General features: G+C 35.6%; 7 protein-coding genes, 1 long non-coding RNA gene and 3 other non-coding genes across 13 annotated transcripts; 3 read left to right on the top strand and 8 right to left on the bottom strand.

Moving 5' to 3' along the window:
* Positions 1-26,361: 26,361 nt before the first annotated feature.
* LOC125660505 (5S ribosomal RNA) lies at positions 26,362-26,480 on the bottom strand. The gene has a single exon (XR_007364377.1). It is a non-coding gene; the product is annotated as a 5S ribosomal RNA (ribosomal RNA).
* Positions 26,481-28,146: 1,666 nt separating this feature from the next.
* Positions 28,147-28,265, bottom strand: LOC125664960 (5S ribosomal RNA). Its single transcript, XR_007366121.2, has one exon. It is a non-coding gene; the product is annotated as a 5S ribosomal RNA (ribosomal RNA).
* Positions 28,266-29,922: 1,657 nt separating this feature from the next.
* LOC125660501 (5S ribosomal RNA) lies at positions 29,923-30,041 on the bottom strand. The gene has a single exon (XR_007364375.1). It is a non-coding gene; the product is annotated as a 5S ribosomal RNA (ribosomal RNA).
* A 5,779-nt stretch (positions 30,042-35,820) lies between these two features.
* LOC130047013 (uncharacterized) lies at positions 35,821-38,264 on the bottom strand. Its single transcript, XM_056141129.1, has 2 exons — positions 37,608-38,264; positions 35,821-35,979 (listed from the first exon to the last, which is right to left on the bottom strand). Exons 1-2 carry the CDS (start codon positions 38,262-38,264, stop codon positions 35,821-35,823), a joined length of 816 nt encoding a protein of 271 aa, XP_055997104.1.
* Positions 38,265-39,776: 1,512 nt separating this feature from the next.
* Positions 39,777-40,811, bottom strand: LOC125660061 (uncharacterized). Its single transcript, XM_048891906.2, has one exon. The coding sequence runs from the start codon at positions 40,809-40,811 to the stop codon at positions 39,777-39,779; it is 1,035 nt and encodes a 344-aa protein (XP_048747863.2).
* Positions 40,812-42,081: 1,270 nt separating this feature from the next.
* On the bottom strand, positions 42,082-69,555 carry LOC125658393 (cholecystokinin receptor type A-like). Its single transcript, XM_056141172.1, has one exon. The coding sequence runs from the start codon at positions 59,555-59,557 to the stop codon at positions 58,337-58,339; it is 1,221 nt and encodes a 406-aa protein (XP_055997147.1). The 5' UTR covers positions 59,558-69,555; the 3' UTR covers positions 42,082-58,336.
* Positions 42,095-92,169, top strand: LOC125658396 (cerebellin-4-like). The gene is made up of 3 exons (XM_056141173.1): positions 42,095-42,467; positions 84,521-84,911; positions 91,547-92,169. The coding sequence occupies exons 2-3, from the start codon at positions 84,689-84,691 to the stop codon at positions 91,990-91,992; spliced, it is 669 nt and encodes a 222-aa protein (XP_055997148.1). The 5' UTR covers positions 42,095-42,467; positions 84,521-84,688; the 3' UTR covers positions 91,993-92,169.
* Positions 92,170-96,227: 4,058 nt separating this feature from the next.
* Positions 96,228-105,358, bottom strand: LOC125664687 (uncharacterized). 3 transcript variants are annotated; one of them, XR_007366012.2, is made up of 9 exons: positions 104,037-105,358; positions 103,543-103,705; positions 102,879-102,993; positions 102,130-102,185; positions 99,112-101,104; positions 98,450-98,545; positions 97,527-97,663; positions 97,126-97,262; positions 96,228-96,885 (listed from the first exon to the last, which is right to left on the bottom strand). It is a non-coding gene; the product is annotated as an uncharacterized LOC125664687 (long non-coding RNA). The 3 variants fall into 3 exon arrangements; XR_007366011.2 differs by having other exon boundaries at positions 99,112-102,185; XR_007366013.2 differs by lacking the exon at positions 98,450-98,545 and having other exon boundaries at positions 99,112-102,185.
* A 3,166-nt stretch (positions 105,359-108,524) lies between these two features.
* Positions 108,525-111,930, top strand: LOC125658387 (uncharacterized). The gene is made up of 7 exons (XM_056141170.1): positions 108,525-109,279; positions 109,456-109,601; positions 109,778-109,997; positions 110,126-110,319; positions 110,583-110,651; positions 110,873-111,108; positions 111,259-111,930. Exons 1-7 carry the CDS (start codon positions 109,069-109,071, stop codon positions 111,470-111,472), a joined length of 1,290 nt encoding a protein of 429 aa, XP_055997145.1. The 5' UTR covers positions 108,525-109,068; the 3' UTR covers positions 111,473-111,930.
* A 30-nt stretch (positions 111,931-111,960) lies between these two features.
* Positions 111,961-114,309, bottom strand: LOC130047047 (uncharacterized). Its single transcript, XM_056141171.1, has 3 exons — positions 114,106-114,309; positions 113,893-113,911; positions 111,961-113,411 (listed from the first exon to the last, which is right to left on the bottom strand). Exons 1-3 carry the CDS (start codon positions 114,127-114,129, stop codon positions 112,228-112,230), a joined length of 1,227 nt encoding a protein of 408 aa, XP_055997146.1. The 5' UTR covers positions 114,130-114,309; the 3' UTR covers positions 111,961-112,227.
* Positions 114,310-134,807: 20,498 nt separating this feature from the next.
* On the top strand, positions 134,808-136,732 carry LOC125662035 (uncharacterized). The gene has a single exon (XM_056141169.1). The coding sequence runs from the start codon at positions 135,095-135,097 to the stop codon at positions 136,175-136,177; it is 1,083 nt and encodes a 360-aa protein (XP_055997144.1). The 5' UTR covers positions 134,808-135,094; the 3' UTR covers positions 136,178-136,732.
* Positions 136,733-144,179: the final 7,447 nt, after the last annotated feature.

Raw genomic sequence — 144,179 nt, 5'->3', positions numbered from 1 at the left:
ATTTCCTTTTATATGTGTCTTTGTGTAATCAAATGTTTATTATGGATTGCAAATGTAATACCTGCATTTTCACACAGATTTATATTTCGATCATTATTCCCTTATTTGTATATCCAGGTTTGTATATATGATCATCGATAAGTTTTGAATTATGCCAGGGTTTGACATTTACTTTTTTGAGCACTAGACCAGTCGGGCTACTTCAAATGAATTTTACTAGACCTGACCTTACATCCACTAGCCGGGCCGGCTGAGCAATTGTGCAGAAAAAAGTGATAGTTTCTCCATATTTAATTACTTACTTCTAATGACAAACGTTAAGTTTGAACTAATCCTTATTTGATTGTCTCAAAAACATCATCAGTCTCGTCAATCAATTTGATATGCTTTAATTTTCAAACACATTTTCTGTTTCGTTAAATTCTACTCGGCACGGGAATTCTTTAGTCCATTTAGAATAAAATGATCTCAACCGGGTTTTTTTAAATTTCTATTTCATAAGCCCTGCTTTGTTTCTTCCCAACCTTTTCCTTTTCTTTCTTGGGACATCTTTCCTTGAGGACGAGACGTCGTATTTGAATATAGAGACATTCCCGCACATATGTCAACACCGAAAAATGGCTCTTTACGACGTAATTTATTAATTTGATAAACACTTTCTTATATTTAATTCAAATAAACGTTTTTTTAAAAAATGAATTCAATTTATATCTATTTATCCGAAACATAACTTTACACCCATCATCGAGCAGATGTCGTAAAACGTACATCACTTCCGATCGCGACTTATGTATTAGAAATAGAAATAAAGATTATGTCATCACGTGGTTTAAAATTGCTCACAAACTCTTTACAATCTTATTGTTTTAAAGTTTCTTGTTTATTTTTTCAATACGACCAGTCGGACTAGTAAATTGACATTTTACCCGACCGGACCCATCATTTAGTAGACTCGGTCGGTCGGACGTGCCTTAGTGTCAAACCCTGTATGCATGCAATATATCCAACCAGATGATCAGTGTATACATGTATGATTAGATTCCCAATTTCTATAAACTGCAAAATCTCGACCAGACAAGCATTCAATACAGGAAAAATTTTGACTCTTACATCTCCCCTGATTGAAGACACCCAGTTTGGCATGGGTGAAGTTTGTCGCAGTCTGTATAATGGAATGACATGTTGTAAAGGCAGTCTGTATAATGGAATGACGTGTTGTAAAGTTCTAACGAGATACAAATGGAGTTTATCATTTTGTTTCCTGGATTTATCAGAATAAAGAAAATCTAATATTTTCGGTAAGTGCACATCTCTGATACCTGTTGAGTGGACGTCCGTATTTGATACGTTGTTTGTTTTTTGTGCATTACATATTATGCATATGGCATGCACCTGTATTTTGCAAGAATTGATATAAATAATAAATTTTATGCTTTTTACTTATTCCATTCTATCAGTTTGTAATTGGCAAATGATTTCTCCGCATTTATTTCACAAGAAACTGCAAATACTTGCAAGTATGCAAGAAAATCTTCTTTTTTTTTTGCATTTTTGTCTAAATTATCTGAACTTTCAGAATGTTGCATTGGTATACAATAAATGTTTTATAATTTTGAGCAAAGCATAATGTTTTAAAATGTGATTTTATTTGTTTCTCATTCACTATATATTACTATCGGAGATGTGCACTGGTCGAGTCCACCTAGAAAATCACTCAGGTGTGACAATCTTATTTGGGGTATATATGGGTAGAGTAAATTGGGCTACCTGAGAGAAATATGGCGGATAAGATGAGAAAGGTGTACGTATATATTAATTCATGTCAGCTTAAATTGAGCTTTTAAAAATTATTAATGAATAATATTTTACAAACTATATCAGTTCATTTTATTAACAATTTTGAATTCTACGATAAGTATTGAAAAGTTATCGTTATCCGTGATAGAAGCCATATTTTTAACGTTTCCTCCCGGCAACATGGCTATTAATTCATAATTTTAGATACATATGTAGTACATGCCTTGAATTACAAATGTACCAACTTTGATGGTATTTCCATTATTTGAAAAGTTATGGACATGCATACATTGGTATAGCTGTGAATCTTTTCATTGTGTAAAAGAAATACAAAGACACAGTAGAGACACTTTAAATGCCAAATTATTCTAACAAGTTCAAATGATTTATTTTTTGTGATATTCATACTCAAAAGGAGTAATAGTGTTTTAATGCTGTAATTTATACCCCAAAAATTGGAATATCTTTGTGGTGTTTAATTTTGGCGCAATCTTTGCTAGAGTAGTTTGTATAGATCGAGTACTTTGGTTACCAGCCACAGAATTCAATTGATAAAATGCTTACAACATATTGAAATTTTACTTTATTTCAATTCTCAAGACTTAGATCATCTCTTTGAATTTCAAATCAAAATTACAGGGATTATCTGTAAAAGCATCAAAGATGGAAACACCTTAACTCCATTCTAGTATAGTGTAGATACTAACTGGACAAGGTATTCAGGTGTAAGTTCAAGTTAATTAAGATTATCTAAATGTTTACACAGAATTTAGAGCAAATAGATTATGTAACTGAATTACTTTTGACTGCATGCTCAGTGAATTGTCAGTAATTAATGTTGAATTTTTAGGTCACCTGAATAAACTCTGGCAACCTATTGCAATTGGTTGTCGTGCATTGTCCGCCATGCATTAACAATTGAACATTTTTATCTTCTTGATAACTACCAATCCAATTCTTTTCGAACTTGACATGTACCAATAAATGTGGATACCATGGATAGGGATCTTTGATCTTGAATTTTGAATCTTAAATGTACATTTTTGTTTTAGATTACCATACAGTAACTAATTAAAGCTCATAAGATGGTGCTGTGTAAACCCTCCTTTGTTGGAAATCATGGACGAGTCAACTCTGAGGCAGTTGTCCGTGATACCTTTGATTTTATGAAATGCTATGAAACTCGTTATATCAACAAATATTAGTAGTCAAGACAAGAAATCAAGGTTGTTTTCATTTGGGGGTACAAAAATCTTAATATTACTTCTTTGTTTTTTAACAAAATGATTTGAAATATTAAGTTTTAGGTATATATTATGAGGTTGTACAATATGGCATATATATAAACATTCTGAAAAATGCACATGTGCTGCAATTTGATTTGCTGAATTTTAAATGGGTTTTTAGGTCACCTGAATTCATTCAGGTAACCTATTGCTATCTGTTTTTGTCCGTCGTCGTGCGTTAACATTTGAACATTTTCAGCTTCTTCTCTGAAACCCCTGAACCAATTTCAACCAATTTTGGCATATAGCATCTGTGGGTGGAGGGGAACAAAAATTGTGAAATTCGTGGTCCCTGCCCCCCTGGGGCCTGAGGGGTGGGGCAAAAACCATCAAAATGAGTGTAATTTTAAAAAATCTTCTTCTTTACTCCTGGACATCAAGAAGCCAAACTGTGGGCATAATTATAATGAGCGTTGAGCCCTCTACCAAAATTGTGAAATTCATGGCCCCTGGGGCAGGGGTTCTTGTGTTAGGGTGGGGCTCTATTGGTCATATAGTGAAAATGTAGAAATTCTTTGAAAATCTTCTTCTCTGTCTCTGGGTATTAAGTAGACAAACTAATAGCATGGTAATGATGAGCAAGGATGCCTCTTTATACCCCCTGCAACAAGTTGTGGGTGGGTATACGGGAATCGGGTTGTCCGTCCGTCCGTCTGTAGACGCAATGGTTTCCGGGCTCTAAAGCATTATCCTTTCCACCTACCGTCACCATATCATATATATGGACTACCCATGGGATGAAGATGTTCCCTATCGATTTTGGGGTCAAAGGTCAAGCACACTGGACATCGAAGTAGCAATATGGTTTCCGGGCTCTATAGTGTTATCCTTTCCACCTACCGTCACCATATCATACATATGGACTACCCATAGGATGAAGATGTTCCCTATCGATTTTGGGGTCAAAAGGTCAAAGGTCAAGCACACTGGACATCGAAGTAGCAATATGGTTTCCGGGCTCTATAGTGTTATCCTTTCCACCTACAGTCACCATATCTTACATATGGACTACCCATAGGATGAAGATGTTCCCTATTGATTTTGGGGTCAAAAGGTCAAAGGTCAAGTGCACTGGACATCGAAGTAGCAATATGGTTTCCGGGCTCTAAAGCGTTATCCTTTCCACCTACAGTCACCATATCAAACATATGGACTACCCATGGGATGAAGATGATCCCTATCGATTTTGGGGTCAAAAGGTCAAAGGTCATGCGCACTGGACATTGAAGTAGCAATATGGTTTCCGGGCTCTAAAGCGTTATCCTTTCCACCTTCAGTCACCATATCATACATATGGACTACCCATGGGATGAAGATGTTCCCTATCGATTTTGGGGTCAAAAGGTCAAAGGTCATGTGCACTGGACATCGAAGTAGCAACACTCAGAAAAGAGGTAGTTTATACCTATTACCAACACCCTTTGGGAGATTGGGGTAAGCGGGGGGTATTCTTAGTGAGCATTGCTCACAGTACCTCTTGTTAAAAATTGTGAAATTCATGGCCCCTGGATAATGGGTTCTGGTGCTAGGGTGGGGCTCTATAAGTCATATAGTGAAAATGCATTATTTCTTTGAAAATCTTCTTCTCTGTCCTTGGGTATTAAGTAGACAAACCAATAGCATGGTTATGATGAGCAAGGATGCCTCTTTCAAAATTGTGAAATTCATGGCCCCTGGGTCAGGGGTTCTGGTATTAGGGTGGGGCCCTATTGATCATATAGTGAAAATGCATTTTATTTCTTTGTAAATCTTCTCCTCTGCTGCTGGGTATTAAGTAGACAAACTAATAGTATGATAATGATGATCAAGGATGCTTCTTTCAAAACTGAAATTTATGGCCCCTGGGTCAGGGGTTCTGGTGCAAAGGCGGGGCTGACCACATAGCTATTCAATGTTTCTTCCATCCAAAAGTAAAATTCTTATATTTAAACACAAACCTAATTCAAACATTGGAAGGTTGTTACATGATACTCAGGTGACCTATAAGTCCCCTGGGCCTCTTGTTTTTTTTATGTTTTTTGTTTTCAACCAAATAAGACAAGATTTAGATTATGTCTTTAGTTATTGTAGTATTTACTTTCACATTATAGTTACCTTTGTAATGATATGGTGACATGATTGTTTATTTTACCCTAAAAAAAAATTTCCAAAGCCAGTAATTAAGTTAAAGGAGAGTCCCATAGACAGATGCTGAAAAGAGGACAGTTAAGTCAGGGTTGTGTCAATTAATTCGGTATAACGTTGGTTTCAACATTTTAATATTTACAACTGACCAGGTGTAAAGGTGCACATTTTCCATTTTTTGAATGGAAAAAGGAGTGGGTTCAATTCCCTCGGTCAGTATATGCAATAAGTTTTGAAATCATAGCATATACCGAAAATTCATTTTTGTATTACATGTTGTAACTTGCTGGGTCCTTGAATGAAAGGGGAGGGGGTAAAATAGAACACTTGCAATCTTAATTGTGTGCGAAGGGTCAGAGGTCTTTCCACTTTTTGTTAGTTTTTGGTGACCTAGCTTTTACCTTAATCATTCCTTACATACCTTACGTTGAACGTAAACAAAGCTTATAAATAAAAGAAAAGAGAAAAAATTAGTGTTGGGTATGACTAGTCAATAACTGTTGTATAGTTTCATTTGGCAATATGAATTAGGGTAGAATTACAAGTATTAAAGGATGGATAATGCAAGCATCAGATATCATGGAATTCAAATAGTTTCAATGTTATTTATTTCTGTATTGATTTATTAAGGTAGCTATTCTGCATTGATGAAGTGCCTTGTGTAGAATTCAAACTGGGGAATATGAAATGTGGTGCATGCAATTGTACTTTCAATTTAAAAAATGGTAAACTTTATATAGAATGCTGCAGATTTATTTGTTGGCTTTGTTGAGTGTGTCTATGTGTTGGGTGTCATTCATTGAGATGACTAGGATTTTAAAAGAGGATGTGCAAAATTTGACAGGCAGTGTGTTCAGGATGACAATTGTGTACAATTTGCATAGATTGAACATTAGTAATTGGTTTGTCTGCATGTCTTTCATGTACTCTGTTTAGGCAGCTGTTTGAAATCCTGGGTAAACTTGACTGATAGATGCATAAAGAACTCTATAGGAGAACATGGAGGATATCAAGAACTTGTTTTTCAATTCTATACAAAAATATCAATTAAAGGACTAAACGTTTAGGTTAGTGATGTTGGTAACCTAGACAATATGAAGGGTGATGTATGCATTTATGTTAAGGTAGTACTCTACATCGTCATAATGGCCGACTTCCTTCAAAAACATGGATGACAAAATCGATATCAGCAATATTTGACTTTTCCTTTTCTATTTAAATACCTAGCCAAGTAGCTCAGTAGGTTAGAATACCGACTGCTGAACTGTAGGTCGCAGGTTCGAGTCCAGCAGGGGTTTTAAATTTTTTTCAGATTACCTTCTACTAAAACTGTATTTTTTGACAAAATAAAGTAAATTTGAAAATTTTCAAATTCAAAATATTTTTGTACATATCCTACACTTTTCATCTACATCAAATTTCTCTGGTGTAGCATACCTCCTTAAATTCTATATATACATAACTTTTGATGTACACCAATAATTTCTCCAAGACACAAAACTTCTTATGTGTACATTATGAATAAAATCTACCCTCATATTTTTGGCCCACATAGTTTCATCAAACCCCTGCAAGAAGATGGAGAAATATCGGACATTTGTCATTATAATGTGCATTGTGTAAAAGATGTTGATATATAGATCAAGATACATAACAAACGTTACTAAGAATGAAACCATATGTATATATATGAATTGCAGATACATTAATATGTCTAACTTTAAAGATATCTCAAAAATGTTTGAATGAACTTTTATGAAAATTCAACAAAATATCATCATTTTGTATATACCATAATGAAAGATGACAATAACAAACAATACAAATTTTATGAATATTCAACTACAAATACTGTAAATGATTATATTAAAGCAAAGATTGAAATTTGTCAAAATGAGAAAAATATATAAAATATATTGGTTTCAAATATTTTGGAGTACATGTACTAAGAAATAACATTGGACTGACATTATTGTTTAGCTCATCAAAGGCTTTTAATTAATATTAATAACATTTAATATTTGTCTTAGTTGTCAATCCCCCCCCCCCCCCCAGATTTTATCTTTTGCTTAAGAATTAGATCTGTAAATGGTGAGGGAAAAGATATTGTCGAAATATTTTAGACAAATATATACCATGATGATATATCAGGATTTAACTTTTGCTGGTTTCTTCATAATTGATATTTTTTATTTTAAGGAAAGAAAATGTAGATTTCAATTTTTTTAAAACATAATATTAAAGCAAAATTAAAGATTTTAAAGATTTTGACTTTCGTTTTTAATTGCTAGAAAAAGAAATTTGACTTTTCTTTTGAATGTTTGATGAATCCTGTCGTATTTTAAGCAAATACTTTAATTCCAGAACATTATATGCTTCCAGAATGTATCAAAAAATGAATACTTTATTAAATGTATTGATGTATCAAATTGAACCCCTCTGCATCACAAAATATCAATGCATTTTACACCATCACTGAGAACCACTAGGACAATTTCAGTCAAACTTGGAACAGTAATGGTACTCTACCGAAAGAGAGGTTTTTTTTAACAGGATGGGTGTCCTACAAAATTTATAAGAACTACAATGGGTACAGTAGGAAACTTGAGAAATTTTTTTAAAAGGGAAGATTAAAGCAGAAATTGTGTTGAGTAATAGCTTTCAGTAGCATTATAAAAAGGTTTGAAATGGACAGAAAGGTACCAGTCATGCTGAAATGTTTTGGTATCCAAGTACATGTAATATGGATGCACATTGAAATCATCCAAAATAAATCAAACATCCATCAGTTTTGGTGGATTAGTTGTAAATACATGTAACGATTAAGCATTTTCAACAGAATTTAGAAAATAGACTCAGAATAATTAAATTCTCTTCTTTATATCCCCTTAAAGTTTGAATAGTTTTATATAAAAACAAATTTGTGTTTGTGGTCTTTTTTTTTTTTTTACTTCACAATTTTTTTTTCTGAAACATTGAGAAAAGGAAACATTATTCATATGTACATGTATTTAATAATATGTATTGTTCAGGCGTTAGGTGTACTGATTTTGGAATACAGTTGTGCTTAATTAAAGAATTAAGTACAGTTACTGACATGATATATGCATACAGTTAAAACAAGTTTAGTTTGAAAAAAAAAATTATATAACCTATAATATAACCTGTATGTGTGTAAAAGTTTTGAATTTATTATGATTAAGTAGTTTAAAACCTTGTTGCATCAAACTGAAAAACAACCAAAATAAAATATTATTGTCATATAAAAGATATGTGAAGAAGGAAAAAGCTCACAGGTTTCGAACCGTCTACAACTCACAGGTTGACGAAAAAATAAAGGCCTTAACCATATATATTTACACGGTCATAGTACCTTAAATAATAGTTTACTCAAACATATTTTTCTCCTTAGAAAAGTTTCATATAGAATTGGTATAGAATGAAGATTTTATTCATTCATAAATAAATTTTCATGGCTATAGCGGACCCATTTTCCATTAAATATGCTTAACAATAGGATCACGCGCTCACCCTTTTCTGCAACCTTGTACGTCCTCATTCTTTTCCTTGCCAAAATTGAACCAGACTTATTTTTCAAGAGAAAAATCTCAATTAGTAGACTAATTGAGATTTTCCTCTTGAAAAATAAGTCTGGTCCAATTTTGTATTGAATAAGGTTTATATATATATATATATATATATATATATACATATACATACATACATACATATATATATATATATATATATATATATATATATATATATATATATATATATATATATATATATATATATGCTTCAGATAATGTTTAATGTACCATATGAGGCACGTAGCCTCCGTTTTCAAAGCGCGAGGCGCAACCGGAGATGTTGACTTCACTATAACCTACAATTCTTGACAAGCAAATACACAAACTTATCATTCTTCTTGTTATGTCTGATCCTCAGATTCCTTGAGGGATGGTAGAACTAATCAAAGATTTAAAAAGTTTCCAAACTTTGATTTCTGAAATCGTGAGGGGAAATATAGCGATCGTCGTTGAATTCGAAATTCCAAGCAATACTACTATAAGATACATGTAGTTTGTATGTGTGTGGAGGGGGTACCTAACTACATATACATGTACTTTCCCTTGCGTTTGACAATTGCTAACTTTGCCTGTAAAACTAACGGAAAATGAACATAGTCAAAACATGGAGGGGGGGGGAGGGAGTCAAACATTCCTCTTGTCACTCCTATTATGCGGATTGTGAAAGGAAAATATTTGTTTTTCAAGAGGTCCCTACTATTACCGCAAATATATATTCTTGTTGCACATGTCACAATGCACTGAACACCAGGTTTTTGTTCGTCGTTTTCCACCCACGGCATTTGACCCTCAAGGTGTAAAAAATAATCGAAAACTAATTGCTCATCTAATGGGCACCACCAATCATCTCCCAAAAGATGATTTGGCAATGCATAAAATGAAAACCAGGACACTACCTATCATATTTCAAAAAGATGAATTAGTAACTGTTTGCAATGAAACAGGATCTCGAGGAAGAAAAAAGTGTGGCAGAGGGACGGACTGACCATATCATTAACAATATACCGGAATTTTATTTTAGAAATACGGGTGTAAAAAAGAAAATCAAAGAAAAAGAAAAGACTGAAGTTTAAGTGGAGGAACTGTTAAACCAACAGTAGGATCTATTCTGGCTTATTTGTGCCATTTTACATTTCGTCGTCTTATCGTTATTTCGAGGTGAAAAGACGGCAAAAGAAAGGTTAGTGACTTTTCGCCCCGAAATAACGAAAAGACGACAAAACGAAAGGTCGAAAAGATGACAAAATACATGTGAGAAGACGACCAAACAAACAAACCATCGCAAATTAGCGATCAATTCAGTCGTGTTTACCCTTGATGTTTTGTCGTTATTTCAAGACAAAGGGACAAACGTACGGCGGCATAGAAAGGCCATATAAAAAGAATATTATTCGTTAGGACAAATTAGTAATTCGTTCGGACGAATTACCAATTCGTTCGGACGAATTAGCAATTCATTCGGACGATTTACCCATTTGTTCGGACGAAATAGAAATTCGTTCGGACGAATTGGCAATATGTTCGGACAAATAAGTTATTTGTTCGGACGAATTAGAATTCGTTCGGACGAAATACTAATTAGAACTCTTTTGTGTTGAAAATATGAAAAAATTATAAGATACAGATGGCGTTACTGGAAAAGGTACAGTTCTACCATTTTCTTGGATTGAATCAAGGTGAAATTTTATATTTATTTGGCAGAGTTTAATAACATTGTGATAAGCAAGAGAACGCTTAAAAGAGTCCTTTCTTCCGCTCAACTATTTAGAAGAAAGCAATATTCTGATTTTCTTTCAGTGGCTTTATTCATTGAAGGAAAAATGGAGACATCAGACAAACTTCGTGGATACAAATTAATGCATCTTCAACAGTCCGGGTATACCGTGACACAAGAAACTGTTCGACTTCTGCTTCAGAAAATTGATCCGTTATAGGTGTGTAACTTCGTAGTAGAGGGAGACTAAGACGGCGTGTTTATACAAATCCTGGTCCGGACTTCGTGTGGCATATAGACTCTTACGACAAACTAAAACCCTATGGTATCTGTATACAGTAATGGATGCATTGATAGGTACTCTAGATACGTGATTTGGCTGGAGGCGTTTACAACAAATAGTGACCCTGCTGCAATAGCAAGTTATTTCATGTCAGCCGTGTCATGTTGAAAATATGCAGATTTTTTTACGATATGAACACCAGGATGAGTTCTCTAATCGATGTTTTTTGTATGGTCCAAGTAACCATAATCAGAGGATAGAGGACTGGTGGTCATATTTGAGAAGTCAAAACGCGCAGTTCTGGATATTTCATTTTCAGGAATTAAAAAACGAAGATAAATTCACTGGCGGTTTTCTCGACAAATATTTACTCCTTGAACTTTGTTCAAACGTTTTGGCTAGTCTTTCAGAATAAAGTAAAACACCAATTCCACACTTGATTCCATTCATGTAACAAGAGTACCGCAAACGGTACAACATACGCCCGTCGGACAGTGAAATTCAACTTGTAAAAGCCTTAAAGTAGGTCTAAGTGCACCCATCTATCTGTCAAGTGAACTGATTAATATGTATTTCTCTCAGAGGGAGGTTGTGACAAAATGTCAGTGCAATATCTGTGTCTATGATGAGGAAAATTCCAGAAAACTATTTAACCTACTTTTTAGCCCTAAAGCAAGTCATGTTGCATCAATTAAGTTGAAATGTGAACTGATTATGTATTTCTCTGAGAGGGAGGTTGTGACAAAAGTTCAGGGCAATACCTGTATCCATAAAGAAAACAAATCTGGAAAACTGTTTGATCTACTTCTACCCCCAAAATAGGTCATGGTGCACCAATCTAGCTGAAATGCTAACTGAACTTGTATTCCTCCAAGAGGAAGCTTGTGACTAAATTTCAGGGCGATATCTGCATCCATATTGAAAAAAGTCCAGAAAACTGTTTGACCTACTTTTAGTTCTAACATAGGTCATGGACGGACGGATCAATCCAGATGAAATGCAAACTGAACTTGTATTCCTCTGAGAGGAAGCTTATGACTAAATTTCAAGGCAAAATCTGTATCCGCAACGGAAAAAAAGTCCAAAAAACTGTTTAACATACTTATAGACCTAAAGTAGGCCAAGGTGCACCAATCCAGCTGAAATGCAAACTCACTCTTACGCTTCTTGAGAGAGAAATTGTGACCAAATTTCAAAGCCGTACATGCATCCGTTATAGAAAAAATCAGGAAAACATGACCTCGGACGGACAGCCAGCCGGCCAGACAGACGCATGGACAGCGCCATAACATAATCTGACGACGGGGGTATAAAAATAAAAACATGGCGAACTCCTTCTAATTTCAGAAGGCAACGACCTGATTTGAATAAGATACTTTTGTTTACAAGTTATTTTATATTGTTTGTTAAAGACTATTGAAAATTACTTGTAAATATTTTTGTTTTTATTTCCTCTTGGAAAGAAGTCTATTCCCTTATTTAACAAACCTAAACCCCATTCACCTAAAAATAATGCTGTACTGTGTGGGTAAAACTGGATCTTGACTTAAATGTGAAAAATGAACAGACAGGCAACAGACCAACGCTGCATGTAATTTGAACTTGTATGGGGCTGGCTCATAATTGGTTTCATCATTGCATAGAAGAGGTCGGGGGGGGGGGGGGGGCAGACGAGACTCGTGACCCCTCCACTCTACAAAGTGGGGGGGGGGATGCAAGAGCACCACCACGACTAACCTCTCTCTCCCACAATTTAGGATTTTGACGGTTTGGATGTTAGGTTTTGCAGTATATTTTCTTTTTTGTATTTATTTGATCCCCAACCTTTCTGGGTTGTGCCTCCCCCCCCCTCCCCAACCTTTTCTTGTGTGACTACGCCATTGCATTGACATGAATAATTATGAACATCACTATTGTTTTAGGAGGAACTAAATGAAGTCATTCATCTTTGGAACACGCATAGAATGCGTAAAAATCCACACCAAATCGCTGTAAGCGGTAGATCTATTACAATTTACAGACTGTTCCATCTGTACGACGCAGAGCACCATGTATGCCCCGTATCGATGGAGAAAATTCGTAACTGCAAAGAGGAATGTACCTTCAAAGGGGCCTACTCATGCGACGGAGATGTATTTGAACTATGCTGTGTTTTAATGGAAGAGAACAACCTGCAACCTCCGGGTGACAGTGTGACTGCGACAATATTGCATTGCACATCAAGCTTTTAAAACACGAAAGTAGAGATTGCGAGATTGTAAGATGTAAATCAAAAATTTATATTAAAAAAAAAATAGAGAGTAAAAATAATAGGCGAGCGTCGAGAATGCGAGGGACCTCGCACTTTCGACCCTCGCCTTTTATTTTTTACTCTCTATTTTTGACTTTAAAAAAAGTAGTTAGCATTTCCTGTATCTTTTTACGCATTTGGAAACCTTTGCTAAGTTTATTATAACTGTCCTTTAATTATTGTAGAAATCAATAATTTTTTTAACATCCTCATAAAAGCAGTTTTTTGTAGATTATTAATTCTTTGACAAGCCTCCCCCTTAAAATTCCCCAAGTTTATTTTTATTATATGACTAGACTTCTTTCTATACGCATCAGAACTCAAGAGCTTCCGGGGCCTTCACTTCCTGGGCCCCCACTAGGGTTTTGCCCTGAATATAATGGGAACCTTAAGGCGGCTTCCACACCTCAACCTCTTTCATATATATTCTTGGCTATATCCTCTTTCAATTTAAAAATCCGTGACAATTCTATGCTTCTACCATCACCACGATTACTCTCCGCCATTGTTCGGCGCATTGATCAAACACCCGGATAACAAAGTTATAAATAGCAATTCGTCCGAACGAAAAAGTTTTTTGTTCGAGCAAAAAATTGTTTTTGCTCGAACGATTTTTTTTTTGTCCGAACAAAAAACTTCTTTGTTCGGACAAAAAAGTTTTTCGATAGGACAAAATGATATATGCAGAATTTAAGGGACATTTTCATCGTGTCTTTATAGAGAGCTCTGTAGATACATGTACATGTAGGTATACATACATACATGTATACAGAGATCTATAAGCTTGTAGGGAGGGTTGGCAGCGGATACTCGTCAGTGACGTAGCAACAGGGAGGGAGTGGGACAGGAAGAGCCTGGTCCCCTCCTCACTTTTTTAAAAAAAAAAGTCTCCCCCCCCCCTTTTTTTTTTACATGTTAAAATTCTTTTTGGTCCGGCTGACCCCCCCCCCCCCCTTTCCTTTTTGGCTGGCCCCCAGCTTCCCCTTTTCAAAAACGATGCTACGCGCCTGCTCGTGTCCCCTTAACACTTTCAAAAGTAGGAGGTGGGGACAAGAGTATGTTGTGCCCCCTCCTTACACTTCTGGGATCCCAAACGAGATCCTCATCTTTATAATAAATGTTGTTTGATAACACCCCCCCCCCCCCTTGATTCTAGAGTTAAAAATTTCTGTTCAAAAATTGTTATTTGCTATAAAGAAAGGTAGGCCTACTAGTATATCATAAAATTGGTATAAAATTTGGATATCCAGATTTGCGTTGACAAAACTTTGATAGGCTCTGATTGGCGCGTAACTGCATTATTGTCGTCCTATACAAAAATTGATTTCCTTATTGAATGTGTTACACTCCGTTGTACAGAAAATTTTCATTTAATATACTTTTGCCCGGGGGGGGGGGGGGGGGGGGGGGGGGGGGCTTGAGGCCTACCTCAAACTTTTAAGACTGAGCAAGGTGTAGGGATTCCCACCATTTTTAGCTTGTTATTTCAGGGGTTGGGGTTGGGGGTGATTATGTAGTTTACTGTATTTACGGTCTCCATCTTCATGATGTTTATATGGAAAATTTTGGAATTGAATCCCATTTTAGCATGTGCCCCAATTTAAGTTTTGTGCTTCCCAACCACCACCTTACGATGTTTCACTGCGGCATTGGCGTTGCCTTATACATGTAGCTAATAACAAATTCGTCTGAACAAATTGCTAACTCGTCCGAAGAAATTACTAATTTGCCCGAACAAATTTACTTATTCGTTCGAACGAATTTCTACTTCGTCCGAACAAATTGCTAATTCGTCAGAACGAATTACTAATTTGTCCAAACAAATAGCTAATTCGTCCGAACGAATTGCTAATTTGTCCGAACGAATTGCTATTTCGTCCGAACGAATTACTAATTTGTCCGAACGAACTGCTAATTCGTCCGAACGAATAATAATTTTTTTACATGGCCTTTCTACGCCGCCGTACAAACGAAATGATAACAAAAACGAAGATAATACACTGCATGGGGTCAATGTAACGGACATCCAATCTGATTAAAATCAGTTCCTCGATCCGCTCCTTTATTTCTTTTGATTTGTCGCTACTCGAGGAGCGACAAATCAAAAGAAATAAAGGAGCGGATCGAGGAGCTGATTTTAATCAGATTGACGGACATCCCACGATGGATGACTCTGACGCAGCTGAACATTATTATTGTTGATTTCGTAATAATATAAAAGGATTGTTTTTCCGTTTTTCGTGTTTTAATTGCTGTTCTTCTGGACATAGAAATAAAATACAGAGACACTGTGTCATAGTTTTTTTCCCTAAAAGAAATACAAAAAAGGGGGTATTGTGGGTAACTGTAAAAACTAAATCATAGTTGATGTTGGTAACTTGAAAAATTGATTTACGTAACTGATGCTACCATTAGACAAGAAAGATCATATAGCTTTGAAATTCGTGTCTTCAGAGATAGTTGAAACTGGTCAATATAACTGAGGAGTTTGCCAATCGACGACTCTCGCGATCAAAATTAATCCCCTTCCCATTATCAAAAATACCATAGGGGGAAACATATCAGGAACAGGCACTTGGTAGCGTTTTACGGGGCGGGCAGGGGGAAGTGGGGAAGTCCGCGGAGAAGATGACTTCGCAATTCTCTAAAATGCTTTTTAAAAAGGGAAGGGTAGCTGAGAGATTGTTCTTCAATACATGTTCGATTCATGACTCGCACAATAAATAATACGCTACTCCTCCACCCCCATCAATACGAAGGAAAATATGTTTTGGAGGTTTAATGAGTTGCATATCCCCCCCCCCTCATAATTATGATTTTTGTCGACCAAAATCATGTTCGAATTTGTATTATTTTTTAACAAATTCCATGTTTTGATTTGCTTATCAATAATTTTACGTAAAGGATATAAGCCAAAAACTGTCCATTCTGTGAGAGAAAGAACTGATCGATGCCCGTAGAGCCAAGATTAGTTCTTTCTCTCACAGAATGGACAGTTTGAGGCTTATATCCTACTTAAAACATAACATCTTTTGTTCTAAGAATGGACAGGCTCAGGTAACCCATTACCAATGATAATTATGAATAAAGCTATTTTTTAATAATCTGACAATATAACGAGTCTTGTGTAGAAGTCTGTTTCTTTTGTTCACTTATTGGACAGTGTCATGTACGTAGTCTTGTACTGCAGATTTTATATTCATTCACTATATAGTACTGGACCATATCAACATGTCGTCCTCTGATGGGGAGAGCATTTTCACTGCACAATCAAAATTTAAGGATTTTAATGAAAGTACTACGAATATCATCTTAATGAGTGTTACATTCTGGATATGGAGGGTGAAAAAGTTATGGAGCCAAATTTTTTATCTGAAAAGCATTGTGTTTTCAAATATTTGGATGAGGAAATAATTAACGGCAGCCTAAAGAACCTAATACACCCATCTCGTGAAAAGAAATTATTCATGAAAGCGAAAATAATAATTCAGAATTAATATGCTAAAAGAAAACATAAAAAAAAACATTGTGAAGAATTTTCGGAATGTGCCGCTGGATCCAGCAAAATCCAAATACAGCATGGAAACACGTCTTTCAAATTTAAGTTTTGATGCGATATAATAATGACCAATTGAATTTTTAAAAATGTTAATCTTAAAGTTGGAGCAGACAATTCTACTGAGGGGGAATATAGTTTTAAGTGTTTCAGTGATTTTTCCGATATTTGTGTTGATTCTTACTTGTGGGGAATTGAAAATTAAATTTGTATCTTTTTGACAAATGTATTGTCTTTCTCTTATTTTCAGCCTATCTAATAAGTTATTGGGGTTACCTGGCACTGTCCAATAAGTTGACAATCACTGTCCATTATTTTTAAGAACGGACAGCATCTGTCCATTCTTAAAAGTAATGGACAACAATTGTCAAGTTACTGGACACCTACAGGTAACCTTTTCATTACAAGTGGACTTTCTTCTATATAAAAGCCTAAAAAGACAAAGGATTGCGTAACAACAATGTTTTAATAAGTCATCTTCTCCGGCTGCTCTCCTTCCTTACATTGAAAAACGATGCCACGTGCTGTTATAAGGGGCTTCACCAAATGATATGAAAGAGATGCCGTTAATTTTATATGTTGAAAAATTCAAAATTCAGGTAAGTATTATTGATAATTGTAGACGAAAATTGTGAAGTATGTTCACATTACAAAGTCACAAGAAAAAGTGATGGAGAAAAAGGAACAATATTTAAATTTTCTTTCGTATATAATCATAGAATTTGTACATACCTGTATCAATTCACTTATTCATATATCAAATAATGTATGCGTTCCATAAAATTAAGACTTGTTATTTTTTCTGGGTGTTTATGTACTGCTTACAAAATGTTGATATCTCAATGTTAATGGGAATTTGAAAAATGTAAACAAATTAAAAGTTGAACATAACGAACAGTTATCAATCTCATAACTCCTATAAGCAATACAAAATAGAGAGTTGGGCAAACACGGACCCCTGGATATACCAGAGGTGGGATCAGGTGTTTAGGAGGAGTAAACATCGCCTGTCCACCGGCCAAACCCTCTGTGAGCCATATATCTTGATCAGACAAACGGAGATATCCGTAGTCAAAATCAGTGTGCTAAGAACGGCCTAACAATCGGTATGAAACAAGTCAGACAGCATTGACCCAATGATAGGTTGTATTGACAAACTAGATCGTTATAACGACCATAGAATTTGCGAAATGCTGACTTTAAGCGAGGTATGTATAATAGACCATACATGTGTATTATAATTTTAATATCGTAGTGGTGATTGGGGAAATACTTTTTATAAATCTGGGGGCTTACATCTTCGATGGCCTCGACAGTTTGAGCTTTTTAATTTTAGAGCCGTGTCTAGACGAAAGTAATGCCTCTCAGAGAGAGAGAGAGAGAGAGAGAGAGGGGGGGGGGGAGAGAGAGAGAGAGAGAGATTATAATTACATGTACAAAGTCCCGTATTCAGAATTACAAAATCGTTGTAAAACTACATGTACGAACATCGAATACACATGGACATTTAAACTAAACAGTCTGTTAAGAATACTTAAAAATTTGATTAAGTTAGATTCATGCATCTATGTACATCGCTGTTCATCCGATGTGGTCGAATCATGTGCACTTTGGTGTCGAACAATATATGGACATTGAAAGTTTTATACATTCAAATTCCCTGATTTACTTAATATCGAATCATTCTTTTTATTTTACTTTAACCATTTATACTTATTTCATTTTAACTATTCTTTTTTCCTCCATTTTTTTTTAAATGGAAAAATCAACTTTGACAAATGAGATACATTATATAACGTAATTTTTCTATTTCTAAAAAGTTAAAAGACAGTCACTTCTTAAATAACCCCGAACTCTAGTCTAAATATTGAAAGAGTTAACGATTTTAATGCAAATAAAGTGAGAAAAAATATTAGCACATGTATATAACTTCCTTTGTCTAGAATTAAAGATTTTTAAAACAAGATATGTATTTTGGTGTACATTTACTGATACTTACATATGCGTCTGAAAAATATCAAGTTATATTCCAAACTAATGCTTGGAGGATATATAACAATAGTTTTCATTCATTTTTTTTTTTTTCAAATACATAAAAACTCATATAAATGAATACATACAATAATTGTACTTTAAAGTTTACAAAATACGGAGAGTAAAATCTGTAAATGTTTCTCCTCGCCATTTTTCAGCCACAGTGAATTTTTCGTTGCATTTACCAACACCTGTCCCACATACACGGTGCAGGTGATGTACACCAAAACGCCTTTGCGCTTGACTAAGGAGGGATGTACAATTTGTGGTCAATGTAGACAGATAGAATGCACATTTAGTGGTATTCTCTATTCTCTTTAGAAAATTGGACAGACATGGATGTAGACTATGCCTGTCCACCTCCCTAAAGAGAATATAGTATTCTCATCCATGCTTGTACATCTCCGTTAACCAAGGGTGGCGCTCCACGGTGTTGAGCGCCACGCTTGGCTTGCGAAGATAATCTATTTACGGAGTACAACAGGGCCGAGTTTCACAAAACCATCTTGATATATGTCATAAGATAGATCCCAAGAATGTCTTAAGATCTTACTTATGACAATCATAAGATACGACAGTACCGTTTCACAAAACTATCTTAACTTCAAGAAATCTTAAGATAGATCTTAGGACGTTGTTACAATCGAAGGATCTGGAACACGAATTTCAAATCACCTAAAAATAAGTAAATTATCAGAAACAAAACAGGAATATTGCCTAAATTGTTCCACTCCACCATGGTCAGTAGTTAAGGTGAAACCCTAAGAGTGGCATATCTATAAAAAATAATATCGGAGGGAGGGGTCCAGTCATTGTTGCAGTATATTTTCTGGGTTATTACTACACTAGTTAGGATGATAGTTCATCTTATCGATAAGAATGAGTTGGGTTCTTTAATTACTGGGCTCTGATTACGAGGATGATTGATCCCACAGAAAAAAATAAGATCTATGTTATCTTTTTAATATTCTGTCCTTGTTTTAGCTTAGGGCCCAATAATAGTTTTGATAGTACTCACGTCTTTAGAAATATGTAACTGCATGCTTAACATCAAATGGTTACGGTGAGCTTCATTGATTCTAAGCCTTTAATGGATCTCAACATATCGTTACCAAATTGGAGAGGGATGATCTTCACATGTAGAAAATTTGAATCTACATTTATTTACCATATATACGAATTCCGAAATATTTTGATATCTAATCAGTGTGTTACATATTGATAATAGTAAAAGTCACAAATATAACATATTTTAAAAGTCAACAGTTACGGACATCCTTTATCTAGGTTTTCTCATCATTTACGGACATCGTTTTTTACAGTTACTCTTTTTGGTTGTTGGTTGTTGTTTTTTTTTAATTTATTTATTTATTTCGTTGGTTTTTTGTTTGTTTGTTGTTGTTGTTTTGTATTTTGTTTTTGTTTTGTTGTTGTTGTTTTTTGGGTTTTTTTTTTTTTTTTTTTTTGTTGATACGATGGATTTCTTCATTTAGGGATTAGGTTATGAACAGGCTGCTGTGTATTTCCTTTCTATATCTAATACATATAACACATTAATGGCATTATAAAAAACGAGAGAATTACAAAACCAATGATCATAATTTTCAGCTTAGGATAACTGTAGTAACGGACATCACACTGACCCCAATGACATGTTTTCTCAAATATAGCAGAATTCTCTGTGTTTGCCATATTTCTCTGCTTATCCGCCACATTAGATGAATATTCTATTCGTTTTGCATGGTATATAAGGGGACAAATTTGGTACCCTTCACTTCGATTCACATCAGTATTTCCGATTTATCTGAGCGTATAACCTCGATAGGTAACACGTACATCTCCGATAGTAATGTGTATAGGGTATATGTAAGTAATTTGTTATATAATGACTCGTGATTTATAGAAATTCATCGAATTTCGCGTAAATAAATTAACGCCCGACCCAAATGGACCTATATAACTTTGAATCTATATATGTATTATAACAATGTCTCTATATGAGAAAGGAAATGATGATTGATGATATATTTCTCCTTTATTTTTCCTGTCATATTTTGTAGGAATGGAATATTAATTTTGTTGTCTGTCGTGGATAGTCAATAATTACATTTACAAAGAATTATATCATTGTGCTCAGATACTAGTATTCTACTGAAGAAATCTTCTAATATTATTTTTAAAAAATAGTGTAGTAAAAATGTGGCGGATTTAAAGCCCCCCCCTCCCCCCCCCCTCCCCCCCTCCCCCCCCCCCCCCCAATCCAATTATAAGTTAAATCATAGTCTCTTGATTAGAAAAAAAAAAGGATACAAGTAGCAATCATTTTTTTTTTCACTCTGAGAATAATAAATGACAAGATCTTATATTCATTGTTACTCTAATTGGATTTTTTAAATTTTATTCCCAAAACCCTTAAAATTTGTCATTTTTATTCATTTCTCCTAATTAAAAATGATAAAAAATTGTAAAAATGACTACTTAGGAAACGTATTTTAGGTCCTAAAAATTGCTAAAATCCTGACACCCTGCATCATTAAATTGCGTCCCCTTCATAACTTCAATTCATAGATCCGCCCCTGAAAAAAACGTTTCTTCTATTTCGTTTTGGTCACACGGAACACATATTCTGTTTTTCATTGGTTCACATTTACATCTACAAGTTTCGATTCTCGGTGGTGAAACGCTGCATCTAAACATGGCCATAGTTGAACTCGCATTTTAAGGGAGGTTTAGCTACACGTATAAGAAACAAATGAAATCACTTTTAGAACACCATACAGATCTCGAATAACGTTTCTGTAGCATGTCATAATGATTACTTCTCGGGATTGGGTAAAATTTAGAAAAATATTAATTAATTCATAAACTTTTTCGTTTTGCCATCTGGCACAATGAATATAAACTGAAAATAGACTTATAGCTGTATTTTGAAATTTCAAATCGATGTAATCGATAAGATAATAGTATTCATAAATCAGTAAAATCCATGATGAGGTGTTATTCTTTTATGATGCAATGTAATTATAATGCATTAGTGGGAAATCCCAGAATCATATACTGATTTAGATATCAATAATAACAAAACTGAATGCTTCTCCTTTTTCTAACGTGTCTAAGGAAATTCAAGAAAAGAACCCCGCTCTTGCATTTAATCTAAATGTACTTCAAAATTAATTTATTTCTGCTCTGACTGTAATCGTTTTTCTAATTTTCTGGGACGATTTGAAAGGGAAATACATAAATTGGAACTCCATTAAGATGGAATGAAATGCAAATAAGTACATGTATAGTATATACATGTATTTTTATCAGTAGTGAATCACTTTTTGCCACCCCCTCCTAAGAAATATCCCAAATCCATTTGTTCTTGCTTGTCGAGAAATGTAATGCAAGTGTGAAATGAACTCCTCCGGCTGTTTTCTCCTCACGTGGCTGTATTCACCATCCGATTGATTGATTGATTGATTATATATTGTTTAACGTCCCTCTCGAGAATTTTTCACTCATATGGAGACGTCACCGAGCTGCAAAAATTTAGGCCTATGCTCGGCGCTTACGGCCATTGAGCAGGGAGGGATCTTTATCGTGCCACACCTACAATGTACTGTGACACGGGACCTCGGTTTTGCGGTCTCATCCGAAGGACCGCCTCATTCAGTCGCCTCTTACGACAAGCTAAGGGTACTGTGTTCTAACCCGGATCCCCATGGGAATATCTCCATACGAAGAATTGTTATATTTAGAGTTTCATCCAAAATAATCACTCAGCGATACAAATTACACTGTTTTTGCAATTGGGAGCCGCCATATATAAATTAAGTAGCGGCCGCCAGATAAAATAACTGGCTGCCACCAGTTAATTTATATGGCGGCCGCCCGATAATAAGTGACGGCCGCCAGTTATTCTATACCCTCGCACCTATCGGCTTCCGTACTATAATGACAACTTGTTACAAAAGAAGTTTATTATCTTATCAGAATATAGAGAATCTAACATTTTCAGGAAGCGTACATCTCGAGTCCAGGTAAAAAGCTGTGTGCATTTTTTTTAATGTCATGTGCAATACTTATGAATATGTGCCTGCATTTTGCAAGAATTGAATATGCCATCTCTCTCTCTCTCTCTCTCTCTCTCTCTCTCTCTCTCTCTCAGCAAATTATTTCTCGGCTTTTCTCTCATGTCATTGACATAACTGCAAAGTCTTGCTTGCACATATAAATATGCAAGAAAACCTGTTTCGCATTTTAGTCTAAATTATGTAAACTTTCAGAATATTTCACTGATATACATGTATACAATATGTTATTTGTAATTTTGAGCAATGCATAATATTTCAAAACGTGATTTCATTGTTTTTCATTCCCTGTACATTCTTATCAGAGATATGCACAGGTCGAGTCCAACTAGAAAATCTTGTATAGCAATTAATTAGCTATCTGAAAGAAATATGGCCAATGAGAAAAAAATTCGTGTCAGCTTAAAGGAATACGCTGTTTCTGTTAATTTGTCGTCTTTTCGCAAGTGTTTTGTCAATTTATCTGCTTTAAGCAAGGCGGGTTGTCATCTTTTCAATATTTTGGGGCAAAGAATCGCTAATTATTGTTCTGTCGTCTTTTCGTTTGCTGTCTTTTCACCACAAAATAACGACAAAACGCTAAGTGAACACACAAGAAAATTGTTTGTTGATTTGCGAATTTTGTTTGTCGTCTTTTCGCATGTATTTTGTAGTCTTTTCGACCTTCCGTTTTGTCGTCCTTTGTCTTTTCGTTATTTCGGTTGCAAAAAGTCGCTAATTTTCGTTTTATCGTCTTTTAGTTTTGTCATCTCGAAATCACACTAGAAAGACAAAAAAGAAAACAAATGACACAAAACAGCCACCACAAGGATCCTCAAGGAACATTTGCTTATTTGCTTTGAGTTGGAAGTACGAGGAGGTATTGTATTTCATCATATTTCTGTGGAAGAAAATTAGTATCATAAAACCATTTTTCTAGGGAAGGGGTACTTTTGCTGGTTAGAACAATGTTGGGGTCTATTTTTTAATGTATTTTGCATTTCATATATAAATGTTCTATTTGTATGCAATTCGCAAATAATCATAAAGAACGAAACCTCAAAATTAAGTATCGCTACAAGTGCCCAGGTAAGAAACGAACAGCCAACCCCTGTCTATAAATTTTAATCAAACACGTTATGTGCCACGTTAACATTCCGTTAAAAAAATGCTCTTTCTGCTTTCATTTGTAGGACAACTATAGCAAAGGAGATCTTTCGAAATATATATTTTTGAAACCTGCTCAGGCTCGAAAAAAGCTGTCAATGCGCATTTCAGATTCACTGAAACCACCCTAAAGAATGTTTTATAATTTCTTTAGGGACTGTCCCTATTTCTTTCCCAAACTGCATCAGTCACGTAGATATCAAATACGGTTCTAGATAGCGCTCTTGCATTAAAAGAGGAAGTGTTTGAAGGGGTTAAAATCCCACTAAAATTCGTCAGAAGTCACCGATATATCTTTCATTTGCTCCTAAAGAATTGACAAAACTAGTCGAGATATATATATATATATAAAGCACTAAATAATCACAACTAGGTACTGAAAATTTTCGCCCCAGCCCGGGGTCGAACCAGCGACCTACGGCACCCACCGCCTAGCAAGATTGTCAAACCAGTGCGTAAGTCCACTCGGCCACACACACACACACACACACACATATATATATATATATATATATATATATATATATATATATATATATATATATATATATATATATATATATATATATATATATATATATATATATATATATATATATATATATATATATATATATATATATATATATATATATATATATATATATATATATATATATATATATATATATATATAAAATATGAAAGAAAACACAGAAATCCTCCGTAAAGTTTAAGCGCTTTCATTACATCTTCAGAAGCTTTTTAAAATATTTTTTTAATATTATTCGATTACTGAGACTCTATTTCAATTTTGGATATATATATAGAGAGAGAGAGAGAGAGAGAGAGAGAGAGAGAGAGAGAGAGAGAGAGAGAGAGAAAATAACGGTTGACACACCGTCCTCTCACGTTTAACACACCGTCCTCTCACGGTTAACACACCGTCCTCTCAAGTTAACACACCGTCCTCTCAAGTTATAACACACCGTCCTCTCAAGTTAACACACCGTCCTCGGAAGTTAACACAACGTCCTCTAAAGCATAGTGAAAATACAATGCTTTAATTTTCAAAATACGACAAAATTTAATCCCTCATCGTGTAACTACCATTATGTCTTTTAAATAAACCAAATCTTGAAGCAATATCTCCATTAGAAAGCATGGTCCTCGGAGAAAGGTGTGGTATCATAGTCCTCGGATGGTAGGTGGTGCATGTATGTGTGTGTGTGTGTGTGTGTGTGTGTGTGTGTGTGTGTGGACATATTTATTACACGTGAATGTGTATTACATGTCTGATATTGATTGACGTGTGATAGAGGTATCTTTTCAAAAATCTTGCCTGGCTCTAAGAAGAGCCGTTTTCCGCAGTCAATGCGTATTCTGTGGTAAAAGCTCAGTAGTCCTCATCCGATTCGGAGTCTGACATGTCGTCTGCAATGATCTGTACATTTTCTCCAAACATTTCATGCCGTAGATCTGCAACAATCTGGGCTTTGCTGTAAGCGTAATCGTAGTACATGTCTCTGAGGCCCTCTACAACGGCAAGTCTCAGTCTTAGGCTATATCTGGAGGAACGATGATTTGCCGTGCTGGCCTTGGTGTATCTGGACAGCAGGCCGGACAACTTCAAATTGAGCAGGACAATCTGGTCGCAGGCTCTCTTGAAACGGCGTTCGCTGTCCATCAGAGAGAATCGCTTGTCCATGGACTTCCTCCTGGGACAGATGACTGGTGTAGCTTTCATCTTTGGTAGTAGTAGTAGTAGTAGTAATTTGACAATGTATTCGATTGCAATGTAGTTTAGGGTTGTGATGTCCTTGCCTGTCGTGCGACCTCCTATATAGTGCACAGTGACACTGCTAATTGAGAAACTCGTTTCATTTCATAATGTCACGCGAGGCGCCTGAATACACATATTATCTGCCTCAACCGGAGAGGTCAGGTGCCATGAATGCTGAGCTTGGACTGACAATTAATATACCGTTAATTGCCTGCATTAAATAAACAAATATACAGTGTGAAACTGTACGCGTCATTTGGCGTGGAATTGATTATGATTTGATTTTAATAATTATTATTCTTTGAATGGTCATTTATTGATTGTGCTGATTTGATACGGAATTAATGACTTTTTCCAGTCCTGTTTGAGTAAGTAAAAAAAGAATCGGAGTTTTCCCCCTTTTCGGCTAAACGACGTTCTGTATTCGTAAATGTGGCGAGAGACAAATAATGTACAATTGTATATATATATATATATATATATATATATATATATATATATATATATATATATATATATATATATCTAGAGAGAGAGAGAGAGAGAGAGAGAGGGGGGGTATTACTGTAGTAAAAATATAATTTTTATTCACTGGATAAATTATACTATTTCACATGTAATAAAAAATGAATGAAATTGCTACAGTAATGCAATCGTTGGCATAGAAATGTGATTTTAAAAATGAAATAGAAAACATAAAAGTCTACGACACTTGGTATTCCCAGGCGGTCACCCATCCAAGTACTAACCAAGCTCGACGTTGCTTAACTTCGGTGATCGGACGAGAACCGGTGCTTTCAACGTGATATGGCCGTAGACACTTAACCTGCGTTAACTTTACGACATGACCAGTGTACACGTTTTGTACGAGATGATTGGGATTATTTCGTTCCTGTACAAAATACTGGACGGAAGTAATGACTGGTTTTAAAATGTTTATTTTGACATCGTGCGGGTTGTTAATGTTGTTTTGTGTCGAGGGCACAGTTTGCGGTCAGATGAAAAGAAGGAAGGGGTGGTGGTGGACTACATGTATATGGGACGTGTGTATGTTGGTGGTGGTTGTTTTTCACACCTTGTTGTATTTTTCTATCATTTCTAATTTGGAAGGGGGGTAATTCTTTGGACTGGGTTTTGTTTTGGTGAAATTCAATATTGTGCATGTAATATGATGATTCACCCAATGCAGTGTGTGTGTGTGTGTGTGTGTGTGTGTGTGTGTGTGTGTGTGTGTGTGGACATATTTATTACACGTGAATGTGTATTACATGTCTGATGTTGATTGACGTGTGATAGAGGTATCTTTTCAAAAATCTTGCCTGGCTCTAAGAAGAGCCGTTTTCCGCAGTCAATGCGTATTCTGTGGTAAAAGCTCAGTAGTCCTCATCCGATTCGGAGTCTGACATGTCGTCTGCAATGATCTGTACATTTTCTCCAAACATTTCATGCCGTAGATCTGCAACAATCTGGGCTTTGCTGTAAGCGTAATCGTAGTACATGTCTCTGAGGCCCTCTACAACGGCAAGTCTCAGTCTTAGGCTATATCTGGAGGAACGATGATTTGCCGTGCTGGCCTTGGTGTATCTGGACAGCAGGCCGGACAACTTCAAATTGAGCAGGACAATCTGGTCGCAGGCTCTCTTGAAACGGCGTTCGCTGTCCATCAGAGAGAATCGCTTGTCCATGGACTTCCTCCTGGGACAGATGACTGGTGTAGCTTTCATCTTTGGTAGTAGTAGTAGTAGTAGTAATTTGACAATGTATTCGATTGCAATGTAGTTTAGGGTTGTGATGTCCTTGCCTGTCGTGCGACCTCCTATATAGTGCACAGTGACACTGCTAATTGAGAAACTCGTTTCATTTCATAATGTCACGCGAGGCGCCTGAATACACATATTATTATCTGCCTCAACCGGAGAGGTCAGGTGCCATGAATGCTGAGCTTGGACTGACAATTAATATACCGTTAATTGCCTGCATTAAATAAACAAATATACAGTGTGAAACTGTACGCGTCATTTGGCGTGGAATTGATTATGATTTGATTTTAATAATTATTATTCTTTGAATGGTCATTTATTGATTGTGCTGATTTGATACGGAATTAATGACTTTTTCCAGTCCTGTTTGAGTAAGTAAAAAAAGAATCGGAGTTTTCCCCCTTTTCGGCTAAACGACGTTCTGTATTCGTAAATGTGGCGAGAGACAAATAATGTACAATTGTATATATATATATATATATATATATATATATATATATATATATATATATATATAAAGAGAGAGAGAGAGAGAGAGAGAGAGAGAGAGAGAGAGAGAGAGAGAGAGAGAGGGGGTATTACTGTAGTAAAAATATAATTTTTATTCACTGGATAAATTATACTATTTCACTGTTGAAAATGTAATAAAAAATGAATGAAATTGCTACAGTAATGCAATCGTTGGCATAGAAATGTGATTTTAAAAATGAAATAGAAAACATAAAAGTCTACGACACTTGGTATTCCCAGGCGGTCACCCATCCAAGTACTAACCAAGCTCGACGTTGCTTAACTTCGGTGATCGGACGAGAACCGATGCTTTCAACGTGATATGGCCGTAGACACTTAACCTGCGTTAACTTTACGACATGACCAGTGTACACGTTTTGTACGAGATGATTGGGATTATTTCGTTCCTGTACAAAATACTGGACGGAAGTAATGACTGGTTTTAAAATGTTTATTTTGACATCGTGCGGGTTGTTAATGTTGTTTTGTGTCGAGGGCACAGTTTGCGGTCAGATGAAAAGAAGGAAGGGGTGGTGGTGGACTACATGTATATGGGACGTGTGTATGTTGGTGGTGGTTGTTTTTCACACCTTGTTGTATTTTTCTATCATTTCTAATTTGGAAGGGGGGTAATTCTTTGGACTGGGTTTTGTTTTGGTGAAATTCAATATTGTGCATGTAATATGATGATTCACCCAATGCAGTGTGTGTGTGTGTGTGTGTGTGTGTGTGTGTGTGTGTGTGTGTGTGTGTGTGTGTGTGTGTGTGTGGACATATTTATTACACGTGAATGTGTATTACATGTCTGATGTTGATTGACGTGTGATAGAGGTATCTTTTCAAAAATCTTGCCTGGCTCTAAGAAGAGCCGTTTTCCGCAGTCAATGCGTATTCTGTGGTAAAAGCTCAGTAGTCCTCATCCGATTCGGAGTCTGACATGTCGTCTGCAATGATCTGTACATTTTCTCCAAACATTTCATGCCGTAGATCTGCAACAATCTGGGCTTTGCTGTAAGCGTAATCGTAGTACATGTCTCTGAGGCCCTCTACAACGGCAAGTCTCAGTCTTAGGCTATATCTGGAGGAACGATGATTTGCCGTGCTGGCCTTGGTGTATCTGGACAGCAGGCCAGACAACTTCAAATTGAGCAGGACAATCTGGTCGCAGGCTCTCTTGAAACGGCGTTCGCTGTCCATCAGAGAGAATCGCTTGTCCATGGACTTCCTCCTGGGACAGATGACTGGTGTAGCTTTCATCTTTGGTAGTAGTAGTAGTAGTAATTTGACAATGTATTCGATTGCAATGTAGTTTAGGGTTGTGATGTCCTTGCCTGTCGTGCGACCTCCTATATAGTGCACAGTGACACTGCTAATTGAGAAACTCGTTTCATTTCATAATGTCACGCGAGGCGCCTGAATACACATATTATTATCTGCCTCAACCGGAGAGGTCAGGTGCCATGAATGCTGAGCTTGGACTGACAATTAATATACCGTTAATTGCCTGCATTAAATAAACAAATATACAGTGTGAAACTGTACGCGTCATTTGGCGTGGAATTGATTATGATTTGATTTTAATAATTATTATTCTTTGAATGGTCATTTATTGATTGTGCTGATTTGATACGGAATTAATAACTTTTTCCAGTCCTGTTTGAGTAAGTAAAAAAAGAATCGGAGTTTTCCCCCTTTTCGGCTAAACGACGTTCTGTATTCGTAAATGTGGCGAGAGACAAATAATGCACAATTGTATATATATATATATATATATATATATATATATATATATATATATATATATCTAGAGAGAGAGAGAGAGAGAGAGAGAGGGGGGGGGGGTATTACTGTAGTAAAAATATAATTTTTATTCACTGGATAAATTATACTATTTCACTGTTGAAAATGTAATAAAAAATGAATGAAATTGCTACAGTAATGCAATCGTTGGCATAGAAATGTGATTTTAAAAATGAAATAGAAAACATAAAAGTCTACGACACTTGGTATTCCCAGGCGGTCACCCATCCAAGTACTAACCAAGCTCGACGTTGCTTAACTTCGGTGATCGGACGAGAACCGGTGCTTTCAACGTGATATGGCCGTAGACACTTAACATGCGTTAACTTTACGACATGACCAGTGTACACGTTTTGTACGAGATGATTGGGATTATTTCGTTCCTGTACAAAATACTGGACGGAAGTAATGACTGGTTTTAAAATGTTTATTTTGACATCGTGCGGGTTATTAATGTTGTTTTGTGTCGAGGGCACAGTTTGCGGTCAGATGAAAAGAAGGGAGGGGTGGTGGTGGACTACATGTATATGGGACGTGTGTATGTTGGTGGTGGTTGTTTTTCACACCTTGTATTTATCTATCATATCTAATTTGGAAGGGGGGTAATTCTTTGGACTGGGTTTTGTTTTGGTGAAATTCAATATTGTGCATGTAATATGATGATTCACCCAATGCAGTGTGTGTGTGTGTGTGTGTGTGTGTGTGTGTGTGTGTGTGTGTGTGTGGACATATTTATTACACGTGAATGTGTATTACATGTCTGATGTTGATTGACGTGTGATAGAGGTATCTTTTCAAAAATCTTGCCTGGCTCTAAGAAGAGCCGTTTTCCGCAGTCAATGCGTATTCTGTGGTAAAAGCTCAGTAGTCCTCATCCGATTCGGAGTCTGACATGTCGTCTGCAATGATCTGTACATTTTCTCCAAACATTTCATGCCGTAGATCTGCAACAATCTGGGCTTTGCTGTAAGCGTAATCGTAGTACATGTCTCTGAGGCCCTCTACAACGGCAAGTCTCAGTCTTAGGCTATATCTGGAGGAACGATGATTTGCCGTGCTGGCCTTGGTGTATCTGGACAGCAGGCCGGACAACTTCAAATTGAGCAGGACAATCTGGTCGCAGGCTCTCTTGAAACGGCGTTCGCTGTCCATCAGAGAGAATCTCTTGTCCATGGACTTCCTCCTGGGACAGATGACTGGTGTAGCTTTCATCTTTGGTAGTAGTGGTAGTAATAATCTGACAATGTATTCGATTGCAATGTAGTTTAGGTTTGTGATGTCCTTGCCTGTCGTGCGACCTCCTATATAGTGCACAGTGACACTGCTAATTGAGAAACTCGTTTCATTTCATAATGTCATGCGTAGCGCCTGAATACACAGCTTATTATCTGCCTCAACCGGAGAGGTCAGGTGGCATGAATGCTGAGCTTGGACTGACAATTAATATACCGTTAATTGCGTGCATTAAATAAACAAATATACAGTGTGGAACTGTACGCGTCATTTCGCGTGGAATTGATTATGATTTGATTTTAATAATTATTATTCTTTGAATGGTCATTTATAAACGATCTTTATTCATGTTCCTGACAAACGAAAAGAAGACTCGCGAAAAATGTCCAAACAGTGTAATACGGTGTTTTAAGTTATTCATGATATCTATCTTAATATGTACGATGCTTCATAATACTGGATTGGAAGTTGTTCCTTATACTGCAATCGAACTGGAAGCCGAAAAAAAGTTGAAACTCTATTCGATGTCACTATTTAGAGAACATCGACAGTTTATGACCGATTGATTATATATTGTTCAAAGTCTCTCTTGAGAATATTTCAAAATTGGACATGTCCCTAGTAATATGCATAGATCTGAATCGAAAGTTTGTAGAAATGAAAATCCCCGTGTAGATATTAGTAGATGTACATGTATGTTGTTATTTGTAAATCCCCGTGTAGATATTAGTAGTTGTATGTTGTTATTTGTAAATCCCCGTGTAGATATTAGTAGATGTATGTTGTTATTTGTAAATCTCCGTGTAGATATTAGTAGTTGTATGTTGTTATTTGTAAATCTCCGTGTAGATATTAGTAGTTGTGTGTTGTTATTTGTAAATCACCGTGTAGATATTAGTAGTTGTATGTTGAACTGACACTGGAATGTGCCGCAGCAAACCACAAAGGGGATGAGAGAGAGAGAGAGAGAGAGAGAGAGAGAGAGAGAGAGAGAACACATCAATCTTCTCGCGTATGATTGTTGTGGTTGCGGTCTTCACGTATACGGTCAGGTGGTACCTACAAGCTTACTCAGACCGAGGAGTACTGATTACCCGTGACAGTAAAATAGTCCGGAAATGCATACTATAAATGACGATTTTCTACTCCATGTGCTTCCCATGTCCACGACCAAACATCCCAACCTCTTTACGGACGGGAAATAGCACTTCACTGACAACAAAGACCAGAGTGCGTGCCTGAGTTCTTAGTTTATAATGTATGTATGTATGTACATTGGTTTTCCTTATGATATTTCGTCTTATAAGTTATTTCGTGAACTTGCGATTATCTACTCGACTTTCATGTTAAGTTGACAAAACCCCATTTTTTTGTGCCTTTTTGAAATACCTTTATGAATTGATGTGATGCCCGTCAGGTATCTCGGGAGAAATGTTTCTGGTGTGTATGTGTAATGATGAAGAGGTTTAGTAGGACAATAAATTTCAATGCTTAGCTATCGTCTGGAAAAAAAATAGCGTAATTTCTGTTACAACATTTGTATATTGCTCTTGATATGAGCTTTTGAGTACAACTGCGCATGGTACTACATGTACAACTAAGTATTTACTCATTTAATACTGATCGAATTGGTGCAAACATAGTACACATCTATTTAATAGACCATATCCAGTTGAAATCTTTAGTGTCAATTCAAATTTTGAAAGGGTTTAGCCGATACTATATTTTGTGGCGGAGGGATTGATTAATCAAAAAGTTCTAAATCTGCATGATATTACAGTTTCTGATTTTTCTGATTTATAATTTATGATACAAATTGAGACTTGAATCTAGTTCAAGTGTTGTAATTTATTAATGCGGTTGATATATTTTTCCATACAGATCACCAATTCTTGAAAAAAGATTAAATTGATTTACCTAAAAAAATAATAAAAATAAATAAAAGTACAAAAATTCTGTATTTTCGCCAATAATTTAAAATTTGACCTCTAACCCTCACTTTTTAAAGTTCTATTTTAAACTCTAAGAGACTAAGACCTTGAAAATTATGTGAAATTGTTGAAATTGACATTACTCCTAACGTGTCGTTTTAAACTCTCAAATTTTATATCATGAATTCTTTGTATATTAAATGCAAAAAGATCATTATATATTTCCATTACTTGTATTAAACTTTTTTATTTATATTGTTAGAAGACATTATTATGTATCTGTTTTATGTAATGACTGATTTGTGTTGCTTATGTTGTGTTGACATCAAAAGACAAAACATAATAAAATGTCATCAATACCAATCTTTGTGTCGAAATATTGTACAATAATTAGACATTCCTTTGGGTGACCGGGCAAAAAAGATTTAAGAATTATATCTTACGGATCTTGCGGTTATCGGATTTGTAATGGCACGTTATAGTCGTAACGACAAAGAAAAATCATTTAACAACCCAAATGAGTTACTTATTCCACAACGCCGAGCATAGTCCTAAATTCTTGAGCTCTTTCCCGGCATTGGTGACGTCTCCTTTATAGTGAAAAATTCTCGTCCCTCCCGTTAAACAATCTAAAATCAATCACTCTACAGATACAGATCGGTCACGGTGGCTCAGTGGTAGAGCGTTTGCTTCGTAACGGGAACATCGAATTCCGCTGCGTCAAACTGAAGACTAGTGATTGCTCCTTCAGCAAACGCTCGGTAGATACCGAGCTGGACCGGTATTGTTTATTGACCAAGAACCATATAGATGATCATACTAATCGATACGAGAAATCACAAATACATGTATAACTTAAGTAACTACAGACTGAGTGGTATAACAAAAAAATCTGTTGTTTCCCGATACCATCTGCAGCAACCTAACCTAAGCTATCTACCGGACTATCACATAATCATATTTCCAACAATAATTATTTTTTAATTTCCCAGCTTTTCTAAAAACAAGTATTTTTGTTTTATCCACATTAACCTTTATATTCCCCTTCGAGGTATAATCTTGTAAACAATTCAATATATATTGTGAACCATGTTCTGTCTCTGAAAAAAAGTACCGTGTCATCAACATACATAATTATAAACAAACCAATATCTTTGATTTCAACTGGAATACGCATGTTTTCAATAAATTCCATTTCGAAATCATTCACATACAAAGAGAAAAGAAATGATGAGAGTGATTCCCCTTGCATCAAACCCTCATTGCAGTTGAAGAGTTCTGATAACTGATTTTTGTGTCTTACACATGATTTAATGTTAAAGTATATAGACTTGATAATTGTTAACATTTGACAGTCAATACCATGTTTCGCTAATTTGAAAAATAACATTTTTCTGTCTATTTTATCAAAAGTTTTTTGATAATCTACGAAGCAACAATATAATTTCTTACCCTTTTACTTAGCAAGGTTTCGATTAATTAATGCATGTACATGTAAAACAAAAATTGCATCGATCTGTTGTACTTAAACCAGATTTAAATCCAAACTGAGCATCAGAAATAATATCTTCATTGCTTGACCACACACTTGATCGTTCTTTAAGTATGGCTATAAAGAGTATTTCATTAAGTGATTGCAATTGATTACACAGTTGTGTTTTTACATCAACATATACAGTGTCATCCCATTTTGTTTTCACAAAACGTGTGCTGGAGGAAAAACTGGCATCTGTCCCAGTATTAAGTTTGACACAAATATGGAAACTCAACGGAACGTAATCAGACCATTCATTAAAATCTTCGACATGAAAATAGTCTACAACATGAAAATAGTTTTCAGACGCAATTGTAAAATCATTTGTATTTGTTCCACGATGATTAAAAAATGTAAATTTACCTTCTGCATCACCGAAAGTACGCCCACTGCATATTCTTATACTCGTAGAACAACATAAATCTAAAAGCTTTCTACCAAAGCTATTTACCACCAAATCTTGTGATTTTCTCTCTGACATTGGAGAATCAATATTATATTCTATAACTGATGACAGCATTTCATTTAACTCTGTATTCAAAAAGTCATATTCAATAAAATCTGGAGAAGTTCCTATTCGCGAATTAAAATCACCGCTATTAATAACATAGCCCCTTTCCTTATACATTGATATATCTTCATTCAGAACATTAAACAAATCATTTTCATTTTTCTTGTAGAAGACATTATTTTCATGTGGAATGTAAACAAAGCCTAAATATAAATCAGTGTGTTCTACACTAATATCTTTATGTAACTTTACCCAGGAAGTATCGCATTGCTCTGTTTTGGAACATTTCCACACAGTTGATATTTTGTATAACCCCACACTCCACTACAATAATCACTGAAGAGACACAATTTGTCGAAATGCGCATCTGGTGCATCAAAATTGGTACTGTATAAGTTTTACAATATGATTGACTCCAGAATATGCACCATGAGTGAACAGGTTCTACCCCATTGTTTATTTAGACCCTTTATCGATATGGACGGGTACCGGTATAAGTATGGATATATATCATTAGAGGGACCTTAATCTCACCTATGAGTGATTTCCAAATACCTGGACCCACCCGTCCTCCGGGAATTTGGTTCCAATGTCCAAAAATTGTGATTTTTGGAACCTCAAAAACATAGCATTAATTTATAAAAAGATGCACTGAGTCCAGGCTTGCATATCCTCATGCACAAAATAAAATTTAAGAAATGGCATAATGTACCTTGAAAAACTTTTATTTGGCGATATTGGCCACAACTGCAATTTACAATAACAATAAGGGAGCCAGGCATCAATCATTGCCTTTCTGGCATCCCTGAACAATACAAGCATGAACAGGTGGGCCCTGGGCACAGATGCTCATCTGTTTGATCACCTAGTTTGGCAAAATTCAATCATTTAAACACAAAGTCAAATAGGAAAACAAGCTGTTGAGCGCTACTGGTGAGCCAAAATAGCCGCCTTGACCATAAGCTGTTCCAGGCGCAGAAATGTTTTCAGCCGTGACGATTGGGATATTGGCATGTAAGGGAGAAATCCAACTGCTTATCTGAAATTAACACAAGAAAACAAAACGTGAAACGGCAGTAATGTTCGATAAAAACGATCTAACATTAAAATAGGGTGTGGTAGGGAGGGTTGAATTTATTTGCAGACGACTGACGACTTTGTGTATGACGTCACATTTTTTCTGTGTTCGGCTAATATCCCGAAAATCGTGACGTGGATGACTCTAAAAACCCGGGGTAGTGCCCTTGGGATGCCGGGAAATAGCACAGTAATAAAAAATAAAAGCTCCGTATCACTTTGATAAATGGATTTAACCTCTAGTGGTTAAATCACATTTTATAATAACAATAAGGGAGCCAGGCATCAATTATTGCCATTTTGGCATCCCTGAACAATACAAGCATGAACAGGTGGGCCCTGGACACAGATGCTCACTTGTTTGATCACCTAGTATGGCAAAATTCAGTCATTTAAACAAAGTCAAATAGGAAAACAAGCTGTTGAACGCTACTGGTGAGCCAAAATAGCCGCCACGAGACTATGCTCAGGCATAGGCTGCGCCACCAGTAGGGCAACCCGTACTATACCACACGGTTACGAATAACTATGAGTGTGCTTGATACGATGAGGTAATATTGAATAATCACTCTAGCCCATATGTGGCTTTCAATTTTAATCCCCCTACCACCTTCAACACCAATTAATATCCATGTCAATCGAGTACTGGGTGAAAATTCATCAAGTCAATCAATAACGCCATAAATGACTAGATGATACTAATTCCTTAAACAACATGCCCGTGTTTACGCGATGTAACTCTGGATACCTGAAGTACCCCCCCCCCCCCCCCCCCTGACCTAAGCAAATAAGTAGCCACATGGCTGTTTACTCGAATTCTTATTCTTTCCATGGCAGCTTGGTTTATTCTGAGACCAAATCAATATTGTTGATGGTAGTAATGCTGTTAATTTTTTCAACACAGCCTTTAGCCTGAAACGCAAGTCAGCTGATTTCGCCCCTTTGTCCATTGGGATGTTGTTACCCCCACAATGTATAACTAGCATGTGAGGGGCATCTTCTACCTTCAGTAGTGTCCTAACTTTAGGGTAAATCTCATCCAGTCTCATGCCTCCTTTGTCTTGCCAAAATATGGTAGCATTACGGTGGGCTAACTCTAGGTTGGCACCAAATGAAGATGTTCTAGCATAGCAAAAAGCATGCTTAATTATGGACGACCCAATGATCCAAATTCTTTTTGGACCTACAATGTGAATATTTTGTAGTTTTTAATCATTATACTTTAACCCCCCCCCCCCACTCCTCCTGAGCTCGAGGCACTACAACATAGTGAACCTTATTTCCTAATGTACTTGAACAAACAACGATATTTCAACCGGCCCTTACTAGCAATATCTTATTCGCTAGTTCCCATGACCCAAGCAGAGGAAGCTGCCCCGATGCGGAAGGAATGGGTTTTGTTTACTCGGGTGTCTAACCCTAAATTACTTATAGCCATGTTAAAAACAGACACTACTTGGTACATAGTCACTGGTCTGCCCGAGAGGTGACAAAAAATGGTCCTGGGATTTTGGGTCTTAAATGCATGAATGATCGCATAGTGCGCACTGGGCATGTAGACTGAAACGTAGAGGAGAGCGTTATAGTTACCCTCTTTCCCACCTGGTCAGTCTTTGAGTGTCTAAGGAAAATGGGGACTGTATTATTGTGTTCTAGGTAGATTACGTCCCTAGCTTGGATAGCACGGCCAGGGTCATGCACTGAATTTTGAACCAGTTCTCCCATTCTGAAATACTCGAAGAAAGCTGTTGTGAATATGGCCGAGAATAGCGCAGATTCATATGGGGATTTGCAAATTGTAGGCAGCAAGCGAAGTATACTCGACAAGATATCCAATGTAAGTGGTTTCCTGTCGTGAGCACGCGGGTTTTTACGGGTCAATCCGACCAGAACTTTTCTGAGTAAAAACGATTGAGTTGAATCATGGACATTGTGTAGCTTGCAAAAATATGATAATCCAGATATGTAAGATTTAATTGTGTTCGGAGAAAATTGCTTGTATGATAGGTACCACACGAAATTTACTAACTCGTGGGAATGAGGAGGCCACTTTTCTTCGTGGTAGTAAGCCTTGCGAAAGGTGTTAAAAACATTCAGTGCCGTGTCATACAACTTCCTAGTATTGTCGGAAATGGAGTAACTCAAGAGCTCTTGAGATCTACGTTGTAGATCAATTGCAGACAAGACTGGGAAATTGCTATTGGTTGTTCCTCCGAGTCCGGGAAGCTGGCCCGGAAACGTGACCATTGCTGTCGAGAAAGAGAATCAGCTTTAACATTATGCTGGCCAGCGATATGGGACGCCTTAAACTGAATATTGTACACCAACCCTTGCAGAACTAACTTCCTCAGCAAATGCATGACCCTTTTTGATTTGGATGTTTTGGAATTGAGAATGGATACGAAGGCTAGATTATCCGTATGAAGGATTACTCGCCTGCCAGCTAGTTTCTTGCCCCAAATATCGAAAGCCATAGTTATTGGTACTAACTCCAGAAAAGTAATATCTTTAATAATTTTTTACCCTTCCCACTGAGCTGGCCAGCGCATAAATGCCCATTGCTGGCCTAATATAGCACCACAACCTAATTGCACACTTCCTGCACTCTCAGTAAACAACTCCAATTCAAAATCATTTGTCCAATCTACTGTTCTCTATGATATGACTTCATTAAAGCACTCTAAAACATAAGCCAAATTTCAATATCTGCCCTCATTTCTAAACTGACCCTGCGCTTGTGATGTGGTCTTGACAGTCCACAAGTAGCATCATATAGCCTTCTAACGAAAGTCCTACCAGATGGAATGGCCCTAATACGAAATTCAACAAACCTGTAAGGGTTTGGAGCTCTTTCAGCGTGACTTTGCGTTTCGATAGTATGCATAGTAACCGAGTCTTAAGCTGTTGTAATTTGTCCAGGGGCATTCTGATTGTCATATTGGCAGTGTCAATTTCTAAACCGAGAAAGATTAAGTTGTTGGTAGGACCAAGATTTTTTTCGTGAGCCAATGGGACCCCAAGATCGGAACAGACGGAACAGAAAATAGACATTAGCCTCGCGCAATCTTCAGCACCCTCTCTACCTGCCATTAGAAAGTCGTCTAGATATTGCACCACATCAAGGCTATTGACTTGTTGCTTAAGTACCCACTCTAAAAATATTGAAAATTTCTCGAATTTTGCGCAGCTCACTGAACATCTGAAAGGTAGACACTTATCCACAAATATCATTCCCTTAATTTTGAAGCCCAATAATTGAAAATCGGATTTGTGGACTGGCAACAACCTAAATGCATTTTTTATATCTAGACGTGCTACTACGGTTCCTGGACCCAACCTTCCGAGCATGTCTAATGCTTCGTCAAAAGATGAGTATTTCACGGAACAATACGTTTTATCTATATGATCATTGACACTATTTCCACGGGGATGGGATAAATGGTGAATTAATCTATAAGAAGCCCCTTCTTTGGCACCATGCCCACTGGGGATAACCTAAGGTTCCACAGAGGGGAGGTGGTGGTCAAATGGGCCTGCGACTCTACCCAATGAAATCTCCTTAACAACTAATTGAATCGCTTGATGATTTAACCAGCCATGGATTTAAGATTTTTACAATCAGTGACAACACGTGGTCCTTGATAACAAAGCTTAAACCCATAAGTAAAACCTTGCAACAATTCTAAAGCCACCGAACTGAGTGGGTAATTGGTCAATAATTTGCTCAACATTCACACCTTGACTGGGCTTGTTGCGATATTAGTGAGGTCTAAATGACTGGGCATGAGGGGCTCTACTAGTTGAGCTTGGTTGTGTGGATCTCTTGGGTTGCTGAGGTCGCCAAGTTGCTTGCATATCACCAGACCTAAAATTTAAACTGGTGCCTGAGGATGTTTTATGCCTGATGTAGGGGTGATTTTGTGAACATGATATGCATTCATGTTTATATTGGCACCGAGATTTGCTACATTGCCCCTTGTAATTAAAATCATAACACTTTAGGAGCAATGCCTGGCTGTAGGAAGACTGGATGGTTGTTGTACTGTACATGTACAGGAGCCATAGCTCTTGGTCAACAACAGCAAATGAAAGGGAAGGGTTAGCCTCCTTCTTCAACCTAAATTGAACATCATAGTTGCGCCATCCTAAGGTCTTAACTCTACTTGCCCCCAGCCTAATGGTATGGATATATTTAAATAGTTGGGCCCTATTCTCAGGATGTGCTGAAGCATATATTGACGCATAGATGAGGAAAGCATCAGTCCAAAACTGTATATCGGTTATGACCTTGGCTTTGGACTTAGAGACCAAAGTAAGGCTACCTTCTTTCATAGAAAAATATTTAGTGTCATCGTTGGGATCAAGCCCCTCAGAATTTTCAACCAACAGCCCCAAATTGATATATTCCCCATTTACAATTTTGTGTTTCACTCTATTTGGCACCATGTGCCCCAAATCATTGTCATAACTCTGCGTTTGAGCAAAATAGTTACTAGAAAATATCTCAGGTTCTGTACCTGTACTCGGCTCATCCACAGGCATGCTTGGCAGGAGGGGCTCTATTGGCATGCATTGAGACTGCCTGGATATGATGTCTGCCACGGCTTGCGACACCTGAAGCAATTGCTCGTTGGTAAATGGCGTTGTTGGGATCTGGGGTCCCGTGTTTGATGGTTCTCTTGCTAGTTGACTTGGGGCGGGAACTAAGGTAGCGTTGTCTGACCCATCAGTACCCTTAGGGCGCCTCCTCGACTTAACTGCGGGCGTGGGTTGTTGGTTCTTCTTCTTTGGCATCGTCAATTTTGCTCTTTGAGTAATGCAAATACAAAAACAAGAAACTTGAATTTGTTTGCAGACGACTGACGACTTTGTGTATGACGTCACATTTTTTTGCTGTGTGCGACTAATATCCCGAAAATCGTGACGTGGATGACTCTAAGAACCCGGGGTAGTGCCCTTGGGATGCCGGGAAATAGCACAGTAATAAAAAAAAAAATAAAAGCTCCGTATCACTTTGATAAATGGATTTAACCTCTAGTGGTTAAATCACATTATTGTAATTTTCGAACCAAAATTGGTTTATAAATTTAGTTTCATTACAACCCACGCGAAAGGGCGGTCTGTTCTGATATGGGTCTTCAAACTGTACATGCATTTCTGCGGAGCTCTGCATTCGTTACTGCGGGATTGATGTGAATGTATTTTTAAGAATATTTCCAAACATAATATAATACGTACTTCATTGAGGATTGAAATTATTGTTAATATTAGCCTACGAGTTGTATAATTAAAAAAAAATCAAGCTTATTAACTTGGAAACGTAATAAACATAGTTGTCAATTTGTACTGCGCTTGTTTCGGGTTCAATCTATTTCATTTATGATAATTACTTTATATACATTTATTCATTCCTGAAAATACGAAAAGGATGTGCAGTGTTTTAAGGATTTATGTATGGCTTACAGGAGTTATGAGATTGATCACTGTTCGTAATCTTCATCCTTTATTCAAGACTATTTTGACGGATTTACACAACTGGTAATGTAAGCAGCACTGCCGTCTTTAGTTTCTGCACGCGACAGGTTTATAAATACATAAGGCGGATTCCTGTCGGAGAAGAAAACCCCAGTGTCTTTAATACCAATGTCTGGTTGTTTATTTGGATTATTCTCAGAGATGAACCCGCATCACACAACAGACAGGAATAAAATGGCGAAATCTGGAGAAAATTTCGGGAAATGTATCACGAGGGATTTACCATTCCTAAGTCAAAAGCTGGTGTAACCAATGATAATCCGGTTATGACTAAATTGTATTTTGCAATGTGAATATTTTTTATTTTTTATAAAACTGTACTTACCGCAATATTTCATTACAGATTAACGTTTTAAATTTCCACGATCTATTTTCTCAATTTTGCTACTCAATTCATCTTGATTGTTTTGAAACAATCGAGATTATTTGAGTTTATATCAAATAGTTCGTATTAATTTTGATACACCCTGTAGGTCGGGTCTACGTGACTTCAGCGGCTAGATGGTACAAGTTAATTTGTATGCACTACGTCACACTCGGTACTCCCTGTGATCGAACCCATTCTTTACACTTTTCCCAACCGAAGCAGCAACGTTGTTCTTGTATTTGAGGCGGAAACCAAGCACGTGGCCGAAGTTTTTTCACCCCTTTTTGGATTTATTCCCTACACATAGCTTCTTGACATTTTTTCCTGCATTAGGAATGCCACCTAAAAAACGAGCGGCGACTTAGAGATCCCCGGCCAGGGGGTCGGAATGAAACGTCGTAACCGTCGGACAACAGCTCAACTCCGGGAATGAAGTCCAAATCGCACGGTCACACCTTGGACGGATCGACAAGCCCCGGCAGAGGGACAGCCACAACCCCCTGAAGAGGTCCCTCGATTCTCACTTGATAATACACCGGATAACCCGGGTGAGTCTTGCAATTTTTTGTTGGGCCAAGCGGCCTATTTACCCTTACCTTGTCAAATTACATCTGCATGTGATTATATCGGCAGTCATGTCCCGCTTAAACTCTAGCAAAAAATATGGGAGGGGGATTTATTGATCTGTCTGCCCTACTCAAATCGATTACGGAATTGGAGCAATTTGAGTCCCACGGGGATTTACAACTTGTCAATAGCAAGCTATGCGTAGTCAAGCGCCAACTTAACTCCTTTTTGAGCATAGAAAAGTGGACATCAGCCTTCATGATTTACATGAGCATCGTACTAACGGCCCAAGAAATGCTTAAGTACAAGCGAAATATTAGGCTTGCACTAATCGCTCAAAAAATTGGCAGAAGTATGACGAGCAATTCCGACTCCGTAAGGCCTCCAACCCTGCTATGTCTTGGGGGGAAATTCACAGCGAATTCTGGTTGATGTAAATAAACAACCAATCAAATTTCTCTTGTAATCCCTAGAAGGTGTCAAGCGGTCTGTAGGCGTCAACAAATATATCGGACTTCCCATATCGTACCAATTCTTTGTTAAAATCAGTCATGCTTTAACATCAGTATGTCGCTCGCCTTTTTGAATCGTGTCTTTTTTCCACCAGACTTTTCATTGGCATTTTACAGTTTGCTCTGGGTCAGTGAAGTTTTGTCATTGATGATTGCACACGTTTCTCAAAACCAGCTAGGTCAAGTGTCAGTATTTTTACATAGATCCAAGACCAATCAAACCGGCAAACCCCCTAGTTTGTCAAATTATCAGACTTCCGGACACCAATTTCTGTCCAACACTACCAATTAAGACATATGTACAGCTCCCCCCCCCATATACTAATATATTCCTCGTTTCATGCGGATGACACTCCTATGACACGTTTTCAGTACCTAGAAGATATTGGCATTTTGCCCCTCTTGATGCTGGTCCCAAAATCAAAAAAGAAAAGAAAAAGTGCATGATAAATATCCATGGCTTACCAGGTAAGAGGTTTGTACATTGGACACGACCATGTCATCAAGGCTACTGAGATTGAGTGGACATTCCGAACAGATGGCACTCATCTGTCGGTCCTGGGAAATCAATTATTTCTCAACAATATTCAAGCGGCCTTGGAATAATTTTTTCAAACGTCAAGGTGTTTCTTACCCGCCGCACAAGTAATTTAATATTTCGTGCTTACTGCTGCTGTCAATTGTGTGTTTACTGTAATTTCTGTGCAACTCTCGGTTCAAGTACTGTGGTTTGGTCAATAGACTTATTCTTATCCATGTAACTCTTTATTGTATTTTCGGTTCAGGTGAGCTTTTCTGATCACATTTTGTCCGGCGTCCGTCTGTCTGTCTGTCCGTCTGTAAACTTTTCACATTTTCATCTTCTTCTCATGAACCACTGGGCCAATTTCAACCAAACATGACCAAAAGCATCCTTGGGTGAAGGGCTTTCAAGTTTGTTCAAATGAAGGGCCATGTCCCTTTCAAAGGGGAGATAATCACAAAAATGCAAAAATAGGGTGGGATCATTTAAAAATCTTCTTCTCAAGAACCACTGGGCCAGAAGAGCTGAAATTTACCTGAAAGCTTCCTGACATATTGCAAATTTAAGTTTGTTCAAATCATGGCCCCCGGTGGTAGGATGGGGCCACAAGGGGGGATCAAAGTTTTACATACAAATATATAGGGAAAAACTTTAAAAATCTTCTCAAGAACCACTAAGCCAGAAAAGCTGAGATTTACATGAAAGCTTCCTGACATAATGCAGATTCAAGTTTGTTCAAATCATGGGCTCCGGAGGTTGGATGTGGCCACAATAGGGGATCAAAGTTTTACATACAAATATATGGGAAAAATCTTTAAAAATCTTCTTCTCAAGAACCACTGAGCCAGAAAAGCTGATTTTTACATGAAAACTTTCTGACATAGTGCAGATTCAAGTTTGTTCAAATCATGGCCCCCGGGGATAAGATGGGGCCCCAAGGGGGGATCAAAGTTTTACACACAAATATATAGGGAAAAACCTTTAAAATCTTCTCAAGAACCACTGAGCCAGAAAAGCTGATTTTTACATGAAAACTTTCTGATATAGTGCAGATTCAAGTTTGTTCAAATCATGGCCCCGGGGGTAGGATGGGGCCACAAGGGGGGTCAAAGTTTTACACACAAATATAAAGGGAAAAACTTTAAAAATCTTCTTTTCAAGAACCACTAAGCCAGAAAAGCTGAGATTTACATGGTCAAAGTTTTACATACAAATATAGGAAAAATCTTTAGAAATCTTCTTCTCAAGAACCATTGGGCCAAAGAAGTTGACATTTACATGAAAGCTTTCTGACATAGTGTAGATTCAAGTTTGCAAAGGGTAGTTTGGGCCATAATAGGGACTAAGGTTTTACATGCAAATATATATGGAAAGTCTTCAGATATGGGCCAAGGTGACTCAGGTGAGCGATGTGGCCCATGGGCCTCTTGTTTTTTAATCCTACAAGGATTTTGTGGAGGACATTGTTCCAATGTCTATGGCCGAACTGGGGAGTTGGTAATGGTACATGTATGTGATGACTGTTTCTGCTATAAAACCTGGTTGTTTCCCCACCTGCTTCTAAAGCAGGGTGCAATGTACAGTACTAAAAGTCGTAGAAGTTAAAACAAGTAAACTAATAGTGGGGCCACCACTGGGGATGGTTGGGGCGACATCCACCTCACTTCAGTCTGATGCATGTTAGGGGCTTATGTCCAACATGATAATGTACATGTACATACCAGGTAGCACTGCAGGAGACAGGGTGTGAAGGGCTGGTCTCGCTTACCTCTATAGAACTACATGATAACTATATTACGTCTGTTCTAACGACTGAGAATTCTGACAGAAAATGAAAGTAAATATGAGAAATAAATTTATTTTTGAAAAAAACAGGAGTGTATGAAATGCAACCCTGATGGATTCCCCCCCCCTCCCCCTCCTTTTTCTAAGTATTTACATTACCATGCAACTGTTTTCTACGAAAGCCCATTAAGCTCATTTCCGTAGCTCAAAAAATTATTACGCGTTATTACGTGTAACTTTCGGGAAGTAACGCGAAAGTTTCGCGTTTATTCGCGAAAGTTTCGCGTTATAACGCGAAGCATTCTATATAAATATAGTTTTGTAAATAAGGTACAGGTGACTAGGACAATGAACGAAGATTTTGAATTTTATGCATTTTTAAGTGACGTTTTCTCTGAGGAAATAAAACAGAAAATGTCCGCCTATCTCCCTACTGATATGATTTTGTCTAGGCATTTTCCAAGAGACTAAAGCATGGATGTTTTGTTGTAGAAAATTTGCATCCTTTAATACACCCAATCTAATTAAAATTAGATGTTAGATACTCGTGAGCGGATCTAACATCTAATTTTAATTAGATTGTTATTACACCACGATTATTGATAAATATTAAGGTCAAAGGGATTTAGTGTATTCTGTAACTTGTATTCAGATGAAACATGAATAATTAAATCATGTCTTTCTGGTCTTCGGCTATACCATTTTTTCCAAATATACCCCAATATCGATGAGCCCCGCGGGAGGGGGGTGGGGTGGGTTATTAGTCCCGTTAAGACAATTCTAGTTTTCACAGCTTGTACTATAAATTTTCCCAAGTTATTGAGTTCTTTATTATTATTCACATTAAGAAGCTTAATTGATTTCAAGCTTTGATATATTTCTTTCTCAAATCAACATAGAATGGACATTGCAGGATAAAATGAAACTCATCTTCTACATCATTATGGTCACATGATTTACAAAACTTCGTTCTGTTATGTTGAACTTTTTCAATTGTAAAAGAATGTGAATTCAATGATAATTTTCCCCCATTTTAAAAGTTGATTGGTCTTCTAAGATATGATTTTGTAAACAAAAGTTATGTATTAAATGTTGATACAGAACACTCTTTGGTGAATTTAAAAGAGACGGCATTAGATATATCCAATATTCTAAATTCGCTAAGTTGACTCACACACGACTCTTCAAAAAATATTATAAACCAATGCTTGACAATTCGTCTTTTACATTAATAATCCAGCTGTCATTGATTGCAATTATATTTTCGTAACATTCTTTCAAAATACAGTTATTCACGGGTTTGATTTTCAACCAGAATTTAAAAATTCTCAATTTTTGTCCACAGAGTTATTGTGTTGCATAATAGTTTTAGATAGTAGACATGTTTCTGACAGTTGCGTTTTGTTGTTATTTTTAATTTGTTCTATTTACTTTGATCCGGTAAATTAGAATTTCTTTTTTTTTTTTACAAAATCGACATATTACAAAAATCCCCAGATCAATTTAACAGATATGGATTTAGTGCTATGAAAGTGTACAATGTCCTATGACTGACGAATGGCAAGTGTAATATTGTACGTGTACTGAATAACGTTGGTAATCTTTAAATAAAAAGATAGAATATCCATTAACCAGTCTACAGCTACATGTAATCACGATTATGATATCGTATACACAAATATTTTATAATCATAATTATGGCATATTTAAAGACTGATTTTCCTTTACCTGTTAATATGCGTTAATATCATGTTTGTAGTTTCAGTTCAGATTTTTCCTAAAATTACCCCCCCCCCTTTACAAAAATTAAAATAAAAGGGGAAGTTGAACTTGTCAGGAAATAATATAAGACGGTAAATTTTATGAATTTTAATTGTTTAAATCATTTTTTTTAAATTCGTGATTATTTATCATTTGGTATATTTAGCATCTCAGTAAATTGCATGTCTGTTTTCATCTGACGTCGTGCACCGTTCATCAATCGTAAACTTTTGAACATTATCAGCTTCTTTTCTGGAACGGTTGAATAAATGTCAACGAAGTTTTTTTTAGATAGCATCTCTGAGTACTGGGGAACACGAATTGTGAATTTCATGGTTTATGCTCATGTACGCATGGTTATAATACCAAATCTGTGAAGTATATGATCCCTGGATTCAGATCCAAGGGTGGCAGTAAGTTGATAAAATATTGAAAATGCATTATACTTTTGGAAAAAACCCCACAGCAAGACGTGTTTGTGAAACACCGATCCTCCGGTATGGCAGCAAAATAATTATGGTACCAAACGAAAGGTCTTGTCAAAAGGAATACATATATGAAATATGAAAGCCCTATCACCATCCATTCAAAAGTTATGACTAAAGTTAAAGTTTTTGCAAACAGACAGACAGACAGATGGACAGACCAAAAACTATATGCCCTCGAATCTCCGATTACAGGGTCATAAAAACCTTCTGTACTCCTGGATATCTAGCAGACAAATAGTTTGCATGAATACAATGAGTACTTAGTCCTTTACCAAAATTATAAAATTCATGGCTTCTGGGTCCAAGTTTCAGGCTACAGGGTGGTCATATATTGAAATTGTAGAACACCTTTGAAAATATTTTTCTTTTCCTCTGGACATCTCCCAGTCAAACTGTTTGTATGATTATTATAGGCAGCTAGCCCTTTACCCAGATTTTGAATCCATGTCCCCCTCGGATCAGCATCCAGGCCCCAGGTAAGAGCTTGGTCGGTCATACATTGACAATGTTTCATACAGTATACCTTTGAAAATTTTAGTTATATTCATGAACATTTAGGCCAAGTAAGCAGACTTTATACCGAGTTGCAGTACAAATATGATTGCTTCACAAATATGATAATAAAGATAGAATCCTCACCAATTTGTGAAATGCATGGCACTAAATTCAGAGTTCCATTTCCAGGTCGAACTAAGTTGGTCTTATCAAGAAAAGGTCATGACTCTCAGGTGACCGTGACACCCCATGGGCCTTTTATCTAAATATATAATACACGTAAAAAGAGTCCACTGTTATAAAACCTCCTCATTTCATTTTCCCTACAGACCAGTGTTTTACTCGACCGTTAATATCACATAATTTAATGTTTCTTCGATGTGTAGTGAAATTGCGCAGGTTTACTTTGGTAATCATATTCATTATGACATTGCATCCTGACCCTGTATAGAAATTGTTGAAATCAGAAATAAGTTCTATTAAAGACTTTTCCCCTAAGATGAATGTATAGCTTTTTTGCTTCCTCGGAATCTCTCGGAGATTCATATCTATCTTCCTCCATAAGCAATAGGCGTAGATCTCGAACAGTCTCGTCACAAGAAAACTCAGCTTTTGGCGTAGTTTCTTCCGAGCAGGTAGTGATTTCTGTTTCATCTGCGTAACAAAGGCACTGTTGTTTGTTATATAGTTCTGGAAGCGAGTAGAGCATAATTGGTCTGTTCCCACCATGCATGTCTTTTCCACCAGAGATAGTATGAGTGTTCCAGATTTCCACCAAGTTATCCAAATCTTTCTATAAAAATGAAAATTAAGGTAGAATATGTGTTTAATGTTCATACTATTTACATCGGGTTACAGCTATTCTAATTGAAAAATCCTTAGAAGAAAGAAAGAAATAGAGAGAAAGACATACGGACAAGTTTTGTTCCTTCAAAGTACATATTATTGCTCGATAGCTAAAGCCGCTCGCGTACTTGGAATTTCAATATTCAAACAATCTGCATATTGATCATAAAAATATTTGTGGTTCCTTAAATACTTACCTGAATGATATCCATAAAACAGAACTGTACTAAATTTTTGTCCAAGAAAGTTCCGCAGAAGGTAGTTTCTCCAATGCAATTGGCCATATCTGCGAATAAAGCCATCCAGAACTGCCCAACTTCCTTTCTTAGAATTCCCCAAAACCATTCTATTCTTTGATTGTGCGTGCTTTTCCCATATATAAAACTTTTTTCACCAGACTGAGCGTCGATATGATTGTGTCTTAGAAACTTCTGCATTTGCTCGATGTAAACATTTTCCGTCCCCATGTCAGCCCTTATCCTTAGGGGACATCCCCTCCGGCGTTGCACGGCTTTTATATAGTAATCAGCTATAACTTTTGGATCGCTGTTGGTTGAGTTGGCCTCCAACCAAATCACATTTCTTGAAAATCCATCAATACATCCATTTATAGCTATTCCGTATGGCTTCATTTTATCATATGAGTCAATATGCCATACGTTATCAGGACCATTGCTGACATATTGCCGTCTATGTAGTCTTCTTCTCTTCCGTTTCAATATCCCATCTGGGTCTAAAATTTTCATGAGATGATACACTGTGTCTCGAGAAACTGTTAATCAAGAGAGTTTACACTTGTTGTGCATCCATTTGTAGCCATGAAGCTGTCCCGAATTCTGCAGTTCATTCAAAATAAACAAAGCAACATCGCAGACATCAGAATATTTTTTTCTTCTCGTTAGTCGTAATCTTTTCAGCGTTCTTTTCAATGTCGAGTTACTAATAATGACTTGATGCACAATTGCAAGAAAGTTTAAAATTTCAGCATATGATAGTTCAAGTTCAAAGTACAGCTGGACAAGTCTTTCATTATTCTTCATTGCAATGAACAAATTATATCATGCTACCTCCATAATAGTGAGGCATTTAATCGGTAAATTGGGGTTTACACCAACGTTGGCGTTTATAAGCAAAATTTACGCGTTATAACGCGAAAGTTACACGTTAATTCGCGAAAGTTTTGCGTTATAACGCGAAAGTTACGCGTTTATTCGCGAAAGTTTCGCGTTATAACGCGAAAGTTACGCGTTTATTCGCGAAAGTTACGCGTTTATTCGCGAAAGTTTCTATTAGGCAGTATATTTGTTATTTCGATTTCATATTTATTTCAAACATACATGTAAGTATCAGGAATCACTGGTTAGTGTGTTGGTGTTTTGAGATTGACTACAACGAAAAACGCAAAGTGATGTCACAACCTCCTTAAGGCTGTCAATGGACGTAAAAGCTCCGGTACGATGAAGTAAATGGCAGAATACGACAAATAAAACGGATGCCATGGAATTAAGACGAAAAACATTAAGTAGAACTACATTAGCCTGACGAGATAGTCGCAGAAATTCCGTCGATAAAGTTGTTTTATACCCCGTGGATCGGTCTGGAAGCAGGTAGCCAGCCCCCTGTTTGTTTATATAATTTGTTGCACACCTTTACATATACCCTATTAGTATCTCACAAGTGGTCATCTCTAAAGCTTACAGGTATATACCCTATTAGTATCTCACAAGTGGTCATCTCTAAAGCTTACAGGTATATACCCTATTAGTATCTCACAAGTGGTCATCTCTAAAGCTTACTGGTATATACCCTATTAGTATCTCACAAGTGATCATTTCTAAAGCTTACAGGTTGAAACTAACTATTCATAACGACTTGTGAGGGTGATAGATGGGGAAATAACATATTTTGGATAATTTATTGGTTCTGTATAAAAATAATTTCTTTCTAGAAAGCGGGGAGGGGGTACATGTATACATGTACATAAGATCTATACAAACTATCCACAATCCAGGTGACTGTGTAAAATACTATAGGTATAGTTGATATCATAGGGTGATCAGGATTTTGTAAAATCAAAAGAAGGCTTATTACATGATGAACAAGGGCAGCATAGATTACAGAGAAAACGTGAAGTCATCCTCATTTTATATATAGAATTATTCATGTACATATTTTAAAATCGTATTTAACTTACTGTATAAAAGCAAGCACTTGTGGGTACCACCCATTTCCCCGGATTTTCCATTTTCTGACACCCCGCCGATTGTGACAGTATGTTGATTCACAAATGGAAAAAAAATGTGAAAATGAAGAAAAATACTAAAAAAAGAAATAACCTTTCAAATTCTTTTACTATTTCCATGGTAGGCATCTATAGAAACATATTTAAGCTAACCAATTGATAAGAGATCATCATTCCTCTGAAAACAACATTGAAAATATAAGTTCACAATTGTGATTATTCCAGTGAAACTCCCTTTTCTGTTCGTCAGCTGTTGTATTTGCTCTCTTTCCTTTTTTGTCAAATTTGATCGCCATTTGATAACTTATGATAATAGAGAGGGATTGGTATAAGTGCACATACACTTGTTTTATAATATCAATAATTCAAACGATATGTATTTAAGAGAGAGAGGAATTCTTTCCATTTTCTGTCCATACAATGTAGTAGGTGCTGGCATAATGCCGCAATTACAAGATTATTGTGAAACACTTTGTACACTTTTATACAAACAATCAATTTATGGGGCAGAATATTTTAAGAGCATATTTTACCGCTTGTAAAGAAATTCCCAATTTTGATTTTGATCAAATTAATGTATTTGCCCGATTTAAGAAAGAAAAATATCTTAGCAACATATACATGTACACTGTGCATGTATTCATTGGGCCATCATTAAAAATATTTTTGTTTGATGTACTCCGACTCACATTTTTCAAGGTGGGTCGGTAGGTAGGTGTTTTTGTTTGTTTTTTAATGTTATGAAATGATTTAATATTTAGTTTTAAAGTAAGGAGAATTTTCTATTTTTCAAGGGAATCAAAACAAAAAAAATGAAATTTAAAATTGATGAAAAAAATGATCGGGTAGGAGCAAATTTGACGGGTCGGTCGGAGTACATCAAACAAATTAAATTTTATTTTTGGCCTTGTATAAAATGAAAAAAGTGATGAGGACTGTGAACGTTGTTTTGTATTAAACGTTCGTTCAAAGTATGTTCTGGTACAATTAAATTTACTGGTGTGATACTATAATACTAAGCAAACATATTTAGACCCTAACTTTTAATCATAGCGTTATTACAATTAACTTTCAAGACCAATATATAATGTAGATATTTCTTCGTTGGTCTAGTAAATTGAGAAAAATTAAGGTTATATAAAAATTAATGATCATCACAATATTGTTTTGTAATTATTTGAAAAGCATCAAAATTATATAGATCTAAATCTTCTTTTTTTATTATTATTATCGAGTGACATATTGACTATATCCGCGTACACTTGTGTATCGTTTTAATCTAGGATCAGGACACCTCAAATACCTATTTTTATTTCATATAAAGAAGGCGTTATTGTTACATAATATCGTACAACATATATAGATATTCATAAAGTACAGTGGATGCGAGAAGGGCATCATGAATTGAATACATTTATAATACCAGTTATAGGCCTAATTAAGAAAGTGTTTGAGAAAAGGAAATGTACTTTCACATGTTTAAGAAGTATGATACAAGTAGATTGAAAATTATAAACAGTTTTAAAACAAGATACATTATGTAAAAATCGAGGTGGGATTAATTCGATTTAACATTTCTTTAGAATGTGAGATATATTAAGATTATACATTTAGATTTGATTGAGATAATGAGATATGTTTCTGAGATTTCATCGGGCAAATAAGAATACCATTGGAATCGCTTGAGAACATTGGAATGCTGCATTCATGGGGCATATATGTCAGAATTGTTTTCTGTTTTTTTTAAGAACATTATTGAGGTTGTCGAGAAATACAATTATATTTGATTGAGATATGAAACCTGTTTCTAACATTTCATCAGATGAATGAGAATTCTTTTGGAATAACTTGAGAACACTCATGAGATTATTGAGAAATACACTTAGAATATTGTTTTGTTACTTTGTCCTTATAGCTGGTACTATCATTACACTTATAGCTGGTACTATCATTACACTGATTGGGTTTTGATTTTCTGCGAGTGGGTTAGTGTTGTGATGAGGAAAACCTAAGTATTATTCTTCTTAAGTGTAATTTAATGTAAAGATGTATTTTTCACATATTAAAACGAGTTTGTAATTTATTCCAACAAACGTGTCATGCATACTATGTACAGTGTATATCGATCACTGCAAAATGCGGCCATTTCATTAATTTAAAAATCCCATTACATTACCTGACCCCACCTCTGGTATGTCCAGGGGTCCGTGTTTGCCCAACTCTCTATTTTGTATTGCCTTATAAGAGTTATGAGATTGATCACTGTTCGTTATCTTCACCTTTCATTATAAGTCATTCTTACAATAAAGGATCGAATTAAATCGAACAATAAGATGAATTGCTATAAAATATTTTCATTCTACCATTTCATGAAAAATATTTCACAAGGAAAGAAATCCCCGTCTTGAATATTAAAATAGTATGAATTTATAATTACTTAGAAAGGTGTTCCAATATCTTATTCTTTCCTTTACTCAGCAATTAGAGCAAATAAATGAAAATTTTGTTTTCATATGCTAGTAGTACTATTGTAACTTGTATATCCATACAGCATCATTACAAACCAAGCCTACAGCTTCTCAGTACTTTGATTATATGAAAGAAACGTTTCTGAACATCCTTTATATGTTACATGTACAATGGGCCTATAACGTTCGAGAGAGTGGCATTTCTTGGACCTAGTACAGTTCCACAAAACCATATATTTACTATGGTAAATTGACAAGCATGATACATATATCAATCAATGTGTAATATTTATAGATTTGAATAAGCTTGCTTTACATTTTTAGACAAACACCATAGTGAAATTATCATTGTTTTAATGAGATAATCCAGTTCTTATCTGCTTTCAAATTTACGTCCATTATAATTTTCATATGGCTAAAGTATATTCACCGAAACTTTGATTTCATGATTTTTAGTCTGCATTGAAATTGACTAAAATTAAACTACGGGAACTTTCAACTGTATACAGCCAATCAAATTTCGTGTTACAAGTGAAATTAAATTATTGACGTGTGGAACCTGTGGAAAAAACCATATAGGACAAATCTGTACCATATTATCCGATCCTTCCTCCATAAAATAAAAATGTCCAGTTTTTTATAGAATGGACATACCGGGTATATCTTTATACGATGGAACTTCGTGAGTTACCTCGATATTAAACAACATGAAAATGTCAAGGAAGCACAAAGTATGTACGCCACAACAATGATTTCATTAAAAATTTCAGAACAGATAATTTCTACATTCGTAATTTAGTACACAAGTGTATAGTGCACGTATAAACTGTACGTATAAAATGTACGCATAATATGTATGTATAAAATGTACGTATAAAATGTACTTATAAACATACTACAATGACATAACAGAATGCACCTTTTCCTCTTGTTTTTTCCCACTTTATTTTAAATCGCAGCTCACAGGAAATAAGTGCACATCTCTTTTCTGTAAATACAGTACACGACACGAGTTTTATACACCCCACCGTGGAAAGACCACGGTGGAAAATCCACGGAGATACACCGTGTCCTCCGTGTTCCACGGTGTGTGTTATTTGCGAATACACACAGCTGCTAAAAGCTTTGTTCTAGCCACGGGCCTTGTGGGAGATGTGAAAATGTGCCGCAGGCCAAATAATCAAGATAAGGGTGGAATTTTAAGAAAAGAAAAAAATGTCATTATTTTCCCTCCTGATACTTATATTGTTTTTCAGCATTTTGAGCCAATTCTAACGATACCAAACACTATATATTATGTTTTTAAGAAAACCTGGTTTTGAATTTTTTTCTTTAATAGTTTTCTTTCTTCATTAAAATATTCTTAAATTCTATGTTTAAATAATGCGTACTTGCAGGCAATTCCTGTTTTGAATGCGAATTAGTATATTCAATAAATGAAAAACATACATGTACAACATGTGATAGGGATATTTAATAATTACCGATGTGCTCTCTCTCTCTCTCTCTCTGACAAATGCGCTGTTTAACATAATTATTTCCATCATATTGTGTTAATATGCATCTTGACAAATATAACTTGATCCAATATAGAAATTAGAGCATTGTCGATGATTAACAAATTGGAATTAATTTATTACGTAATTAATAGAAGTAAAAATACAAACCATCGAATGATTTATTTTTAAAATCCCGAGTTAATTGCATTTGACCGAGACTTATGTTCGATGTACTTTGATAAGAGGTTTTCATTAAAAAAAATGTTCATCGGGAGTGTCTGGATAATTCAATGATTTTTGTATAATAAGTATATACCATGCAAATTCCTAGGGTCTTTGTCACAGTGTAACTAAATTACGGTTAGCTAGTTTGGGTTTTGACTTCTTATGAAAAATGTGAAATATATTGGGTCGGCGCGATATCAGATCTAGTCTAAGATCACGGGTATCTTGCGCCGACCCAATATATTTCACACTTTCCGCAAGCTCTTCTGTTGATTTCAAATACACGGATTAGCTGACCCCCATTGTTCTACTGAGGCGAAAACCCCTTCGAATTTGCATGGAATGTACAAGTTATACACAGGTCATTGTTATAGTCATACATCATAGTACCGCAAACCCGACAAACATTTTTTTTTTTATTTTGAATAAGTTATTGAATGACGAAGTATGACCAAACTGCAGATTAAACTTTATAGAGCCCCGTGTTAACATTACTTATATTTTTCAATGTATCAGTAGGGGTATGTTGCCGGTTAAGTTGTGTAAATTTCTTGACAAGCAATAAAATAACAACAAAAATGGTGCTTAAATTGTCCGATTACGAAAACCTTAAATTGGGAGTGTGTGTGTGTGTGTGTGTGTGGGGGGGGGGGGGGGGGGTGTTAGTTGACTGAAACTGTCTCAATTCCCCCTTCCGACTTCAATTTCTTAAATCGTGCAGTGGGTAGGTCGCTACAAACTACAAGGCTAAATCCTTAACTTTCAAGTTTTCAAATTACACCCTCTCCGATTCTACGTGCTTGTAATCAATATTTAAGGATGTAAATCTGCAACTACATGTAGTTCATGAAAAAGACTAATATCAACATAAACAGAAATGACTTACCAATTATTTGCTGTTATTCATATACGCTATCGATTATTAAAATCTTTAATTTAATCTTTAGATGTATTAGATAATGAAAGCAACACACACACACACACACACACACACAGAGAGAGAGAGAGAGAGAGAGAGAGAGAGAGAGAGAGCGCGGGCATTGGCAATCATTGATTATAATATTTATGATTGTATGCAGATACGGGAAGTTTAATACGTTCAATATAAATCTTGAAAGTACAATTTCTTTCTGATTAATTATCCATTCCCTTTCATTCTGATATTGTTTTTTATTTCCCATTTTGTTTTCTTTACATGTTAAATTTTTCGGCTGGTCCGGGTTAGGACTAATGAATGAGACCCCCCCCCCCCCCCCCCCCTTCCAAAACGATGTTACGTGCTTAGCTGTCTATCTCCCTCTCAGTCAAAAATAAAATAAATACATGTTTTTTTTTACTGCAACATCATTGGATTTACTGGATAATTCTTCGATTTCACCTTCATAATACATGTTAATGCAAGCGGACTATCTAGGCTCCCCCCCCCCCCCCCCCCCCCCAATCTTCGCTAGCCGAGATTATTCGTCCACGAAGGCACAGTTGACTCAAAACCCATTGCTAGCGGAGATTAGATGAATTTTACCCCCGTATTATGTTATAACTGACCAAAACCTAGTACGTTTGTTTTACAACTTTCATTCAGAAGACCCGCAAGTTATTGAGTTACTAAATAAACGAGAAAAGGTCTGCATTTTTATTTTAATGGTTGTCAACTCACAGGCACTCGACGTTTTAAATATCTATAATAACTCACAGGCACTCGACGTTTTAAATATCTATATTAAAAAAAAAATGTCTTCCTGTAAACATAATATTGACAAGGTCAATATTATGTTTACAGGAAGACAAATTTTTTTATTATAGATATTTAAAACGTCGAGTGCCTGTGTGTCAACTCTATACTTTGTGATATTTCAAGACTTCATGGATTGTACTCAACTCAATTTATTGGATCTCATCACCATTATGCAATGGTATACAAAAATATAAAGACAAAAAGCTGTTATATATACATTTAGTAAATAATACATGCGTGAAATAAAGTATTTTTCAAGTTAGAAAAAAACCCTTAAAAAACCGTGTTATTATTAATGTGAAGTATGGGCATTCTAGGTAGGGGAGCACATCTTATTTTATTATTTTCTTAATGAAAGTACGGAGTTTTCTAAAGGTTTGTTTAAAAGTAAAGATATTCTTAATTTTTATTTGTTTAGGTGATAAAAATTTTATTCTTTGCTCACATTGCTTCACAGTTGAGTACATAATGAAATTCATCTCCAATGTAAACATGTACATGTATATAGCTGACCTTAATCACATATTCCTAATTACAATGAAAACTTTACGTAAAAATAAACCATTGCTTATGGTACATATTTCTTTGAACTGCTATTTATCAAATTGAAATTACTGGCATGTGATTGTCGTTGTTCACGACCCTTCTTTTATTTAGTGAAATTGTGCTGCACGTGCCGTGAAACAATATACCGACGAGTGGTAGGAATAACACAGGTGTTTATTTACAGGATGTCGAGAATTTGGGCGTTTCATAAAAAGGTGTGAACGTCTGCAGGGAAGTCTACAATCGGATATGTACCGAAAACACCAACGTATCATTAAACAACAATTACAAGAATTGAATGATTGATAGCTAATTTCTAAATAAGTAATGGGGTGGGGGCTTGCTTGCTGGCTAAGCGAAAAGGTCTTTGGGGTGAATCATTTCGGAAATTATTTCTTTGTTTTATCACACGGAGGTACACGGTGGCATCGACGGAGGTACAGGTGACATCCACGGAGATCCTCCGTGGACTTCAATGTCTAGCTCGCGCGGAAAAATAGGACTTCAAAGGTGCCGACAATTTTAAAGGTCCACCGTGTTTGGGGCAAATTTGTTCCACCGCGTTGCGTGGAACACGCATAAAACTCGTGTCGTGTACTGTAGCTACATTTTCATTCCCATAGTATGAATATAACATTTCTGAATAGATCCTTATCATGAGTTCATGAAAATAAGGAGTATGTATATGAGTGATTGAATAACAATCATTACATCTATAACAATTTCTACAGCGATTTCCGCCGGGCAGGAAGTCTGAATACTTTACTGTACAACAAACCGCACTCCTGACGAAATCTGTCATCCACAAAACAATACACTAACGGATTTGTCACATTACTGAGGAAGTACCCACGCAGGAGAACGGAAGTGAACATTCCGAGACTGCGAGCCAAATTTTGATATGCCGAAGGACGCACAGCCCGTATGACAAGAATGATGAGATTCGGTAGGTATCCGACATACGACACGGCTGTGGCGATCAAAAACATCAACGTGATCCTCCGAGTTCGATCTAATCTTTTTTTGCCTTTGATCATAGGTAAAGTTGTAGGTCTGCCAGGTGGGTGCAACATGACTTTGTTTTTGTCAGAATATACGCTAGATTCCTCGTCATGGATATGCTGACAACTGCTCCCTTCCGACTTTTCAGCCATCATTTTCATCCGCACAGACGTGACACTCATTTTGTTATCGCTGCTAACAGAGTTTCCACTTATAGTTTTTTGGACATTTTTTAGCTGCGCGGATTGTCGGAATGTCATTTGTTTGTACAGACTTTTGCCGACAAAAGAGTAAGCCACGATACAAATTATGAATATGATTGTAGTCATCAGTAACAGTAAGATAGAATATATCCGGAAAAAGGATTGTTGTCCCTTGCTGAGTCCCGTAGTACAATCTGTGCCAGACAATCCCTGAATGTCCGTTAGTTTTTCTGCTGCGTCATACAGATAAAAAGAAGGAGTTGCCACCAGAAAAGACACACCCACAGTAACCATGCACGAGACTGCTGCTTCTTTCTCGGAAATCTGTCTTCCGAAAGGACAGCAGGCTTTGCGATATCTCTCAATGGCAATTACACCCAGCATAAGACCCGATGCTATGCTGACCACGTGATTTACGAATCGGAAACACTTGCAGGCAGCACCGGAGTCAAACGTGTAGCCATGACGAATATCCACGATTTCAAACGGCGCACTGACGGTACAAGCCACGAAGTCAATGGCGGCTAACCAGACAACAAAAGTCCGGTGATTAGAAGGTTTATATCTCACGTGGTACACTATAAAAGCGTGTCCATTCCCTATAGTTCCGACAAAACACAGAAGGATAAGATAAACCACCACAGCGATATCGTCTTGGAGAAATTCCTGAAATTCATATTGTTCAATGGTCAACACAGATCTCGTCGTGTTGCTCAAAGAGTGATTCATTGTAGGCTCCATCCTCGCATATTTCGTAGTCAACTCTGACGAGGTGGTGACTCTGTAGAGCTAAATAGTGAATGAAATGATTTCATTTTCCGGCAATCCTCAATTGCAGGAAATCCACTTGGTACTTTGATATCCACATACTTACGTAAAGGTCCTTCACAATACAGCTATTGCTCTATAGGCCTGAACCCCCTCGTATATACTTGACAAGGAAAGTATATGTACATTTAATTTCCGAGCCTATTTGTAAACATTATATATACAGTAGCAAGGTACAATGTGTTGACTGTGCGTTTACATTCACAGAATACTTCACCGTATGTGTAAAATGCATGTTTTGATTTATTTTTGAACGATTGCATAATTAGGCCTTGAAGTAATCCACGGAAACGGGGGAAAAAAAAAGATAGAGCTTCAACAAAAGGCAAAAACAATTTAGTGAAAAAAAACACGAAAAAAGAACCCCACAAGAAACACAGCCACGTAAAGTATGTATTGGGAAGTTGACAAAATACGGACTGTCACTGATGCGCAGAAATGAAAAAAAATAGTACAAATCACAAATTTATTTTGCACGGATGATGAAAATTTCCGTGCATTTTCTTAATATAATCTATTAATTTGTAACTTCAAACATACTTTATTTTTTTTTTATACATAAAGTCGGTATCTAATATGTACATTGAACGGTGTGACCGTTGAGACAAGCGGAAATACTTGACTAGTATTCGTAACCCAGATGAGGCTGAGGAGGTGAACTTTCGTCTCATTCTGATTTAAGAAATGAAACTAAGTTTTATTTCTTATCATTTAATTATGTTTTTAAGATAGAAAAACAAATAGTTTCTCCCATCAAAAAGCTTGAATTAACGTTTTTGAAATGGTGCGTAGTAATACATATAAGAATGAAAACAACAACAAGACGGCGCGGCATGGCTGTGCGTTCAGGTCAGGAACAGTTACTGTGCAGATTTAAATCGATTATACGCCAAATTAAAGGTGCAATGGTTAAAAGCTGAATTAAATATAAAGGAAGATAACAAGTGGTGACTGGATTTATGCTGCATTTCGTTGGAGGAGACGTTGAACACTGGTTGTGTCGTTGGAAAGATGGAATGCAACTCAACTCCATTTCAATATGGAGTAAAAAGTTCAACACCATTTCATCTACATGTAAAGCTCACTCGTTGACTGAGCCTCATATAATGCAGTTCAATTTCATTAATATTTACCAGATCAGAAGTCGCCACTTGCTCCGTCATGTTATCGATCTCGTGAAGCAGACGATTGATACCCGGAACTCTTGTAATATGTCTACTTCTACCAATAAGTGGTCTACGTCATCAAGTTGACTATTCTGCCACGTCATCGTCTATGTATGTTGTTTCTTTAAATTAATTTGTATTTTATTCATATCTTTAGTGGTGCTTATTTTTGATAGCAATGAAAAACAAAAATCAAATGAATGCATGTCGTTATATATAATGTTTGTGTAGAAAATCCCGTTCTATAAATAGCGCTAAAATAAGAACGGGGAAGACGCATGTCAGAGAAAAGTAGTCCCGCGTGGTTAGTGCAGATGAACTCCGAACGAAATTTTGACAGAGAAATCAAACGAATTTTTCAACCAATCAGCATCCTTGTTAAGTCATCACTTTGAAAGTTATTAAATGATATTCATTTTCGCACTTTCGGGGGAGGGGGATATCCTAGTGGTTAAGACTTGGTAACTGAAAAGTACCGAGTTCTATCCTAAATTCCAGCACCACACCAAGCCTTACATATTGCTACGTCGCACCACAATGCATTGTTTATCCGCACACATTGTTCATAATTCCTGTTAAAGACGTTAGTTTAATTAATAATTGACTCCTTATTTTATCCTCCTTATACAACACGTAGAATACCACATCATGTTCTATTGTATTTAATCAGTAACTGGATAATGAGAACTCTAGATAACAAGGAATCTCGACGCAATCAAATGTCTCGAGCTGACAGGTATATGGAATACAATCCAGGGTAAATCCCTGGACACCTTCTGATTGGAAAAGGCTTCAAGATCATAAACTGATGATAGACTTAAGTCAAAATTTCAATTACTTTTATAATCTTAAGATTTACCAAGCACATGCAGATGCTTGAAAAAAACAACCCATCCCGGTTTATAAAAGAAAACTATATCTGGGGAGTTGGGCTAGTGGATTGCCAGTAGAGGGTAGGGAGAGTTGGAAATGTACATGAAAGATATATATGACAGTAATGCTTCTGAGATATGCTCTGTCCCATATTTAACTTCTCATCAGTCCTCTGATATATTGTTAAAGACGCAAATATCCCTATCTAGTGATCAGTCATTCAAAAAATTACTTTTTCAAACGCCACTCTGATTCCACGCACAAGTACTCTGAAGTTGAAATAAAAATATAAGCTGGAGTTCCTAATTGATAATATCTTCGTGGTCTTTGGTAATCAGGTCTTCCAACAGTCTGTTTGAATTCCCATGGGCACGAATTGTGTTCATTTGTTAGCTGGCCTGTTTTTGTATTCCTATGAAGTAGACTTTAGTCAAAAATTTCTACGTGAAAAGAAAATATCTCTTGCTGTGGCCTTCAATTCGATGTTTAGATATATCGACGACGTATTATTTATTAACAATGATAATTTTCATCCATATGTCGATTCAATATATCCCAATGAACTCGAATTAAAGGACACCACAGCGTCGTCCACTCCTGCTTCATACTTAGATATTTTATTGAAAGTAGATATTAAGGGGATATGATGCTGAGATGAAAGTAATTAGATTTTTCAAAAAATCATTTTATCATGGAAAGGAGGTCTCTCTCGTTTGAAAAATGACAATTTTTATATATGTCAATGAGTTCGTTTCCATGGAAACAACCCCTGAACCTAACAATGTTGAAAAAAAACGCATGACGTCAAATTTTTGCAGTGGTAGATCCAAAGATGTGTACAAAAAACAAACAGGTCATAATATAGATATATTTAATGACCATCATACAAACAGTTTATGTGCAGACACTATGATGTGAAATTTTTTTTCATGTAACACAAACACAAATTACCCAAAATTCAGTCCGAATTTCCTCAGCGCCTCTAAAAAATGTGTTTTTGAGGATATACTTTTCAATGAAAATGGTAAAAAACACTAACTAAATGTAATTAAATTTTATTAATTTTACTATGAGTTAAAGATGGTATCCCTAGCTACAGGAATAACGGAAAATATTGTTATGTCAATGAGTTGGATAAAAAGATATGATCAACTAAAGGTCATTGAAAATTTCACAAATTTTAACTACTACAGACAGGTTATGCTTATTTCCCCCATTAAAAAGACAAAAGTTACATATTAAGATATTAACATTTTAATATGTGGTTACTAACAATTGATATGCAAATTTTTTTATATTTTTTTTTCCAGATAACACAAACACAATTGTAAAAAATAGCACTCGAATTTCCTCTGTTTTCCAGGAAAATTGCATTTTGAGCATAAACTACCATGATAAATGCTTGCAATATCATAATTAATCAGTATAGCTTGGAAAAATACTTGATTTGATCTTAATTCACACACTTGTTATATTACAATAATATCAATATAATCAAATAAAATATAAAAAGTTTAGTTTGATTATATTCTTCAGTTTTTTACACAGCCCTGATTGTTTTAAAAGTAAAATATCAAACAAATTATCAATTAGAACCTGCAAAATACACATATTTGCAGTATTTTATTCCTTACATATTGTGGCAATATATACTACTCTCAATATGTATTATTTCTAGAATTAAAAGGAATTTGTTTTATATCAGAAATGAATTGAATAAAACATATTTCGTTTACATAAACCAACAAAAGGATTAGGCACAAGTTCAAAAACTTAGATAGCCCTCTCCTAGTAAAATAATTTGCAAAATTCCATTACACACTACTAGGCTTTCATTATGAAAAATCTACATTAGATATATACAAAGAAACACACTTTTTATATATACACTATATATGACTGGCGTCATGAGAAAAGGGCCCTTATCTTTCGACGTCACAATTCACAGAAAACGACGTCAAAGTTCGTGAACTTGAAACGTCAAAATCGCGGCAACGTAAAAAAAAAATGTTTGTTGGTTGCATTTGCTTACATTCTGGATGCATTAATTATATAAATAATCACATGGCAGTTCCAACATAGACTCTGTATATGTCCGAGAAGAATTCTAGTTAGATATTACGTGCCATTAATTGTACTGAACAGGTACAAATACTTGTGTTTGTTAATACATATGCAGTCTAGTAAATACGTACGGGTTTCCAAATAAAAATGTTATACACCACGCTTTGTTAATATGCTGAGTCGTACCGATATTTGTTAATTACGCCAGTTACAAAACACGGACAAGTCACGGACGCACGGAAATAGAAAAAATTGTACAAATCACGGATTCATTTTGCACGTTCGAAGCCACAAATCAATAGCATATTCTATATTTCAAAAAATACACGGAAAATTTTATCATCTGTGCAAAATGAATCCGTGATTTGTACTATTTTTATCTATTTCCGTGCATCTGTGACTGTCCGTGTTTTGTCAACCTTCTGTTAATTATCGTAGTACATATTGTTCCTAGTTTTGATGCACCTTTAATTTTAGATTAAATATATACATGTATTTATATCCATACAGTATTTGATTTATCTCACATTTACAGATCTATGTACAGTCCTGTATACTTGTACCGTACATACACGTAAAAACTAATCGAAGGAATCGATCTATTTTCCAAACATACTGATATGTTATATGGAGCTGTAAAATTAGATTTCTGATAATCCACCATTGTAATTCAAATTGAGACAAACATTTCAGGTCAAATAATGATAATACAATTACTAATTATTTAATGGAAGTTTTATGTCTAGGGCCCAAAAGGTGTACTATTGTATGTACTTTAGATGATTAAACACAACTTAATATCGCCATTTAAAGTAGTAAATAGTATCTATATATATTACATTTAACCATAACGAATATCAAATAATTTGATTTCAGCTTATAATAAGAAAAATTAAGAAAAAGTGCTTACGAGTCACGTAGTACAAAGTAAGGGGGGGGGGGGGGGGGTTACGGAGAAGTTGGCTAATATTATCGACAACCCAAAACAAGCCTCCGATAGATGTGTTATTTTGTCCAAAGGTCACAATCCCGGGGGTAAAGGGGAAGTCACTAAATAGATCTTCTTTAATGTAAAAATAACTATGCATGTAAAAATAGCGGAAAATGAACGTTCTGAAAACAAGGGGGACAACCTATCAATGCATAAGGCTCTTGCATATTGTACTTGTAAGAGTACTAGCATTATGTATAAGATTATTTCGTTGTGCATGATACTTGTATGAAGCATGTGAAGAATGAACTTCCAAGTCACATGGCAACAATGGACTCACCCTTTCGTTTCCGTACGTGATTTTCCAATACAGTGAATACGGATTGCCACTCCCTGCAGTACCCTATGTCAAATATACAGCACAAATCTCATGCACTTCTTTTGCCAGCATCGTCGAAAATGATATGATTTTTCACAAGATACAATTCTGTCTGTGAGGGAGCAATGGTAGATCTGTCATAATTCATGTTAGAGGCGGAACTGTAGCTAAATTCATGTTTATTGGTAAAGTTCTACAAATTTTAAAAAGAATATTTATTTAAATGATCTCTTTTTACAGTTGCTATGGTGTCCTGAAGATATTGACAAAATAGGAAAAGAATTATATCAAAATTCAGGTGGGATTCTGAATTTAAGCCAAAACATGCTAGTTTTCGATCCATTTCGCCTCCCCAATGTCAAATACTTGCAGATGCCCCGGTACATGCATGTCTATGTAAACTTTTACTATTTCACGCACACAAACTGAATAAATGCGACGCGTGAACAGCGAATATTCATACACAACCGCTACATGTATTTCATTTTATTACTACATGTCCGGTGGTTACGCTGCCATATTGTGAAACATTGCATCTATATCTTTAGTGCAAATTATGATGCAAACAAAACAACAAATAGTAAGGTGGGGCTGTCAACAATTTATGTTTTCCTTACATTAAAATCGCCCGTCTCAGATCTAATGTGTGTCTAAAATGTAAATTTTACTCGATGCCGCGTGTTGGTCACTGTCTCAAAGGAGGAGAAACGAAATTTCTCAAGGTACAGTCATATACAAAAGTAAAAACTTCACGCGCTTCAAAAAACATTCAAATTACCACATCATATGTGACTGCTGTATTTCAGTTTGATTTTTTTCATTCACATGATTTTATTTTTAACTTTGGGAAAACAGTTTCTAAGTATTACAAACGATCTATTGCAAAATAACGGAATACATTTTTGTTTTCAATTTAAGATATAATTCCATGGTTATGAAGTTCTAAATATTGAAATATTTCTGCATCTCGACACGCAGTTTACTATGAATGTGTAAACCTCACTAGAGAGAATAATAGCACGTATACGTGCGCGCCCTCCGATGCCTCTTGCTCAAAACAACTGTCTCGGGTTCATTAAACCTTGAATTTCTCCCCAAAATTCTAGATAAGAGGGACCCTCTAGTTCACAACACCAAGAAAAATTCACCTTTTCGGGGCATTTATGGAAGGGGCAGTAAAAATAGTAAAATCACTACCTTATTCATGAAGACTATAAGATCGGCGTTGGTGGTTCAAATGCCGTCCCATCGCCCTAACACTGTTTTATTCATGGTACATCATACAGATGTCATATCCATTCGCGATAGTTGTGCAGGTTAAATAATACATGTATATACTTTCTCTGTAATTAATTGATAAATACATTTTGTGTTGGATAGCGCTCTTTTGTATCAAGTCTGATTCTTTTATTTTCTTAGATCAGAATAAAAATCGCTACGTTATGCTGGTGCATTTTGGTCGGACCATATAAAGATTTCATCTGCCTGACCACATAAAAAATCTAGCAGATACTGGATTCTCGTACATTTATTGGTATCTCTCAACGACAGTAGTTTTAATGCTTTATTTTGGTTAAAATATAGTTTACATTTGCGATAAACAATGGTTTTCTTCAATCTAATTAAAATCAGATCCTACAATACGCTCACAATATCGCTACAATACGCAGCGTATACGGCGCGGATCTAAGAAGTCTGATTTTAATTAGATTGTGGTTTTCTTTCAAACCTGGTAAGAACAGTGTAAAGTGAAATGCACGCGCGTAGTCATCGCTCACAAAACGTTGCTGTAGTGGAACTGGAATACACAAATTTTTGTAATCTGTCGGGTATTTCAAAGTGTGCTATTTCGAAATTTTCACTTTCTTTCCGGTGTATGACGAAAAGCTAATTACATTGTGTCGAAACAGAGCTGTTGATATATTTAACAGGAGACTACCGCGGGTTTTAGCTAAAGGTGAGATAACTTTATATCTGATTAAATACAAAATGAACTTATATTATCATGAATCAAATTCATAAGACAAAAATACATGTACCGTCAGGCAAGATCGTTTGTAAAAGACTCAGTCAAAGATGTACCGTGTCTCGCAGTGGCGGGTCTAGAGGGGGGGGGGGGGGTTACGGGGATTGCACCCCCCCTTTGGATTCGCTAAATTAAAGAGAGAGAGAATGAGAGAGATAGAGAGAGAGGGGGAGGAGAGAATGACTATAGAGTTATTTATTTTTTATATAGTTTGTATCTGTAATATTTCATTTTATTTAAAAAAAAAAACCGAATTACTGGGAGTAAATCGGAATGCATTTTAAAACAGGATTCGTTTTAAAATCAAGAGTGACAGATCTACGTCTGATAATTATACAATAACATTAATCCAAATTTGAATTAAGAAATACAAATTGATAGCATCCCTGTTAAGTTGTCGTTTAATTATATTAACGTACGTTATAGCAACTCTCATTTCAGTGGCGGATTTAAGGGGGGCGCAGCCGCCCCCCCCCCCCCTCCCTCCTAAAATTTTCAAATTTAAGGTAAATCGTGATATCTTGTTTAGACAAATGTACTAAACGATAAAAGAAGCAATAATTTCTTCCACTCCCGGAGAAATGAATGACAAAATCTTTTTGCTTTCTTGAATTACTTCATTGGGAGAACTTAATTTTTTCCAAAAACCCTTAAAATTTGCGTCATTTTACTAATTTCACCTGATTAAGAATGATAGAAAATAGTAAAAATGACTTAAATAGGAGACATATTTTAAGTCCTATAAAATCTGTAAAATCCAGGAGCTTTCGGGGGCTTCGCCCCTGGGCCCCCCACCCTGGACCCACTGGGGGCCTCAAGGCGGCCCCCAACCCCCCTGCCTCATAAAGTGGTGCCCTCGTAACAGCAATTCCTGGATCCGCCCCTGCATTTCCTCTTCACCCCCTTTGAAATTTTTTTTTAGATCCGCGCCTGTCTCGATCTGCCTGAGGAATGAATGATCGCCGACAAGTAATGTCACTGAACTATATTTATTCATTTACTATTTAACCTTAAATTTATTCATTCATTTATGCATATTTGTGTTTAAAGTGAGTTCTAAACACATAAGTAGAATGATTGCGTAAATGTGACCTTAATCTGGAATGGTAAAATTGATGCTACGTCTTTCCGTGCGAATTCACCGGTGTTCAGGTCGTTGGAAATTAAAATATTACCATTTCTATATAATGTTTCTTTTTCCCCACAATATAAGATCAAATATTTGTGTTTGAAATGAATACATGACAGTAATTGGAATTCATTTCATGGACACGCAATATAATTAGCATAATATTTGACGTATGATGTTACAATTTTTTTACTTTGACGTTTCCAATATTTTTACAGATGTATCCCAAAAATTGTCATTAAAACGTTAAATAACGTGATATCAGCATAAATTTGGTATTTTTGTGAACAGAAAATGATACATAATAAAATTCTAGGAAAAACTAAAATTGTGAAATTTTGACCGTAAGGGCCCTTTTCTCATGACGCCAGTCATATATATATATATATACTGCAGTACAATACAGTTATGTCTCAAACCTTGTGTGAATTATTATATTCAATTTTTTTTTATCCTTATGAAAAGTATTTTAGTGATTTTTACAACATAATCTTTAGCAGACACTTTTTCTGTAAGTACCAATAAGAATTGAATAATGTACATGGACATTTTGTCTTATAGTAATTATATAGTGTTCACAAGGTATTCCAACATCATCCACCCACCCCTCTTAAATCCACTATAACCTTTAGGAAAATAATTGGATCCTACTGTTCCACCTAAATGCAATTGTAATAAATAACATTCCAATTACAAACAGTTATCTAGCTAAGAGCCTTTCGCGCAAGTATATACATGAAGTAAAACTACATGTATTCCTCCAAACTTCCTTGGCACATAAATATAGACTGAATAATTTTCTTTGACTTTGTCACTCGTACTTTAAAACCCCCACATGTCTCAGATAACAAACTATTCAATCCCTGTTGACCATCTCTTTTTATTGCTAATTGAAGGTGTGATAGAGCAAGACCACTGTTAGCTATTTTATTTGCAATACCCTTTGAAATAGATTTTGTTTCCAACAGAGGATTTAGTGTTTCAAATAATATTTTCGAATTTGCTTTGAACTTGAACATTGTGAGAACCGATTCTAGTGAGCATGAAAAATTTGACAATATAGATAAACTTGGTCTCATAAGTTTTAAAATTTCATTTAAGGCTTTAACATCTTCCAATGAGTCATGAGCATTGTACCTTTCATTAAAAATGACTCATAAACACTGACTTGTGTATATGAAGGCAAATCATGAACATTGCTTTTAAAAAGAGGTAGGGTGTCTACAAAACCAGCCACACCAACTGAGATAAAGTTTTCCAACATAGACGTTTTCTCCAAAGCTGTTAATAACACAGGGATGTCAAACACTCTGCAATTATGTCCAACAAGTATTGTGAAATTGACCCAGTGGTTCTGGAGAAGAAGATGAAAATGTAACAAGAGGCCCATGTAAAACCTTAGTCCCTATTATGGCCCCAACTACCCCTGGAGGCCACGGTTTTTGCAAACTTGAATCTACACTACGTCAGAAAGCTTTCATGTAAATGTCAACTTCTTTGGCCCAATGGTTCTTGAGAAGAAGGTTTTTAAAGATTTTCCCTATATTTGTATGTAAAACTTTGACCCCCCCCCCCTTGTAGCCCCATCCTACCACCCGGGGGCCATGGTTTGAACAAACTTGAATCTGCACTATGTCAGAATGTTTTCATGTAAAAATCAGCTTTTCTGGCTCAGTGGTTCTAGAGAAGAAGATTTTAAAAGATTTTTCCTATTTATTTGTATGTAAAACTTTGATCCCCTATTGTGTCCAATCAAATCAATTGCGATAATTAACATTGGAATTATAATGCTGTACATGTCCTTTGTTTTTGCACCTGTATATATACAAAAATGTATACATATACATGTATACGCATGTAGTACAACTTACCGATCAGATATTTTCTCTATCTTATCATTGACATTTGCTCGTAGGCGCCCTATGGTTGAAGAATCTTCATCACCAGCAATTGCAGAAACTGTGAACCCTTGTTTGTGAATATCGAGAACCATCTCTGTTACCATATCTGCTTCCATGGCCTTTGCACTTTCCTCCCAATTACGATAGCAGTCATGTTGTCTAACAAGTTCATTTCTTGAAGCAGCTGAGGTGCAGACTCTGCAATCTTTGGATCGAAGCGAATAATTGACAATTTTTCCAGTCTGCGTACCCACCATAGAGCAGTGACCTAGATAAATAGAATGACACAATTTCAAAATGATGACTACAGGACTTGCCCATTTTATTGTAGTACACTGTAGTATTTCTTGTATTTAGAGTGTTTTAAAGTGGAACATGTTCCACTGATGTCAATCAAAGAAAACAAGAATATCAGTAAAACTGATGGATGCATGCTAAGGAATTATTTACTCATATAAGATATATGTTCCGAATGACCTTGACCTTTCCAAATGATTTTAAGAGACCAAGGTCCACAAGATCAATAGCTGTTAAAACATTGTTGAAATAAAGGTTTTTTTCACATACAAGATATATGTTCTGAGTGACCTAAATTACATCCTCAACATATTAACCTCAAGTGACCTTTGTCTGAAACCCATTTATCTGTCACTAATAAGTGTGATATATAAGCAATACCTGTTCAAAAAGTTTTGAAATAAAGTACTTTTTCCATATTTAAGGTAAAAATCTGAATGACCTTGACATTTCCAAAATGACCTTGGCCCAAAGGTTCCCTGTCCCAAGAATATTTCTGATCAATTATGATCAATTTCTGATGAAAGATTTGGGAGATATGAACTCAGATGGACAAATGAACAGACGGACGGACATGACAGCGACTATATGCTCCCCTGAAATTTTCCAGGGAGCATAACAATGTAAGTGAAGGAATTTATGAGTCTCATGTGAGAGCTTATAATGGGACTGAGAAATTTTGAGAAAACAGAAAGATATGATTGTATTGGTTATATAGGTGGTATTTGAATGGACGAAATATAACGACCTACCACACAAACAACCTACTTACCTGAAAGACTATCATAAGATCTGCCACTGCCTCTCTTTTGCCACCCAGCATCAACAGCAAGCACAAGCTTCTCATTTTTCCTGTAATATGACAACAAAATTTTAATAGGAAGTTGCTTGTTTAAGCATAAATTATGATGTACAGGTGTGCAACCTTAATATTTTACAATATCTTATTATTCCATTCATACAGTCCTACTAACCACTTACATCACTAAGCACATATCCATGCGCATATTTACCAAATCTCAGTGGATGATTTGATTTGCTAAAAATAAAACGCACACACAGATCGACACACACATGAATTGAATTGAATTAGGCAGTAGACACAGCAGCTAGTGCCCTCTCCTTTTTAAGTGTATGTAAGGTATGGTCATTTTTTTTTTTTTCCATATGTTTAAACTATGTTAATAATAAATAACAGTATCTATCAAAATGCATATAAATTATTCATTTTTTATCTTTTTGAAAATCATACATGACTCACATGAACAGCTGCAATATATTACTATGACATGTATGTAAAACCATTCTTCAAGTTTTTTCCTACATGAATTTAACACATTGTATGTAAAATTGAAAACTCATCCGCAATGTATAGTACATACTCTTCAACGGTGACCACGTCCTGATTAAGAGCCTCAATTGCTGTCTCTTTTGCAAAATTCTCCAAAACAGTTCCCATCTCCTTCAGTCTGGCATTTATCATGCAATGGCTTACTGTGGGGATGTTCAACTCCGCAAGTACATTGTTTATTTGTCTCTCTCCAAATCCTGAGTGAACTAAAGCTATGAGAAAGAAATTAAAAAAATAGATTATCTAAAATAAAAAATGAACTTGTTATTATTTGACAGTTCAAGGAATCAATTTCTTGCTTGTAATGAGAAAATAAGATACTTTTATGCACTCAAGTTTAATTATTTGGAAACAGTATGAGCTCATACATGTTTATTAATTAAAATACAATGAATCTAGATGGAGAAAGTTATAGGGGTTGCAACATTTCCCAACTCTCATTGGTTGATTTTTAACTAAAAGATATAGTCATAATTCTTAAGCTTTTTTGAGGTCTTCACCCCCCCCTTCCACTGTGAGTTGAAAAGATAGAAACTTGGGTTTACCCCCCCCCCCCCCACCCCCCACCCTTTGAATGATTTTTTTTAAAGATACACTCCTGATATACATGTATTGCGAACAATGATGCTTCCATTGAATTTTTAAAAAGACCACCAAATTATTGTGTTGGCGTACATATATTACATTAATCTGTAAATTTACCCGTAGCTAGCTTTGTATTAATGTCCCACACTCTGCCATGCCTTTTGCCTGTTGGGATAACATTGATCACCATGGATCTGGTATTGAAACATTGGACCTGTAGTACAAGAACATTGATACATACTATGTTATTAAGGAAAACCATTAATTGTGGCGAGTAAATCAATTAAGTTAAAAAATAATTCAAGTCTGAAATTTTACTCAAATTTTGACTGTTCAAATATATCAAAATTCAAACTTAATTTTGAGATGTTTTAAGAAATCCAATCTCTTTAATATAGATATAATTTTGATAAAATTCATACTTTAAGAAGTGATCCAAGACCACATGTTTGGATGTCCTTTGTGTGGATGATCTGCAAAGGTAATCCACACCCCTCACATGCACTGAGTCCCTTTGCTAGAATGTCCATTTCTACTATTCGCCTCCCCAATTTCCAGTCTTCATTTGTTTTTCTGTGCTGACCATCCTCTGATAACTCTTCCTCTCTCTGAACATTTAACAAATCGGGAGCTAAATTAAAAATTACAGACCGTTGCAAAATATTAATTACTATCAATTAAAAAAAAATTATTGACATCATGCGAATTAGTTTGCTATGACATCCACAGATTAATTTAAGGAATAATTAATTAAAAGTGAATTAAAATTATTAATATCAAAACATTTGCACACACAAATGATAATCAGAATCTAAAGTGCATAACAGACGGGAATTAACACACACACATACCACCCCCCCACCCCCCAAAAAACCCCACCCCAAAACAAACAAATTAACAAACACTATATTCCTTTTTTTATGGTGGTTCATGGTTTGGAGGAGAGCTAAATGATATGTTAATTCTTTGGGAAGGGGGTTATAAGGGGTGGGGTGGGTGGGTGTCTTATTGAATGGGATTTTTAAACACTTTTGTAATATCACTTGCAAATATGTTTTATGTGTTTTCAATGGGAAATAAATATAACTACTCTCTAAGGCCAGTTCCCTCCCCTTGACCACTTCCTGTTGTATGCAGAGTACACTGGATTCTGTTAATTCATGTCTGTAAATTAGTCCTACATATAACAAATTATGTAGGATTACAATAAGTTGTTTATTATTTGATGAGTGCTGCTAAGCAGTTGATGATAAAGTAAGTTTGTAATTTACATTAAAGCATGTTAATAATGTTTGTGTTTGGTAATTTTGGCAAAGATATTTGATGTAAAAAAAATGTACAAATGTTAGTTGTGTATATTCCGCATTTCCTCCGTTTTTGAAACAACCCCCATCTCTCATTTCAGATCGAAATACTTGTCACAGAATTTTGAATTCACAATAAATATTTGAATCCAGCTTACATAGATGTTTGCAAATAAATATTCTGAAAGTATGAACACGGAATCTCATTATTTTCTCTGATTGATGAGACATATATTTATCTGTTCATATGCACTGTAGTTCTAGGACATCGACAACCTCTGGTGCATTTGCATCGAACTTCTCAGTGAAAAAGACCAATAGACTTGTTGCCAGGCATTGTATTTACATACTTATTGTCCTACTTTAGGCTACATTATTGTATTGTCGTGGAACCGAAACAGTTACGTGGGCGGATCTAACTATATTGTCCGTGTTGGCTACTTACGTGCACAGTAACTGTGATCAGACTGTTGTGGCTCCTTTGTCCACCGTTTCTTCTGGGTAGAAGAGATCCTAAAATATCTAGCCACAGTTTTTTCAGATCTAAATCCGTGTTTGCGATACCGCGCCATCTGTCAATCTCCGTCTGCGGTCAACGTAAACATTGTGCCGAAAATCACGCGCTTGTGTCGTTATACGTTACAATCGTTAAAACATCAGCTCGGTACTGCCTTTAAATTATTTAATCAAGATATGGTTTCTATTGTTAAATACTATGTATTAATACTTTAAAAAATACAATATCAACAAGAATCATATTCAATCAATGTTACGACATCCATGACTTATATACGTCAGTTTGAGTTGCGCAATGACTTCAAAAACGTCACAATCATATCCCCTTAGCAGCAAACTAACAACTCAACTTTATGACAAACGGGATGATTTCAGCTTATCCATCGTCAACTTCCCATATTTATGAGCAATATTCCTTTATCACCCTGCATATGGTGTTTATATATCTCAACTTATTCGATACGCTAAAGCTTGTTCTGCTTATGGTCAGTTATAAAATCAAGGCACGTTAATGACAAACAAGTTGATGGTGCAGAGGTTCCAATATTTTCGTTTAAAATCAGCATTTCGCAAATTCTATTGTCGTTATAACGATCTACTTTGTCAATACAACCTGTCATTGGGTCACATTACCCTTCCTAGGCACCTGGTCTGCATTTCTCGAAAAGAACTTAAGTCGAAATTTGGACTTAAGTCTGAGATTTTACTCAAATTTTGACTGCTCAAATAGAAGAAAACTCAAACATAAGTTCGAGATTATTTTAGTAATCCAAGCCTGATCCCACCTCTGGTGTGTCCAGGGGTCCGTGTTTGCCCAACTCTCTATTTTGTATTGCTTATTGCTAAGTACTTCGTTACTAGCTTAAAAATACGGATGTATATTTAATGGCTGTTATAAAATTTAGAAATTCATTTCAAAATTAGGGATTATCTCCCTCATGCATAGCTCTTATCCTTGGACGAATTTGGCTCCACTTGTTTGGCACGCTGTTTTTGGCTATATTTAGATCTAAAACTTCATAGTTATTTCGGATTTCAAACATTTCGGTTGAGCATCACTGAAGAGACATTATTTGTCGAAATGCGCATCTGGTGCATCAAAATTGGTACCGTATAAGTTTCACATTATGACCCCTGGGTCGAGGCCTCTGCTGGTGGACTGTTAGTCCCCGAGGGTCTCTACAGCCCAGTAGCTAAGTACTTCGTTACTAGCTTGAAAATACGGATGTATATTTAATTGCTGTTATAAAATTTAGAAATTCATTTCAAAATTAAGGATTATCTCCCTCATGCATAGCTCTTATCCTTGGACGAATTTGGCTCCACTTGTTTGGCACGCTGTTTTTGGCTATATTTAGATCTAAAACTTCATAGTTATTTCGGATTTCAAACATTTCGGTTGAAAATCATTGAAGAGACATTATTTGTCGAAATGCGCATTTGGTGCATCAAAATTGGTACCGTATAAGTTTTACATTATATGAGTTATGAGATTGATCACTGTTCGTTATCTTCACCTTTCACTGGGCATATTTATGACACATAACGGCCATAATTTTTAATGGGCCATGCATTTGCTTTTACCATTCTCTGTGATTTTTCGTAAACTCGTCTAGGTCCTTGTTCACAAATCGTAAACCCGTTCTAGGGTCATTCTTCTCAACAACAGAACAAACTTGATTTTATGACAAGTTAATGCAATTTATATTTATGCTCCGAAACCATAAAAAACCCACTCTCATAGAGACGATTTTATTTTAATTTTTATATGTATTAGTAAAGTTTTATATATAAGATAGACATGTATACCATATTTACTCACCTGAAAAAGTACAGCCTGATATCAAAATGAACCTTCTTAGATAATCCACTTGGTGTTACTGGGTTCAGGTAAACAGATGTATACGATTTTGTCCTATGAAAGGTGAAGATAACGAACAGTGATCAATCTCATTAGTTCTATAATCAATACAAAGTAGATAGTTGGGCAAACACGGACCCCTGGACACACCAGAGGTGGGATCAGGTGCCTAGGAGGAGTACATGTAAGCATCCTATCTTTCAGCAATTACGGGATGGTGTGTTATAGTTCCCAGTCTCTCTTGAGCTCGGCCATCATGTCTTTGAAGTTTCGATTCGCATCCTCAAATGCGGCGTCCTTGATAATATCAAATAACTTGTGATGAGATGGAGATCTTAAAACCCATGGCTAATATTCCGAAGCGAAAATGTTTAATATTTATCTCCCTTTGGTTTCCTGGTGTCTACGTAAAATTGTCATAATACATCATTTAGTTGGACCTCATCAAATCACAATCCTCACTTTTCCCCTTTAAATACTCCCGCAATATCTTTGCCGCTTTGTTGTTGCTCTTATTGTTGTTGTTGGAATTCACTCACATTCTTTTTTCTACAACTTTTAAGTCGCTTGTCTGAGCAAAGAATTTCGTCGCCGCCATTTTTTGTTTCCAATAAAGACGCTTAGAAAAGAATCGCATGCCTGATATTCAATATACCCTTTGCACGGAGACCTAATATAAATAAAGCAGAGCGTCATGTGATTAGCTTTCATCCAACCAGTTATCTACAAATTTGTCTGAAGCGGGGTAATAACTTATTTTATATTCCACAGCAGTAGCCGTTTGATAAGGATGCTCCCTTCACAGGCGGCAGGTTCCAAATTCGATTCTCAAAACTGTTTGTCTCGTAAAGAAAAACACATTTAACATAGGAAGTGCCTTTTTTTCCCTAAGCATGCATAAGTAAAAACAAAATGTGGCACTCCGCCTATAGCTGGATACATCTCTATATAAGTGCAAACTTTCGAATGGGACGTAAAACAACGAAACAAAACATTTCGTCTTTCTGATTCCTTATTTTCATCTTTCATTTTATTTAAACTTTCGCAGATAAATGTAATATTTTCAACTATTAGTATATTATTTTTCTGATGATTAAAATACGTAGGCGACCATGTGTATTAGAACACACTAGTTCTGGTTGAATTTGTTTTTACCGAAGTACAGCATTAGAACAATAATGCATTAGAAATGGTTGTTTTGGATCTGTCAGATATAACCTTATTATCGGAGGTCCTACGTCCAGGAAAACGCTGCGCGATAGAGGATCCTCAATGTTAGGGCCCTGAGCGCCAGGGATAGGTAAAAATTGTGACACTTCACCTTCAGCTGATGACGTCTCGTCAATAGGTCTTAGAAATACATGAGCAAATGAAATCGGATTTTTAAAGTCTCGGAAGAAAGTATTTCTACAAAACTCGAACATGGATGTCGCAAAACTCTCGAAAAGAAGCTGTCAATCTCTGGAACAGATGTCGCAAAACTCTTTGAAGTTCTTAAACAGATCTAAACGCACACCGATGAATCATTTACGTTTTATTACTTCAGAACTGCACATATATCAAATAAAGTAGGTGCCGTTTGATAACAAAAAAAATAAATAGTATTACAAAAGCGAATCCAGAACGAAGGAAACAAGCGCTTTTCCTAATGAACTCCGAGTAGATAAGAGTGTGCCTACGTGCAATGTGTCTAGTATATTACCGTATAGACATGTTAAGTACTTCGTTACTAGCTTGAAAATACGGATGTATATTTAATTGCTGTTATAAAATTTAGAAATTCATTTCAAAATTAAGGATTATCTTCCTCATGCATAGCTCTTATCCTTGGACGAATTTGGCTCCACTTGTTTGGCACGCTGTTTTTGGCTATATTTAGCTCTAAAACGTCATAGTTATTTCGGATTTCAAACATTTTGGTTGAGCATCACTGAAGAGACATTATTTGTCGAAATGCGCATCTGGTGCATCAAAATTGGTACCGTATAAGTTTTACACGTAGACGACCTAGTTTAGACGTACAGTTGTTAAATATAGTATCGTTACAGACGTCACTTACAGCTCACAATATGTGGATAACGGTTGCTCTGTTACAATTACACTTTCCGTTTGCGTATCTTGAAAAAACGAGCGACGAGAAACGAAAAGAAGCTGGCTGCTTTGGAACTTGTTACCACTAAACTCGCCCTAAGATGGAAGACACTGTGAAAACACTAGACGAAACGAGGAGAAATTTGGAAAGTGCAACGCTTACTATTGAAAATCTAACAAATGAAAACATTGATATCAAAGAACAGTTACGAGAAGCACTGACGGGATTTAAAGGAATGACAAACGTCAATCCTAATAAGAATACGAATGAACAATCTATGAGCGCACCTGAAACCAAACATGAATCTATAACCCAGGAGAGAAGACTAAAGTTCCGCAATCACAGAGTGAGTTATATTCATTGAGTCGAATTTGAGTTTCGTCAAACTGAGTTTGTATCAGCTACCAAGGATTTCCTGAATTTAAACTTAGTTTAGTGAGGGTCCCCAGGTAAATTATAAGCTATAAATTATAAGTTACTTGCATCTAGTAATCGCACATATTAATAACCATTATCCGTAGCCTTCTTGTTCTGTTGAAATAAACTGAACATCCTGCACTTCATTGACATTTCTAAAAAACAAAAATTACACTCTTTGTAGGATAGGAAGGAAAGGGCACTTATTTCCAAAACAAAATTAATATTCACTATGTAATAGTTTCATGTAAAGTTGATATGTTTGTAGTGCACACCACTGTAAACGACTTCAATTCTGTAAAATGTGGAATAACTCCGCATCCGATCACGTTTCATAAGTTGTTTACTTTTTATTGACACAGGTGTAAGAAAGCGACTCCTCATAGGGACAAACCATACCACCACAGCGCCCTCGATCAAGCATGGAATTGGATTCACAGCGGTTACAACGGACCACCAAACACACATGGGGGTAGATGAGACAGTTCATTTCCCCCCAAAAATAACCAATGACGGCAATGGACTTGATCTATTTACCAGTGTTTTTCGAAAACCCACTTCGGGTTTATATCTTTTCAGCGCATCGAATTCGGGCTTCTGGCTGCGAGATGAGCGTCATAACTTCTAGGTTAACACGACCGCTGTTTTCCTAAATTTGAAAGAAAACAATGTTGAAAAGTGATGAAATATGAAAGGTGAAGATAACAAAGAACAGCGATCAATCTTATAACTCCTATAAGCAAGACAAAATAGAGAATTGGGCAAACACGGACACCTGGATATACCAGAGGTGGGATCAGGTGCCTAGGAGGAGTAAGCATCCCTGTCGATCGGTCACACCCGCCGTGAGCCCTATATCTTGATCCGGTAAACGAAGCCATCCGCAGTCAACATCGGTGTGTAAAGAACGGCCTAACAATCGGTATGAAACACGTCAGACAGCATTTGACCCAATGATAGGTTGTATTGGTAAACTACAGTATTTACCCAATGATACATGTAGATCCTCATAACGACCATAGAATTTGCGAAATGCTGACTTTAAACGAGAATGTTGAAACCCCTGCACCATCAACTTGTTTGTCAGTAGCATGCGTCGATTTAAAAACTGATCATTAGCAGAACAAGCTTTTGCGTATTGAATCAGTTGAGAGATATAAACACCATATGCAGGTGATAAGGGAATATTGCTACATAAATATGGGAAGTTGACGATGGAGAAGCTGAAATCATTCCGTTTGTCAAAAAGTTGAGTTGTCAGTTTGCCGTGCAAACATTTCGGTTGAGCATCACTGAAGAGACATTATTTGTCGAAATGCGCATCTGGTGCATCAAAATTGGTACCGTATAAGTTTTACATGATAGATATAGATATGAATCCGAATAACTTTTAGCACCGTTTGGATTTATTGATCGAGGTTTTACGCCGTTTTTGCAATATTCCAGCCATTTTACGGCGGTTAACTACATGAAATATGTTTGGTTGTGAGTACTCGAGTTTCCCTGACGACCCCCAATGAGGCTACTCTTTATTGAAAATCAGGGAAACCGTCTTTGCATGACAAGAAGATAGTGATCCCTGACACAGGAGACCCATTGACGGACAAGAAAGTTAAAAATACATAAACAGGTGAAAATACAGATCATTTCGTGTTTATGAACAGTTCTATTATAAAAGTATTCAAAATTTTCTGTCAGAAATGTTTACAAAGAACACTTCTTATACCCAGTTTAGATCAAACTTCACATTCAGAATAACGTGGTTAGCTTTGTTATGTGACATATGTGTAATGAAGATCATGTAAAACTTATACGGTATCAATTTTGATGCACCAGATGCGCATTTCGACAAATAATGTCTCTTCAGTGATGAAGGGCTAGTATACTGGTAAGGTGTGTACCCTGTGAATTAAATAAATTTGTGATATCCAAGTAGTTCAAGTTTATTCATTCTCTCGAAACTATCTATAATATACATGTATGGTACTTGAGGACAATAAATACATCTCATATCCAAACATACATATTTGACCAGAGAAACAAGTTATACAATCTCCGAATATAGATATAAGAAAAACATGTAAAGTATAAAAATCATTTATATTTACAAGTCGCTGTACTTAAAAAGGACTGCAGTACGTGGGACATAGGTATGTGTTTCTAACAGGAACTTAATATTCAAAAGGTGTTTTGAAACGTATTTTTTTTTAAAAAAGATATTGAAACATACAAATACCTCATGATAAGTTTTATTGGTATAGTTGTAATATGATATAGGTCTAATAGATCTTCAATATTAAATATTGTAGCTTTGACATTTAACCTTAGAATTAAGAGTCATCCTTGTATTCAATGTGGACTTTAAAATTCAAATTGAACAGGGAACACTATCTAGTCAAGATAACAACGACATTATTATTACAACGCTCGAGGTTCATACATTAATTTAATGGTATAGATCAGAGAACAAAATACATGCATTGATGATCACAAGTTTGAATGTTGTTTTTCGTTTCAGAAGTTCAGTGCAACTTCACAAATGATGTCAATTTTAAGATATAAACGACAAAACATTATTTCCTTTACCGCGCGTTGCTAAGGTGAATCTTTGTCATGTAACTGTACATGTAGAGGTAAATAAATTAGTCCAAAATAATATCAATCGGCTTTTATTAAAATACTAAAATCTGTTTTTCAAAAACCATACAGAATATATGTTTAAATTCTCTTGTCAATTTTAGAATTATGAAACTTTGCTGATTCCAATAAGGGTGAACTTGTGCATCCGCAAACTACGTCTATCCCACCCCCACACATACTATTGTGTACAGTGTAAGGTTCCAATCTATAAATAAAGGTGGTGTCATCAAACTCCCCAATCGTACCTACTGAGTCATTCCCGTTAGTAATACATGACCGAATAGTCACAATTGCAAACTATCGGAACATCACTCGATAATTTCTATCAAGTCTAGAAGACAAAACCGTGTTCTTTCTCGACTTGACGGAAAAGACCAAGTGATGTTTCGATTATAATTGGGTCCGGTGAAAACGTACATGTGCAAGCTGATTTTCCCCCACAGCATCCGGTTTAACCTCGCTTATGTATTTTCTGCGTAGACCCCAAGCTTCACGCAATAAACATGCAGTTTTGATATTAGATCGGAATATGTTTCCTTGTTACAATATGTACGCAACATTTCATTCCCTGGAATACTTGCCATCCCTCCAAGCTAGACTGGTAGAGGAAGACGGTGAATATTACAAATAGTACTGTCTTATATTATGCTGTGTTAGGTATGTTTAGTGTATGTAATTAAGAAATAAATTTCATTTTTGAAAATACATGGAGGTATGAAGTGCGACGCTTCACACCAGCATAGTCAGCAGTGAAAGGACATTGAAAATTTCCCGACCAAAACTTCGTGACGCCGAAATGTTAGACGTTCACCCTACGACGCAATGTCTGGTACTGACCAATCAGCGTCCCCGACCTGGCACTAAAGACAAGGTAAAAGGTAAATGTTATAGTCAGGTACATCTTTCAGGTACTGTAGATTCCTCATTTTACGCGAGTACTTATTATCGCGAAATGACCCAAGGACATCAACTCGCGAGAACATAAGTTCTCAAGTGCTCTGTTGATCAAGGGTTTTTGCATGTGATTTGGCAAAATAAAATTAAAAGCGAGTAATTTTATTTCGCAAGTGATGTTTCTCGCGAATTTACGCGATAATAAATTCCTCGCGTATATTTAGGAATTTACAGTATTGCTATCATTCCAATAACAACGTATCGCTTTACTTGATCGATCATGCAGATATTTGGGCGAGGTTTCTTATACTTTTCAATGATTTAGGCTTTACTTGTGTTATTATTGACCAATCAGATTGAAATACCGTGGTCACTCAAACTCACTCTTATTGAAACCATACAGGTAATCAGTAAGTGAAATTTACACTAAAGAAGTGATAAACATTTGATTTAATGCAGTGAATTAATACTGTATAAGTTATAAACATTCGATTTGTTTGAAAATTATTTTTTGTTCTGAATACTAAATTGGAATTCCCGAAAACATTGAATATTACACTTGACAAAGAAGGTCCAGACCACGCAACGCTTACATACGGTAGATCGAAGGATGGAAGGATATTTACTTGATTTGCCGACCTCCAAAACTTTTCGGATTAATCCATTGAGGCAACATTAGTATCAGAATAAAAAGAATTCTCTACAAAATATCGTTATTGCTGCACACATGCTATCATTTCTTCGCATACATAATGATTCAGATGAAGTGAAATAGCCTACAAAGTGCAAGGACCGGTATAATTGTCTCAAAATAAACATCGAACGGGACGATGGAGGAATTATGACAGCAATGACATTAATGCATTTCTAATTCTACATTACCTTAGGAGAGAATCACAGACGAATACCGGGGTATGTTTTGCGCTAGATCGATTCAGTGTAAATTGGATATTCGCAGTCTGTGTGACGTTATCGTATAAAGTGAGTAGTGCACTAACTCCAAAAGAATTATCACTAGGAAGAAAAAAGGAAGCTTCAAGGACGGTCAGACATCTTGATCAGAAACCTATATGACGTTAATACAGAACAGAAAAAGTTCTTGATTTGGGTAAATGTCATGTCTTTAATGACTCAATTAAACATACAATAGATGCGCCGATATGTATTCACAATCAGTGTGTAAAGAATGACCTAACAATCGATATGAAACCGATGTAACATTAACTTGTTTATCAGTAGCCTGCCTCGATTTAAAAACTGATCACACGCACAAGCTCTTGCGTATGAAATCAGCAGAAAGACATAAACACCATATACAGGTGATAATGAACTATCTCATTTGTCTTATAGTTCAGTTGTTAGTTTGCTGTTAACATATATCGTGAATACAACATGTAAGTACGAAGCAGAAGTGGAAGACTCTGTAGTGTCTTTTATTGCCTTTAATTGTATTATGAAACCATCGGCCTTGAACACTATACACTGATTAAAAATCTGTGGCACACTGCCTATAGCTGAAAACGTCCCTACCTCAGATTAAAATTCATGCATGATACGTAAAAGACCTTGCAAACAATCCACAGCGATAACGACTATTTGGAGTTTCCAGGCAAGACACGCACGCGCTGTTCGATTGGGTTCGATCTTCGATACCGTCATCTTGTCAAACCTACAACATTTAGCAACAGAACGGAGAAATGCACATACTAAAATATTTTCTTTACTCTGATTATGAGTGTCATCCAGTAAAAAAAATGGTGGCACCTCGCCTAAAATTGTTGACGTCTCTAAATGTATAAATGAGATGCAAAACAAATTTACAAACAAACGAAATCTGATTAAAATGTTCGTCCAATGTCAGCAAGTTTACACTAATATTTTCAAACAGATTGTAGCAAAATCATTGTATATATGTTGTCAAACGTTTTAACAAATGTAAAACTCGAATAGAGTCTTCAACGGAGGTCGATGGATTATCTACACCTTGGTATTTTGGAAAGATATTAGATATTGTTTTACCTGATCACGATATAGGGCTCACGGCGGGTGTGACCCATCGACAGGGGATGCTTACTCCTCCTAGGCACCTGATCTTACCTCTGTTATATCCAGGGGTTCGTGTTTGCCGAACTCTCTCTTTTGTATTGTTTATAGAAGTTATAAGATTGATCATTGTTAGTTACCTTCGCTTATCAAAGTAGAAAACATTTAATGACATGTTGGAAACATTTGATAACAGAAAAACCTAAATGTTCAGAACGAAAGATGTAATCCCTTCGTCTAATGGACTTCGTATAGATAAGAACTTAACCTACGATATGTGTCTCTAGTTTTTACACAAGACGTATTTAGGACAGGTACACAAAACGTATTTAGGACAATTGCTGAACTATATTATCTTTTATTTAAATATATTCTGCAAAAGTATTGGATTCATCTTATCTTTACAGACAGCTCACAATCTGTGGATAACGGTTGCCCTGTTACTGTTACAGTTTTCATTTGTGTACCTTGAAAAAGCGTGTGACGAGAAACTGATTGTGTTCGAAAAGAAGCTGGCTGACCTAGAACTTGTTACCACGAAACTCGCCCTTAAGTTAGAAGACACTGTGAAAAAAATGGACGAAACGAGGAAAAATTTGGAACATGCAACGCTTACCATTGAAGATTTAACAAATGAAAATATTTATATTAAAGAACAGTTACGAGAAGCACTGACGGGATTAACAGAAGTGACACACCTTCCCATAACAAATGCAAGTGCGCCAGGTACAAATACACAGGGAACCATTAATAAACCCACAATGCAGGAGAAAAGACGAAACTCCCCACCATCACAAGGTGAATATTATTTAATTCGTTCAGCTAATTTGGATTTCAGGAATCAAAGCATAGTCGTATCAAAGTATCCAACGTATTATCAATGACATGTAAATCGCATACGGTACCAATTTTGATGTACCAGATGCGCATTTCGACAAATAAAGTCTCTTCAGTGATGCTCAAGCCAACATTTTGGAAATTCGAAGTAATGATAAACTTGTAAGAGCTAAAAAGGAAAACTAGTCGACAGGAGATGCTTACTCCTCCTAGGCACTTGGTCTTACCTCTGGTATATCCAGGGTTCCGTGTTTGCCAACTATCTAATTTGTATTGCTTATAGGAGTTATGAGATTGATCACTGTTCGTTATCTTCACCTTACATAATGGTAGTGGACGATACTCGGATAGTTGGAATGCTTTGTATATTGTAAGTTTGCCTAATTCAGTTAGATGCTTTCCTGGCCGTAATAGAACATTTAATTGTCTTTCTGCTTTCTCTTTTGTTTTGTTTTTATATATATTGGTAATGTGTAGGTTGTACCTGAACTCAATTGTAATACCTAGTAATTTTACATCATCACATGCAATTTTCATTCCATCTAAATCAAATACGTTTCTATTTTAGATTGTATTGCCAATAAAAATAGTCGAAAGCTTACCATCTCGTATCATAGATCTACTGCCATCTTGTAGAGCTGCTACAATCTGTTCTAAAGAATTGTCTGAAGTTAATAAAGTATCATCATCTGCGTAATTGTAGATATTACATTTATGTACAAAAAGAAAACAAGTAATTATTTATGAATGAAAGGTGAAGATAACGAACAGTAATCAATCTCATAACTCCTATAAGCAATATAATAGATAGTTGGGCAAACTAAACACAGAATGATAGATGATACGTACTTTTGTTTTACGATATCTAATGCGGGATTTTAATATTCCTCTTATGCTTTTAACCCATTTTGACAATGTGTTGAAAAGTAAAGGTTCAAGTATAAATTCTTGGGGGACGCTATTAATGATATGTGGCATGCCACTGATGTACTGGCCTTTAAGGCATTGTTTTATTTGTGAAATGTAATTGTTAGTCATGCCCTGTGCTGATTTGGAGATATCATAGGGCTGTAGCGTTAAAAGAAATAGTTCGATCATGGGGAAAGGAGTCCAAGGTCTTAGAAAGATCTTTTTGCCTATCACGCCGCCTATGACGTAACAGTAGCATCTGCTTTCGCCGCTGAATGATGACGTTACCCTTTTCCCCACAGCGCTTTGGAGTTGACTTGTGAAAATTTGGAATTTTTAACACATTTCTTCACTACGTTTTCCATTGTTATATATATTCTGTTAGTTTATCGCGGATAGTTGTGATAAAAGCTCATACTTTAAGACTATCGAATCGGGAGTGGAAGCAAGTGAAAAATTACGATAAATATGGAACAAAATATTTTCTTTTGAAAAGATATATAGTCCAAAATTTGTCTTTTTTTTAAAATTATTATTTATTTTATTATTTATTATACATGTATGTTTGTATAACAAAGAAATACCACGAATTAATACTTTTTTATCTACTAGTATTTTTAAAAATCATATCAAATACATATGCATGTATCTACATTTCCAATGGGTTTTTCCCCTTCGATATGTTCTGTATATATTATTTGTTTTAATTCAAACAATCTTATCATAAAATTTCATTTTGATTTCAAAGAAAAAACTGACGACTCATTCAAAGTTTACTTAATAAAAATAAACGACTATAAGTATATTCATATAAGTTTATATAAGTAAGTTACATCTTGTTCTTTAAATAAGAATTATCCTATGTAGTTTAAATTTTTTTTACGCATGCATAAATTCTCTTCAATGTTCAAAACAAGATGTGAAAAAAGCAAAGCACTGCAATGCATTGCACAGTCCGTATCCATATGCCGCGAACTATGTTTTTTGGGGGAGGGTGTGTGCTTTAGAACAGAAATTACAAAAATACACTGTAGCCACCTTGCAATTTTTTATGCGGTGTCCTGCATGTTCCGATTAGGAGCTGTGTCAGTACGAGGCCTACAGGCACGTATCATCGTCTTTTCAACAACATAAAAATGGAGGGGGGGGGGGGGGGGGAGAGGGTGAAGATGTCTTGTCTAAAATTATTGACAAGGAAATAAAAATAGGGGAGGTTGTCCGAACTTCAAGTCCTAATTCGTGGAAGGGGAGGAGTGTTCATCTACTAAAACTGCCTCAACCTCCGCCCGACTGCGATTAATTAGATAGTGTGTGTGTATGTCAACCATGTTAACGTCTCGAAAAAATTATTGGTCTGAATAGAAATTTATAAGAACATGTCGTAACCTATCACAACATTTGTAATTCTATTAAAATGAATTTAAAACTACACTTATTTTCCTTCTATTATAAAAATTGTGGATGAAACGGCCCATGTCAAGCAGTCATATTGTGATAAAAGAAAATATAAAATTTATGGTATAATAATCATTTGATAAATACTTACATGTACACATTGTACTTAACAACTGATCCAGTGAAACACTTAATTTATAAGCAATTTAAGTACATGTATATTGTCTCTCTACATTTAACATACATATAAGCTGGCTAGTGTACCCACTCTTAAAATGGTTAAAAGTAATGATTACATAAATCTGAACCAAAACCCAGTCTTTAGATGTTTGATAAATGAATCATCATAATTGAGTGACTTATCATGAGAAAGATAATTCAAATTCTCGTGAATCTTCTCGTGTTTATTTTGACACCATTCATTTTGCAAATCATTTTATGCGCTGGAGGATGCGCATTTTACTGGTAATTACATCTTAATTAAATGGTAGAACATTTACATATGTGTTTTTGCCTTGTTACGGTGTATCTATGTATGATTGCGCAATATTTCCCGCCTACCAGTGCGCCCGAGTCTTGATCATTATATTAACCCGCGGTTCGCTAGTAAAAGCGGGAAAATTATATATTCACGTTATAGTAGCTTGTTTTGATAAATTTGTTTTGGTCCATTATATATAATACTGACCAATATAGGGGGTAGTATACTGTCACGGGGGGTAAGCGGGTTTGTTAGACTGGTCACTTCATGCGGATAGGACAACTTTTGCTATTTTCAGTTTTCATCTAGCATTTTATATATTTGTAAAGTGTGAGGTCCGTCACACCCTCCTGCATCATGGAGCAATGGCATCAGATACAGGTTTCCTAGAGTTGTTCACGATTATTATCGTTTTATTTCTAGGTTTTTCCTGGCCGACTCTGGTGTTCACAAAGGGGGTTATAAGTAATGTGCTATTAAATGCAATTGTACTAATATATTTATAGGAACGGTATTGTGTATTTTCACTCACATTTGTGTATAAGTCTGAATGATAAATGTGCACGTCCTCCGGCTGGCTGTATGCTTTGTACTTAGGTGTTGAGTTATGTTAAACAGTGTTAAATACATGTAGGTAGTAAAGTTTTAATACTTACACGAGCTTTATTAACAATCGATACACTACATGTGGCCAGATTGGCAAATACATTTTATTGGGATTAAAATTGATGGGCTGGTGTTCTTATTGAATCTTCAATTAAAAAAAAAAATTGCATAGATCTTAACAAAAACTCGACAAGTCTTACTCTCACTTGAATCTTCTCGTGTCTTTTATAGCAGATGCTGTTGCATAGATCGTTTTATTCTTTGGAATATGTTCTGACAATGGTAAATGTAATTTTTCTTTAAAAATTTCATCCTTGGCTTTACTCTTCTCGTTACATGTAATTTTTATTACCGTCTTCCTTGGAAGACGGTATACAGAGTTGAAGTGTTTTACAGTCTTCGGACTTTGCACTTCCTCTCTTTTTTCATTGGTAGAAAATGCATGAAGTGAAAATTTTCAATTATTTCATTGGTTGAAATGCTCTTCAAGGCAAGGGAGATAATTTTCTGGTGTTCTAATTTTCGTACGACTTAACAATTTTTCCAAGATTTTCAATCTTAAAAAAATCGACAAAACGAACAAAAGAAAAATGCAATTCATGAAATTGACACATTACTTTTTTAAAAGCAACGAATACAAAGCATTTCTATGGTTACTTCATTTACAGCAATGTTTTCATTTTTGCATACAAACAGAAAAACTCGCCGTTTTTTGTTTTGATCGCTGTGTTTTGGGAATTGTCTATTCGGTAGGGCTAATCCTTACAAAACAGTTTTAATGATACCTTAAACTAAGAATTACATAAGAATAAATAAGGCTTGACTTCAAAATGAGGATCACTGGTTTTTTTTAAAGCATGCAAAAGAATAATCCAACCACCTGTTATTACAATTTAGGTAAACGAGTCTAATTTATGCATTTTCAGGGACTTCCAGAAGTATAGTTAATTATGTGTGATTGTTTCATATTTTTTCTTACATATCATAGAGTGACGTTTTTACATGATTTAAATCAGAGACACAATGGTATTTATGTCTGTGAAGTAACGTTGAATCACAAGAATTTTTATTCAATTTAACGTAGAATATTGATGAATTCACTCTTGATTGCTGATATTAGCATCGTACAAGTTTCGCGCCTTTTGTCACCCACGTTTTAGGACACAGCTTTGTAGGCATGATGTTCGTGAGATTATTTATTTTAGCTCAATTCAATAATGAAGACAAGAGACATAATTCAACTTCGCTCTATAGAGTTGCTGCTAAAGACGGCAAGCTTTTTTTTAAAAAGCTTTACTTGTTTTATATATATAATTAAAACGTCTAGAGCTTGTGTTTTATAAGTAGTGTGGTTTTATAGTTACGTAATACTTCCTGTCTTCACGCGTGTTCAATCGGAGTTTTGAAATGCACGGGTTTTACGAGGAATTGTCAGTTCGAAGCGGCATGGTTACCTGAAACTTGGCCAAATTGAAGGCGCACCCCCCCCCCCCCCCCCTCTTATATTAAGAATTGCTACTTATTCTGTCATTCATCTTTCATTTATTGCAAAGTAAAATAAAAAATTTAAAATGAAATAAAAATTGCTTAGATCCAAGCCTGCGATAAATCAATGAATTCACTTCCGAAAAATAACGATAATTTGGGGCGAGATCAAAAGTTCAATGTCTGACAAAAAACTAAGTTCACATAGGTTTTACCAAGAACCACCCCCCCCCCCTCCCATAAATTAAATAGGATGACTGTTGAAACTAATCGATTAACAAGTAAGGACAAACTAGTATAAATAACACTCTGTATACCTGTTCCACTGTTTACACTGTATTCACAAAAGAAAGTGTACATTAAAACTATTTTAATATGTTCATTGAAATGTGATATTATCATGTAGTTTTACCAGACACTTGGTTTTTTTTCTCTTTCCACTAATGTGTAATCGATGTCGGATGACAGAAACTTACGGAAGTTTTCATCCCCCTCCCCCTAAGCTAAGTATTTGAATTTAGATTTTTATCCGACATCGATCTTTAAATCTTGCCCCTTACCTATATACTTCATTTTGCCAATCATTTCATTTAAAATCTAATAAAATGTTATATTTCGTGTCCATTACTGACTTCATTTGTTTCGGTAAATTTTGAAGTAATATGATTTTTTAAGGTTGTGTAATCTGTGCGTCCGAGTTTTGAAAGGCACGGTTTTGACTAGGGTCTCTTTATTAACACTACAAATTACCAATTGAAAATGTACACACATTTCCTCTCTCTTTTAAAATAAGAATGTTGTTGTGTCAACCTCGCAGAAGAACACATATACATGTCTTTTAAAAAATATTTTCCCCATTTTTTTATACTTTGTTTGATATACATAATTTATGCATACCACGAAATTCATGATGTAATTTGTGTTGGATTTTTAACCCCCACCCCTTCTTTCTGATGCTACTTTAAAATAAAATTATCATTTTCCTGACGTTCAGTAATATTCATAACCCTGAAGGTTTATAATAAATTGAAATAATCAAATAAAATAATAAAACCAAACATGAATAATTCCTCTACATTACCACGTTAGATTTTCCCGTCAGTAAACAATGGAGCTGCGTTGCAGTAGTGTATCCCCTAATATATCTCTTTGCTACTGTTGGAACTATCAAATAAATCTGGCAAATGGCTCATTTTATCATTATTTTGTCTTACAACCCAATATATATATATATGTCTATAAAAAAAACTTTTCGCTGTATCAACGATAAAACGCAGTAAAAACAACTGCGCATTGAAAGTGCGTTAAAGTGCGTGATTGTGGGGCAAAGGTATATGCGTTAAAGTGCGTGATTGTGGGGCAAAGGTATATGCGTTAAAGTGCGTGATTGTGGGGAAGGGGGTTAAAGTAGTGATATGTATTGATTTTTATCCAATTTGTTTCTTATTCGGAAATTACTCGCAGTAAAGGTGCTCCTGACCAAAATACTGCTAAATATGGATAGAAGACATTCCAGTATTGAGTTCAAGATCTCTTGATAATAAGTTTAGCAGTTTCCAAAAGTTTGGGGGAAATTCCATTTATACCAGTGTTTTTGCTATTAATACTTTTGAATGCAAAATATAAAAAAAACCTGATAAATTAATATGTTTTAAGTACAATTAATCTATAGGGCCTTTGGTACAACAATTGCATAACAATGTCTGTTTACATTTTGTAGAAAAACGACTCCTCATAGGGACAAACCATACCACCACAGCGGCCTCTATCAAGCATGGAATTGGATTTACAGCGGTTACAACGGACCATCAAACACACATGGGGATAGATCAGACAGTTCATTTCCCCAAAGTAATAACCAATGACGTCAATGGACTTGATCCATTTACCAGTGTTTTTCGAGCACCCACTTCCGGTTTATATCTTTTTAGCGCATCCATAGTTAATCATCCTGGTCAGGAAGTTCGATGTGCTTTTGTTAAAAATGGTAACATAATTGCTCAAATATATAGCGGTGACAGTTCTACATATTCTACAGGAGCAAAGTCAGTTCTTCTTGACCTTTCAACAAACGACGATGTATGGATAAAAATTACCGTTTACAACGACGTGCATATTGATGGAAACGCTTGGTCTTCCTTTATGGGTGTGTTGATTTCAACGTAGATGCATAAAAACGTTCTCTAAGAATTAACTTTTTCGATGCTTTGTTCTGTGTACCAAGTAATGTTAAATATTTAGCCTAGTATTATCCAGTTTACAGTATAACATTACCATGCAATCACATTAACAACATATAGTGTTACTCAATAATCACATTTACAATAAAGTGTTACCCAATAATCACATTTACTTATGGGATTTATGACATTGATCACTGTTCGTTATCTTCACCTTTAATTTAACGGGATTATTTCAGCTTCTCCATCGTCAACTTCCCATATTTATGTAGCAATATTCCATTATCACCTGCATATGGTGTATATATCTCTCAACTGATTCGATACGGAAGAGCTTCTTCTGCGTATGGTCAGTTTTTAAATCGAGGCAAGGTACTGACAAACAAGTTGATGGTACATTGGTTTCAACAGTCTCGATTACAGTCTGCAGTTCGTAAATTCTATGGTCGTTATAACGATCTAGTTTGCCAATACAACCTATCATTGGGTTAAGGTAGATCTATACTCGGCCTTAAATGGACTCAATCATGAAAACATTGCCTTTACAAGATAAATATACATTCCAGTAATTGATAGACATTGAAAAATATATATGTTGATATGCTATTTTCGTTGTTATTGCTTCTCAAAAGTAAGCACCCCATCAACATTAAGGAAAATGCACTCCTCCTTCTTTATTTTTCTTATTAATTATTATTTTCCCAAACAAATGGGCTGTAATAAGCAACATAGACTATAATTATACCCTTTATTTAATGGTATGTAATTATTTATTCTAATAAATTGGAATAAATATTTTCACAATGTATACTTTATGAGCCCAAACATGTGAAAGGAAATACTGTAGGAGATAACATTTGACGTCAATATTGGTCTTTTCCCTAATTTTGATGGACTAAACCTTGAATAAATTGTTTTTGATTTACAGATTATTATCTTAGAATAGGGATTTGAGCCAGAAAATCATATGTTGACATATTATTTTAGAAGCTATCAACTCTACAACAAGTACACACACACCCTTAAAATCTTGAAAAATTATACATTTATATCATAACTTCGTAAGACATGTGAAGTTTGAGCATATTTACAACCTTGAATAATTTGAACTATGCTAAACTATAAATATTATAAGATACATGTGGTTTACAATTAGATTTTACATTTTATCTGAAAAAAAAATTCTAGAGAGGCTTTGCACAGTGTAAATGTAAATCGAAAGTAACAAACTGAATTTTGATGATTTCGCTTATATGATTAATGTATACGTGTAATGTGTGATATATCTTATATCCTGAGACAAAGTTTTATATGAATCTCTACAGGTCATGAAATCATTTAAATGTACATAAATTGGATGTATGCACATGTACACGTGCACCACTTACGCCGGTCAAAGTAGATGCAATCTCAATAAGGAACTAATAGATGACGCCCCAATAATTTGGAAAAAGGAGAGAGGATGAGGGGAAAATGACAAATTCATGACGGTCGGTGAAATAAAACAAATTATTTGCAGCTGATCTTTGAAGCTTGTTGTCAATATCAGTAACATTGCAGCAGCGAACACAACTACGATATCTGTTGTCAATGGAGCAGCAAAATGTGAACTTTTCTTTTTTACACAGCGTACCATGTATTTGTTGATGAAAATTTGGAACCTATTCTAACCCGGATCCTCATAAATGAAATATTATCATGATGCTCGTGGAAATCTGAATTGGTCTGACCCCCCCCCCCCTTTCCCATCTGCCCCTCCCCCCTTTCTGATGTCCCGCAATTCCATATGTTGAACATTTGGATCATAATAAAACTTTTACATACATAAATAATCAGTGTACACTGAATGCCTCACGGACATGTACAATGTAATTGACACACCCTCATCCACCAAAATGCTTTTTGTTCTTCAACCGATTTTTTTCTAAAGCTATAATCATCTCTATCTCCCCCCTTTAAAAAAACACACCACAAAATATCAACTTAAGATTTGACTGATAAGAGGATAAGAACACCCAGGAAGGAATTGATATCGGATATTCATATCTCATATCGACAGGTAAAAATCAAATGGATATCTTTAAAGTAGCCTGGTTCCCGAGGCCTTCCGATGTGCAAGCACGAAGGCCAGGCACTCACTGTCGAATGGATTCTTCCACTGATCAAAATCCAATATGGCGGACTCAATGGTAAGTAATGGGAATGTACGTAAATGAGCGTATCATGGCTTAATTAGCTGTGTCACTTTCGATTTTATGTCATTAATTGCCAGAGACAGACCTTAGGAAATGTATAATACTTGGTTTTCCATGTGACACGCTTGTTTGATATAGTCTTATCCCTTTGTTTTCAAGCAAGTAGGTGAATTCGTCAACTCGCATATTTTTCACGTGTGTTAAATTAAATCTAACCGTGTCACTTCGTTTTTTCTACTATTGTTGGGTTGCATAGGGTTGCTGGTGAAGATATAGACTGAGTTTTATAGATGACACACACCAGTTTTCCTATTTCGAACCGGCAATTTCAGATCGAATTTCCTCCACTCATTTTGACTGGTTATCCTTGTAAAGCAGTATAAATATTATTGTAACTGCTTGCTGTTTATGAGTCTCCCTTGCATGTTGTAAATAATTGATATTAAGCAAGGCATAACATTTTATCCTAGAAAGATATAAGTTACACCCACATGCACTAATTGTGTTAGCTGCAGAACAGTAGCTCTCTGAAAAAAATATTGTGACGGAACAGAGAGCTACAGAGCCACCCCTTATAAAAACCTTCGATTTACGGCGCACAAAAAGCTGCGCACGGTTGAGAACTTATATCGTTGTATTCTTGAGTTGCTGTCTCATAAATTTAATATCAAAAAATTCTTAACATATTTTCCTACTATACTTGTGTCTAAACATACCTTCAAATATTCATAAAAGCCCCATATGACCTGAAAACTCTCAGCTTTAAATGATTTCGATTGTTGACGTAGCCATGTTAGGTAGCCGGTCAATTCGAATCCTGGTTAATTTCCATACTTGCACAATAACGTCTAGATGTGAACTAATATCCCTACAGATATTTAGCTAAATATTTTAAATAATACATCACCCCAGTGCCTTTCAATAATAATTATTCAAATAGCTAAACTCACGGCAATGCGGCTTTCGTTAGTCTGGTCCGGTCTCCATCCCTGCCACACGAGTGTTAAGGACTTTAGTAGCATTTTCATGAATCAAGAGTTTATTTTACCATTAGAAAAACTTTATTTTTTTAATTTCTATAAATTATTCGTATTGATAATAAATGAAGAGCGAATACATAACATATAACGAATTTTATGAATAGATACCAACAGCAACAGGGTACGAATTGACCGGCTACCTAACATGGCTACGTCAACAAACGAAATCATTTGAAGCTGGGAGTTTTCAGGTCGTATGGGGCTTTAATGAATATTTGAAGGTATGTTTAGACACAAGTACAGTAGGAAAATATGTTAAGAATTTTTTGATATTAAATTTATGAGACAGCAACTCAAGAATACAACGATATAAGGCCTCAACCATGCGCAGCTTTTTGTGCGCCGTAAATCGAAGGTTTTTATAAGGGGTGGCTCTGTAGCTCTCTGTTATGTCAAAGTATTTTTTCAGAGAGCTACATTTCTGCAGCTATAATTGTGTAAACACATACAATGTGAAAATGGACAATAAAGTTTTAATTTCGCCTTATGATTGATTGACTGTATATTGTTTAACGTCCCTCTCGAGAATATTTCACTCATATGGACCCAAGAACTTCCATTCAATGATTTTCAGGACCTATTATGTTGCAATCTTATGCTAGTTCAGTTCTTAATATGCAAGTTAGTCATGATTTGTTTCTCTATTTCTTAAAATTCATTCGTATTCAAGGGTCACCATCAATTACTTGTATTTAGACCTATACTTGATACTTTGGTCTTTTGAGCAGTAAGGGTCAGATCGTTCTTAATTAATTGTGTCACACTTGTGAAACAAGATTTCAGTTTATAATCTTATTCAATGATCACTCTTTGTTCACTCTTTTCTCACAATATGCAATCAGGTACAGAGGACCTATTCTGACCCAGATAATCACTGGGTTACAAAGACATTTCTTTGAACTAGTTTTAAAGGTATTTCACATACAGAAATGCTAGATTTATTTAAATTTCAGAATTTTAGACTTTCTTCATGAACAAGGAATATATTCAATTCAAATGCTTTATTGACGACTACCAAACATGAGGCATACATTATATATACACAAACCAGTATCAACTGTACAGAATAATGTAATATTTACTCTCCAAGGCTACCAGTTCTTAATGTATGCCAACATGGTGTAATGGTGCACACTTTCGTATCTGTATGATGGAGGAACAGGTTCGATTCCTGTTGTTGGCTTTCCTTTGAAAGAACTAGTAGAGATCTTCCATTGTTTAAGAATACGACAATATCATAGCATTTAATGTCAAAGACACACACTTGCGCAGAAAACATGTTTACTAATGAAATAGCTAAATTTCATTTACACTAATTATTTGCATGGAAAAGGTTTTTAACAGAAGAGGGTTGTGATCAAGCATTTCTTGTGCAACACATTCCAATCTGAAAGTTAGCAAAATTCCTCATAAGTGTTATCCCCAAGTAACTGAAACATGTCTGTGTTATATATTTCGAAGGTTCTTTAATCTCCACATGAAACAATGACAAATCTCCTTTTTAAGGTCTTTCTAGTCATGTATTTCTCATGTCATACTGTGGAATGAATTGTTACTCCTCCTACTGCTAGCTAACTTTTTGATCTGAGAACTGACACTCTCAAACTTCCTCCATGAGTCTTTCTCAAAAAGCTCACCTCTGATCTAAAAATTATAAACAATGTCACAAACATCAGTATAATCAGTAAAGATTTGTATCAGGAATAGTAGTAAATACACAATACACATACATCATAAATATTAATTATGTCATAATTTTATCATAGATAAATAATGAAACAAGTCTGTAATTTTTGTAGAAGATGAACAACCAACTGTGAATTTTGAATGTCAATATATTTCCCTTTTCTTCTAAAGTTTTATATTCATGCAGGTTTTACTTACACAAACAAGAGGGAGGGAATGCTGATGTCTGCTTGTATGCATGCCACAATCGTCACTTCGACTCAGAAATTTCTCATTTTCAATAAAGTCATCTGAAGATCTGGCCTCTCCTTTTTAAAAGGATCTGCATGATGCACCTGAAATAAAACAAGGTAGGTCAGTTCATTATATACAAAAAATCATGCATTTGTCACTATTGTGTTTTATCAATCCAGAAAATGTCAGTATTGAATTTAATCAATTTGGGATTGAATTTCTTTCACTAACAAAGGGAACATATTTTAGAATATGATAAACTTCTTAACTCACCTTTAGATGCCAGAAATAATTGTTTTTATTATTGCTATAAGAGGTGGGAAACTTGAAATAACAGACTGTAACAAATTGATTTAGTTGTTAACCTGTTCTGGAAGTCTGTAATTCTTTATTCAAGTTGGATGTCAATTCCTTCCAATATGAATTAGTGTGGAGGAGGATGGGTCCTTGAATACCCCTTTAGAAATTCTTTCTCCATCTCTTTCCACCTGGAGTCTGTAGACTACATGGTAAAATAAAGAGATCAATCTGGTTATCTTTCTTTTCTTTTTTCCACAAAACTATATTAAGAATCATTAATTTGGTACACAAGTACCACTAGACAAAATTTTCAATACAGTGAGAGAAACATAAATGCAAAACTTTGTTTTTGGGGATGAATGAGGGTTTCTCCAGATGGTGATCTTCTACATTTTTTTCTTTGATGCTTTAGCAGGTGTGAATTTAGTACCAAATCCAAGCAGTACCAACGAGTTTGTGCAAAAGCATAACAATGAATGTTACTATAGCGCCATATTATGTACTTCAAATTATGTAAAATTTGTTTTTTTTGTTAGATACAGAATTCCTGGCTACTACATAAGATTTTTAAATTGAAGTGTATGAACTCAGTTCTCTCATAAAGAAGACAAAGAATTTGAGTTACAAACAAATGCAAAATATAATGCTAACACAAATATAGAATACCTCAATGTATATCATTTGGCAATATATAAAAACTGTGGGCCGACCCACAAATATAATTTTGGACAAGCGGGACTGTGAGTCGGAGAGGAATAGTAACTGTTGACAATGAAATTGTTAGTGATCCCCTCTGAAATCTGCAGAATATTCACAGTAAACCAAAGTAACAACAGAAACTTTAAATCAAGCCTATTGTATCAAGCATAAAGTTGGCAGGTCAACATAAGAATTAAATAATTGACACTGTCAGAGACCATGATACTGAATTATAAAATGCATAAATAGCCTTATCTCCTACACAAGCAATATATACATCTTATTATACCTGTTGGCATGGTTTTGCATATTCATGAAGCATTATATATGAGGGTGTTTTTTCACCCACTATCATATGTTTCTTTCCATATGTATGGAAAATTATCTGAAATTAAAACAATTTATATACATAGTGATACACATGTATATAATTTCGAGAATCTGTAAAATTGTACACTTTAAGTCCAATAAAAGCTTAAAACACCTCCATCATCGCACAAAAAATTAATCGTTTAAACTTCAGCTATAGCCTATATAGTCTTATCAAAGTAAAGCACGTCGTGAGATCTATATGTAATCAAAAATTGTCCAAAAATGAGTGGAGGAAATTCGATCTGAAATTGGCGGTTCGAAATAGGAAAACTGGTGCGTGTCATCTATAAAACTCAGTATATATCTTCACCAGCAACCCTATGAAACCCAACAATAGTAGAAAAAACGAAGTTACACGGTTAGATTTAATTTAACACACGTGAAAAATATGCGAGTTGACGAATCACCTACTTGCTTGAAAACAAAGGGATAAGACTATATCAAACAAGCGTGTCACATGGAAAACCAAGTATTATACATTTCCTAAGGTCTGTCTCTGGCAATTAATGACATAAAATCGAAAGTGACACAGCTAATTAAGCCATGATACACTCATTTACGTACATTCCCATTACTTACCATTGAGTCCGCCATGTTGGATTTTGATCAGTGGAAGAATCCATTCGACAGTGAGTGCCTGGCCTTCGTGCTTGCACATCGGAAGGCCTCGGGAACCAGGCTAATCTTTAAAGTATCACATTTCGGAAAACGGAAGCGTGGTTCCGCATTTACATTTGATTGTGACGTAGGCCGAGTATAGGTCCCCTTTAAATGCTGTCTGACGTGTTTCATACCGATTGTTAGACCGTTCTTGACACACTGATTATACCCGCACTTTCTAAAGAAAGTTCGGGTATATTGTTGTTACCCTGGTCCGTCCGTCCGTCTGTCACACTTTCTTCTTCCTCAAACTGCTCCTTTTTTTTTTCAAGTGGTAACCAATTGATCTTTTGGAATATGATAGGTGATGTATTGTAGATATATGATAAGGTTTTAGAATATTCAATTTTACTCTGGGGGCAAAACGGGGGTCAAAAAATGACGTTTTTTCAACAAAAACCTGGTTCCCTGAACTACTCCTACATTTCATGCAGTAGCCCAATCATCTTTTGGAAGATGTGCAATAAGGTTTCGGAATTTTCATTTTCACCCTAGGGGTCAAATGGGGGTCGAAAATGATGCTTTTTAACACAACCCTGGTTCCCAGAACTCCTCTTACAATTTACACAGTAGCCTAATAATCTTTTGAAAAATGATTGCTGGTGCCCTGTAGATGTGCAATAAGGTTTTGGAATTTTCATTTTCACCCTAGGGATCAAATAGGGGTCGAAAAATGACGATTTTGTACAAAGAAACCCTGGTTCCCAGAACTCCTACATTTTACACAGTAGCCTAATAATCTTTAGGAAGATGATTGCTGGTGTCCTGTAGATGTGCAATAAGGTTTTGGAATTTTCATATTGGCCCCAGGGGGCAAATAGGGGCCGAAAAATGACGTTTTCTATCACAAAGCTTGTCACTTAAACTCCATCTACATCTTTAGGAATAGTCGCATGATATTCAAGGAGCTGAATAGTAATGTCCTGTAGATGTGCAATAAGGTTTTGGAATTTTCATATTGGCCCCAGGGGGCAAATAGGGGCCGAAAAATGACGTTTTATATCATAAAGCTCCATCTACATATATGTACATCTTTAGGAGTAGTCACATGATATTCTAGGATTGTTTACCTTGAATGACCTTGAAAGTGGGTCAAGGTCAAAGGTCAAGATCACTTTCTCCTCCAAAGGGTCTTAAGTGGTTGACTTAAAAATGGGGTCAAGGTCAAAAGTCGAGGTCACTCTTCAAGATGTGGGTCTCCACAAGTGACGCAACATTGAGTATGTACATCATTCCAAAGGAAGTCTATATCCCCTTCCTTCACGGGATTCAGAATGATAGCTGTCTGCACCAAGTACTTGCGATACACAGATAGATGACCGACACTCTACGCATAACTTGGAGAAACAGTCTCCGTGGGAAAGCTCTGTCAATGTCAAGGAGGACTGCATGAACCAACCAAGCGCCAATTTACATATCTGCTCAATGTTCAACATTTGGGCACTGGTACTGATCTTTAAGCAATACACAAAATTGACACTCTACACAAAGTGATAATACCCCCCCCCCCCAATTAAAACAAATACACATACACAGAAAGATTTACACATGTACATTTCACCTTCTGTAATATTGTAAACCAATAAATTAATAAAAAATTATTCAAAAAAAGAAAGCGGGAAAAAAATGATAAATAAAATAAAATAAATGAATAAGCTAGACTTGCCTGATCCCGAATGATGCAATATCCTTTGTTCAGACTCTATACTCAGGAAACATTTTCTTTGTGCCTTTGCTCAGCCTCTTAAATCCAAGTGAACTCACTGAAATGACATCCACGTCCACACATGTACACAAATCATCCAACAAGGAAATGCACAGCTTCCCCACCTGTCGTCCGTTTACTGCGTCCTCAAAAGTAAAAGTAGAAATCCCCGCCAATCAACTCTCTCACATGTCACTGTTTCGGATCCTATAAAAATCCACTTTATCAATGTACAATGAGCATCATCATGCATTCAAACACAAATAAACAACATTGATATCATTCAAACTCCATTATTTCTTCTCTTTAAATCATCTAGTATTAAACCCTGGTCAAATTACCTTCGAAAATATTTTGCTCACTAAAAAGTCATGCCGGGTCAAATATATTTAGAGGTGGGGGGTGGAACAGCATATGACGATAAGCTGATCATCAACTTTTATCACATTTGTTTGAGCATGTAATTCTCTAAAAATTAAACTTGTCGTAAAAAATACACACTGAAGTAACTACAACCCAGGTAACACAGAAACGTTACAGAAACATTTTAGAAACGTTTCTTTTAAAAGCGTGAAAACATTTTTAAAAAATGTTTTTAAAACGTTTTTTTGTATGGCACTAGAAACAGAATGGAAACGTTTTGAAAAACAGTTTTCGAAAACGTTTTTTTATCGTTTTGTAAAAGCGTTTTCAAAATGTTTCTCTTAAGCATTTTCAAAACGTTGTTTGAAAACATTTTAAAAACATTTTAATTAAATGTTTTATAATAATATAACAAAACGTTTTCAAAACAATATTATGAAATGTTTTCAAAACAATATTATGAACTGTGTTCAAAACATTGTTATAAGACACTTTTAACGGTAAAATATCATTTTTTAAACATCCCTATTTTCAAAAGTTGCAATAAACTATATGAAGCATTGTATTCAATCTTATTTGATTAGTGTTTACTTTTTTCTTTTCTGTTATTCTTTGATTTTTGTTTTTAGCATGTGGGAATGACGATGGATGCAAAATGACATTTAAATACCACTGTCCTGTGGAGATATGGATTCAAAAGATATTATTTAGAGTTTAAAATATTTACTATTTAGATATGAAAAAAAAAGCAAATATAACAGTAACATTGGATTTTAAAAAAACATAGTGGGGGATTTTTAAAGTCTTGTAAGTCATTCTCTGTTCTCTGGGATTTCCGAAACACAGTGTAGAAATTTGTAACGTCTCACAATCAGTCATCCTCTGGGATTTCAGGCAAGCACCTCCGCCTCTTTTCCTTTTGTTTCTATATTAAAAAAAGACAACAGATAAATGAGAGTTTACATATATGAGGGAACGACCATAAATTTGTTGTAAATTTCATACAGGTCTAACATTGTTGGGTTTATTTTGGAGCTTGACATTTATATATATTTATCTATAACAACCCTATAAAGTAGACCAAAAAATGTTAAAGAACAACAGATGCTATCAATTGACAATCTTCTCATGGAGGGACATGAATATTTATTTAGTACATCGGCTTTCCCCAATAGTATCATGCAAGTCGCAAGTACATTCAAAATAATGGAAACTCCAACAGAGTTTTGCGAAACTATATGTCCACATTTTGTGATATTAGAAGAATGTCAGAATTGATGTCAAAGCAAAATGTATTTATAAATGTTTTAATAAAAATAAAAATTCCAATCCAATCCAATCAGATCAATGAAGAAGGGGCCTTGTTATTTTGAAGGCCACTTGTTGTTGGATGTATCTGTGTGAATTTTGTTGAACCAAATGTACATAACAACCTATTTGGTCTCATCAGTGAAGCTAGAGCCAAAATCTGGAAGTGTACCAGCGATACAGACATCTATCGAAAGTTTTGTTTAAAAAAAATGGTGGTTTGTTGTGAAAATGGTCTCTTGTTAATTAACTTTGAACATCATGTCTACCTGTTAAATGAATTCTAAATTAAATTATTAATAAAACATACCTTCATGTAATTGGAGCCTCCTGGTTTATTCGGGGCACTTCTTAACACCTCAAACACCTCATTCTTTAGTTCTTCCACTAAAATTTGTTTTTTTTTTAAGCTTTTCTTCCAGCACCTACAAAAACGTTGTAAGTTTTTACTAAATCCACTTGCACTATTTTAAATTGTACAAACATATTACTCTATTTAATTGACCTGATCGGTTATGGGTCAATTATTTCGGGGTTGTTCTTTAAAAGTTTAACAATAAGTCCGAGAAAGTTCAACTCCGCAAGATCAGGTCAATATTATAGAGTAATAAAATCATGTAACGGTCCTATACTCAGAATACCATAAGTATACTACTTTTACATAGTTCAACTTATATGCATACATTTATTTATAGGTAAAAATGTCAAAAATGTAAATCAATGAAGCTGAAAAAATGTCACCTTGATGCTGACCTACCATAATTTTACTAAAATGCCAAAATACCAGCAAACATATTAAAAAGACACCATTTTGAAAATTTTCTTATTTCTTACATTTAACCAGGAATACCGTTTTTATACATTATTGTTCCCAAATTTGAATGAAATTTTGTCCAATACCTGTCATGTGAGAGGTTTATTTATACTGATTTACTTTCAGTAAAATAACTTACACTTAAGAAAAAATCACTAACCTATAACAATAGTAAATAATTTGGTGTCCATAAATCTAGCCTTGCCCTTTTGGCCAGTGCCACTGAACTGGCTCATGCATCCATTTGTCATGCATGTCCGCATTATCTTTCTGCATATTTTTGCAGCATCACTACCCCCTTGGAGACTGGCAAGGACATTCAACTATAAAGTTAAAAAACATGCAATTAAAAAAAATCAAATGATATCTGAAGTTTGAATAGATAATTAATTATTTATAAAATTGCAATTATTATGACTATTAATCAACAAGCTACTATAGAATTGATGGGCATAGTCTAGGTGTTGATTTGCAAGGTTCTCCGAGACTAAAATGCTCATTGATACACAAAGGCACATAAAGTGCTTATATAAATTGTCTGAGAGAATATCTTTAAGGGCAAATTGACCAGTGTACAGCAAAAACTGTCTGAACTCTGTTGCTTTCCAACGATCAACTTACAGTTTACAGGCCACACAAATTTTCATCACCTACCGGTGTAACCGTGGTGGCGGTCGCTGGTGCTCAGGGTCGCTCTTAATAGAATATATAGGGAAAAGAACGACTCGGATCACCGGCTTCTGCGCATGCGTGGTATTTAACTCGAAGCGGTGTCCTACTGGTTTTAAATCCATAGTAATAATAAACCCCCTTCTCAGTTTTCTGTTTCGTATGCACATCATAACTTGAAAGATACAAATTAACTTGTATTATCCAACTCCAAAATTGATATTTTAATGCATAAGATTTCTGAATTATGTCTAAGATATCTAATAACGAATAAACAACTTGAAAACAATGGCTGTTTATTCAAAGCATATTTACAATAGTGTTATCTCCATAACAATTCCCAAGTCATCTTTTATATTTTAATCACATGACAACAGGTGTGAACAAGGCACAGCTAGACGCCTTAAACTTGGATTAACGTGCAGGTGTAAACAATTACCTGTAAATAAAATAACACCAGGTTATTCTACCGTGACCAACCTTCGTAATCATAAGTACAAATACCACTCGCCCAATTTACGAACAATACGTAGGCACATATTCAACATTGTTTTATTATTTATTTATCTATTTTGTATAGTATGTTTCTTCTCTCACCCTCTTTTATTTCAAATATATTTTCTGATTATCTGAATTCAAATTATCTCCGATATGCGAACAACCACACATCTACTGTATACAACTTGGAGGTTTACTTTGGGTGTTTTTGTACAAAAGTGGAAGACTTTCCTATTACGAGATAATTCTTTTTGTGTTAAAATTTAACCAACTAGACTCTATATACATGTACATATAGCAGGATCGTGTATAGGAACCAGCAGGCATAAGGGATCGTGCCATCCTTCTTATTCCCAATAAAAACCATAAGACAACAAAACTAACGTCTGGCGCCTTTTTTCGTCTTTATTTACCTAATATCTATTTATTTATTTTCAAGGTCAACGTATATCTGTTCACTTATGCCCCAACTATAATTGCTTACAAAGGACACGTTTCAGTTTCACGAAATTAGTCAAAATAGGATTCATGTTTGGTATACGGACAAAAAGTCACAGGATAAACGTCACTGGACAGAAAGTCACAAAATATGTAGAAAAGTCACAAACATGACTTAGCAAATGAGACCCCATATATACTTTTAAGATAATAATAACAGGTGGTACCCAAATGCTCACTAAAGCTGTTGTTCAGACACCAGACATTTCTTACAGTGGATAGGAGGTACAAGGTAATACATGTCATCATTATTGATGTTTGTTTTGCCACATTTAGCACCTTCAGTTCATTATTAAATGTTCATTATCAGATAATAAGAAAGGAAAAATCATTGACTTGTTTATATATCAATTATTATATGATAGTTCACTTACTTCTTGCTTTGACAATGATCTGGAGTGAAAGGAAGCCAACCATAATTCTGTCATCATTACATGTAATATGTAGTATACTAAACCAAATGATCATCAAGCTTATTTCATCGAAATAAGAAATCTCTCTTTTTAAAAATCAAAATGATATTTTACAATAAATATGATAAAAGGAATAACAATTTTATAATTATTATCAAAATCTCATAGAAAATATAAAGTTTGCATATATATATATATATCCAATTTTTTTTTAAACGTATAAGATATTAAAAGAAATAAAATAGACAGTACACAAAGTTAAAATTTTAACGCTAGCGCTTTCAAATTTTAACTTTGTGTACTATTTATTTTATTTATTTTCATATATCTGTATAATGACTTTCTGACCGTCAATTTTACAATATTTCAAATATGTTCTAACACAGAGGTGCCAAGTAAAGTAGTAGTTAGGAGAAACCAAGTGTATTTTAGGATTCAGCGAAATTGTGTTATTTGTACACATGTATATTGTAGATATGACTCGTATATACCAGAAAAAGGAAGTTAATCTTAAAATGATATCATCGGTGCGTGGTACAAACTGTCGCACGACTCTCATGAATACATTGATCAAAAGATTACAAATGTAATATGCGCTTAATTCAAATTTTTAACAAGGGTTAAGGATATGTTCTCTTGCCCAAAGGGGAAGGTTGGTTTAAATGGGACATTTTAATGCATTTTTGACTATGCAAAGAACCAGAGCCACGAATAGCCAAAAATGGCCCTTAGTCAGAACATGATATTATTCTCGGGGACAGAAACCAAGAATATCTATTTTTCAAATATGTTATCCTTTTTCCGATATCTTTTCATTTTTTTTAGTTATTGACCTTCAAAGTACCCATTGTTTTGGCCAGATTGTTATTGACGTCGCAATTTTGCAACGTAACGTCACAATTTTACAACGTTTCATGTACTTTTACGTGAAAGTTCTCTAGGTATAAAAGTGAAACAAAAACACTGTTCAGTGCAATTTAATTATGATATTGTAAATATTTAAATCTGTCTATGTTAATTCTATATTAAAACACACACCTATATAGTATAATTGTACATCTCTTTCTCCTCTCTCTGTTTGTCTCCTTCCCTCTCTTTATATTTTTTAAAATTTTATATATGAAACCATTCAACAGTTTTAAAGTAATATTAATTCAGTACCTCTTTACTTAGCTTTGTTATTTATGTATGACATGAAGATAAACCCAATCCCAGTATTTTAACTGTATAACCAATTATTGCACATACCGATATTTTTTTTTTTTGGGGGGGGGGGGTCTTAAAATGTACACGAAAACACGGTGGATCCAACCGTTGACTTACGAATAAGATCTATTGACCTATGTGTGTGCGTTTCAATATTACATGTAGTTTATGTTGCATATTGATCACTTCTTTTAACAATCTTTTATAAGTTTGCGGATTTTTATTTTTATTATTTATTGGGGGGGGGGGTGTTATTATTATCCTGCATGTACATGTAATCACGCCAATAACAGTAATATCCAGGCTTCGGACAGCGGCGTTATTTCAGACGCACTTTGCTACATGTACAACTTTGGACAGTGAGTAAACATTTTAATCCTATGTTTCACACTTTTATTTGTGTTTTGCTATATAGGGAGTTACGTTTATGATGTGTGTGTGTGTGTGGGGGGGGGGGGGGGGGGGGATAGGGAAACTGTTACAAAAGTAGCCGTACATGTACAGAATAACACATGAACATTTAGTTTAGCCATATGGATATAATTTATTTTACATTAGGCTAAGAAAATGTTCACGTAAAATATGTTCCATTTATCTAATTTCATTAGTTTACTATCGGGATCATTTATTACAATAATATCTAGACCTGTGTGTATTTCAAAATGCCTTAATTATTATCATTAACTCCATAACATCTATAAAACGAATTAATTAATTAAAAAGTCTTATTCTGATACTGCTACATATAATAGAACCAAACTCCCTCCTCGCATATATTTGGTTAGTGTGCAAACAAAATTAAGCGGATGTTATTTTCACATAAATAGAAACAAGAATTTTATCAATCAAGGGGTTAACACCATAAAATTTGCTTATCTTAACACTTTCACATTTCTTCCTGTCATTAGGTTTAGTTCTTATCTTACATAAAATGCATGAGGGAAACCTTTTTCCGTTATCAGACACTTCCTAAGCAGGACAATGGTTTAATAATGTGTTCAGTTCTTCCTTCTGTAATGCTTAGTAATATTTTACTTAATTATGTAGGATAATATATTTAAAAAATAAATACATAAACTTTTACTTCAGGAACGAGTGTGATTCATATGTTCACCTCTACTTTAATCAGTATTAATGATATCGTCTTCTTTTTTCCATTTGTCTTTTTTATTTTGTTCTAAGATTTGTGGTTTTGAATATTTGCTGTTAAGACTGAATTTTTCATGATAAATATAATTGAAACAATGAAATATACACTATTTTCGTTAACATTCTTTTTACATTATTTTTTTTTTCATTTTCGAATTATTCATTATTATTATCCCTTTTTATTAACTGCCTTGTATTTTTGCTAATTAGATCAAATGTAATTCTGTTTGTCAATGAATTTCATTTAAAAGCAAAACAAGATCCATATTGCTAGATATATTTTTCGTATTCATATTTGTATGTATTTCTATATATTGATTTCTGACAGATGAAATATGCAATGGACCGGAATAGCTGTGTGTCGAAATATTACGGTACCCGATAACGTATGTCCAAATCGGTTGTAACACGTAAACAACGGCACGAATGTTGTAGATCTGTAGCTCTGGGACTTGTAGCCTACAGTCTATTCTTTATATTGTTATGTGTACGCCTAAAAAAATTTCTGGTACCCATATATTATACTATAACTTTAGAAATCATTAAACAATACGGGATAGGCCAATATATCTTCGCATCAAAGTAGCCTATCGAGTTGGGCACCCCTCGGTCCCCCAAGTCTTTATATGTACTGCGACAGCGATTTCAACATGCTCATCAGTGCCAAGAAAACTGAATGCACGGAGATGAAACATGTGAAGCTAGATATTTATTAAATTCAACGGCCTTCAGATAATGGTATTCGCCGACGACCGTTACCGGTTCTAAAAATTATGTCGTTATGGGGGATACGTTAAAACGCTTTATTTCACTTAGACGCTTGTAAACACTGAAATGGAAAGAGAAACTTACGTAAAGTTTTCCGTCTCTCGACTCAAAGACGAGTTAAAGAAAAAAGGAGCCACCACGAGAGGCAGAAAAGCCGACCTTATAGACAGGTTTGTAGTTTCATACCTCATAGCCGTTATTTTCGTTTGTAATATTTCAACAAATTCGTAGCTCTGCACCCATGCAGACGACGGAGGATGTTTACGCCGGCATGATTATGCCTAGATATTGTTTTGATGCTCAGTGCGACAATTCTTTTATCAAAATGCATCAAAATTCAATAAATTAATGTGATATAAGTTATATTTATGTCATCAATTATACGTAATAATTATAGTACTATACGGACTGTTGTTATTGTAATACATGATACAATGGCATTCACTGACATGTACTAGTACGTCTTGGTACCTAATATTTTTTTTATGGGAAGTGGACATTGTACAGTACTTTATTGTAAGCTTAAGGCATATGATAGAAATAAAGATTTCAAGAATGACCCAATTCATATACCTGAGCCTTTGGAAGTTGATTGGCCAACGAGGGGATTTCAACAGCTCCAGGAATCACATAAAGAAGAAATCCCAGAGATATGCATTGAACAGATAGACATGTATTTTGTACATAGATTAGCAGGTTTGTTCTTATAATTTACTTGTATGATTAAGAACAACATTTTTGCAAAACATACATCTAACATTAGGAGTCATTTAATGAATGTGTAATATCTTATAGAATAATTTGTACATATATATAATTATGTGTTTATGAGTAAATAAATTTTAAAATCATGAGCTTGTACTTATGTGTAGGTGACAGACAAAGCACTGGTGATGTCAAGGCTATCGAGAAAGGAAGGCTGCTTGTTGAAAGTGATAGAGTCTTGGCTGTGTCATATTTAAAGGAAGATAATTCCCTGTTCTTTACAGGCATTGTTGGCGCAGCCATGAAAACAAAGGCAAGTATTACATTTAATTTGTGGATATAATATACATTGTAGTACTAATTGTACATGTACCGTGTATGTTATCAGTTATTTTCTCTTATTTTATTACTTTGTACTGAGATATTTTTGTAAAAATAACTAAAAAAAATTATATTACCCAGAATACATGTATGTATTTCAAATTAAAGGTAACATACAACTTCAAATTAAAATTTGACAAAAACTCGGGAGACATCTTGAACAGCCATTGTGAGTGTCCTGCAGGACGAGGTCCCCATGAAACTTGCAAGCATCTTGCTGCTGTTGCCATAGTTTTACTCTCTTGTTCTGAAGGAAAAGGTTTGAGGATTCAGAGATCATGCACAGAAAACCTGCACACATTTCATAAACCCAAACATTCATACTCAGGTAAAAATACATGAATATTATGTGATGTTCCATGATGAACAGAAGCAATAGTTTTATGACCATATATTGAATCAAGTACAATAATTTATTTTTTTCCACATGTTTAACATATTCAAATTTTGATATAGGTTCACCAGTCAAAGCTGAAGATCTGCCCAGGAAGCGGAATCTGACTGATGATTTTTTAAATGATCCCCGCCCTGAACATCTAAAAGGTGTAGCTGGTTACCCGGATAGGGTTCGCAATATGGTCTTAAACCATTGTGCAGAGACCTCAGACAATCTGACATACAGATATCTCATCGAGAAAGCAAATATTCAGGTAAACATAAGCATGAAAATGCATTACTCACACAAGCAAGAATCTCACTTAATGTCCCTGTACATCGCTAATTATAAGCAGCGTCAAGTCAAAAGTATCTCGCTAGTGAACTTATAGCAAGCTATATTAGTAATGCATATAAAATGTTGATTTTAAAATTATAAGTCTGTTAATCTAAAGCAGTAAGTAGTGATGGGTAAAACTGCACATATAAAATAAAGTGTTTAATAACAAACAAACTGTAACACCTTTTGTTTCACTAGGCAGCAGTATTGGACCATGATTATTTGGAAAGACCCTTCACAGAGTATTGGGTTCAACGAGCTGTTGAGGTAGGTCTTTTGTTAATTGGCTCAAACTGCATTTCAACAAAATTAAATTTTATGACATTTGTGCAAATGTTGTATATGTGTTAAAATAAGATATAATGTGCAATGTAAATTGATTGCAAGGATTTTTTCTCATGTTCATATGTATTACTAATACCATGCAATTTTATACTACAAAACACAGTACAAGATATATGGTTTTTGTTATATACAATTTTTTAAAGGTAACAGCAGATAAAGTAGTTGCCATTGAGGAGCAGACACGTGGACAAGCCAGCTCAAATAATTGGTTCAAGGAGAGATCATGGCGGATCACAGCCTCAAGATTTGGAGATATCTGTTTAGCTAAAGATAGGCGTAATAGGCAGAAACTCTGCGAGTCTCTATACCAGCCTTCTGCTGCTGTATTTCACAGTGAAGCTCTAGTCCATGGACGTACCTACGAGACACGTGCTATTAGGTATGTTTTAGTGTGAGCTAGTCAGACAATCACGTGTACAGCAGAGACCTGGTTTGTAAATCTTAACGCTCTATATAAGCATTGGTCAAATCAGTAAATTATTATTTACATATATTATATGCCTTTTCTTATTTTTATCTCTCATTACAGATCCTTTGAAAGAGAGACTGGCCAAGGTGTTCAAAGATGTGGTTTCTTTGTTGATATGGATCGACCTTACTTGGGGGCATCACCGGATGGACTCGTTGGCAATGATGCACTAATTGAAGTCAAATGTCCCTTTGCTGGTCGCTTTGAGAAGATTCAGCCTGGAAAGTACTTCCCATATCTAACAATGGACTCTGTAACTGGTGAAATGAAATGAAACCCACCTCTAAATATTTTTTCCAAATACAAGGCCAAATGCTTATTGCCAAAAAACAAATTTGCTATTTTGTTGTATACACTTTCAAAGATTTGTTCATCCAGAAAGTACATATTGATGTAGAATGTTGCCAGAATTTTCTTCTTCCAAAGCTTGATGTATTCTATGATAAATTTTTCATGCCATACTTGTTATCCTTGCTGTAAAGTGGAAGCATATATGCAAACTTGTGTAAAAGTTTCTTCTAAATGATTTATCGAGACAGTTCATTTTTTTTATACAGAATCTTTTTTGTATTCATGATTTGATTAGAGTCTGCAAATGATTCTTCATGTTTTTTTGCCTAAGTTTCTGCCCAGAATACCAATCAATTTCAGATGAAATACATTGCATATCCATGATATGAAATTTTCTGTATTGACAATATACATGTAACAATGCATAGATGTTGGTTATATAAAGTGTTAAACTTTTTAAATTGATTTTTAAAAAAAGATATTGTACTTTGACCCTTTCAAGGTAAATAGCTTTTACACTTAAAAGTTGATATGTCTACCAAGATCCTTGTATGATGTATCCCTTTGAATATTGACAGCACATGTTGCATAAAGGATACAAAAAATGTACGATACATTTAAAACTTGTAAGCAGAAATATGAACACAACTTTCAAGGGATTCACTGTATGTGCAGGGCATACATTTATTAAACTTAGACATGTATGCATGTACATTTTGATATACTACTGGCACATGTTTAAGCACTTTTATCAACAATGCAATTCCTAAAATTTGACAACATAAAACAAATGTACACAATTCTGGAAGCTAGGGGGATTTTTGACATTGGTAGCTCATGTTTCAAAATTTTGAACCTCTTTGCAAGCCCAATCACCCTCTCTACATGAATACGTTTTGAGGCAACTCGCCTATTTCTAACTATTTCTTCGGGGTCAAGTTGGCTTTTGCCCTTGAGAAACGTGGGTGTATTAATAAAAACATTCTGATTCTCAAATAAATCTTGAACAAGAATTCCCCGATCTGCCATAATGCTGTCACCAGCATCAAATTTGCCTACATCTAGCAGAGTAGAGTGTTCAATGATTTGTCTGTCAGACACAGAGCCCCCATAAGTAGAGGATGCATAAGATACTGCTCCATTTGGATTTACACCTACCATGGTTTTCAACGTGTTTTTGTGTTTATAAGAAGACCATGTTTTGGATTGTGCCTCAACATTTGATGGTTTGTGAATTGGTTGCTCGGTTGCATCTAAAATTACGCATGTATTGGGAAACTTTTTAGCAAAATCTGTTGGCATATGTTCTTTAATGATGTCTTTAGAAGGCCAGAATTGTTCCTCTAACTCTTTTAATTGAAAATACAAAAAGTTAATCCAAGTTGTTACAATTTTAGAAACAGTAGATTCACAGACTTTAAAGAGCATAGCAAGTTCCACATCTTCTTTTGCTTGTCTGAGTTTCATCAGAGTTAAAAACAACTGATCTTGTGGACTTAATAAGCCACATTTGTAATTCAAGTCAAAAGCTGCTGGCCCAAGAATATTAAAGAGAAGCATGAAATGATCATAGCCATTCAAACCAGTGTAATAAGAAAGCATCTTAGTGTCCAGTTTCATACCTTCAATTGAAAATCTACCTAAGGTAGGTATGTCACACTGGATTTCTTTCTCAGCTGTTGAACACATTTCTTCTGGCATGGATGTGGACATACTTGTAGATGACTGATCTACGACAACTTTGTGATGTACAATCAATTCATCCATATATATGGGCAGGTCTTCAATCATTGGAGTACATGTATCTTGAGTAGACTCTCGCAGCCTCTTTCGCTTAGCTCTGTCAGATTCCTGGGTAGTACTGGTATTCTTGAAGTCAAAAACAGAGGGCGCAGCTCCATACTTAAGTCGTCTTCGTTCACCTGTCACAAATTGAATATGTTACAGGAATGTTGGTTGTAAGTTATACTTTATATTTAAAAGCTTTAAGATTCGCTAATTATAAACTAGATTTGTTATAATTGATTTACATAAATAGTCATGTAGCAAATTCAACCTTGCATTTTTAGCAGTCACTTCTACTGTAAAAAATATTAGGTGTGGGGGGGGGGGGGTGTCACCAAATATATGAAAATAACACCAGAAAATGGTGATTGTTAATGTGGAGACCCAATCTAATTAAAATTAGATCTTCCATCCGCTCCCCAGTTTGGGGAGCGGATGGAAGATCTAATTTTAATTACATTGTGTGGAGACCAGGACTCAGCTGGTTATATGTGTATATATATATATATATACATATATGGTATCATAGCACTCTTTCATCCTGTAACGTTTTATCAAAGCAGTATATGTCTCGTCATATAGCCTAGTATTATATTAAATGAATACTGTGATACATACCACATGTCAGTAGTTGCACCTGAAAAAGAGTAAAAACAAACCACAAAGCAACGCATTCAAGAATGTAAAAAAGAACGTTATCAATACACGAATACAAGACAAAATGAAGAAACTTTATAAATCAATATTTGAAAGAAGGAAAAATTCAAACAATTCAACAAATCAATTGACGATGCAGCTTTATATAACTGATTGATAGGACCTCGATCTAACCTGATTCGGTGATTTTGTAGTCATCTTCTGTGAAGTGTATATGGCAAACAACGTCTTCTTTTCCTGGGTTCCATATTTTTTTTGTTTTCCTATCCATCCGTTTGATCGCTACCCTCCATTTCAAGAGTAATTCCTGATCTGTGGGAAACTTGTGACCCCCAAAACCACCACAAAGTGGAACACAACAATATTTCACATTGTTTACTTCAAGCATTTAATTGATAAAGCGTTTTCAGTATCCCCCATAAACCGTGACTAATATTTAAAACCGGAAACGGTGCTGGCGTAAACTATTAAAATATATATAGTGTGATAACGTATAACGAAAAGGTGCGGCGCAGACGATGGGTGGATCTCGATTGTATCTGGAGTGGATTGGAGGACTTAGCTTCGTAATTGGTTGATCAAATAACTAAAACTGTTAACTAGTGCAAGGTTTTTGTAACTATCCCTAACATGGTTACATATATATTCAAGTTCATAAATTGAGCATATAATCTATTTGAAATTTTGGGGGCAAAATCAATTGATGTACATAGCCCGATTCCGACGATGGCGCGGATCCGGTTTTATTTCAATAATATTGTTTGAAATAATCCTATTTTATTAACTTTGAATAATTACTGGTTTCGTAAAAAGACAATGGAACAATCCCCAACTAAAATTTTAAATATTACGATTTGTATTAAACCTATAGTTTGGAAAAGTATTCGGATTCCGTGCATGGAATGTGAAATTCCGGTTATTTGCAGAACATAAAAAGTAAAAATTCACTTATCCCCCAGGCCTCGATCCAAAAAAACTCTTAACTTCTGTGCAGTATGTAATATACTGATTTACAATTCATTAAGATTTATTGGATCGATGCCCGGGGGTTATACAATTTTTTGGTGCATATTGTTGGAAATTATCAGCTTTTACAAAAATAACACAACTGTTATGGGTTCTGCATGTTATAATTTCTATATGCGTGAATTTTCGCGGAAAAACACACTGGATTGATAAAGAAGAAGGTCTAAGCTATTTCATACCATGATGAAATATTGGAATGAAGATACTTTATTTTACTCAAAATCACAGGGCCATATTTGGGTATTCGTGGCTCTTGTTCTTTCAAAAGGAATGATTTAATATGGTGCATGTCAATGCATGTTCGAAAGAAATTTTTGTTCCTCCCCCGGGAAAATGTTGAAAAAAAAGAAGATTTAAAATGGGACATTTTAATGCATTATTGACCGAATTTCTTGCTCCTTCTTCCTTTCATTTATAGTCACCACATGCTTTATATCTTTGGTTGTGGTTAAAAGAAATAAGAAGACCTAGGGGAGGGGACTCACCCCCACCCCCTCTAAATCCGCAACTGCATAGATATGTAGACTTCTTTATATTTTGAATTAAGGTATGCCATGTATAATGAAAGGATAATGAAGAATTTTGAAGGATTTAGATCAACATAAATGTTTATTGTCAAATAATGATGAAAGTGTAGCAGATGAAATTCACATGACTGGTGAATGATTCGAAGCTGACATTTTTGCACTTAAGACTTTTTAGAAGAGTTGTCTGCCCTTTGTATAAATAAGAAAATCTAATTTTCTAAAAATGTGTGTGGTCAATGATTAATTTTATTTCATATTTTCATTAAGAGAAAGTGTATGTAACTTTCTACCAAGAGATTTGTATGAAACTATAACTTCTTTTTAAAATATTGTAATAAAACAAGCTTCATATTTTGTCAGAACTGACTAGGGTATGGTCTGTAAAAGTTGCACAAGGTGCAAATGGGTGGCAGTTTGATTTGAACTAGATAATTTATGTGTAGTTTCAGAATTCGGGAGAGAAAAAATGGGGAAAATAATTATTTTGAATTAATTATGAGCGTCGGTGTCTGGGGTCGCTCTTCAGAATGACCGTTTCATATTTTGTCACAACTGACTAGGGTATGGTCTGTAAAAGTTGCACAAGGTGCAAATGGGTGGCGGTTTGATTTGAACTAGATAATTTAAGTGTAGTTTCAGAATTCGGGAGAGAAAAAATGGGGACAATAATTATTTTGAATTAATTATGAGCGTCGGTGTCTGGGGTCGCTCTTCAAAATGACCGTTTCATATTTTGTCAGAACTGACTAGGGTATGGTCTGTAAAAGTTGCACAAGGTGCAAATGGGTGGCGGTTTGATTTGAACTAGATAATTTAAGTGTAGTTTCAGAATTCGGGAGAGAAAAAATGGGGAAAATAATTATTTTGAATTAATTATGAGCGTCGGTGTCTGGGGTCGCTCATCAGATTGACCGTTTCATATTTTGTCAGAACTGACTAGGGTATGGTCTGTAAAAGTTGCACAAGGTGCAAATGGGTGGCGGTTTGATTTGAACTAGATAATTTAAGTGTAGTTTCAGAATTCGGGAGAGAAAAAATGGAGAAATTAATTATTTTGAATTAACTATGAGCGTCGGTGTCTGGGGTCGCTCTTCAAAATGACCGTTTCATATTTTGTCACAACTGACTAGGGTATGGTCTGTAAAAGTTGCACAAGGTGCAAATGGGTGGCGGTTTGATTTGAAATAGCTAATTGAAGTGTAGTTTCAGAATTCAGGAGAGAAAAAATGGGGAAAATAATTATTTTGAATTAACTATGAGCGTCGGTGTCTGGGGTCGCTCATCAGAATGACCGTTTCATATTTTGTCACAACTGACTAGGGTATGGTCTGTAAAAGTTGCACAAGGTGCAAATGGGTGGCGGTTTGATTTGAACTAGATAATTTAAGTGTAGTTTCAGAATTCGGGAGAGAAAAAATGGGGAAAATAATTATTTTGAATTAATTATGAGCGTCGGTGTCTGGGGTCGCTCTTCAAAATGACCGTTTCAGATTTTGTCACAACTGACTAGGGTATGGTCTGTAAAAGTTGCACAAGGTGCAAATGGGTGGCGGTTTGAATTGAAATAGCTAATTGAAGTGTAGTTTCAGAATTCGGGAGAGAAAAAATGGGGAAAATAATTATTTTGAATTAACTATGAGCGTCGGTGTCTGGGGTCGCTCATCAGAATGACCGTTTCATATTTTCTCAGAACTGACTAGGGTATGGTCTGTAAAAGTTGCACAAGGTGCAAATGGGTGGCGGTTTGATTTGAACTAGATAATTCAAGTGTAGTTTCAGAATTCGGGAGAGAAAAAATGGGGAAAATAATTATTTTGAATTAACTATGAGCGTCGGTGTCTGGGGTCGCTCTTCAAAATGACCGTTTCATATTTTGTCAAAACTGACTAGGGTATGGTCTGTAAAAGTTGCACAAGGTGCAAATGGGTGGCGGTTTGATTTGAACTAGATAATTTAAGTGTAGTTTCAGAATTCGGGAGAGAAAAAATGGGGAAAATAATTATTTTGAATTAATTATGAGCGTCGGTGTCTGGGGTCGCTCTTCAAAATGACCGTTTCAGATTTTGTCAGAACTGACTAGGGTATGGTCTGTAAAAGTTGCACAAGGTGCAAATGGGTGGCGGTTTGATTTGAAATAGCTAATTGAAGTGTAGTTTCAGAATTCGGGAGAGAAAAAATGGGGAAAATAATTATTTTGAATTAACTATGAGCGTCGGTGTCTGGGGTCGCTCTTCAGAATGACCGTTTCATATTTTCTCAGAACTGACTAGGTTATGGTCTGTAAAAGCTGCACAAGGTGCAAATGGGTGGCGGTTTGATTTGAACTAGATAATTTAGGTGTAGTTTCAGAATTCGGGAGAGAAAAAATGGGGAAAATAATTATTTTGAATTAACTATGAGCGTCGGTGTCTGGGGTCGCTCTTCAAAATGACCGTTTCATATTTTGTCAAAACTGACTAGGGTATGGTCTGTAAAAGTTGCACAAGGTGCAAATGGGTGGCGGTTTGATTTGAACTAGATAATTTAAGTGTAGTTTCAGAATTCGGGAGAGAAAAAATGGGGAAAATAATTATTTTGAATGAACTATGAGTGTCAGTGTCTGGGGTCGCTCATCAGAATGACCGTTTCATATTTTGTCAGAACTGACTAGGGTATGGTCTGTAAAAGTTGCACAAGGTGCAAATGGGTGGCGGTTTGATTTGAACTAGATAATTTAAGTGTAGTTTCAGAATTCGGGAGAGAAAAAATGGGGAAAATAATTATTTTGAATTAATTATGAGCGTCGGTGTCTGGGGTCGCTCTTCAAAATGACCGTTTCAGATTTTGTCACAACTGACTAGGGTATGGTCTGTAAAAGTTGCAAAAGGTGCAAATGGGTGGCGGTTTGATTTGAACTAGATAATTTAAGTGTAGTTTCAGAATTCGGGAGAGAAAAAATGGGGAAAATAATTATTTTGAATTAACTATGAGCGTCGGTGTCTGGGGTCGCTCTTCAGAATGACCGTTTCATATTTTGTCACAACTGACTAGGGTATGGTCTGTAAAAGTTGCACAAGGTGCAAATGGGTGGCGGTTTGATTTGAAATAGCTAATTGAAGTGTAGTTTCAGAATTCAGGAGAGAAAAAATGGGGAAAATAATTATTTTGAATTAATTATGAGCGTCGGTGTCTGGGGTCGCTCTCCAAAATGACCGTTTCATATTTTGTCACAACTGACTAGGGTATGGTCTGTAAAAGCTGCACAAGGTGCAAATGGGTGGCGGTTTGATTTGAACTAGATAATTTAAGTGTAGTTTCAGAATTCGGGAGAGAAAAAATGGGGAAAACAATTATTTTGAATTAATTATGAGCGTCGGTGTGTGGGGTCGCTCTTCAAAATGACCGTTTCAGATTTTGTCAGAACTGACTAGGGTATGGTCTGTAAAAGTTGCACAAGGTGCAAATGGGTGGCGGTTTGATTTGAAATAGCTAATTGAAGTGTAGTTTCAGAATTCGGGAGAGAAAAAATGGGGAAAATAATTATTTTGAATTAACTATGAGCGTCGGTGTCTGGGGTCGCTCTTCAAAATGACCGTTTCATATTTTGTCACAACTGACTAGTGTATGGTCTGTAAAAGTTGCACAAGGTGCAAATGGGTGGCGGTTTGATTTGAACTAGATAATTTAAGTGTAGTTTCAGAATTCGGGAGAGAAAAAATGGGGAAAATAATTATTTTGAATTAACTATGAGCGTCGGTGTCTGGGGTCGCTCATCAGAATGACCGTTTCATATTTTCTCAGAACTGACTAGGGTATGGTCTGTAAAAGTTGCACAAGGTGCAAATGGGTTGCGGTTTGATTTGAACTAGATAATTTAAGTGTAGTTTCAGAATTCAGGAGAGAAAAAATGGGGAAAATAATTATTTTGAATTAACTATGAGCGTCGGTGTCTGGGGTCGCTCATCAGAATGACCGTTTCATATTTTGTCAGAACTGACTAGGGTATGGTCTGTAAAAGTTGCACAAGGTGCAAATGGGTGGCGGTTTGATTTGAACTAGATAATTTAAGTGTAGTTTCAGAATTCGGGAGAGAAAAAATGGGGAAAATAATTATTTTGAATTAATTATGAGCGTCGGTGTCTGGGGTCGCTCTTCAGAATGACCGTTTCATATTTTGTCAGAACTGACTAGGGTATGGTCTGTAAAAGTTGCACAAGGTGCAAATGGGTGGCGGTTTGATTTGAACTAGATAATTTAAGTGTAGTTTCAAAATTCGGGAGAGAAAAAATGGGGAAAATAATTATTTTGAATTAATTATGAGCGTCGGTGTCTGGGGTCGCTCATCAGAATGACCGTTTCATATTTTGTCACAACTGACTAGGGTATGGTCTCAGAGTGTAATTTCAGAATTCGGGAGAGAAAAAATGGGGAAAATAATTATTTTGAATTAATTATGAGCGTCGGTGTTTGGGGTCGCTCTTCAAAATGACCGTTTCATATTTTGTCAGAACTGACTAGGGTATGGTCTGTAAAAGTTGCACAAGGTGCAAATGGGTGGCGGTTTGATTTGAACTAGATAATTTAAGTGTAGTTTCAGAATTCGGGAGAGAAAAAATGGGGAAAATAATTATTTTGAATGAACTATGAGTGTCAGTGTCTGGGGTCGCTCATCAGAATGACCGTTTCATATTTTGTCAGAACTGACTAGGGTATGGTCTGTAAAAGTTGCACAAGGTGCAAATGGGTGGCGGTTTGATTTGAACTAGATAATTTAAGTGTAGTTTCAGAATTCGGGAGAGAAAAAATGGGGAAAATAATTATTTTGAATTAATTATGAGCGTCGGTGTCTGGGGTCGCTCTTCAAAATGACCGTTTCAGATTTTGTCACAACTGACTAGGGTATGGTCTGTAAAAGTTGCAAAAGGTGCAAATGGGTGGCGGTTTGATTTGAACTAGATAATTTAAGTGTAGTTTCAGAATTCGGGAGAGAAAAAATGGGGAAAATAATTATTTTGAATTAACTATGAGCGTCGGTGTCTGGGGTCGCTCTTCAGAATGACCGTTTCATATTTTGTCACAACTGACTAGGGTATGGTCTGTAAAAGTTGCACAAGGTGCAAATGGGTGGCGGTTTGATTTGAAATAGCTAATTGAAGTGTAGTTTCAGAATTCAGGAGAGAAAAAATGGGGAAAATAATTATTTTGAATTAATTATGAGCGTCGGTGTCTGGGGTCGCTCTCCAAAATGACCGTTTCATATTTTGTCACAACTGACTAGGGTATGGTCTGTAAAAGCTGCACAAGGTGCAAATGGGTGGCGGTTTGATTTGAACTAGATAATTTAAGTGTAGTTTCAGAATTCGGGAGAGAAAAAATGGGGAAAACAATTATTTTGAATTAATTATGAGCGTCGGTGTGTGGGGTCGCTCTTCAAAATGACCGTTTCAGATTTTGTCAGAACTGACTAGGGTATGGTCTGTAAAAGTTGCACAAGGTGCAAATGGGTGGCGGTTTGATTTGAAATAGCTAATTGAAGTGTAGTTTCAGAATTCGGGAGAGAAAAAATGGGGAAAATAATTATTTTGAATTAACTATGAGCGTCGGTGTCTGGGGTCGCTCTTCAAAATGACCGTTTCATATTTTGTCACAACTGACTAGTGTATGGTCTGTAAAAGTTGCACAAGGTGCAAATGGGTGGCGGTTTGATTTGAACTAGATAATTTAAGTGTAGTTTCAGAATTCGGGAGAGAAAAAATGGGGAAAATAATTATTTTGAATTAACTATGAGCGTCGGTGTCTGGGGTCGCTCATCAGAATGACCGTTTCATATTTTCTCAGAACTGACTAGGGTATGGTCTGTAAAAGTTGCACAAGGTGCAAATGGGTGGCGGTTTGATTTGAACTAGATAATTTAAGTGTAGTTTCAGAATTCGGGAGAGAAAAAATGGGGAAAATAATTATTTTGAATTAATTATGATCGTCGGTGTCTGGGGTCGCTCTTCAGAATGACCGTTTCATATTTTGTCAGAACTGACTAGGGTATGGTCTGTAAAAGTTGCACAAGGTGCAAATGGGTGGCGGTTTGATTTGAACTAGATAATTTAAGTGTAGTTTCAAAATTCGGGAGAGAAAAAATGGGGAAAATAATTATTTTGAATTAATTATGAGCGTCGGTGTCTGGGGTCGCTCATCAGAATGACCGTTTCATATTTTGTCACAACTGACTAGGGTATGGTCTCAGAGTGTAATTTCAGAATTCGGGAGAGAAAAAATGGGGAAAATAATTATTTTGAATTAATTATGAGCGTCGGTGTTTGGGGTCGCTCTTCAAAATGACCGTTTCATATTTTGTCAGAACTGACTAGGGTATGGTCTGTAAAAGTTGCACAAGGTGCAAATGGGTGGCATTTTGATTTGAAATAGCTAATTGAAGTGTAGTTTCAGAATTCAGGAGAGAAAAAATGGGGAAAATAATTATTTTAAATTAACTATGAGCGTCGGTGTCTGGGGTCGCTCATCAGAATGACCGTTTCATATTTTGTCAAAACTGACTAGGGTATGGTCTGTAAAAGTTGCACAAGGTGCAAATGGGTGGCGGTTTGATTTGAACTAGATAATTTAAGTGTAGTTTCAGAATTCGGGAGAGAAAAAATGGGGAAAATAATTATTTTGAATTAATTATGAGCGTCGGTGTCTGGGGTCGCTCTTCAGAATGACCGTTTCATATTTTGTCACAACTGACTAGGGTATGGTCTGTAAAAGTTGCACAAGGTGCAAATGGGTGGCGGTTTGATTTGAACTAGATAATTTAAGTGTAGTTTCAGAATTCGGGAGAGAAAAAATGGGGAAAATAATTATTTTGAATTAATTATGAGCGTCGGTGTCTGGGGTCGCTCATCAGAATGACCGTTTCATATTTTGTCAGAACTGACTAGGGTATGGTCTGTAAAAGTTGCACAAGGTGCAAATGGGTGGCGGTTTGATTTGAAATAGCTAATTGAAGTGTAGTTTCAGAATTCGGGAGAGAAAAAATGGGGAAAATAATTATTTTGAATTAACTATGAGCGTCGGTGTCTGGGGTCGCTCATCAGAATGACCGTTTCATATTTTCTCAGAACTGACTAGGGTATGGTCTGTAAAAGTTGCACAAGGTGCAAATGGGTTGCGGTTTGATTTGAACTAGATAATTTAAGTGTAGTTTCAGAATTCAGGAGAGAAAAAATGGGGAAAATAATTATTTTGAATTAACTATGAGCGTCGGTGTCTGGGGTCGCTCATCAGAATGACCGTTTCATATTTTCTCAGAACTGACTAGGGTATGGTCTGTAAAAGTTGCACAAGGTGCAAATGGGTGGCGGTTTGATTTGAACTAGATAATTTAAGTGTAGTTTCAGAATTCGGGAGAGAAAAAATGGGGAAAATAATTATTTTGAATTAATTATGAGCGTCGGTGTCTGGGGTCGCTCTTCAGAATGACCGTTTCATATTTTGTCAGAACTGACTAGGGTATGGTCTGTAAAAGTTGCACAAGGTGCAAATGGGTGGCGGTTTGATTTGAACTAGATAATTTAAGTGTAGTTTCAAAATTCGGGAGAGAAAAAATGGGGAAAATAATTATTTTGAATTAATTATGAGCGTCGGTGTCTGGGGTCGCTCATCAGAATGACCGTTTCATATTTTGTCAGAACTGACTAGGGTATGGTCTGTAAAAGTTGCACAAGGTGCAAATGGGTGGCGGTTTGATTTGAACTAGATAATTTAAGTGTAGTTTCAGAATTCGGGAGAGAAAAAATGGGGAAAATAATTATTTTGAATTAATTATGAGCGTCGGTGTCTGGGGTCGCTCTCCAAAATGACCGTTTCATATTTTGTCACAACTGACTAGGGTATGATCTGTAAAAGTTGCACAAGGTGCAAATGGGTGGCGGTTTGATTTGAACTAGATAATTTAAGTGTAGTTTCAGAATTCGGGAGAGAAAAAATGGGGAAAATAATTATTTTGAATTAATTATGAGCGTCGGTGTCTGGGGTCGCTCTTTAAAATGACCGTTTCATATTTTGTCACAACTGACTAGGGTATGGTCTGTAAAAGTTGCACAAGGTGCAAATGGGTGGTGGTTTGATTTGAACTAGATAATTGAAGTGTAGTTTCAGAATTCAGGAGAGAAAAAATGGGGAAAATAATTATTTTGAATTAATTATGAGCGTCGGTGTCTGGGGTCGCTCATCAGAATGACCGTTTCATATTTTGTCACAACTGACTAGGGTATGGTCTGTAAAAGTTGCACAAGGTGCAAATGGGTGGCGGTTTGATTTGAACTAGATAATTTAAGTGTAGTTTCAGAATTCGGGAGAGAATAAATGGGGAACATAATTATTTTGAATTAACTATGAGCGACGGTGTCTGGGGTCGCTCTTCAAAATGACCGTTTCATATTTTGTCAGAACTGACTAGGGTATGGTCTGTAAAAGTTGCACAAGGTGCAAATGGGTGGCGGTTTGATTTGAACTAGATAATTTAAGTGTAGTTTCAGAATTCGGGAGAGAAAAAATGGGGAAAATAATTATTTTGAATTAATTATGAGCGTCGGTGTCTGGGGTCGCTCATCAGAATGACCGTTTCATATTTTGTCACAACTGACTAGGGTATGGTCTTTAAAAGTTGCACAAGGTGCAAATGGGTGGCGGTTTGATTTGAAATAGCTAATTGAAGTGTAGTTTCAGAATTCAGGAGAGAAAAAATGGGGAAAATAATTATTTTGAATTAATTATGAGCGTCGGTGTCTGGGGTCGCTCATCAGAATGACCGTTTCATATTTTGTCACAACTGACTAGGGTATGGTCTGTAAAAGTTGCACAAGGTGCAAATGGGTGGCGGTTTGATTTGAACTAGATAATTTAAGTATATGAAAGGTTTTCAGACAAAACACAGACGGACACCAATCTCTCTTCAATCAGAATAACTCACAAGTCTTTGACTTTATGGAACTAAAAACTTTCAACAATAAAATGTTGATTAGTCCATGCATATGATTGACAGCACAATAAAATAATTGTGGTATATTTAATATTACAGGTGAAAGAATGCGATAGATGTCAGCGATCTGCCAATGCTGCCCCATCAACAGCCCCTCCTCTGCCAGTTATACCAGTGGCTACAGATGTGTGGAACAAGATAGGTATGGATGTATGCAACATCAAAGAGTCACAAGATGGTTATAAACATGTAATTACTATTACAGATTACTTCTCTAAATGGGTGGAAGCTGTAGCTGTGCAAGATAAAACTGCAAACACCATAGCTGCCTTCCTCCTCAAAACCATTCTGCGACATGGTGCCCCACGCATACTGGTGACAGACAATGGCTCAGAATTCAAAAATCACATCGTTCAGGAGCTCACCAGTACCTATGGAATCCAACACATCTTCACAACACCATACCACCCCCAAGCCAACGGCCTTGATGAAAGGACCAACCAGACGCTGAAGCAGAGTCTGAGAAAAGTTATGCATGATAATGAAGGTGACTGGCCAAAATACATCGACCATGTCGTTTCAGCCATCAATATGACCACTCAGTCGTCCACCGGCTACTCACCAGTCTATTTACGGGAGCTACGGACACCTAGGATGGGGCTTCAAAACGAAATTGAACCCTCAACAGAGGTAAGCTTTGCTGAAATTACCGATAATCGAATTAAGCACTCTATTGAATGCAGAAATAAAAATTTTCAGGAAGCCGAGGACAACATTTCCCGTGCCCAGGAGAAGCAGAAGTTAGACTATGACAAGCGTCATAATATCATTCGGCACACCTTCCAAGTCAATGATAACGTTCTTCTACAGAACCTGAAGCGGAAGACAAAAAAGGGCCATAAGGAGGAGGAAAAATGGCTGGGTCCATACACCATCGCTAAAATCAATAAATCTGGTGTTTTTACCCTTCTTTCCTTCGATGGGAAGCAAATCAAAAGGCATGGTGCACAACTAAAACCTTATATTTCAGGGGAGACCACTGAGAGCAGTCCACATGCAACCTCTTCATTGCAGGGACCAGCACTGGTGAACAGTGGAAGCAGTTTGACGACACCAACTTACTAAGAAAATTTAAGGACTTTATTTTTCATTTGGGTTTAAATTTTTATTCAAAATTATGGCTCATTTGAGGATACCTCCACGTGGTATGAGCTGGGCAATGATGTCACAAAATTACCTTCTTTCTTAGTCTTATTAAAAGAAGTGACATTAGCAGACATCCTCGTATTGTAAATATATATCTGTATCTAGTTTAAAAAGAACGCACTTTCACATTATGACCCCTGGTCTACTTTTTTGGGGATTGACAATGTTATGGTTTTGGCAATTATTTAATTAAGGAAATCAGAGGTCATGATTTGAAAAAGCTTGAATCTACAATATCTGAGAATGATTCCATATTGATAAGACTGATCACTGTTTGTAAACAAATTTCTTCATTCCTCCTATCTAAAACTAAATTGCCCATTGCCAATTGTGTTCCTCACTTACCCCTGAAGGGTTAAGATTTGAGCAAACTGCTTCACTACTTGAAGATGCTTACATATAACTATGAATAATCATGACTTTGCTGTTCTTGAGAAAAAGATTTTTACAGTTTCTTCCTATGTATTTGTATGTAAAACTTTGATCCCCTATTGTGTCCCATTCAACACCCGGGGGCCATGATTTGAGCAAACTTGAATCTGCAACTATGTCAGGAAGCTTTCATGTAAATCTCTGCTTTTCTAGCTCAGTGGTTCTTGAGAAGAAGATTCTTAAAGATTTATTCTATATATTTGTATGTAAAACCTTACCCCCTACTGTGGTCCCATTCAACACCCGGGGGCCATGATTTGAACAAATTTGAGTCTGCAATATGCCAGGAAGCTTCAATGTAAATTTTAGCTTTTTTGGCCCAGTGGTTCTCGAAGATTTTTAAATGAAACCCACCCTATTTTTGCATTTTTATGATTATCTCCCCTTTGAAAGGCTCATGGCCCTTCATTTGAACAAACTTGAAAGCCCTTTACCCAAGGATGCGTTGGGCCAAGTTTGGTTGAAATTGGCTTAGTGGTTCTGGAGAAGTCGAAAATGTAAAAAGTTTAGACAGACAACGGACAAAAGGTGATCATAAAAGTTCACTTGAGGTTTCAGCCGGTTTTGCTATTTTGATATATAGCCTATCAAACTCCAGTAAGATGAGGGTGATACCAGACAGTCAACATTAGAAAGTGAACTGTTTCAAAATTACTTGTTGATATATTACAAATATGCGTGATGCTGTTTTATAACTGACCTTTAGGATGTTTCTTAGTGTTAACCATAGACCGAGTCCATGTCAAATGGCACTGGTCTATAACAATTGTAATTGGGATATAACAAAATGTGTATGTTAATTTTCTTAGTTTAAAGCAATTGAGTTATCCCACAAGTCAACGTCTGATAAACGTTATGAGGAAAAGAGAACACCTTTTTGGAAATGGAAAGAAAATATGCTTTATAAGTACTTTAAAAGTCAATAAAAATGTTTTAAATTTGTGTTATTTTTTTCAATGTTGCGGTCTATGCCAATTCGATGAGGTCTATGTCATCTAGTTTTGGCATAAACCCAGTCTGTACTAAGTTTTAAACGAATTTCGAAAACTGCTTTTCTGTTACTTTAACTTTAATTCAGAAAAATATACTGACAACACGTCACACCAGCATATTTCTTTTCTGTTTTACCACATCCAAACATATAAAAGATGTGGTGACTACAAATGAAGGGAAGAAATGCATTAAAATGCACCATTTTAAATCATTCTTTTTAAATGGGCTAACCTCCCCCCAAACCCCACAGTAAGGTATAGATTTGCCACTGTATTTGAGTGCAACCTGATGTTATTAAAGAACAGACGTAGCTCAAAAACTGCAAATTCACATGAAATTATGCTACTCTACAGATTACTTCGAAAAAAATGTATAATTCAAATCCAACAAAAAAATCAACAGACTGATTGAAATGGATCACAGATTAAAATGTATCACAATGAGGGAAATTGGGATGTTTTGGAGAATTGACAAATTCAATGCAGAAAGAATTAAAAGGATCAGTAAATGATGTCATAATACTTGCCCTTTGACCCCTAAATATCAAGGCTCTACCATATAGAAATTTCATGCAAATGATTATGCACATTTTTACTGTATGCTCGAGAATGTCCAATATATAGGATGTTCTCTATTCGTTTTTCACAGGGTAAATAATTCATATTTTCATTCCAAAGATAATTGATTATTGCATTAGTATGCAAGGTGAAGATAACGAACAGTATAAATTTTCTTCTGGCATGTTTTCAAAGAAATGAATTTAAACTAATTTCACGTGCTTTGAACTACGTGAAGTAAATTATTTTAATGGGATATGAACTCCACATCTCCATTCTTAACATTAATTCAACATAAATTATCCACTTTTCAAATACTGAATGTCTGATATCATCATTGAAAAACACTAGATATATCTATAGATATGATGTTTACCTAGAAATGTAAACCTGAGTCGGTCAAAAACAGGCACCTATCTTCTTAGTCAGGTTAGTGTTACATAACCATGATAAGTTTATTGGATTGGATAGTTGTGCTTTGTGCTCATTTAATTACAAATGAAAATTAGTCATGGGGCTTGGATTATTCTGACCACAAACTATGTCGAAAATCTGCTTTAAATTCATAATTCATAAGTAATTGCGCAAAAAATTAAAACTAAATACCTAAGCATTTCAACATCTACATAAAAATATTTCATTGACATAGCTGATGGCTTTTCGATATTAAAAAACACAATAGAGGAAATTCGAGTCACAACTTTGTTTTGAATTAAACTGGTACAGTGTGATCATGATTCGCATTTATTCATACTAGCAATTAAATCATAGACAATAAAAACAATATTATTTACTTTTTCTTTTTAAACCACTGTCTTACTTTCAAGGTATTGTTATCATAATCATAATGATATAAATCAGTCGAGACTCGATCGCTCGAGTACAGGACGACATTGGTGGGATGCCGATCTCGATGATTCTTGCATGTAAAATGAATAATTATTAGTAAGTTTCTGTTGATATTTTTGCTAAAGGAGCTGCACTAGTTATATAATTTAATATATTAGTTAAAATGCACGTCTTCTTATTAAAATATGTGCATAAATGAAGTTCATATGCCGATCACAATTTCAGATGTAGAATTAAAAACCAAAGCATTTTCTGGTTTTTAAAACAAAATAATTCAATAATACCAATTGTTTTATTGTCTTTTGGTTTTTTTTTCATCACCAAACTTCACACTAATTGCTGATTACAACCATATAAAATGTTTACAATTACCTATGGGTCGAATTATGCGAGCGTCGAACAGCAGGGCTACCGCTATATTTAGAGCGACCCTGAGCACCAGCGACCGTGGTCACCGCTACACCGGAAGAGATATTTAGCGAGAAAAGGGAGCTAATCGCAATGAAATAATAATATTCTGAACATATGACGGACCAGTTCCGGTCTTGCAATGCTTTTTTGAAATTGACGAATTATCGATGGAGTAATTGAAGATTAATAAATGTGTACCTGTTGCTACGAAAGCCATAAATTTTTTATTCGTTACAAATTATTTTACTTTATAATGACATTTGATTAGTTCAGTTAATACAGAGACATTGATATATTGTATATTAATGTCTCTGGTAAGTAAAAATAACACATTCTATACCTGATACGATCTCTACCAATAAAATGAACAACTCGAGGAACAACTATAAAATGCAGAAGCAAGTTTCAGCAATATAAAACTTTCCGATTTAATATTCAAATTGAGTCATGAACTGAGGTGAAAATCCCCAGAGTGAAAATCAACTGATTACAGAAGTACAATACAATATGACTTATTTTTTAATTAGTCATAAATATATTTTTCAATAAAACTTATAAATTATAAAGCGATTCTTTTCTTTAATATTTTATATACAAGTATACTTACATTTTGAAGATGTTTTCACTGTTTCTCTTTGTTTCTTTCCACTAAAAATGCACACGCACAGATTCTGGCTTGTAATATGAGACTGTATTTACTGATAAAAATCTGTTCTGACCAAGCCTTAGATTAAAACACAGCATGTGGCATGTCCACATCTTGTCGTTGCTATGGGGATGACACCATGAGGCAAAGTATATCAGTAAATAGTTATAGGTTATAGACTTTGTATGGGAAAATATGACGACCGAGTTTTTTGGCGCGTAGACGGACCGAGCTTGCGAGGTCCGTTCGCGACAAAAAACGAGGTCGTCATATTTCCCATACAAAGTGTATAACCTTTTTATTATATACTTTCAATTTCATTTAGAAACTAACAATAATTTTATTTTTAACAACAATTAACTTTATCGGTTTAACTGAGTAAAAGATGAAAAACACGAAAAATTTGAAAATTAACGGCGTAGAAATTTGATTGTGACGTAATGTTTGCGGGCCGGAATGTTTCCGGGCATATATCGTGTGATATATGCCCGCAAACGTTTAAAGAAAAAAGAAGAGATGAAATTGAAAGTATATAATAAATTCAATTAACATAGCTTTATGAGATGCCAGTTGGTTTAAGTTATGTATAATAGGCACTGTGGTAATAGGAAGTTTGTGCATTATATTTTGTTTAGTACTTCCATGATATAACTTTGTTATCATCTATAAAAATGCAAACAATTGTCACATCAACAGATTCTTCAAAATCACATATGATCATGACTTCAAGTAGTTTCTACTTAAAACAAATTATAACTTGATAAAAATATCCTAAAAAATCAATGTCACTAAAAATAAGTTGACTTAAAAAAATCCCTTTTAGAATTTAAAATTAAAAAAAAAAAGCTAATGATACACATTATAATGTTGATAATTTTAAATGGTCTTCAATTGAGAAAAAAAAGACTTCTTTTACTTCAACCATTTTTTATTCAAATTCATATCGTCAATTAAAAACTGTTGCCCAACTACTCTATATTAATATTTTTCAAGAATGATCTGACATATCAGAATTAAGTATTTTATATTTATCAGAGACATGTGTAATAATTTAATTATATGTCTCAGTAATTATGAAATGAGTTGTTACAAAACTGCACTCTTAGTCTTTCCACACATCAAAGTAGATGTTTATCTGTTTCAATTGAAAAAAATATAAAAATTGTAAAATAAATAAAAAACAGATGTCTGAAATTGTTCAAAAGTATTTGTTATGAAATTCTAAAGGGTTTCCATAAAACATTTTTGTAACATGCAATGAAATAGTTTTTAATCTATTTAGTAAAACGTTGTATAAATATTTTCATACATTTTTTTTCAGAAACATTTGAAAAACGTTTTTGAAATGTTCAATAAAGATATTTAAAATATCATTTTAATGACACTTTTTGAAAACGTACTTAGACTGTTTTAAGAAAATGTCATATCAACATTTTCTAAAATGATTATCAGAAATGTCAACATAACATTCTTAAAACGTTTGAAAAAAAACGTTTTAATCAGGGACTGAAAAACTGTTTAATGAAACGCTTAAAAAATATTTCTGAAACAATTCATTAAACAGATTAGAAAACCTTTTCAAGAATAAAAATAAAAATGCTTTTTACACGTTTTTAACACAATTTACAAAAAGACGAAATGTTTTAAAAACATTTTTAGAACGTTTTGAAAAAATGTTTTATCAAACCCCCAATAAACCATTAAAAAAAATGTTTTGAAAAAGGTTCGTGCTCCTTGGGAACGAATTGCAGAAAACCTGGATACCAAATTAGGGTACCATTCGATCTCTGTAATATGAGCTTGTGAAGTAGATCTTACAGAAACGGATGCAGGAATTTTTGAAGTGGGGTGGGGAGGGTCGGCACTTGATCTTTTAGATACTTTTCACAACATCCATCCGCTCTCTATGTCTAATATCGCAAAGAAATGAGAGAGAGAGAGAGAGAGAGAGAGAGAGAGAGAGAGAGAGAGTTACTCCCAGTAGGCTGGGGGCGGCCTAGGCCCCCAGAAGCTGTAGGCTATATGGTGCAACTCCTGCATTCTGTCATGCATTCTGAACATTTCCTGGCACTTCCTTTTCACTTTCAAATTCTCTATTTCTTAAACAAAAATTTTCATGTTACATATACTTTTTAAGAATTCTTTTTAAAAGCGATACTTGCATCTGAGGAAAATATCGTAAATATTTTATCAGTGTGTCGTCTTATTTATCCTAGAATTAAATGATAATTATACTGGTGTTGATAAATTTGAATGAAGCAATTGGTAGTACAAAAACATGTAAGTATCTACCTTTCATATCATTTGGACTCAAAGTCTCGTTAAAATTGAAGAAATCTTAAATTGTTTGGTTCTCCAAAGGGGAGGGGGATCAGGACGCCCTGGACCCTCCCCCTTCTGGATCCGCCCATGTCTTATGTGTTGTTTCTGCTAGGAACTTTCATTTGCGATTACAGTCACTTGCCCTTTATAACCATCGCAATGCGAAGTAATATAAGCCTCGTCGCTTTTATTGACAACGGCAATTTCTTTCGTTTGAACTTTCTCTCTCTCTCTCTCTCTCTCTCTCTCTCTCTCTCTCTCTCTGTTAGGCAGTTGAAACGGTATGTAGTGAAAATGTAAGTTTAAACAATGAATTCAGTCGTGTTTTGAAGATTTGGTATATCGAGGTTTGGCTTTAAGTACGTACTTTGTTTTAATAGCGTTAGGCGGAGTTGTCAAATTACTGAGTCAACTTCTCCATCCCCTGTTGGAACTGAGGATGCAATGACGTAGCCAAATCACACTGTGGCTTCTTTGCTAGTTAAACATTATAGGATTCAGCGATATAAAGGGGGGGGGGTGTTCCAGAAATAAAAAAAAAATGAATTGATAAAAATAAATATACGTGTATCATCCAGTGCTAGTTAATCTTTTATTTAACTTGTACATTAAAAATAATTGCCTACAAATATTAGCAGTATCATATATATATATATATATATATATAAAAAAACTACAAAGATGTCCCACAGAAAGGGAGGGGGTGCCAATCCCCGGATTCCCCTCTGGATCCGCCATTTGGACGGAGAGTATATTTAAAGGCAAACACTTACGTGCGTATATTACTGTCTCATGACAGCATCTAGTTTTGACTGCAGATAGTTCCGTTTACCCGATCACGATAGAGGGTCCACGGCGGATGTGACCAGTCGACAGGGGATGCTTACTCTTCCTAGGCACCTGTTCCCACGTCTGGTGTGTCCAGGGGTCCGTGTTTGCCTAATTCTCTATTTTGTATTGTTTATAGGAATCATGAGAGTTATCACTGTTCGTTATCTTCACCTTTCATTTATATCTTACCGAATTGCATTAATATAATATGGTATACTATTTAATTTTTTCCATTATTGGAAGTACTCACACCTCAGCACTTAGAGACAAAATAAGAGGTTAAACGTCTCCCTTCTTTCAACTTTCTCAGACACCAGCTTCCTCTAACAAGGCTTGATCCTATCCGATGGACAGCTTAAAAATGTATCAGTCAACCTGAAAGACCACATCAACAGGGAAGAGAATTTCATTGATGTGTGGTAACCTTCACGGTGACCGCCCAGTATTCCGACGGTCCGATAGTCCGACGGCCCAATAGTCCGACGGTCCGATAGTTCGACGGCCCAATAGTCCGACGGTCCAGTAGTCCGACGGTCCGATAGTCCGACAATCTGATAGTCCGACGGTACGGTAGTCCGACGGTCCGATAGTCCGAAACTCCGATAATGGCATTCATTTTTGCAGTTGTTTCCCTTGCGGCGGAAGTAGGTGGCGCCTTTACCGATGGGGTCCTAGCTCAGAATAGATTCCATTAGCAAAGCAAACGAATACGTAAACATTTCATACAGTTAAAGTATTGTAGCATGCCCTCGTCATGTTGTTGTGTGCCTGGGTGCGCAAACAGGGGAGGACATCGTTTTCCAAAAGACGATGCCCTTCGGAAGCTCTGGATTATTGCTATTAAGCGTGATCAGAAGCCAGGAAAGTTGTGGCAACCTTCACCTTCCAGTGTTGTGTGCTTTCAACATTTCGAAAGTACCGACTATATCAAGGAAACAACTCACGGTAACATCGCAGTTGTTTTAAAGTCTGTTTCTTTAATATTACCAATGTTTTCTTTTTATTTGTTATTTTGTTAATTTGCAAATTACGCAATATACATCGAACGATACTATAGTAAAGCTGTAGTACCAGGAACGTGTAATCGTGTATCTGTCCCTGTCAATTAAATCATATCAATGCATTACTGAAGTAGTTAAATAATCCATAACATTGCTATGATGACATATTCTACACTTGTTTAGTCATGGATGTCCAAGGTACGAGTCTACTACAAGATGGGACAAACTTTGCAACACCCTTCAACAGCTCACAAGGAAACCAGGGAGTTAATTCATTAATTCTATTTTTACATTTAATAAGATGAAATGATGTCCAACTACTATTTGAGTATCAGTGTGCGAAACTTGCTTTTGAAGAATCTACCACAATTTCAAATTTTATAGGCCCAACTGATTATTATAGGCTAACATAGAAGTATCAAGTTCTAATTGTACTCATTATTTGTATTCGCTTTTGTTTTGCAACAGACTTTATCACTTAATATTGAATATGCATAGGTCATTTACAATACTGTTTATTTCTTGGTGATAATATCTAGTGTCTAATTTGTGCAAGTAGTACTAATAGGGAAATAAAATTGAACTACAGAATGCCCAAAATGTGTAAATGTCTTAAAACTGCATTAATTCTCTCTATAAACATATTAGTTCAAAATACTCGTCTCGCTACAACAGACTGTGGGGTGGGGTGGGGGGTAATTCAAGTAGATTTTGTCTACCGTTGATTTCGCACACTGAAAAAAGTTTTTCTACTGGTTTTATACTGCAACATAAAATGTTCACACTTTGGTATGTGGGTTCGATTCCCACCCAGGGCTTACTATTGCAAACTACATTAACTTATCTGAATAATTTTATAACATGTATTACATATAAAAACAATAAATATTCAAGTTTGAACCTCGCCACCTCAAATGTTCACAAATTGCATAATGAAATATATTGAGTTTTTGTTTACTTTTTGTCAAAATTATTTTCTGCTTTTCTTAATTGTTGGATTTCTTGTGTTAAAACAAATTCTATGTTAGTGTAGTTTGCTGTTGCTGGTGCTAAAGGAGGATATACTGCCCTGTGCCTCCACCAAAGTGTTCCTTATCAATAAAATTCATCCAATTCAAGTTGTAATTTTCATTTTAATTGTAGATTCAGATATTATAAAGTAAACTATGATCAAGAACACTACTATAAACAATATCAATTGAATGTACATTTAATGCTTAAACTTCAGAATTGTTAAGATTTCCATCCCTATAATAGGCACTACACCAAGAAAGAAACAGCTAAAAGACCATGCTGTCCCAAGTATCTTTCCATGGCGACAATGTAAGCAGTCATTCAAAGAATCTGAAGATGGCACATTGAGGTCTGGAAGGGGGTACATCAACACTGGCACAGCAGTTGAGGACATGGGCGGTGAAGCTGATGGTGCATCTTTCCTTCCAAATGAAGATTCTGTGTGTAATGTGGAGAGTGAAGTCACCATTGAGACAGATGTTCATCCTAATGCACTACTCTCCTCTTTTGCACCAAGTAACTCCAATTTCCCCCCATCATTTCCGGTGAACTCCAGCACACAGACGCCACAAAGACCCATTTTTAGTATTGAAAACTTTGTCAATGACAATGCTGGTATTATGTTTTATACTGGTCTTTCTTCATATCAAGATTTTTTATTTGTCCTGTGGACACTTGGTGAAGCTGCATACAATCTTAATTATCTATATTCTCAGGTTGATAATGTGAGTGTTCCTGATCAGTTTTTTTTAACACTGATCAAGCTTAGACAGCATAAGATTAACTTTGAACTGAGTAGGCTTTTTAGCATTTCAGAGTCCTCTGTATCCAATATCTGGATTACATGGGTGAATTTTATGTTTCACCAGTGGAGAGAAGTTGACTTGTGGCCAGAGAGAGATCTCGTCAGGTATTATACACCAACTGACTTCAACAGGCAGTTTCCTACTACTAGGGTGATCATCGATGGGACTGAATGTCCTGTGATGAAGCCAAAACCACCCAGAGCACAGCAGAGCACCTTTTCCACCTATAAAAATAGAAACACAGTTAAAGTTTTAGCTGGAGCAACACCGGGTGGTTTAGTTTCTTACCTTTCCCCAGCATATGGGGGTTCAACTTCTGATAGGCAAATAGTTGAAAGATCAAGACTTACAACATTATGTGACAAGGGGGACAGCATAATGGCTGACAAAGGGTTTAATGTTCAAGACCTTTTTGCACCCTATGATGTTACTGTAAATATGCCTACTTTTTTTAAGAACAGAAACAGAATGTGTGGGAAAACTATTCAAAGAGACCGCAAAATTTCAAGTAAACGTGTACATATTGAACGAATTATTGGTTTGGCAAAGACTTACAAAATTCTTACTCAACCTCTAAATACAACTGAAACAAAACTTGCCTTTGAAATCATATTCAATTGTTTCATGCTTTGTAATTTCAGGCAGTGTATTATTCCAAAAAATGCTTAAGAACATGTACCAACAAGTTCACTGGTAATCTCAGTTGAGATTCCACTCAGCTGATATTTGGACTGATGCCTTCGTCAAATCGTGGAACAGCCCTTCGTAATTTATGTCTGGAAATAATTCCCCAACATCTATACATTATTGCAATTTAATTAACAATTTTTTAAGGACTTGCCTAGGTATTCCCAATTCAGTTCTCATTTCATGTGTTTCTTACCCTTGCAAAATTCAAAACTAAACAGGTTTCAAAACTTGATATGAATTTGGCAGCTATTGCATTCATTTCCAGTGTCAGACTGGAAAGCTTTGCATCAGGGTGCATTCACTGCATAGCACCTTTAAACACTGTTTTCATTATTGTCAAATAACTGCCAAATTCATATACAAATTTTGCATCATATATACATCAGCTGAGTCAAATCTCAACTAAGATTACAACAAGCGACACTTTACAGTAACCACAATGTCTGTCAGTCAGTTGACTACTACTAGTGTACCTATGTGGGAAATACTAACCTTTGAGAAGTATCATTGTTTTGATATAGTACTTGTTTGTTATTTTTTTTTAACACGGAACTTTTGTATTTTGTGAGTAAGTATTTTACAGCCCTCTAGATACTGTACACGAAAAGTTTGAATTTTATGCATTCTCTTCCAATGTAATATTTCCATCAATACTCTCTGAGTAAGTATTTGATAGTTGTTATCCAAAGTGAAGCAGATATTTTAAATTTTTAGTTCTATCGATTTTAATTGTAGATTTATCTGATCCAGTACATGGAATTTGTACATAGGGTATTCCATTAGTAAATATTCTATTGCTTACTGCCTGTTCCTTTTTACTGACTTACACAACAGTTCATCCAGAAACTTTGTTTTAAAAAGTCTCCTTATCACTATTGGATGCTTTCCACAGGTCGACATACAAAACTTTCAGATTTCTGAAGTTATCAACTGAGAGACAAGAAAAATATGGATTTCATTTAAACTATATATTTAAGTCATAAGATAAGTAGGTTTAACTGCATATTCCGAATTTCAATTCAACAACGTCATCTTCATAAAATAAACATCACAATTCAAAAATGTACAAAATAAGAGAAAAGATTCACACACACTATATATATATATATATATATATATATATATATATATATATATATTCTATAAGGGTAGCTTTGGGTACCTACAATTGCCTATGCTAAGAAATATATATACAAAAAGAAAAAACAAAATTCTGATAATGTATGCAACATTGACTCATGGTAAAATAAACAGATCACAATGGCAATTAAAGTATACTTCAAATTGATATAAACAAACAATGATAAAACTTTATTTTGTCTAATCTTCTCAAATCAAAATGTAAAATTGCTATACTGCTTGAAGTAAAACTTCTCTAGAACAGCATTCTTGAAATGTGACTGAAAAAAGTGTTCAAGTTTTTCTAACATCTGTTCTATAAAAACCTCATCCCTCTCAATTTGAAATATCCTGATATCTTGAAATGTATAAACAACAAAATCACATCTTTTCCTTTCACAACAAAACAACTGCCCCTGAACTTGATAATAATAATCATGTGTTGGGTCTAATGTAGTTTGACCATTAATAACTTTCAAATAAGGAACTGTTTGTGTTGTAACAAGTTGAGTTCTGGAAGAAAAAGGACATTTAACTTCTACAAGTTTATCTTGTTCTACAATAGAGTCTGGACTGGCTGCTAAAAATGGACAGATTTTGCTAACAAAAGTTCCACAACTTCTGGTGACTTCACCCGTTACCTCAAAATATTTCTGAAGAGCAACAGACTCGTACTTCTTGCCATGAATTATGGGAGCTGATTTGATATCATGAACAATTGTAAGAGATTTTGCCAGTTTATCTTTATCTGTCCTATCTGTACATTTGCAAATTCGACCAAATTTTGAGGAATGTAATCTTTTACATCTTTCTGAGAGCCATAGTTTATTTTTTGATTGACCCAGAGTTTGTTTTTCTAAGGAACAAATTTCTGCATTGCTTATATTTGTAATATTTTGTTCTCGAAGCCAAATGTCAGAGAGTTTTTCAAATGAATAATCATGGTCAAGGTCAACTGCATATGGGTTTGCTGGAGTAAATAACTGAGAAATAGGAAGGCGGTTAATTGGAGCATAATTAACACAAGTATTTCTAAAATAATCATTGTAACCTGTGCTTTTTCTGAATTTAGTAGGCCTGGGATCAAAATTAAAAGCATTGGTGTCTTGTCTAGCAAGTTGCAAATCTTGAGCCTTGATGGGGCTTCCAGAAAATGGCTTACATTGATGAAAAGTTTGAATTTTCTGAGTACATGTTTCTTCAGTTACAATTTCTTTTGAAGACGAAAACTTGCATATTGCTAACAGCAAAGTACACACATGTTTACAATGAGCTTTAGGTCCCATACCAGCAGCACACTCACATTGTGTTTCTACAACACAACCATCTTGATCAATGCACACATCAATCTTATAAGTCACTGACTTTTTCATTTGGGCACGACACTCACTTCTGAAGAAGAAAAAGTTATTGAAGTTTGCCAAACGAATGTACTTTAGAAATCTGTTCGAGTATAAATTCTGTGGTATAGTGTCAATTCTTTTATTTTCTTGACTAAGGAAAAACTCTACTGCCGTCATCTTCACAGTTGCACACACACAATCTTCATTCAAATCTTTGTATATGTCATGATCAGGCACACTCATTACATATTCTTCACTCTCTAACTTCTCTCTACCAAAATCTTTATTTCTATCATATGCTTCCAGTCTGAAATAAATCATACTTTATCTATTCACCGCATGCATATATCTAGCATTTAGAAAAATAAATCATTAAACATACAATTATTTAACAGACAAGTCCAGTACTCTTCCTATCAAGCTAAAGGGTTAACTCTGCTCACTAGCCAAAACTAGGATGAAGGCTAAATGTTCCCTTCCAGAAATACCCGTGCTTGTGTGACAAAGTTCTGGGGACAATCACACCTGACAGAGAAGATACCCCGAGTCCTAATGTGGGCCCCATTATGAGTTTTGATGCATGGATGATGTTGACAAATAAGTGAAATGACGATGACTTACAATTACAATGTTTAATTCCATTGTTGTCAATAAATAATGAATTATTAGTCATCGTATTTATCACTATTGATCAACAATATTCATAGGCTATCAAACACCTGCTAATCACAACAACACGCATCGCGCAGGGTAGACTACGTCTTGTAGTACTTGGGGCCTAGTACGTGATTCTGTCAATTCTAACGACTGCTCAATAAACATTTAACGGTTTCAGACATTGAATTAATTCAACAAATGTGTGAACTTATCATATTTTCGTGAAAAAAACACAAAAGAAAACAAACAAATCCATGTGTTACGATTACACCGACACACGGTATCTATAGTCGTTTTGTTGAATCATGTAAACAGTACGATTTATATCAGTAAAATTGGAACAATACCGCGATACTGTATGAATAATGAATGAAGAAAGTCCTTACCGTTCTATCAATTCTCTCTTCCTTCCTGAAACTCTTGCACCTCGCTCTCGCAATTCATTTCTAAGCTTCGGGAGATCCCATACACCATAGCTATTACCGGGTTTATCCGCCATTTTTGTGAGCTGTTGGACCCCATCGGAGCATGCGCCCCCTGTAGTCAGGGGGAGATAACGTCGTCATTACTGTCCGCAATGAATGCCATTTGTGGCCACATTATAAGAGATCGCTATGTAATAGGCAGCAGAAAACAGGATTAAGTGACGTATGCCAGAGCGATTTTTTACGTCACAAGAGCAAAACATCGCACAGTGGGAAAACTTTGAACAGGTTCGACCTACATCGGGTACCTGTAAAGTGCGAAACGAAACGAAACGAAATCTACCGAAACGTAACCCACCGAAACGAGACGAAACAGATTGTATAACCGAACTCTATTAATTCTAATAATTAAAAATGGTATCTTAAGCCCCTGTTAAAGTTACCACATATAAATAAAATTCGCCTCCCCATTGATGCAAGCTTTCGGCTTGACAGATATAAAGTTTTAGTTGGAAAGGGGTGAGTAAGCACAAAATTCATATCCGAAGTTGATTGAATACCATGTGCAATTAGTTTCGGATCCATAAATTTCAGAACAGAGGGTTACAGTTCGGCATAAATACACGTTTCAGTATTTTTTGCTCTAAAGACAAATCTATGTATACATGTGGATATTGTGTATTTGTATGTAGTATATCAAACGGTGGCTTAATTCCCGTTCTTTTTGTAATTTCGGCTTCCCTTGTTCATAAGGCTTTTGAGTTTACAAAATGCTGACCTCCTCCTGATATTAGTGCATAAAAAAATTATATTTTCCGTCCCGTTTTCAATTCCCCGTCCTAGCAACACCACAAATGTATAGAGTCATATTTAGATTCACTACATATCAATAATAATTTTTAATAACACATGTATATATATTTTACCGAATTGCATTCATACAAGGTGAAGATAACGAACAGTGATCAATCTCATAACTCCTATAAGCAATACAAAATAGATAGTTGGGCAAACACGGACCCCTGGACACACCAGAGGTGGGATCAAGTGCCTAGGAGGAGTAAGCATCCCCTGTCGACCGGTCACACCCGCCGTGAGCCCTATATCCCGATCAGGTAAACGGAGTTATCCGCAGTCAAAATCAATGTGTCAAGAACGGCTTAACAATCGGTATGAAACACGTCAGACGGCATTTGACCCAATGCGAGGTTGTATTGACGAACCAGATCGTTATAACGACCATAAAATTTGCGAAATCCTGACTTCAATCGAGACTGTTGAAACCCCTGTACCATCAACTTGTTTGTCAGTAGCTTACCTCGATATAATATGGTATACTATCTAACTTTTTCCATTATTGAAAGTACTCGCACCTCAGCAGTTAGAGATAAAATAAAAGGTTAAGAGCTCTTCCTGCTTTCAAATTTCTCAGACACCAGTTTCTTAAAACAATGTGTCTATGTCCAAAGGCGGATCCAACGCCAGCGACCCCACCTCTTGTTTAGTGTGTTTCGCCAGACCTCTGAGACTGTAACTCTCCGTTCTGAAATTTATGGATCTGAAACTAATTGCACATGGTATTTAATCAACTTCGGATATGTACATTTTGCTCACTCACCACCTCCCCCCTTTCCAGCTTTTAAAACTGTATCAGCCTACATTAAAGGGGAGGCGAATTTTATTTATATGTGGTAATTTTCACAGGGGCCTAAGATACCATTTCTAATAAAAGAGTTCGGTTATACAATCTGTTTCGTTTCGTTTCGGTAGATTTCGTTTCGTTTCGCACTTTACAGGTACCCACCTACATCTACATGTATATATTTCGGCATCGTCGGAAGCCCACGGTTGATTACGCTTCGTTCCTTTCTCCATCACCCGTGGGTTCATTCATTCCTACTTGCTGTGTGTCTGTCTGTATGTGTGCTAAATTTAAGGAACATTTTCATCATATATATACCGATATCTATAGGCTTGTAGGGAGGGCTGACAGCGGATACTCGTCAGGGACGTAGCAACAGAGGGAGGGGGGCTGATCCCTTCCCCACTTTTTAAAATTTTTCCCTTCTTTTTTACATGTTAAAACTCTTTTTGGTTCGGCTGCCCCCCCCCCACCAATCCTTTTTGGCTAGCCCCCAGCTTCCCTCTTTCAAAAACGAGGCCACGCGCCTGCTCGTGTCCCCTTAACACTTTCAAAAGTAGGGAGTGGGGACAAGAGTATGTATGTGCCCCCTCCTTACACTTCTGGAACCCCAAACGAGATCCTCATCTTTATATCAAATGTTTATTGATAACATCCTCCCCTTAATTCTAGTGCAAGAAATTTCTGTTCAAAAATTCTTATTTGCTATAAAGAAAGGTATACCATATAATTGGTATAAAATTCGGATATACAGATTTGCGTTGAAAAAATTAGATAGGCTCTGATTGGCGCATAATTGCATTATTGTCTTCCCATACAAAAATTGATTTCCTTATTGATTGTGTTATGGCCCGTTATACAGGAAATTTTCATTTAATAAACTTTTGCCCGGGGGGGGGGGGGGACTTGAGGCCTACTTCAAACTTTTAAGACTGAGCAGCAGGGTGTAGGGATTCCTACCATTTTTAGCTTGTTATTTCAGGGGTTGGGGTGATTATGTAGGTTACCGTCGCCATGTTCATGACGTTTATATGAATTTTTTTAGAATTGAATCCCATTTTAGCATGTGCCCCAATCTAAGTTTTGTGTTCCCCTACCAACACTTTACGATGTTTGACTACGGCATTGGCGTTGCCTTATAGCTAATAACAAATTCGTCCGAACAAATTGCTAATTCGTCCGAACAAATTACTAATTTGTCCAAACCAATTACTAATATGTCCGAACAGATAGCTAATACGTCCGAACAAATTGCTAATTTTTCCGAACGAATAATATATTTATATATGGCCTTTCTACGCCGCCGTAAGTTCACACTTGAATGATTTTGGTCAGAAATTGATTGTCTGATTTATAATCAGGCCGTGTCGATTTTGGCGGTTTCTGGTAATTTCCATAAAATAATGCCTGACATGAATACACTTTTAACTCTATTAATTAAAATCTTTGGTGATGGTCAACATGTCGGACTATCGGACCGTCGAAATATTGAACCGTCGGACTATCGGACCGTCGGACTACCGGCCCGTCGGACTATCGGACCGTCGAACTATCGGACCGTCGGAATACTGGGCTTGAACCAACTTTCACAGGGGTCTGAGATACCATTTTTATTATCATGATTACACAGTTCAATTCTACAATCTGTTTCGTTTCGTTTCGGTGGATTTTGTTTCGTTTCGACAGATTTCGTTTCGTTTCTATTTCGTTTCGGATTTTACAGGTACCCGTTCCAACAGTCCTGTTTAAAATCAGCATTTCTCAAATTCTATGGTCATTATAACGATCTAGTTTGCCAATAAAACCTATCATTGGGTCAAATGCTGTCTGAGGTGATTCATGCCGATTGTTAGGCCGTTCTTGGCACTCATTTTGACTACGGATAACTCCGTTTACCTGATCAAGATATAGGGCTCACGGCGGGTATGACCGGTCGACAGGGGATGCTTAGTCCTCCTAGACACCTGATCCCACCTCTGGTTAGATGGAATCTTCTATCGTTAAAATGATAATGTCCTACGGACCCGATTCAACAATAGAATGCGTCCCATATACCTGAAATATAGCAAAATGAAAATTGCACACATTTGGTCAAATATTTTCATTGGAATCTCTTTAAGAAGTCCAACTTCAGGGCTAAGTTTACTCGAGTGAGTAATGTAAGGTGAATATAACGAACAGTGATCAATCTCATAACTCCCACAAGCAATACAAAATAGATAGTTGGACCAAAACGGACCCCTGGACACACCAGAGGTGGGATCAGGTGCCTAAGAGGAGTAAGCATCCCCTATTGACCGGTCACGCCCGCCGTACGCGTGAGCAGTATATCCTGACCAAGTAAACGGAGTTATCCGCAGTCAAAATCAGTGTGCCAAGAACGGCTTAATAGTCGGTATGAAACACGTCAGACAGCATTTGACGCAATGATAGGTTGTATTGACGAACAAGATTGTTATAACGACCATAGAATTTGCGAAATGCTGAATTCAATCGAGATTGTTGAAACCCCTGTACCATCAACTTCTTTGTCAGTAGCTTACCTCGATTTAAAAACTGACTATACGCAGAACAAGCTCTTGCATATCGAATCAGTTGAGATATATAAACACCATATGCAGGTGATAATGGAATATTGCTGCATAAATATGGGAAGTAGAAGATGGAGAAGCTGAAATCATCCCGTTTGTCATACAGTTGAGTTGTCAGGTTGCCGTTAATGTCTACTTTTAATAAAATATCTAAGTATGAAGCAGAAGTGGACGACTCTGTGGAGTCCTTTATTTTGAGCTCAC

The sequence above is a fragment of the Ostrea edulis genome, chromosome 6 (genome assembly GCF_947568905.1).
Source record: "Ostrea edulis chromosome 6, xbOstEdul1.1, whole genome shotgun sequence".
NCBI classification, from domain to species: domain Eukaryota; kingdom Metazoa; phylum Mollusca; class Bivalvia; order Ostreida; family Ostreidae; genus Ostrea; species Ostrea edulis.
Note: the sequence above shows the minus strand (reverse complement) of the source record. Positions and strands in the feature narration are given on the sequence as shown.

Excerpts from the sequence above, each read along its gene's own strand:
- LOC130047013 (XM_056141129.1), bottom strand. The coding sequence starts at position 38,264 with ATGGTCACGTTTCCGGGCCAGCTTCCCGGACTCGGAGGAACAACCAAT. Across the intron at positions 35,980-37,607 it reads CTGACCAGGTGGGAAAGAGG|ATAAGCAGTTGGATTTCTCC; the intron begins GTAACTATAACG and ends TGTTAATTTCAG.
- LOC125660061 (XM_048891906.2), bottom strand. The coding sequence starts at position 40,811 with ATGCCAAAGAAGAAGAACCAACAACCCACGCCCGCAGTTAAGTCGAGG.
- LOC125658393 (XM_056141172.1), bottom strand. The coding sequence starts at position 59,557 with ATGGAGCCTACAATGAATCACTCTTTGAGCAACACGACGAGATCTGTG.
- LOC125658396 (XM_056141173.1), top strand. The coding sequence starts at position 84,689 with ATGGACGAAACGAGGAAAAATTTGGAACATGCAACGCTTACCATTGAA. Across the intron at positions 84,912-91,546 it reads AAACTCCCCACCATCACAAG|AAAAACGACTCCTCATAGGG; the intron begins GTGAATATTATT and ends TACATTTTGTAG.
- LOC125658387 (XM_056141170.1), top strand. The coding sequence starts at position 109,069 with ATGGGAAGTGGACATTGTACAGTACTTTATTGTAAGCTTAAGGCATAT. Across the intron at positions 109,280-109,455 it reads TTTTGTACATAGATTAGCAG|GTGACAGACAAAGCACTGGT; the intron begins GTTTGTTCTTAT and ends ACTTATGTGTAG. Across the intron at positions 109,602-109,777 it reads GCGCAGCCATGAAAACAAAG|GTAACATACAACTTCAAATT; the intron begins GCAAGTATTACA and ends TTCAAATTAAAG.
- LOC130047047 (XM_056141171.1), bottom strand. The coding sequence starts at position 114,129 with ATGACTACAAAATCACCGAATCAG.
- LOC125662035 (XM_056141169.1), top strand. The coding sequence starts at position 135,095 with ATGGGCGGTGAAGCTGATGGTGCATCTTTCCTTCCAAATGAAGATTCT.